At 37.5% G+C, this 144179-nt stretch overlaps 1 long non-coding RNA gene across 1 annotated transcript; it reads right to left on the bottom strand.

The window, feature by feature from the left end:
- Positions 1-50452: 50452 nt before the first annotated feature.
- LOC131050568 (uncharacterized) lies at positions 50453-107171 on the bottom strand. Its single transcript, XR_009371520.1, has 2 exons — positions 106453-107171; positions 50453-50696 (listed from the first exon to the last, which is right to left on the bottom strand). It is a non-coding gene; the product is annotated as an uncharacterized LOC131050568 (long non-coding RNA).
- Between the last annotated feature and the right edge of the window lie 37008 nt (positions 107172-144179).

The following is a 144179-nucleotide window of genomic DNA, read 5'->3' as shown; positions in this document are numbered from 1 at the left end:
TAGCAAGTATGCCATCTATGGTCTCAACCCTATGAGGTGAGACAAAAGCATAAGGAAACTTAAGCTAAGTATGAATAGGTCAATTTTAGTAAGGTGATATCTTAACTAGATATGTGAAGATACTATTTACAGTAACACCCCCATAAGTGCAACTTAGGGAGTAATGTATGCATCATGATGAGTCTCAATTACTAGGCCATGTTAGGTACTCATTGACAAATTCTCATGAATTAAGTAAAAGAGAAAACCTAGTGGGAAATAAAACTCCTCTCTAAAAGATAAATGATGTAAATACAATGAAATGCACAAGTGAAGAAGTTAGGACTCATAATGCCCCCCCAATGAGTACTTCTAACACAAAAGTACAATAAATGTCCCCCTCAGAGAGAAATGAGAGATCAATGTGACCCCCCCAAAAGTGAGAAGAAAATAACTCGATGTGAATAAAATGCTTCCTCCAAAAATTGAGATGAGAAAAGAAACCATGTAGCCTCCCCTCAAAATGATGTCTCTAGTGCTAGTAGATACTTAACACCAGATGCTAAAGATGATCCACGAACGTTGAACAACATCTCTCCCCTTGGGAAGAAACACCACGAAAGTGTGGAAGATGGTTTCCGATTCTTGATAGAAATATGGAGGAAGATGGATGTCTCTGAATTCTACACATGATCCAAAGACTAATATGATGCCCATGACGTTGTCTTCAAATGATGCTCAAAGATCTACAAGACAATGCTAGACTGCTACAAATGTTGATAGGATGAATCAGGTATCATATAAGATTCAAGTACAGTAACCATGGATGTATGCTGATGACTAAATTGATGAGAATTTGACACAACTACAGACAATGTCAAAATAGATGAATGAGTGACAACAGTGTTATGTGACTGTCATCAAAGAGAAGATCAATGTAATGTCCCCATTCTGTTAGCTCAGATGTCCAATTTTGTGAAATCTCTAAAGAGACAAAATTGCAAAATGTATTCTTGTAGACTGATTTATGATAATCAACCTTATAAAGACATAAGTGATTAAATGATCAACCCCAGAAGTGTGATAAAGAAGGCGACAAGCGCAAGACCAAACCATTAGAATAATTCATTATAAAAATGACATCAAAGGTAGTGATATGACAAATACAATAATAAGTTAATGACCACGTCCAAACTCAAGAAGTATAGACAAGTCATGGCAATCAAGTGATCTGCGAAGCTAATACCATAAGTCTCGGTGCCAACTACCCTATGATTGAGGTCAAACAGTCTTACGTGTTTGAAGAAGGCAAATAGCAAAGAGATAAGGGAACGATTCAAGGAAAATCGATGAAAGGAAAGAGTTGGACAAATTCATTAGAGATTATTATATATGATTGACAGAAGGTGACAATCAGACAAAGTAATCAGAGTCTTTTTGATAGCAAAACCACTAAATCGATAAGGAACATCAGATATCGATGGAGCAAGTGAGAGGTGGCTAATCGATTACAATTATCAAGCTAAAGGTTGCTACATTTGGACCTATGGATGATTGGTAGCAGTGTGACCAAAGGAGATTATCGACTAAGATAAAGATAACGTATGTGACCAAATTGTCAAGAGATATACCATATGAGTGCGATATATAATTTAGAATAATAGTCATAATTTAATAAGATATGATTACAATAGAAAAAAAAGCATTTAAAGGAGGAGGGTGATGGTTATACTTGAAGAGGTACGATCTCTTAAAGAATAGACATGTCCCTTGATGCAACCATTCAGTGATTCCAGATATATAATGATACTGAAGTCAATCATTTAATCATCGGATTTTGTCTTTTATTCTTTATTGGATCGACTCATTTGAGCATTGTCTTTGGCACCTTCGGCTGCATGCATATATATTCTTTTCAGAAACAACACCTTCATTCATTGTTGCAAGCATACATCTCCCAATTAGAAACAACAATTAGTCCTTCATCGCTATAAGCGATAGTGTAAAAGATTTACCGCATATTGTTCTTGCTAAATCAGAAACGACTCTAAGCAGCTGTGAGATTATTTACAGCATAAGATACATTGACATATCAGGAAGAGTGAAGTGAATCCCATCATACTGAAGATCAAATATAGAACAAGAGATCATCCTTGCATAAGTCTAATAAATATATCAGAGATAGCAGTGATATTCTATTTTATTGATATAACATCACATTAATAATTGGTATCATAATCTATCATTTTTGGATCATGTATCAAAATTGATATATGTTTATAGCTAAACATAAATTGTCATTCTATTAATGATATTTATTATCAGCAATATAAGGTTCATAAGGAGTTTTTGTTTTGATAAGAAAAAGTCTCTTGCAATTGATTCTTATATGCTAATTTTCCCTATTTACATAAGCCATTAGAAAACAAGATAATACAAGTGGTATCGGAGCTTATAACCCTACCAACCTGTGAGAACATTCCAGATGAGCAGAAGATGAAAATCATTTGAAAATTGATACAAACCATGACACAATACAACAACACTCAAGAAAAATTGAATCAATTTTTGAGCAAGTTAACTCCAGTATACAAGAATGGCAACAAAGGAGGTAATAGAAATCAATTTCTTCAAACTCCTACAGACAATTCAAAGTCAGTACCACCAACATTCCCATCTAAAGTTGAAAGGCAAGAAAGCAGTGAGCCAACATCAGTAGATCTACACGAGCAAATTAGACAAGATTGGGTAGAAAGTGGATTGTATCATGACATGTCTCTAGAGGATTACACAGAGCTAAGGGTAAAATATGCACCTAAGGAAAGTAAAGGTCATCACCTTAACCTAAGGAGACAAATTGAAAAGACTGATCATAAATCAGCATCAAGAAGTTCACAACCAATGTCATTAGAAACTTTGAAGGTTGTCACATCAAAGGAGGAAGAAGTGAAGTATAAGGACTTAAAAAAGATTAATACAATTCATCAAGCACCACAAGGATATTTCGAGAAGCCACAAGTGCAAGGAAAGGAAAAAGAGGCTATTGACTCTTTCTGTATCACAAATGAGTTAAGTACATGGCTCCATAAGAATGATGAGGATAATCTCACATCGTTGCAAGGATCATGCACAAAGGATGACATAATTAAGGATGAAGCAAGGGATCATAATTCAGGTTATGTGAAATTGTTCAAGGATATGAGCTACAACTCTCCTTCATCCATAGTAAACACAAGTAAACCAAAGGTCACTTCATGTATCCCACTTCATCATCTTGAAGTTGATAAACAAGAGAAGTTGACACTAAAGGGATGGAAAGATGAAATACAAATGCTAAATAAAAGTAGAAGAATACGTACAAGTCATGGAACCACAAATCATAGCAAAGGAGATGAAGATTACTTGAAAGGTTACCTAAAGAAATCAGATAGTGAAGAGATGGAAGAATTAAAGCTTGGATTTAAGAACAAGGATAAATTTCAACTCATCCATAATCCCTTGTTTGAAGTTGAAATAGACAAAGTTTATGACAACCCCCTCTTTGAATTGAATGAAGGGGTTGAATTGGAATCACTGAAAGGTACCCCGGTGCATCCTCAATCAAGGAAACACTAAGACCCCTTTGGAATAATATGACCAGCTCTAACAATATCATCACTAAATATTCTCCATTCAATCTACAAAAGGATGGAGTTCAACAAGAGATTCCTTCTTTAGAGCAGAGATCAAATATGGAATGTTCAAATTTGATTGAGGCAAATAAAGAACTAACATTAGTCAATATCCAAATGGGTGTTAAACCTTTATCTTTAAGAAGGCTAATAATGAGATATTCTCCAAGTATGATTACAAGGACTAGCAAACTCTACCAATTTGCTAAGTCGTTCATGACTATGATAAATTGTGATTATCCTCTTGAATTCTTGAGGAAAGGTGTTAAGAGTTTGGTTCTATGGTTGAACAATGTTCTTTTATCATCAATGAAAGTTAAGTCCATAAGTTTAGACATTAAACACTTCCTAAGATTTCAAAAAAAGCATTTATCATCAATGGTTATCATCAATGATTATCCTCTTGAATTCTTGAGGAAAGGTGTTAAGAGTTTGGTTCTATGGTTGGGCAATGTTCTTTTATCATCAATGAAAATTAAGTCCATAAGTTTAGGCATTAAACACTTCCCAATATTTCAAAAGAAGCATTTATAGCTTGGACATGGAACAACGAAGCATCTATGTGATGTGATGGTACACAAATAAGAATAATTTGGAATATAATTTTCTATTGGAGCTTTAATCCTTGGGATCTAAAAGTCTACATAATGGATGGATTGTATAAGGTGAAGCAATGGGTATATGTTGAATCATTTATGTGGGATCCAAGAATCATCATGACGATATAAGAATGCTTGTTGGCAAGCATTTTCCAAGAGGGGGAGACTGTAATGTCCCCATTCTATCAGCTTAGAAGTCCAATCTTGTGAAGCCTCTAAAGAGACAAAATTGCAAAATGTATTCTTATATTCTTGTTAAGAGTTTGGTTCTATGGTTGGGCAATGTTCTTTTATCATCAATGAAAATTAAGTCCATAAGTTTAGGCATTAAACACTTCCCAAGATTTCAAAAGAAGCATTTACAGATTGGACATGGAAGTCAGATTGAAATCAGAAAAACGAAGCATCTATGTGATGTGATGGTACACAAATAAGGATAATTTGGAATTCAATTTTATATTGGAGCTTTAATCCTTGGGATCCAAAAGTCTACATAATGGATGAATTGTATAAGGTGAAGCAATGGGTATATGTTGAATCATTTATGTGGGATCCAAGAATCATCATGACAATATAAGAATGCTTGTTGGTAAGCATCTTCCAAGAGGGGGAGACTGTAATGTCCCCATTCTGTCAGCTTAGAAGTCCAATCTTGTGAAGTCTCTAAAGAGAAAAAATTGCAAAATGTATTCTTGTAGACTGATTTACGATAATCAACCTTATTATAAAGACATAAGTGATTAAATGATCAACCCCAGAAGTATTATAAAGAAGGCGCCAAGCGCAAGACCAAACCATAAGAATAATTAATTATAAATATGACATCAAAGGTAGTGATACGGAAAATACAATAATAAGTTAATGACCATGTCCAAGCTCAAGGAGTATATAGAAGTCATGGCAATCAAGTGATACGAAGCTAATACCATAAGCCTCGCTGCCGACTACCCTATGATTGAGGTCAAACAGTCTTACGTGTTTGAAGAAGGAACAGATAGAAAAGAGTGAAGCGAAGGATTGAAGGAAAATTGATGAAAGGAAAGAGTCGGACAAATTCATTAGCAAATATATATGAATCACAGAAGGCAACGGTCAGACAAAGTGATTGAAGCCTTTATGACAGCAAAACCACTAAATCAATAAGGAACATCAAATATCGATGGAGCAAGCTAAAGGAGAGGCAGCTAATCGATACAATTATCAATCAAAAGATTGCTACATTTGGACCTACAGATGATTGGTAACAGTGTGACGAAAGGAGATTATCGACTAAGATAAAGATAATGTATGTGACCAATCTGCCAAGAGATATATCATATGAGTGCGATATATTATTTAGACTAATAGTCATAATCTAAAAAGATATGATTACGATAGAAAAAAAAAGTATTTAAAGGAGGGTGTGTTGGTAGTTGAAGTCCAACAGACTCCTTCCTTGTTTGCTGCCAAAACTCTTGGCTATTCATATTCTCTTTGCAAGCTCTTTAAGAGCTGATTGTAATTCATTTCTAAAGGTTAATTGCTGGAGCTGATTGCAGCTGTGTATATGTAAACCAGATTGGTGAATAATAGAGTGATTCCCCTGGTTCAAGTGTGGATGTAGGCAATTACCGAACCACGATAAATCTGTATGTCTCATTGTTTGTGTTGTGTGTTGTTAATTCTATTTATCTGCTGTTTTCAATTCGATTTTTCATCCTAACAATTGGTATCAAAGCGAGGTTAGATCATTGTTTAGATTTTGGTGTTTGAATTTCCAGAATCATGGTAGAATCGAAGATAGAGAAGTTCTCCGGTCAGAGCTTCGGATTGTGGAAAGTGCAGATGGAGTCTTTGCTGATAAAGCAAGAACTTTCACTCGCGCTTGAAAGGAAAGCAAAGAAACCAGCTGGGGTGGCTGATGAAGATTGGGAAAAATTGGACAAGAAGGTGAGAGTGACAATTTTTCTCTCGCTGTCCAATAATGTTCTCTTCAATGTCACGGGTGATGCAACAACAAAATATGTATGGGATAGACTCTCAGCCATGTATGAAATGGCATCGACTGCAAATAAAGTTTTTATTATGAAGGAAGGTTGTGCTATGGCAAACCACATCAATGAATTCAATACATTGATTAGTCAAGCGACTTCGGTGGGGATGACACAAGATGATGAAAGCAAGGCTGTTTTGCTATTATGTTTTTTACCAAGCAGCTGGGATGGTGTTGTAACAGCAGTTAGCACATCTATATCTGGTAAAAATAAGTTAGTTTTTAATGATGTAGCAACTACTCTTCTTAGCAAGGATTTGAGAAGAAAGAATGATGAACCTTCATCCGGTGAAGCCTTAACGGTGGTCAACACTGATAATAGAGGTAGAAGTCATAATAGAGGCAGAAAAAATTACCATAGACGCTCAAAATCAGCAAAGCGATCGAAGTCTAGAAACAGAAATGATGAATGTTGGTTTTGTGGCAAAGCTGGTCATGTGAAAAAGGATTGCAGAAATTTTACAAGAGCACAAGAGAGAGTGCGGGACAGCGAAGCAAATATAGTTTATGATAAAGATGATAGTGTTTTAATCCATTCAACAACCGACACTACTCCGGATTCATGGGTGCTTGATTCCGGTGCCTCCTATCATGCTACCTCATGTCTTGAAGCATTCATTACCATGAAGGTCATTTTGGCAGTGTTTTCTTAGGAGATAACAAAGCTTGTGAAATTACAGGCAAAGAGGATGTATTGCTGCCATTAGAAGGTGGTAGAACATGGCTGCTCAAAGATGTTCACCATGTCCCAAAATTGAAGCGGAATTCGATATCCATTGGATAGCTCTTTGGTCAAGGTCTTAATGTTAATTTTCTCCCGGATACATGGAAAGTAACACATGGTACCATACTGATTGCAAATGGTAACAAAGTGGGAAGCCTATACATATTTAAGACTCATGGTGAAGTGGGAGCTGCAATAGTGATTGAGGACACCAAAGTGGATCTTTGGCATCAAAGACTTGGGCACATTAGCAAGAAAGGTCTCCATGTTATGCATACAAGAAATCAGCTACTGGGCCTCAAGCTTGTTGACTTAGCCTTTTGTGAACATTGCTTTTACGGCAAACAAAAGAGAGTCAGTTTTTTGAAAGGTGGGCGTGACACAAAGACAACACCGCTGGAGCTTGTATACTCGGATGTTTTTGGACCGACCGAGGTAACCTCCATTGGAGGAGCTAACTATTTTGTAACATTTCTTGATGATTGTACAAGAAAAGTATGGATTTATATGCTTTCTAGGAAATCTGAAGTATTTTCAAAATTTAAAATTTTCAAGGCTTTCGTTGAAAATCAGATTGGACATAGGATTAAATGCTTACAAACCGATAGCGGTGGGGAATTTTGTTCACATGAATTTGATAATTTTTGTGCTGATAATGGGATTAGAAGAATCAAGGTTGTTCCTTTCACTCCTCAAGAAAACGGTGCAGCCCAGAGGATGAATAGAACAATTCTTGAAAAAGTGCAATGTATGTTGTTTAATGCAGGTTTAGGCAAAGAATTTTGGGCAGAAGCTTGTAACACAACAATATATTTAATCAACCAAAGTCCATCATCTAAATTGGATTTTGGTATTCCGGAAGAGGAATGGCAAGGGAAGAGGATTTCATATTCACATCTTCATGTGTTTGGATGCGAAGCCTTCTCGCATATACCCAAGGAAAAACGAACGAAATTGGATCCAAAGTCACTGAAATGTATCTTTGTGGGGTATGGAGAAGAACAATTTGGTTTTAGATTGTGGGATTCAGTTCACAAAAGGATTGTTCACAGCAGAGATGTAGTCTTTCATGAAACCTCCTTTCCTGCACTACAAGATGCAAATAAATCAGAGACAGATTATGTCCCTATGTCTCTATTTCAGAATTCGACTACCAGCACTCTGCCTCCGGTCTCTCATTCAATGGGAGCTCCTATGACATCTACATCAGTTGAATACAATTCTCAAACTGCGAATGATGAAGAAAGTGTTGAAAATGTTTGGTCTTCATTTAATTCAGAATTTGGGGGTCTGCCAAATAGAGAAATCTTCCCCAAAATAGCATTGATGTTGGAGGAAACTTGGAAGATCACCCTTATGGTGAACATCTTGGCTCACGTTATTCCACATTGTTTGGGCATCCTCCACGGTGCTCTGCACCTCCACCGCATTCTGCAAATTGTGATGTATACTCCCCATGGCATGCTGCGCAGTCTTCACGTGCAACACACCCACCGCAGTCCTCACACCCCGCAGCCTGCAGTTCCTTGCGTAAGCTCCCCATAGCTTCCTCCACTCCTTTGTAGGCCCCTAGTAGTCCCCCCCATGAGTCTCCCACAGTCCCCTCACCTATCCCGTGGGCTCCCTGCAGTCCACTCCACGTGGTCCCTGTAGGCTCCACCTCTGCAGTCCACCCACAGAGTCTCCCTCCCGTGTAGGCCTGTGAGGATGTTGCCACGGCCTTGCGCACCCAGCCCTCTCTCCCATCTCACACCATGGATAAAACTTCTGCGGGGTTCCCCTCCTGCGATTTGCCTGCACACAATATGGATAAAAATCCACAAGTTTTCGCATACCCTGCAGATAGGAAAACAAACAAGGATATTAGTAGAGACATTAACAGTGGGAGGAATGTAAGTGTACATAAACAGGGAACGCATAATGGTTCTACTACTCCAACCGAGAGTCAATTGAGGAAATCAACCAGACAGAGGCGACCTCCTGCAAAGTTCTCCGATTATGATTTACTATTTTATGAAGAGGTTGAACCTTCTTTGATCATCTCTGATCAAACAGAGCCTGCAACATACAAAGAGGCTTGTAAAAATGCAGACCATGATAACTGGCACACTGCAATGTGCGAAGAAATGGACGCACTAGTGAGAAATCAGACATGGGATTTGGTGCCACTTCCGCCTGACAGAAAGGCATTAAGAAATAAATGGGTATACAAACTAAAAGATGAAGCCGATGGTCACAAAAGATTTCGAGCGAGACTGGTTGTAAAGGGATATGCTCAGCAGCAAGACCTCGACTTCAAAGAAATTTTCTCGCCAATAGTTAAAATGACTACTATCCGAGCAGTATTGGGCTTAGTTGCAGCCTGGGATCTTGAACTTGAACAGCTAGATGTAAAGACGGCTTTTCTCCATGGCGACCTTGATGAGGAACTATTTATGCATCAGCCGGAAGGGTTCATTAAAAAGGGGCAGGAACACCTTTATTGCAGATTGAAATGCAGTTTGTATGGGCTTAAGCAAGCCCCCCTGGCAGTGGTATCTTAAATTTGACAAGTTCATGATTGATCACAAGTTTACTCGCAGTGAGTCTGATCCTTGTATCTATTACAAGAAGCTTCCTAATGGTGAATTTGTCATTCTTCTCCTTTGTGTGGATGATATGCTAGTGGCCAGCACAAGCATGAGGATTGTGAGTGAACTTAAGACTCATTTAGCAAAGGAATTTGCCATGAAAGATTTAGGGGCAGCAAAGAAGATCCTAGGAATGACTATTTTTCGAGATAGAAAAAAGAGAGAACTCAAACTATCTCAGCAAGACTACATTAAAAAAGTCTTGGACAGATTTGGTATGGCGGATGCTAAGTCTGTTTGTGTACCCTTAGCCTCTCATTTTCAGTTGTCTTCTCAATTGTGTTCTAAAACACAAGAAGATAGGGCGTTTATGGATAAAATTCTATACAAATCTGCAGTTGGAAGCCTCATGTATGCTATGGTGTCTACTCGACTGGACATTGCTCATGCTGTGGGATTGGTGAGCAGATTTATGGCTAATTCAGGCAAATCACATTGGGAGGCGGTTAAGTATAGCTTGAGGTATCTCAAAGGTACTTTTGATTTTTGTTTATGGTTTGAAAAGGACAAGGCAGTTTTGCAAGGGTTTATCAATTCTGATTTTGTCGATGACTTAGAGAAAAGAAAGTCTACTTCTGGTTATGCTTTCACATTTGCCAGGGAAGCAATTAGTTGGGCTTCAAAATTGCAACATACAGTTGCTCAATCAACCACAGAAGCAGAATACATAGCTCTTTCTGAGGGAGCAAAAGAGATGGTATGGTTGCAACTCTTGTTCAGCGAGTTGGGTTTGAAGCAATCAGATTTTGCTTTGTTTTGTGAACAGCAGTGTAATTTTTATGACTAAACATTAGACATCTCAGCCACAGTCAAAACATGTTGATGTTTGCAGTCATTATGTTTGCCATATGGTCGAAGAAGGCAAGTTTCATGTAGATAAGCTTCATACCGACCTGAATCCAGCTGATGTGCTCACTAAAGTGGTTAAGTACCGAGCTTCTCTCGGCCTTTCCAATAACTGATAGCAGAACTGAGCGGGGGAATCTACTTGTTGTAGCAGTTTGTTGGCCTTCAGTGGGAGATTGTTGGAAGTTGAAGTCCAACCGACTCCTTCCTTGTTTGCCACCAAAACTCTTGGCTATTCATATTCTCTTTGCAAGCTCTTCTTTAAGAGCTGATTGCAATTCATTTCTAAAGGTTAATTGCTGGAGCTAATTGCAATTGTGTATATGTAAACCAGATTGATGAATAATAGAGTGATTCCCCTGCTTCAAGTGTGGATGTAGGCAATTGCCGAACCACGATAAATCTATGTGTCTCATTGTTTGTGTTGTATGTTGTTAATTCTATTTATTTGTTTGTCTCATGGTTATAGTTGAAGAGGTACGATCTCTTAAAGAATAGACATGTCCCTCGATGCAATCATTCGGTGATTCCAGATATATAAGGATACTGAAGTCAATCGTTTAATCATCGAATTTTGTCTTTTATTCTTATTTGTATCCATTATTGCATCAGCTCATTTGAGCATTGCCTTTGGCACCTTCGGCTGCATGTTTATATATTCTTATCAGAAATAACACCTTCATTCATTGTTGCAAGCATACATCTCGCAATCAGAGAAAAACAATCAGTCCTTCATCGCTATAAGCAATAGTGTAAAAGATTTACCGCATATTGTTCTTGTTAAATCAGAAACAACTTTAAACAATTGTGAGATTACTTACAACATAAGATACATCAACATATCAAGAAGAGTGAAGTGAATCTCATCATAATGAAGATCAGATATAGAAGAAGAGATCATCCTTGCATAAGTCTAATAAATATATCAGAGATAGCAGTGATATTCTATTCTATTGATATAACATCAGATTAATAAGTGGTATCATAATCTATCATTTTTGGATCATGTTTCAAAATTGATATATGTTTATAGCAGAGCATAAATTGTCATTCTGTTAATGATATTTATTATCAGCAATACAAGGTTCATAAGGAATTTGTGTTTTTATAAGAAAGAAGTCTCTTGCAATTGATTCTTATATGCTAATTTTCCCTATTTACATAAGCCATTAGAAAATGGGACAATACAATCGATGTCCTCAATGATGTTTTCCAGATCTATATGCTAATTTTCCCTATTTACATAAGCCATTAGAAAATGGGACAATACAATCGATGTCCTCAATGATGTTTTCCAGATCTCTAATGCATGACTCTAAAAATAAGTCCATTTATGTTTGATAGAACTGCATCCCAATGTGGTGGGAATGGAAAGATGATATTCATGTTCTAGTGCAAAGAATCACTAGAATCCATGAAGATAAAAAACTTTGAATTCTGATGTAGCAACAGGTGATGTGGAAGATGATATCTCAATGCAAGCCATGGGGCTAGATTGTTCATCCCCAAATGATGGTAATGTCTCACAAGATGCTTGAGTGAGACCATATGATATTTTTGCATGTGCTGGAACTAGATGATGAAGGCAATACCATGATCAAGAAGAATTTGCTTCATTTCATTATTTTGATGACAAATACAATCTTCTGTTGTATGCCTTTTCTTTCCACAATATCCATATTTGATTGTCCATTTATTAGGAGGATTACGAAGAATACTCAAATGGAAGGAATTTAGTGTGAGAGATATGATCATGAACCAACAAACTAAATAGAAAAAGATACCTAGATTGCCCCCCTTGATTCAAGAAGAGAAATCCCACAAAAAAATTAGTGTTGAAACATAGCCCCCCTAGAAAGATGTGAAAGAGAATTATACAATTTTATGAAGATCAAATGCCGAAATTTCTCATTTATAACTTAGAGATTTTTACAATATTTGAAAAATAGGCAATCCAAAACTTATTTTACATGCAAATTCAAACTCCCAGCGAAATTCTCATAGAAATAAAAGAAGTCTGTGAAATTTTGATAATTGGGGTGAAAGTTATGCCCTATTGAAATTCACTTACAATATATGACTTCGAAGGTTAAAAAATGCATCAAAATAGCACAATTTTCAAGTTGTCTCGATGCCAAAGTATAGATGGTGGAACCAACTTCTCGTCAACTTTTTACACTTAAAAATCCGACTCCCCATTTGCAAGTTATGATAAAATGAAAACAACCCCCACTTTGCAGGTATTTATAATTAATCTAACATTCAACTAACCATGGCAAAAAATGCTACAAATAACATGAACTATTAAAAATTAATGCTAGAGTTAAAAAAAAAATTCCAAGAAAAAAACTGCATGGGATGAGTCAAAGAGGCATGTTCATTGGGAGAAAGGAGTTGGCCTAGTGGTAGGCACCAAGCATAGTTGGGAGAGGTTGAGAGACTGCTACCAATGTGAAGACTTTGTAAGCTTGCATGGAGGAGACCATCATTGCAAGAATTATAGTATGTCAAACCCTTCTGATGATTGTCATGGGCAAATGTCTATCAAAGGCAATGCTTATAGGAAAGTAATCTTAATCCCAAGGACTTTTGCTTCTATTTCACATGGCCTATGTGTGCAAAGGCACGTGGAGAGCAAAACATGTTTACCCTAGTTGCTATTCAAGGTGCCCAAAATGTTGAAGGTTTCCAAACAGAACTTGGAAAATAGAACCCTTGTGGTGGCCTACACATAGATGATGCCTCTATTTGATAGTCAATAAAGTTGTTGTTGTTGATGTTGAATTATATTGAAGAGTCCACCCCAAGTGTAGAGGCTAAGAAATGATGTTGAGGAAATTGGTAGGTTGAATACCCCTCCAAATCTAGCTAAAAGATTTTATGCCCTTTTCTGGATGGGAGGCTCCAAGAGGGACAGTTGGTGGCGCTCTGACAATGGACAACCCAAAACACAAAAATATAGACAACAACCGCTAATCAAACCCTTGAGTAACATAGGTAAATGTATGAATTGCCATCTCTACAAAAACCTCTTGAGGGAAGCTACAACATTATGTCAATGCCTTCTTACTTGTGATTTTTATTGAAGCCCAAATAGATTGCAAATAGATACTTTGCAATTGAATGCCTCTACTTTGATGTTCCAAACAAAGAAATATAGAGTATGCCTATTAGGGAGATTTCAACACTAGTTATTGGCAAGCAAACATTTCAAAATCAGACAATCCCTAAGACACAAAGATCTATGAGTGTCTTTCAATAGGGACAAATGGGGCCAAAAGATAGCAAAACAACTTTGAAAACCTTGCAAGAAAGAGCCCAAATATGGCACGAACTAGATGATAACCTACAAAAATTAATTGAAATCCTCCAAAAAAGCTTAGGAAGGCATTAAACTCTACAAAAAAATGAATTTTCAACCAAAATGACCAAATGGGCAAAGGGAAACTGAAAAAAATAATTTAAACTTTCATGCCCGTATGGATTTGCATGGTACCATATAGATTTTGTACCATACAACAAACTATAGAAGCCCAAAAAAGTGCAAAATATCAATGTTACCAATTTTGATGAAATGAAAGGTATTTCTTCATTTTAGAGGCCTTTCAAACACAATGGCGGTGTCTGTTTGGATCCTCGACACTTCGATGATAGGGATAAGTGTTGGAGTCACATTGATGCACAAAGGAATGTGCATTCATGGCTTTGATACCATGTTGGAGAATGCCAAGATCTGAAAGCATGAAACAACCTTCCACAAGTAAACAAAATTATGTAGTATAGTATGTCTCTTATATAAAACAAAGAGTGTGAAAAACATACATAGAGGCCTTGCATATATAGGCAAGGTAGAGGAGGTAGGTAGTGTTGTGCGTTGCACACGCTCCCTGTCACCGACAGGGTCCCCCTTCCTTTTTTTTGAGCCTTTCCTTTTCGCCCTGTTGAGTTTCGCGCAGAGTGTCTCGCGTCCTTTCGAGCGAGCCCGTGTTCAAGTTGAGGCAGTGAGGATGTTGAAAGAAATAGAGCCGATGATTCCATTAGGCTAGTATAGCCCTCAGGCACGAATACCAAGAGATTGTTCGAAATTGTGAAATTGCCTTGGATATGCATAAGATGATAGAAGTTGGCAAAGCCCGCCAAGCAAAGAGCAGCACGTCTGAAGGTCGCATGACAACCCAAAATTATCATTTTTGCGTAAGAGCGATGAGATGGATCACATGAGGTTTGTTTTTTGAAGTTTACAAGATTTGAACGAATAACGATTTTCGCCAACTGGAAAGGAGGAACGAATTTCGTTGCGAAATTTCAAAGGCTTGCAAATTCGCCCAGGGGGCCGAATTTCGGACCCTGGGGACAAAATAAGAGAAATTTCAAAGGCTTGCAAAATCACCCAGGGGGCCGAATTTCGAACCCTGGGGACACAATGAGAGAAATTCATAGAATTGCAGAAGGTGCCTAAAGGTCCGAAATTTGTTAAAAGATGTGCCAGGGGTCCGAAAATTACCTTTCAGTTTGCAAACCCAACACCCCCCCCAAGGTCCGAAATTCACTTAAGTTCCCCAATTTCGGACCCTGGGGCCGAAATTTCAAAATTTCAAAGTCGCCAAAAGGCGTGAAAACTCCAAAATTTGCAAAAGGCGTTCAAAGCTCCGAAAATTCACTTAAGTTCCCCAATTTCGAACCCTGGGGCCGAAATTTCAAAATTTCAAAGTCGCCAAAAGGCGTGAAAACTCCGAAATTTGCAAAAGGCGTTCAAAGCTCCGAAAATTCACTTAAGTTGCAAAAGGTGCCTTAAGGTCCGAAATTTCAAAATACTTCAAGTCACCAAAAGGCGTGGAAGCTCCAAAATTTGTTAAAATCACAAAAGGCGTTCAAACCTCTAAAAATACTTTAAGTTCGCAAAAGGCGTAAAGGGTCCGAAAAATTCTTTAAAGTTGCAAAAATGTGCCAAAGGTCCAAATTTGTCTTAAAGTTGCCAAAATCGCCTTATGGGCCGAATTTCGGACCCTAAGGGCAAAATGGGAGAATTCGTAAAACTCGCAAAAAACGTGAAAGCCCCGAAAATTGCCAAAACGTCTGAAAGGTCCGAAGTTTGTGTGAAAAGCGCCGAGGTATTTCAAGGAAAAACGCAGTTTAGGTTCCGAAAACCTCCATTCCATCGAAGTCGCAAGCTAGAGGATAGCTGGGAAGAAGCAAGGGCAGTTCTGGCGAAAACCCCAAATGCTCCAAAATCCTCCATTCATCCGAAGAACACGGCGCGAAAGTGCAGTAAACCTCACAATGCAAAGGCATCCAGAGTTTGCGATTTGGGAGACGAAGTGTGAAGTTTAAAAGGTCTGCAAAACCCCTCCATACCACCGAAGTTCACGTGAGAGAGGATCGTGCTCGATTTTGAAAGGGAAGCTAGAGAGTATAATTTGCATTCAAGGTAAAACGCAGACACAAACCCTTCCAAGCGTCCAGGTTCAAATTGCTAAATTGCCTAAAGTGAAAATCGCCTAGTTTAAAACTCAACATTGCAAATTCTTTTCCAACCTCAACCGCGAAAATTTGAATTAGAGAGATAACCGTTGGAATTTGAAATTTGCAAATTTATCCATTCGGTTTTGCACAGCAAGTCGGGCAATTTCTAGCCATCCATTTTCATCAGGTAAGTACGCTTTGTCTCTCTTAATCATCTGAAATGTTTATAAATTGGATGCATGCATGTGCAAAACTGATTAAAATGCTTAAAATTCGCATCTTTTTTCCGATTATTAAAACGTCGTGCAAAGCAGTCGAAATTAGAATTTGCTCCTAAGATCTAACCAGAAATTGCATTTTCAAACTTAGGAGAATTTTTTGAGCTTTGTCCCTTTTGGAAATTAATCTAGAAAATGCTTAAATATAAATTCGCAATCAAAAGCTTCATGAATAAATGTTTTGCTCGATCAAGCTCTCAACTAGCAATATCACTCTGTTTCCAATCTAAATTTTGAATTGATTCTTGAATGTTGGCGTATTCTCTATCTAACCCGCCTTACTTCTTTTATATTGCCTCATAATCCGCGTCCAGCTGTGCAGGATAAATGCCTAAGTCAGTGGTGGAATCATCAAAGATGCCCGCTACAGCCGAGACATCGCGAGCATCCAAATCAAATATCCCACACAAAGTTGAAAGGATGAAGTACCAGTATCAAAGAGGGGGATTGAGGGAGTCAAAAGTTCAGCGCATCTGGGACAATGTCGGTGATACCGACCTAGGCCATATTGACATCCAGGACTTCAGGAATCAGGTCTTCTCCCCTAACGCATATGGCAAGCCTAGATAGATGGTGGAAAGTGGCATTGCCCAAGCAGCGGGATTTCCTCCAGCTGTACAAAATTATGAGTTAGTGGTAGAGGCTGCCCGACATTATCAGCCAGGTTCCAGATTGGTGCTCCTCGAGAATATGACTCTCGCCAACTTCACTCCTGAGGCCATTGGTGACGCATTCGACATTCCCTTCTCAAACAATCCCACGGCCACGACTATAGATGAAGCATAGGGGGCATATTATATGAATCCGGCCAGATGCAGAACATTGATCAACGAAGAGTGGTACAAGGAGAGAAGGCCTCCAAGCACCAGAATTGAGAAAAAGACCCCAAGAAGTGACTTTCATAATGAGCATGGGGATATCGTCACATTACTCAACCGGGTTATGGGACTTCCTAAATCCAACTACTTTGAAGAGTGGATGTTTTATTTCACAGAGCAAGTCTTCGCTGGGAAGTCTAAGTTTGACTGGGCCCAGATTATAAGCGACAACATCCACACTCAGCTAATTGAGATCGAGAGCAAAAAGTACTTCACTATGACCTCTTACTTAGTCTACATGTTTGCCAAGAACTAGCCGCTGCCAAGTTTGATAATGAAAGGTGAAATCGGGAATGGGCTTGGTCAGGTAAAGGTCTATGATTGTTACTCGCAACTGCACTATCAAGATATAGCTCAAAGAGAAAAGAACAGCCTAGCTTATGCAGTTGGCCAATATGAGCACGTCAATGACACCTTCACAATGCGCCTGGTCAGGCTAATGCAGGGAGGATTACACATAAGGCTCTCAGAGCAAGCTACTATTCTAGTACAGAGATACGGAGCCTGGTTCATCCAGTTCCCAAGGTTCTCCTATACCTGAATAGCGGGCTTTGATGATGCCCCTCTCCAACTTCCACGGTACCCAACCGACAAAATAGTTCTTATGGAGGTCGCAAGGCAGTCACGTCCGACTGACATCTTACTTAGAGAGAGCAAGTAGGCTGGATTCGCATTCCCCATGATTATAGGCAATCAAGATGTCCATCTGAAAACCCCCACCCTAGCAGAGGAATCCCTCGCAAAGCTGGCCTCTTATGGCCTACAAGAGCACTTTCTGAGAAAATATTTTGATCATGATAACCTAGCAAAGAGAGCCTATGGTAGGCGATATAGAGCAAAGGAATCAGTTGAGGATTATTGGAAGAACTGCTTTGATGACTATGAGGTCCGGAGGTGTGAATATTCGAGGCTGAGTGTGCAGCAAATGCGACTCTTTGAATACCGCTGGGTCCCAGATCAACTCACGGATTTAGGGAATTGTCTACAAGTCCGGGAATTAGAGGCAATGAGACATCTTTTGCCAGGCGTTGATTGGTCCCAAGACCCGATCACTGATTTTGAGGCAGTCATGGCAGCCCCAACAAGATATATAGACCAATGGTTGCATCAGCAAATTGAGAGACTAATTCATGAGGGAGTCCAGTTCACCTACCACCTAATGGGTAGCCTCGATTCTCAGTCTTTCGAAGATGAGGGAACTTCCAGTGCACCTAGAGAAGAAATTGAAAAACCCGAGAAGAGAAAGAAGGCTAAGGCTTGCAGAGGGACTTGGACGTCAAAGAGAACAAGAAGGGAGAAGATTCCTATAAGGAGACCAGAGGTCACTTCATCGTCAAAGGACCCTAGTTCGTTCGATGATGTAGTGGAATTAGATTATATACCTGCTCCGCCTTCCCAGAGTGACATCGATGCATTTGGAGCTGATGATCCTCCCGCACCCGACATGCTAGAAGCTAAGCTAAGGGCCATTGAATCAACCGAACTAGGTAACCAAATAGAGGAAGGAGAGATTCCATCCATTCAAGGGATCAAAGTGCATGAACCCACCCAACAGAGCCGCCATGCACTGCTGCTCCATAATACAACCAAAGATGACTCTACCATTGAAGGAGAGCAAAGGACAGAGGAGATCCGTGAGCTCGAAAGGACTGAAGAGCAACCATCACACGAAGGCACCAGACAATTGTTCATTGAAGTGTGAGAAAGTTCAGCTGCAAGTAAGGAACTTAGCACCTCCCCCACCCCTCCGGTAACAGAACAGCTGCGAATTTGCAATGGGTCGACTAAAAACATCAGAGAACAGAATGCAAACTTAACCATATCATCAGCCCAGATAGTACCTCAAGAATGGTTGATTGCCAGAGCCCAACGCAAGGCCGCCACCAAACCACCTATTAATTTGGAGGACATCTTCTCACGTATAGACCAAGCTAAAGCTAAGGGGAAGAAAAGGCCCAAGGCATATTCCAGAATGACTAAAGATGAGCAAAGGAACTGTACTCTCCACATTGCCACCCCGCCTATAGACAAGCCAGCAGATCAGATCACACTGGCAGATTATACCATCACAACCGTCCCCATCAGACGAGCCACTAAGGCACAGGAAAAGGAGGAATTCAAGGATTCAGTGAAGAACATACTCAGACAACTTGAAGAGATAACAACTGAGAAGGATATGTATCGGGCTCGTGCTGAACAGGCCGAAGGGTACATCGATCAACTCCTGAGACCATTACACAATGCCTCTGAATCCCACATTCCCCCGACAGCATTGACATAGAGGACCACAACAGAATTTGAAGGAGTACGAGACACCGCAAGGGCTGTCAAGGAATGGATACAAGGCATCAGAAGAAGGGGAGAACGAATCCTTGAGGAAGTGAAGGAAATGGCTCACCACCGAGAAACTGCTTTGGTTAAGTTATTAGAGGTAAAGAGGGAATCCCTCCACATCCAAGAAGTGGCTGCCACTACTCTTCCCCTCATGAGAGCTCTCTTCTGGACCCATGCACAGATTCCTACGTTACCCACCATCCTAGATCCTCATAACATCGGCATTTTCAAAGAATGGTACTGGACTATCAACATGAAGAATGATGCGAAGGAAATCATCGATAGAGAACACAATGCATGCGAGGTAATTCTGAAAACCATGCAGGAACTTGGCAAGATAATCCTTTGATCAATGGTTTCGGGATGGGTAAATGACCAATCCGATGAAGTGATACCGCCAGACTGGGAGGAAAGATTGGGAACAAATAAGATCACTTATTCCACTAAGGACCTAGGCTTTGCCGGTCAATTCCACTCGGACATGTTGTGCTTTGAGCGTAATCATTCCAGTTGGCGAGATGGTCTGAAGCAGGTAGACCAATACCTCGAGGGCATGCAATATAAAATTTGCCATCCTCCTATGCCTCCATTCAGTCTGCTTTTCCAATTATGTATCAGGTTCTAGGAGTATGTTCATGAGGAACGTGCAGCAGGTCGAGATCTCTGGCAGGAATATTTGCATGAAGAAAGTCAATTTTTGATAAAAGGATTTGAAATTGGAAAAGAAAAAGTGCTTTCCTAAAAATGCACTTTTTTACTTTTTAAATTTTGAAAAGTGCACTTTTGGCCAAAAAGGTCATATTTGATTTTCAAGTCAACTAAAATGTAAAACTTTATGAATGCACCTTTTTGGATAATTTTGGATGAGTTTTAATTATCCTTTTTGGGTAGTTATTGTTCATTTTGGAGTGGTTGTTAATATTTGCCTCCCATTTATGGATATGGGCAGCCATGTTTTATGGATGAATCGCAGCCACCTGTTTAGATTAGATCTTGGCCATTCATCCAATTTTGGAGCCTATTTAAAGGGGACTGGTTTTCCCTTATTTTGTAAGAAGTTCTTGAATTGTTGCAAAAGCTCTGGCGAAATTTATAGGATTTAATGCAAAGTTAAGACTGTTTCCAAATTTCCTTGTGAGTGTATGGTCTCCTTCATTAATTTAGAAATTTTTCAGTTATGTTTATTTCCTTTATATAGCATTTTCAAATAAACATCCGATAAAATCCTCGCAGTTCACACCATTAGGGAATGGCTGATTGCCCTTCCTTCTGCATGGTTAATCTGAACCTTTCATATATTTAGTTTGGTTATTGAATGCTCACTGAATGAATGTAAAAGTTCTAATGTTGTATTTGATAACATGAAAATCCTATTTTCCTTTGAAGATTGCACTAGATTTATGCAAGTATTGTGCTTAGATAGCTGGTGATGCTTAGTCTAGTTATTTGGAGGTATCCGTCTGCTTACTAAATCTGCTATCTTAGTTAAAATTTATATTTTATGCATCTCTCTCTCCCTATCCTTCCCTCCTTTTCTTTTTTTTACCAAGAAGAATCCACAGTCCCATTGAAGACACTATCAACTAAACTGAAATCATTTGATAAGAAAGATCATAAGAATTCCAGGGAACTCATCTATCAATCGCCTATCTCACCGTAAGTCCCCCTTGTGTTTCCAGCAAAACACATCAAACCACTAAACAATTCCGCAGTCAAGACCTGACAAACGAAACTTTGAGGTTGTCCCCTTTGATCAAACAAAAAATAGCATTAGGGATTTCCTTATCTCAAGAGAGGATAGGATGTTTAGCGAGTTTATTCTATTCTGCGTTGGCCGTATGGAGTTTGCAACAATGCGATTTCAGACACGTCAACAGGTAGGTAGAACACAATGATTGACTTACCCTCCAAAGACGAAATACTTGTCTAGCTCAAATGACATGTGTGCTAGCAAGTGGCAACTATGCATGTACTAGGTGCCTCCAATGATGACAACATGTCTCAACCACATAAGGTGAGAACAAAGAATAAATAAACTTAAGCTAAGTGTGAATAAGTCAAAAGACATTAATGATGACAACAATCTTAATTGGCATAACATTATTAACAACTATTGTAACAATGAACTTTTCCAAACAGTTTCTTCAATAATATAACTATTTCTATAAGTGAACTAATGATAACAATATCCATTGATAAGTAGAAATGACAGCAAGTAAACAACAGCACTACAATATATGATGCAACAGTAATAACAAGTCAAAGGATAGCATAATCATTTGACAGCTTTGTAGTAATGATTATGCTCACAAATAAAAAATAATGATAGCAGTATTCATCATTATCAAAAGCAACAATGATAATCACTAATCACAATTACAACAATCATATTCCCTATTCACAAGGTTTTCAAACCTGATTATAAAATGTCTCCACAATTGCAGATAACTACATACATTTTTGAAAAAAATGACAACAATATTTGCCAGAGTCTCCTAGAAATTTGCCATTGTCTCCTAGCAACAGATTTAACTGCTATTAAATAATGGCAGATGGAAATATTAATAGCTACTTACACTATTCAAGATGCTTATATAGAAAAAATAAATCATTGTGATATAACCTATGATATATTGATGAAATTTTGGTCAAAGTTATGGTCAAACATACTTTGAAAAACTCATAATATTTTCTAGAAAATGTCATGAACCTTGCTGAGAAAAGATACCTGAATACATCATGATATTTAAAAAATATCGACTTCTATGCAATTTACCATTTGGTATCTCAGGGATGACTAGGAATTAGTGTATATAAACAGCGCTTATAATTATATAAATAAAAATTGAAGGTAACTAAAAGAATAGTTCAGATTTCAGAACCTATTTTTCAGGAGCTGGTAACCTTCCCTTCACATTTTTTTTGCTTCCGTTAACTGTCATGGTTACCTGGAATTTCAATATTTAGTGTGGTAAGTGGTCATCAAATTAAGCCTGCCTACAAAGACTTCAACAACAAGTGCACTCCAATATGCTTGTGCCTAGTCTTGATCAGATCTATCTTCTTTGGTGACGGATCTTCGTTTTGCATTGTAAATTTGTACAAGTTTCTTGTTGAGGATCTACCCATTTTGGGATCACCACCTCTAGTTAGAAACTTTTGTGGTTTTCTTTTAACCTGTAACCATTTTCTTCTTCAGATGTTTCTCAGGTTGACTCCTTTCTATTCTAATTCACTACAATATCAAGTCCCATTGACCTCCTTGTTCATATGGTTTCTTTATTTCTAAATGAAATGGATTAAAGTTCTTCGATTTTTTTTTCATCTGGACCCCACAATTTTTAAATTGTTTCTGTTGAAATTTTGTTTGCAATTTTTAATTTTCAACTGCCAATTGTTTTCTATACAATGGTTTTGAATAAACTGAAAACAAGAAGTGCACTAAAGAACCAAGAATCTAATCAACAGAGAAGGATAAAGTATAGTACTTTCTTTTTTCTATTCATTTAACCAACAGATTCTGGAGGAGGACCCAAGACAAAAGTATTAAGATTACAGTTCTGCATGCAGATAATGTTAACTATGAAAGCATTTTATAATACAGCCAACTGGAAGTCCATAAGATTTTTGCTGGTGACAAGTCAGTTTTTAAAAATAACCTCTTGCACAAGTGCAAACTACTCAAGTGGTAAGGGAGCTATATCTTATGCTTTCTTTTTGACAGTCTATACTACTGGTTCTGGAGGAAATGAAAAGAAAATAAGATATTAGACTCTAGTCCATTTACTTCTATAGCCTGTAATACACAAGCCTCCAGAAAATTTAAAAGAAGCATTTATTGATGTAGTGATATAAATTTGAAAACAGAAGCATAATCAAGAAAATGAATTTAAAGAAAGCAATGAGGATTCAGACAAGTGGAAGCCACTAAACATTTGGAAGAAAGGCAAAGCAAATGTGAACTTGAAGAACATATATCAAGATCATAGTCTTCAATTTCTTCTCCATGCTTGTCAAGACAGATAAGGACCTGGTTGTTGCCACATGCTATTCATTAAGAAAATTGATGACAGTACAAATAGAGTTTTTATTAAACCTTGTGAAGAAAGGAGGTAAGAACAAACCTTCTCACAAAATTTTAACATTTTTCTGCAATCTGACGAGATCAGGACTTACTTCAAGAACATCAATTGCTGCTATAGCGGCAGTCACTACATAAGGTGGCAGAGATGTAGAGAAGACAAATCCGACACCGCTAAGATGCTACAATGTAATCTTGAGACTTTGTGTTATTAAAAATAATTTTTATGGTAAAGGAAGCATAACTGGAACATATAATGGAAGAAAAGTAGGAACATACTAAGCTAAAACTAAAACCAAGACTTGTGAAAAAAGTTTATAACAGAACAGATGGAAATGACAAGTAAAATGTGCACAAGAAAATTTAGTTCCATAAGAGATTTATTCATATACTGAGTACTAAAAGCCTAAAAGGTCATTAATGCAATCTAAGCACATAATTATTGAACATCTTATAAATTATGGCATTATATTGAATATCTGATCCGAATAATTCAATATCTTAAGCACAAGTACTGAATTTGAACTCTTAAAAACACACTCCTAAATGGAATATTGAATTTATATATAACTGTCCATATGCTGTGAACCAACTCCAACAAAAGAATGTACTCAATGATAGGAAGCTAAAAGCTACTAATGACAACAGAAACAGGCTCAAAACATCACCAAACAACGTGGTTAAGGAAATAAATGTTGAAGCCCATGAAAGAGGTAATCTGGATGAGAATATTGTACTATAAAAATGGTGGCAAAACACTAACGTTGCCAGGAAACTCCAGTATATGAAAAACACATCCCTATCTCTGCACCCACATTTTCTATTAATGCATTTACATATAACTTAGCTGTGCCCTTATTCATTTACTCGCGTCTAATAACTTTCATGGCATTAATGTCTTTGTACCAGTACCACTACCTCCACAACTTTAGGTAACTATGAAAATACCGTAAAAATAATATAAGTATTATACTTCATATCTGTGTTGCCTCATTTTTTTCTTTAATAATTTAATTGAATGCAAAGTTACTCAAAAGTTGAAAACAAAATGTGTAGCTTGTAGTACCTGTGATGATGTCATGGCCATGCATAAAGTGATTTCCAGTGTTCTGCAGTGTTTCTCCAAGTTTCCACGATGGGGGGAAGCAAAGAAGTGAGGATGAGGTTTTCAAGGACAGGAAAAAATATTCCAATTTTTTTGGGATGGCAGGGCAAAGGCTATTATGATAACCTAAACAAAGTAAAAGCTGGAAAAATATCCGCAGAGGTCGCCAAAAGTGTTAGCCTATTTTTTCCTTTGGCCTAAATAGTCATCCTAGGTTGTCCATTTTGTTTAGGGAGCATTGGTGTTATCCAAGGATTTTCAGAGATAAGTTGAAAGTGCCTTCTGAAGGAAATGCTTAATTAAATGCTTGTCCATGCCATAAGTCCTTCAGTCATGTTTTTGAAAGCATAGATAATTTGAAAGGGGTATTAGGTGCCATGTGAAAAAGTTAATTAATTACTTTCACTAAGTTCAACATCTAAGAGAATAGACGAGGAAAATGTAGTTTTGGTCTTTTCCCTCTACCCCACATAGCATGAGAAGCTAGGGTTTTCTGTTGTGTTTTTGCTTCCTCTCATTTCCACTAAGCTACTATGGTGGCCATGACTATTTCAGCTCCATTTTGGAAGGAAAATGTGAAGTCTCTAGCTTATTCCATGCCCAGCTTCAAGGTTTCTCAGGTATTGTTGGCATTGTTTTGTCATTGATGTCAACCGGTATAGCATGACCGGTGTGGGAGATTGCAATGTATTGGTGACATTGATGTCAGCCAAGTATTGCAGGTCACCAGTACACAAGTCAGTGTTGGCATGTGTTGAAGACATGCTCTAGAGACTAGTATGGTATGATGACCGGTAAGCAATGTGTTGGCATTGAGTGGCTGCCAACCGGTAAGCATGTGCCCGGTAAGAGAGCATCATGCTGGGACGTTGATTGTGATGATGAAGTGGAATTACCAGTAAGAGTTGGATGTTATACAACAAAACTCCCACCGGACGAAGAGAAGATTGACAGAGAATGTGTTGCTTTAGTAAGCAAGGAAGGCATATGGGAAAGCTACTAGGACATATGTCAAGTTGAAGTTGCATCTACTCCTCAAGGATGTCACATTAATACCAGCAGATGACATAGATCCCTCCCCACCGGTAAGTGGTAATACCTTGATTATCCCATAGTATACATGGCATACATCATGACTCCTCGAGATAAGACAACCAGAGTAGGCCAAGGCAGGTGATTGGATGCATACACCGGATGACCAAAGTGGAAGATGAGGAAGCCTCCAGAGTTTGAGATCAGATATGTGCATCGGATCAGCATGTGATGATATGATGTGCCACCAAGGCAGAGAAGGAAGAGTTAAGATGGTGTGTTTGCCTCCTTGGCAAACCAGTTGAGAAGAGAACTAGTCAAATGAAGATGAGGTTCTGCAGTTGCACACATGGAGTTACCAGTATGCACATATGAAGGCAGAAACATGCCAATTGGTAAACAAGGAGGATATTGGCATACAGCCAAGTGGAAGGAGAGACAAAAGTGAAGTGCTCTCAGACTAATGAAGATGCACATGATGAGTCATCCTAGATTGCTGATGAGGACCGACATGGTTGATGTCTAGGCTGACAAGATCCACCGGCACAAGGAAGGAGAAGGCACGAAGGTTAACCGGTAAGGGAAGACGTACTAGCAGGGTTAGAGAACCGGTAGGGTTAGATGTTTGGTAGGTGTGCACCGATTGAGTGTTTGGTCGGTGATCCTGTCTGAACTGACACAAAGGTCCAAGCTGAGATGGATATCGACAGGGATGCCATGTGGAGTTGAAGTGGCAAGCTTGCAGAGGTCGGTGAAGTGTCGTGTTGGTGAGGTTGTTGGTATTTGGTCGACATTTATTGTTGACTGCGAAAATCATGGGAGGCGTTGCAAAGGTGTGCGGCTTGAGGAAGGTTGAACAGAGGTGATCGATGTAGAGTGTCCAGGTGCAGAATGGGATTGGTGATGCAATCTGCAAAACCATTTATGGTGATTGATCTTGTGCCCCGCCGACTGACTGTCCGTGTTTGCTAAGTTTAGCAAACGTGCCTTGGAAGGATGAAGATATGGTAGATGATGTCTGATTGCTTGCAGGTTGCCTATCTTCGTGCAGAACAAGATCAGATCAGATCTGATATGCCTTGCGATTGGTGAAGAAACCCTAGGGTGCCAGAGATTTGAATATCGGTCATGGCGGGAAAACTCGAGTATATATATATATATGTCGACTAAAGATCAAAGATGATTGATGCTGCCAGAAGATTAGGCGCCGGATGTTGAAGAGTGCAGTGTGAAATAGCAGTAGAGAGCCAACCAGACAGAGACTTCATTGAGGAACATAGAGACTGAGAGTTGGGGGTGCAATCCGTGAGAGGGTTTAGCATAGGCTTAACCGACAAGGTCAAAGTGATCAGTAAACTGCAAAGAGAGTTGCAATGGTGTAAACCTGTGGTGCTAGAACTTGCATAAAAGCAGAGAAGGTGTTGCAGTGCAGTGGGAGTGTCGGTGAAGATCCAGCAAGGCAAGATCCGAGTAGAGCTTGACCAGTAAGGAGAAGATCAACAGAGATTAGAGTGAAGAGTATCGATGGTAGCAAGCATCAGACAGAACAGAGTACCGATAGAGAAGAGGTGGAGGCTGAATCAGTAAGGTTGCAGCAGAGAGTGAAGGAGAGGAGGATTTGAGTGAGAAGAGAACCGACAGAGAGAAGAGCAGAGGAAGACCGGTTGAGAAGAGTAGAACCGGAAGAAAGATTGCAGAGGTTACAGAACACATTTGTAACCGGGTATTAACTTTTGTTATTGAAATATGTTTATTGTAGATCACTGAGTTGGAGCTCTGTGTAGGGGTTGGTGCCCTAAAGCGGGAGTGGTAGTCCTTGGGTTGGTGCCCTAAATGTTGTAACCGAAGGTTTTCATTGTGAGACTGGATTGGAGCAGTAGACTCCAGCAACACTTCTTGTAAATGTTATTGCAATTTCCAATTCAATGAACAAGTTATATGCTAGATTGTGTATTTTCAATTTTGGTATTATTACTATGACAATAATATTATTGTATTTCTCTTCTGCAGGTCTGAAGGATGAACATTTATCGATTTCAATGTCAATCCTTTTCTTTTGAATGATGTATGTGTAGCAAGGTAGCCACGATCAAGTGGCACCTTGATCGGGCATGTCTTTTAGACATGTCCGACCAAGATGTCACTTGGTCGTGACTATCCACATATTTGCTTCGGTGTTTATGATGACTAATCGGTGCCATGTTAACAGATCGACATAAACACACCCGATAATGAATCGATGTCAAAGCAAATGGTAATGGATCAATATAAACACACCGATAATGAATCGATTTAAAGTAAACAATAACAATAACTGTTAGCATTATATGCTATTGGGTTAATACCCTGATAATATATTAATGCCCATTCAGATATGAATCGCCATTAACATAGTTAAGTAGGTCGTCAATCTAATCCATCATTATCCAATATCAATATCATAATCAAGATCAAAGTTACAGTTTGATAAACATATTCAGTTCTGAAAGCATAAATCAGATAATCTAACAAAATGGAGGAGATTAACGGGTTAGGAAAATCTTATCTTTGCAGAGGCTACTAATGCATTAACACTCCCTCTTAGCTTTGAAAGATAGATAAAGTAACCTGCATCACATTTCTTTTTCCATAATGTGAGTCTTCAAGAATACATATCATCTATACATATGATATGAAGTATCATCAGGAAATAATATACAAAGATAATATATCACTCTAAGCATGTGATATAGAATATCACCTAACCATGTGATATAAAAGATTCATCATTTCATTATGACAAGATATCACCTCAACATGTGATATCAGTATTGCCTAAACACGCAATACTAAGGATAAACATATGAGGATGGTTAGATCCCCATCTTATCCAGGTTGTGATATGTGCACAAACATTCTATACAAATATTTTATCACAACACCATCATGGCACATCCATGACATACCAGAGATCCAACATGACACTGGTTTAGAGAATCATAAGATCGTCATCTTATGATGTTTGCATACAAGTGTTCATAATCTGAAAGATCATCACCTCTTAGATATAAACATAGGGGGTCAAACCCAGAATGTCTCAACATGACAAAAGAAGTTTTACACATTAAACATCTTATTAAAGCAGATCACCTTTCTATCATACCGAAACCTTTTCTGAAGTGATCAACCTTCACTCTGGAAAGTAGTTTGGTCAGAATATCTGCAGTCTGATCTCCTGTGCTAACATATTCCAATTTGATCACATTTTTGTCTACCATGTCTCGCACATAATGGTATGGAATCTCAATATGCTTGGATCTGTCATGAAATACTGGATTCATAGAAAGCTTTATGCAGCTCTGGTTGTCACAATGGATGACAGTGGGTTTCATAGGTTCACCAAATAGTCCCACAAGCAACTTCCTAAGCCACACTGCTTCTCGAGCAGCCATGGAGGCTGCAATGTATTCGACCTCGGTGGAAATTTGCGCTATAGAAGATTGCTTTCTGTTGATCCAGGATATCATGGCTGATCCCAAATTGAAGCAGCACCCAGAGGTACTTTTCCGGTCAGTCACACTTCCAGCCCAATCTGAATCTGTGGATTCGTGTAGATCAAGATCAACTTTCTCGTACTTGAGACCAAGACTTAAAGTGCCTTGTAAATATCTCATAATGTGTTTTACTGCAACCGGGTGTATCTGCTTTGGCTCACACATAAACTGACTCAAAGCATTTACTGCATAGCAGATATCTAGCCTTGTATTTACCAGGTACATAAGAGACCCAATCATCTGCCTGTATAGAGTGGGGTCAGTAGAAGGTGATTCTGCTGCTGCTTCTTTAAGTTTATGAAGATTGGTTTCCATGGGAGCAGTCATGGGTCTGCAGTTTAGCATTCCAAATCTCTTTAGGATGTCCAAGGTATACTTGCATTGGTTTAGAACAATGTTATCAGAATTCTGCCATACTTCCAACCCTAGGAAATAATGAAGGAATCCCAAGTCCTTCATATCAAATTCTTTGGATAGCTCTTTCTTGCATTGATCTATAAGGTGATCTTCTCCTGCAATTAATAAGTCATCAACATATAAAATCAATATAAGCATATCACCTTTATTCTGTTTGTAGTAGAGATTAGGATCTGCATCATTTTTAGAGAAACCCAGTTCTGATAGATATGTGTCAATTCTTTCATACCAGGCCTTGGGGGCCTGTTTAAGCCCATATAGAGCTTTCTTGAGTCTACACACATGAGACTCTACATGATGAATCTCAAACCCTTCAGGTTGCTCTAGGTATACTTCTTTAGATATCTCTCCATTAAGAAATGTTGTCTTTACATCCATTTGATGTACCTTCCATCCCTTTGCTGCTGCAATGGCTAGCACAGTCCTTACTGAGGTATATCTGGCTACTGGAGCAAATGTTTCTTCATAGTCTATTCCTTCCTTTTGAGAGAACCCTCTAGCTATAAATCTTGCCTTATGATTTTCAATACTGCCATCTGCAACATGTTTGATCTTAAAAAGCCATTTAGAAGAAACAACAGATTTCTTAGTTGACCTAGGAACAATCTCCTATACATCATTTTTCATTATGGATTGATACTCTTCAGACATAGCATCCTTCCATACTTGATGTTTAAGGGCATCTACTACATTGTTAGGTTCGTTTTTAGATAGATCATTCATAAGAGCAACATAGCTAGTGAATTTATTAGGCCTTTTGCTTTCTTTGAAGGTTCCTGAAGGAGCAGCAAACCTCTGAGCTTCTTCTACTGTTTTGGTGGCCCATAGTGGTCTTTTCTTGAGATTTCTAGGTGAGTGTTCATTTTCATTTTCAGTTTCATCTAGATTCTCCCTCTGAAACTCAGGAGTAGGATCTTCATCTAAGTTAGAAGTAGGGACATAGATTTCAGGTTCTATGAAGTTCTGAGCTCTTTTGAAGGCTATGTCCTCCTCAAAGATTACATCCCTACTTAGTTCAATATTTCTTTGACCAGGTACATAGATTCTGTAGGCTTTGGAGGTTTCACTATATCCTACAAGCAATCCTCTTTTTCCAGAAGGCTCTAGTCTTTTTTCTTTAGGTACATGGATATAGACAGGACACCCAAATATCCTAAGGTGGCTGATATCTAGCTTAATTTTAGTGAATTCTTCCTCAGGAGTTTTGTCTTCAAGATGGGAGTGAGGGCATCTGTTCTGTATATATACAATGGTGCTGGATGTTTCTGCCCAGAGATTTGAGTTAAGGTTTTGATCTAGAATCATGGCCTTGGCAGCTTCGACTATAGTCCTATTTTTCCTTTCGGCTACCCCATTTTGTTGGGGGTTATAAGGTATAGTAAGCTCCCTCTTAATCCCATTATCTCTACAAAATTATTTAAACGAATCTGATGTGTATTCTCCCCCATTGTCAGTTCTTAGGGTTTTAACTTTGTTTCCTGAGTGGTTTTCAGTTAGTGATTTAAGTTCTTTAAACCTAGAGAGGATCTCTTCTGATTCTTTACTTTTCAGAAAGTAGATCCAAGTCTTCCTAGAGTAGTCATCAACAAATATTACATAATACAAGAATCCCCCTAGAGAGGATACGGACATAGGTCCGCATACATCAGAATGAACTAACTCTAGAATTTTACTAGTTTTCCTAGTACTATTTTGGAATGTACCCTTGGTATTTTTACCTGGGGCACATCCTTTGCATGCCCCTGAATGATCTTTCTTTAACTTGGGTAGACCTGTGACAAGGTTTCCCATTGAAGATAAAGCCCTAAAATTTAGATGGCCTAATCTTCTATGCCAAACTTCATTTGCATTAGTGGCTTCATGGATTAGGGCTAGGTTGGGTTCTGTGCACAGCTCATACAAATAACCCTGTCTCTGTCCAATGGTCTTTGCCTTCTTGATGGAAGAGTTCTTTGGCCAAGCCAATACTCTGTTGTCCATGAATGTCACTCTGTATCCGTTATCTTCCAGTGCTGATATAGAAACTAGATTCCTTTTTATGCCGGGGACATATAGTACTCCTTCGAGCCGCAAGGATATGCCTGTCTTCAATTTGATGGTGCAGGTTCCCATTCCCTTGACTGGATGTGTGGAGTCATCTCCGATGGTTACTTCCTCATTACTCTCCTCTGTCATGGAGTCAAGTACTTCTCTAAACCCTGTGATGTGCCTAGATGAGCCACTGTCAATCACCCATGAGTTGATCTTGTTAGAAGCTTGGCTTGTGAGTGCTGAGTAGAATACATATTTTCTGGAGTCATCTTCCCCTTTAGTCTTTCCTGCTTTGGCAAATGTAGCATGTTTCTTGGTTCTTTCCGGGCACTTTGCAACATAGTGTCCGAACTGATCACATCTGTAACATTGGATGTGAGATAAGTCCTTCTTTGAAGTATTCTTACCTTGACGACCTTTTCTCTTTCTAAACTGCCTTTTCTTGTTTTGCTTGGTGGAGTTAGTATTTGGAACTTTTAGGTCTTCATCTATATTCTTATGTTTCATTCCTATTTTGTTCAATCTTGATTCTTCTTGGAGACAATCGTCCCTTAATCTTTCAAACTTAGGATATTTGGACCTTGCACTAATGCCTTGGACGAATGTACTCCATCCACTAGGCAACCCATCTAGAGCAATGAGTGTTAACTCTTTGCTTTTGATCTCGTAATCCAGAGTTGCTAGTTCATCTCTTAGAGTTGATATCCGCATAAAGTAGGCGTTGATTGTCTCCCCCTTGTTCATGGTGATATGATTTATTTCTCGTTTTAATGCCAGAGTCCGACTTGCATTCGAAATCTCAAATGTGCTTTCAAGTGCTTTGAACATTTTATAGGTTGTCTGATGTTTCCTTATGATGGGCATTATGTTCTTTCTCACCCCATCAACTATTATTTTGATGGCTTTTTCATTTCCTTCAATCCAAGCCGTTTTGTCAGGTTCATTTTCAGGTTGGTTATTTTTAGTTTGAACAAATGAATCCACTTTGTTCTCCTTTAAGATCATGTGGATTCTGAACTTCTAGGCTGAAAAATCATCGCCACCTCCGAGTCTGTCTTTGAATCTGATAGCGTTGGCCATTGGAGAAATGTGATGTAGTATATAACCTTGTGTCTTAAATCGTTCACGAAATTGAATAGCCTCAAGTTCAATCAACTTGGCTCTAATACCATGTAAATGTTATTGCAATTTCCAATTCAATGAACAAGTTATATGCTAGATTGTGTATTTTCAATTTTGGTATTATTACTATGACAATAATATTATTGTATTTCTCTTCTGCAGGTCTGAAGGATGAACATTTATCGATTTCAATGTCATTCCTTTTCTTTTGAATGATGTATATGTAGCAAGGTAGTGTTGACGTGTATTTTGTACACGATCATACACAGAATAAAATACCCAAAGGGTACCTTATCCTCTCTTGAATAAAGTTTCCGAATGCTGAAGATATCGCGAAAAGGATCAATCGGAGAAACTTCAAGGTTCTTTGATGTAGGGTCTCTACGTGTGGATAAGCTCTTCGTGGTATGATGTGATTTGCTGGGATCACAAGGGGACTTACATGTGATGATTGAACTTCCGATCTGCTTTGCTGGACACAGGCTCTTACTAACTTAGATTTGAAAAAAAAATGAAAAAAGGATAAGAGCGAAGAGAGGATCTAATCCTAATACTAAGAATGTAGGAGCAATGACTTGATTTTTGATGAAACTCTAACTAGATCTTGTTTTGACATCAATGGAACATCTACACAAGACTAGTGCGATCTTCTAAGGGAAGCTTTATGATGTTCAAATCATCACCGCAGGCATAGATACCATCCAAGTTGATGCATATCAATGAAGAGGCAACAAATTGAAATTGAGCTTAAGCTGAACGATTCCAGTTGACTACACAAGGCGAGTCTGCAATCAACAAACTGCTAGTAGTATGGATATACGAATTCCACCATCAATTAATCACATTTCCTCCATTCATCTAATCATCTACCATCTAGGATTGAAGACTCAACAAGAAACCATGCAAATTGCAAGAAACGACACACTTCACCATTACTTCAATGAAAATGGAGTTTGTTTACAATCGATGGCAACAATTTCTTGCCTTGTCCTCCTATTCTACTCTAATTGCTATTCTAATCACCTTCTAACTACTTTCTATCTTCTAACTCTCTAGCTATTGCTAATTAGCCTTTACAAATGAAATGCCTGGGCTTATATAGTGCCCACAATACAATTTGATGGCTTAGATCAATTCAAGATCAATGGCCAAGATTTTACAATGAAAACCCTAATTAGGGTTTGTTACAACCATTACATAACATTGAATGCTTGACCAATGATAAAATTGTATTGCTTGGACACATGTTCCTTCTAGAAAAATCGACCAATGAATAGCCGGGGTAGGTACATCGGAGTTTGTGCCACCTTCCATGAGTTAAGTACATTGAATCTGGACATGCTGAGATGGACCTCACTGATTGGAGACGTGATGACTAGGATGCCACCTCATCTGACACTTGTAACTTTGGTAAATATTCAACTTGATGTTGTTGAGAAGCTTGCTTTAATTAATTCATCTGGAATTATTTGCTTCTTCAACGAGCCCTTTGTTCTAACTCCTTGTGTCCTTGATGTGCAGGAAGATGATGTACCTCGCCTTGGAACGCTGGATTGAAAAAGGTCGCCCTTGTCCTTACTTGATCGTCTTGGCGAAGACCGTCCTGGATCCGGCTTGATTTTCCTTGAAGAGATCTCCATTTGATGCCTACACAACATTTCAAAATTAGTACCATGATTTTGCAATACATAACATAAATTAGAGAGCAAATTTTAGGAAACTTAATGATAAGTCCTTTATTAATCATTTCCTAAAAACGACTATTGAGCTATGAATTCAAAATTTCAAAATTTAAGGCTATGACGATCAAAATTCAAAATCAAAACAATAAAGCCATATCGCCATACCTCTCTTGAGAACTAACTCTAGAATGCAAAATGAAGAAAATTCGCCTAGGCAAAAAGATCGAAAATATATAGTCTTCAACGTGATCTCCTCAATGCCTTTGACAATTCGCTTCAAATGGAAACTTGGATTCGCACCACCTTAGATGATATTAGCGCCACCTTGCTTTGTAAACTCTAAATCGCACCACCTTGAATACAACTCGCACTTTCCTTTGTCTTCCTCAAATCGCATGTGGAAAGGTAAAAATGATAATGTGAAAATAATGGTTTTCACCTCTACCTTTATAGCGCTCACACCACAATTACCATATAGGCCGACTTGGTGATTAAACAAGGCAATTTAAACGATTTTTTGAATAAATACAAGAGCCGACCTCCATAAAACACCAAGCGCTATATTTAATTTTTTATTAAAATAATTAATCAATTATTAAATGCCTTCATTATTATTGAATAAATTCGATTTTTCTTACAAGGCAAAAACAATTAATTAATACCAAACGCAATATTTAAATGCCATTTCTAATTAAATATCGATTTTGCTAGCATTTAAATAAATTCAAAAATGTTTGTTTGAGCGCCAAAATATTTTGAAAATGAAGTATACGTACCTCATCGCCCTGGTCCCTAACTGGGGGACAGGAGCGATCCATCAACTTCATCATGATTCTTGCAATTTCGACGTCCAAAGTCTTCATCTCCATGTTCAAATCGACCATTTTGTCGGGTCCTTCGAGTTTGAGTGTCTCGCTTGTGCGAACAAATGCCTTTATAACCATTATCGCCCTGGTTCCTTGGAAAGGGACAGGAGCGATCTTCATACTTTCACGTTGATCTTGCATCTTCGAACTCCAATTTTCATCATAAGGCAAATAATAACATTGCTTGTTCATTCCATGCTTGTTCCACTTGATTTTCACAAGGCATTTTGATGTTTAAAGGATCATCGCCCTTGTCCCTTGGAGAGGGACAGGAGCGATCCTTATCTTTTCTCCATTTTAAGCTCAAACTGGTAATATTTAACGTCTATCTCCCTTTGTATCGCCTTCCAAATGATGTTTAAAACCTTGTGCAACCTTATTTCAACGTGATCTTTAAAGGATATCATGTGTTTTGGCAAATATCGCCCTGGTCCCTTCCTGAGGGACAGGAGCGATCTTAGTGTCCTGGCTCAAATTTGCAAACTTTTGATCTTCGTTCTTCGTTCATTGCCTTCCAAAGGACGTCCTTGACCTTGGCTATCCTTGCCTTGTCTTGGTTTTGAAGGAGCATGAGTGTTTTAATAAAAATCGCTTTGGTCCTTGTCCAAAGGACAGGAGCGATATAGGCTCCTTGGCTCAATTGATAACATTTTGACGTCAAAAACCTTTGTATATCATCTCCAAAAGACATCTTAGACCTTGTATGACCCCGCAAAACCTTGACTTAAGGTGATTTTTGAGAGATTTGGCCAATATAATCAATATCGCTCTGGTCCCTTCCCAAAGGACAGGAGCAAACTTCAATACTTTGAGGTTATGCTTGCGTTCTCCAACTTGTAATTGCTATCATCGTGTAAAACGTAGTCTTTCAATCCTCGTTGATTGCCTGATGCTTGATTAACTTTTGAAATCTATGCCTTTATGGAAATATCGCTCTGGTCCCTTCCTGAGGGACAGGAGCGAATTAGATGTCTTGGTGCAAATCCTTCATCTTTGGCAATTTTTGATGCTTTGCGCTTGATGGAGATGTCTTAAAACGTCTTCACCACCTTGTTCTTCGTCTTGGAGTGCCTTGAATTTGGAGGAACGACAATATAACCATTATATCGCCCTGGTCCCTTGGAGAGGGACAGGAGCAATCCTGCTCTTGTGGGCTTCATTTTACTTTATCACCTTCAAAATTTATCTTCAATGGTCTCGCCATACTTCATTTCATTCATTCATGCCTTGAGATCGGTTGTAACTTGGCAAGAAAATCATCTATAACAAAAATCGCTCTGGTCCCTTCCTGAGGGACAGGAGCGAACTTAAGCACTTTGGTCCTTTGATGGCATTTGGTAATCTTCAATTTATCTTCAATGAGTTCATTTCACCTCCCTCCTTGCCTTCAAACATAAACTTGACTTGATCTTTGCCCAGATCGTACCTTATGAAGAATTTCGCTCTGGTCCTTCAGTGAGGGACAGGAGCGAATTTGACCCTCTAGGCAAAAACTTCATCATTTCGTTGTTTTTGATCAAGTCTGGATGCTCTATCATGCTCATTTCGTCCTTCACCATGCCTTTGATGTCTCGATTCGTCCAAACAAGGTCAGGAATGGCTCAACTAAGCATTTTCGCTCTGGACCCTTGGTGAGGGACATGAGCGATTCGCCTTCGACCCTTGGAGAGGGACAGGAGCGCTTTTCGCTCTGGACCCTTGGAGAAGGACACGAGCGAAATTTGACTTTTCGAACTCTCTATCAGGATAAATTTTATAAGTGACATTTCCTTCTATGTTTCTTCTTTCTTATACTTTAAGTTATATTCCATATATACTTTCAGGATGTTTGAGAGTGGTTTCAGACCTCCAGGAGTTATATTGCAAAATCTAGTTTTTGGAGGTTTTTTTTTTTTAGTTTCCAGACTTAGTCAAATTTCAGGATCAGGACATTCCAGACTTAGCCAAATTTCAGGATCAGGACCTCACTCAAGCCGGACTTGCTTATCCATGTGATCCCCTGGGCGACGTTCAAAATGCAAAGGCTAGCTAACAAAACCCTAAAAAACCTAAAGAACAAACCCTAAAAAGCAAAAAAAAACAAGGGTCCCCATTTGCAATGGGGCGATGTGTGAAAACGTCACAACAGGTAGCCACGATCAAGTGGCACCTTGATCGGGCATGTCTTTTAGATATGTCCAACCAAGATGTCACTTGGTCGTGACTGTCCACATATTTGCTTCGGTGTTTATGATGACTAATCGGTGCCATGTTAACAGATCGACATAAACACACCCGATAATGAATCGGTGTCAAAGCAAATGGTAATGGATCAATATAAACACACCGATAATGAATCGGTTTAAAGTAAACAATAACAATAACTGTTAGCATTATATGCTATCGGGTAATGTCGATTCAGATATGAATCGACATTAATATGCTATCGGGTTACTAGCCCGATAGCATTTAGATTGACGCTTAACATAGTTAAGTAGATCATCAATCTAATCCATCATTATCCAATATCAATATCATAATCAAGATCAAAGTTACAGTTTGATAAACATATTCAGTTCTGAAAGCATAAATCAGATAATCTAACAGAATGGAGGAGATTAACGAGTTAGGAAAATCTTATCTTTGCAAAGGCTACTAATGCATTAACACTTCTCACCGAGGTTTTTCCCATCTTGGGTTTTCCTCGTATATACCGGTGTTATGCGATGTGCCCTTTGTGTGGTTGATTTGTGTTGTCTAGCTTTATCTTACTGGTAGGTTTGCTTGGTCCTTAGGTTGGTAACCGTTAATCTCTCTTGGAGGTAAAAGGATTAAGAATTTAGAAATCATTGACCCACCCCCCCCCTCTCAGTGGCATCTTGTGTTCAACAATTGATATCAGAGCCTAGGTTCCCAATTGATAAGCTTTCTCTAGCTTGGGTAGATTCTGGTATTTGAACACAATGGTTTGTTTAGTGTCAGCCTCTGCTCCAATGTTTGATGGGTCAAACTTTTTTGTTTGGAGTTGTAGGATGGAAGTCTACCTATCCTCCCTTGGGTTTGTTGTATGGATGTCAGTAGTCAATGGCTGCCCTAGTAAAGTCAATCCTCCCACCGATCCTAAAGAAGAAAGGAGAAACAAATGTAATGATGAAGCTATGGAGGCCATACTCAGTGGGTTATCCAATGATGTCTCCTCACAGGTGGACAGATGCAGATCTGCTAAAAGACTATGGGACAGATTGAAGAAACTTTATGGCAATGAACCTTGCATTGCAGAACCGGACTGTGGAAACAAGAAAAGGAATGAAGCACGTGTGTCTGCAGATGATGAAGGTAAATTTGTTAGCAACAACAGAAACGATGAAGAGGAAACTCACCTCTTTATGGCTCAAGAATCAGAAGATGAGAGGCACACATCAAAGAGTAATCATGCGGATCACTCTTACCGGCAAGATGTGTTTGGGAGTGATGATGAAGATTAAGCTAAAGTTGATCTTGAATGTGAACTGGTAAGTGCACTAGAAGAGCTGCAAAATGTTAGAAATGAATTTAAGAGGTACAAAAATTCAGTTCATGAAGAATGCAGCCGGTTGAGAATATGCCTTGAAGAATCAAATAATAATATAGGCATATTAACATCTCAACTAGAAGAGGCAAAAGGATTAACTGGTGAATTGAAATCAGTCTTTGATGCTAAGGAGAGAAGATGTGAGGCACTCCAGCTAGAAGTGGAGACAAAGGACAAAGAATGTCAGGACCTAAAAGGAGAAATGGAGAACATCAGGAAAGACCTCGAGAAGTGTCAAAATGAGCTCAAGGTAAGGATGCGGTATGATGGCAGCACTGAGGCCTTGGACAAAGTGTTAAGTAAACAAAAACACACCAAGGATACCAGAGGATTAGGATATGCTGCTAGTGAATGCTCCACAAGTGAGGATGTCTCTCACAAGGACATTCAGTTTGTCTCCTCTAATGGAGATAACAAGGGTCAGACCTTCACTATACGAAGTGCACCAAGAAAGAAGGTTGACCTAGATACAACCGGTGAGGACTTGAAGCTAAAAATGAAGATCGGTGTAGCAAGAAGAAACAATGCAGATCCTAAAGGAAAGGGAAAGTTGAGAGAAAATAGGCTCACCGGAAACAAGAATGCAAGAAAGCAGCCTAAGAAATTTTCCACCGGTGGAAGACAAAGAGATGCAGCACCTTGGAGAAGTAGATGTGGAGAAGCCAAACCAGTCAGATCACCTCATGTTTGGCAAAATGAATTTGTAAGTAATATGTCTCCATTCTCCGGTTACTATTTTGCTTGTAAAGGATATGGCCATAGGGCAGAGGAATGCAAAAAGATGTCTAGGAATAGAATAAGTGTTCTTCCTAGGACTAGCAATTCAGTTTGTAGAAGATGTAATGCATTTGAGCATAGAACATTAGACTGTAGAAACATGCATAAGCCCACTCCCGGTTATGCTAATCAAAGTCCATTTGCTGCCTCAAGAAATATAAATTATATATGTTATAATTGCAATGGATCTGGCCATAGAAGTAATGAATGCAGGAAGAAGATGATTCATGCACATGGCAGCTGACATAACAGCTATGCCCAAAGGAGAAATGCTCCTGCAAGATCAAGATACCAGTTGAAACTGGTAGCGGACTACAACGGCATGATCCTGAGAAGAAGATCAAACCGGTCTGATAGAAGATCTTCCAATCATCCAGTTGGGATGAATGCAGTATGCTTGTATGGCAATATATCCAGTCATACTATAGAAACTGGTAAAGCAATGACCTATTAGCAAAAGAAGATGAGACCTAATCCAAAGGCTACAAATGAGAAGAGGAGGGAGTCCAAGAAGGAATGGAGTAAAAAGGAAGAGAACATGACCATGGACCGACACTGTGCACTCAATGCACAGGTGATATCCCCTAAAGTATAAAGGAGATGCAGATCCTTAGGGGGAGCTATATGTTGATAAGATCATTCACCCCCATATGTTGAGAAGGACAAAGGAAAGGACGGGCAGTCACCGACATGATGAAGAAGCTGAGATAAAAGAATGTGTGCAATTGATATCTTGGTTACACATTCACACTGGCGAGATGGATCACTGCTGCAAGTGTCAAAGTAAGATGTGACACCGGAAGGGGAGCCAGTGGACAAAGTATATTGGCAGAGATATTAAGTTGGTATAGTAAACTGGCAGGTGGAGTATGTTGCCGGTAGGGACAGTTATTGGTATTGAAGAATATGTGGGTCAATATGTTCCGATTGTGTTGTAGTGGCTCCGGTGGCTGTAATGTTCCCTTCTCGTTGATGTCTTTTCAGTGGTCCATTAGTCTATTCCTGAGACCCATAGGCTAGGTGGAATGAAGAATGAGGGTAGAGCATTGATGAGGCGAGAACTTACTATTTTTAGTAAGTCAGGGGTTGGCTGTTTTGGTGATATTGTCGTATTGAGCTCTCCATGCTCTGTCACTGGGTGCGAAGATCATGCTTTTCGGAGCAATAGTTCATGACTTATTATTTTTAGTAAGTGGCAGTATGGCGTATTTCTAATTTTGGCAATGGATGGGGTCCTTATCCTACAGCAGTTCAGTGGTCTTCCTAGCTCAGCTTCATCTTGGTTTTGGCAATCATCAGTATTGGAGTCATAAGTGATATAATTAAATATTATTTCCTTATCCTAAGGTTTAATATTTAATTAATTGATTATTTTTGCTACTGATTAATGACTATGGAAATTGCGCATAATGTCTCCTAAGTGCTAGGCGATTTATTATGTCTAGAAAGGGGCGCCATTTTATATTGGGAGATATTATTTCATTCACCAAAAATATTTTGCTAAGTCAAAATCGTAATTTTATGCTTACTTGGCGTGAATTTTGGCTTATGGCTTGGACGCCATCCTTGGGTCCACTTGGTAAATGAAATGCAAATGGAAAAAGTGGATTTGGGCGCATTTGTGAGCATTTGCATTTGGATTTGGTGGTGTTGGAGGTTATAAATAAGAGCTTTGGGCTCCCTTTTTTGTTATCATATGAATTTGCATCGTTATGCTGCTGAATTGGCGATTGAAAATCTGAGCTTCGAAGTGTGGCTTCCTAGCTAAGTCTCAGTTTTGTACTTGCAAGATAGTACCTAGCTGTGTCCATGTATTTCCAGTGTTGTTGGTGAGTTGTAGATTGTGGAGTGTTTTCTGGTTGTTGGTCGTCGAACTGCTGAAAGTGTATTTTGCTCATACCTCTTGGCCAGGCGATTCCATCATTCTGGGTACCAGCTCATCCATCTTTCCTACCACTAGCGATGCATCTTGTAAGTTTTTAGCATATTATGTTGAGTGTGGAATTTTATAATGAAAATCGAACTTCCCTAGTTAAGCATTGGGTTTAGTGAGTGCATTGGGAAGCGTGCAAAATAAATATGGGTGCTTTGATAGCTTCCTTTGGTTTTGTTTTCATTGTGGCTAGTGTAGCATTAGTTTAGAACTGATTTTAGGTGAATTGGGTGAGTAATGAGAGAGTTATGATCGTTTTAGTGAATCCATAGGCTGCTGGTTTTGCATTTCCAGCCTGCAGATTTTGATGTTAGCAGAAATTTCATGCTTATTATTTGGATGTTCAACATTAATTTTCTTCTCTCACTGTCTTGATTATTGTAAGGTTAAGTGCTAGTACTACTAGCCAGTTCTGGCTTGTAACTCTCATCCTGCTGAAAAGTGGAAGAGGTTGGCTTGCCGCCTATTTCAATTGAATTGTAATTCAATCCTCCCACTGCATAAGTGGTTGAGTGATGATTGATTGTAATGGTACTCCCGCTGCATAAGCGATTGAGTTGAGTTTGTTTGTAATTTCAGTCCCGCTGAAATATCGCGATCAAGTGATTTGTATCTTTGTGTGTTTCTCTTGGCTGGTTCACCGCCAAGTTTCTTGCATTCCCGCTGGATAAGCAGAAGGGGGTGGCTTGCCGCCCAGTATTGTATTCCACTTCATCTTTCAGCAGATTTGAGATCGAATGATCCCCTATTCACCGTATGCTCTCACCTTCCCACATTGGGCACTTGGTTATCAAAAAGTGGAAGGGTTGCATTTTTCAGCAAGTTTTCAGTTTATGCTTTCTAACCTTAACGAGTTATCTGTTTGTGGATGATTATTATTGGCCTAAAAACAAAAAACAAAATAACTGGGATACTACAGTGGTATCAGAGCTGGTTTTCCTACCATCCCGTGAGTTTCAGTGGGTTCAGAAGTCTCCATGAGTGACAAAGACGTCAGATACTAGAACCGAGAACAAAAGAGACAGCAGTTTTAGATTCCGATAGTACTGAGGAACAGAGGGACAGAGGGAAGGATTTAGATTCTTTAGACTCAGTGGATTCAATGGCAGACAAGACTACAGAACAGAGTGAGGCACCTAATAAGAAGGCTGAAAGACAATTCAATGCCATGATGGACATGATGTCTCTACTGCTGGCCAAACTTAACTAGAACGTTGTTGGGACCCCTAACCAACCCAACAATGGACCGGAAGCCAACACTTCTAATGCTCCTGTAGGTAATTGAAATGGGAGTAACAACGGGAGCAACAATGGAGGTTCATCCCCAAGACCTTTCTAACCTGTATTTCTGCCAAGAGAAGTACAGCAAGCTGAAATAAAGATACCTACAACTGATGAAATAAGAAACGGCTACATGGAGTATGCTTCTCTCCCTGATGAGATCCGAGATATCCTAACTCTGGATCAGTTTATGAATCAGAAAATGGAGGAAGGAGGAATGACTATAAGTTTGTTGCCCCAAGAGATTATCAGCAAGCTCTTGGAAGAGTGACCTTAGCACACTTTGATGGAAGCGCTAAGAGCATAGCTAGAGCATGGGTGCAAAAGTTCGACAATTACTTGTCCTTGAGGCCTATGCCGGAAGAAGATGCCATCAAGTTTACTACCTTGCACTTGGATGGAGTGGCCCACGAATGGTGGTACCATGGGTTGGTCACCCTTGGTCATGACTTGATCACCACCTATGCTGATTTCACCAACAAGCTAATTGAGAGATTCGACACCAAGGATCTAGAGGTGAAATTTAGAGAACTTACACAACTCAAGCAGCAAGGTTCATTGGACACTTACGTAACTAAATTCCAAAATCTGTCAGTTATGGTAAGCAGCATCTCTGAGAAGCGATTAGCTGTCCTTTTCACTGAAGAACTTGGGGAACCTTTGAAAGGTTGGGTTAAAGCATTTGATCCGCCCACCTTGGCAGAAGCTATTAAGAAATCTCAAAGCATGGAGTTGGCTACCCCAAGGAATAAAATTCAGTCCAAGCCTTTTCCTTTCAGAAAGGATAAGAAGAAGTTCACAAATCAGACCAAGAGGTTCCCTCCACGAATGGATGATGAGCTCCGTCAAGAGCTTCGGAGGAAGAATCTTTGTTATTCTTGCAAAGAACCTTGGGCCCCAAGACATAAGTGTCACGGAAAGGGCAATTTGCATCAGATGGAGTGCTATTCTACGGATGGATCAGATTCTGAAATTTCAGAACAGCAAACTGAAGTTGAGGACAGCGAGTATAAGGGCCTGAATTTGGGTCAGAAGATAGAGTGGTTGCTCAACTCTCGAGCATTCACAAAAATGAGTCCTTTAGAGTTTAGGGTGTGATTGGAGAGCATCGTGTCATTGCTCTCATTGACACAGGAGCGACACACAGCTTCATTGATGAAAGGATTGTTGCTAAGAGGGGACTAGTGGCAGAGGAAGTTGAGGGCTTCAAAGCCATGGTAGCAGATGGCTCCACTATATCCTGCAACCGAATGATTTCCAAAATGTCTTTGAAGTTGGGAAATCATGAAATCATAGATGATTTATTTGTGGTTAGCATTGGTGGGACTGATGATGTAGTCCTCGAGAGTCAATGGCTGAGATCTCTTGGTGAGATCACACTAAACTTGCAAACAATGGAGCTGAAATTCATATCTGAGGGGAAGAAGGTAGTATTGAGAGGAATGTCGCGTGGTGGACTTAAAGTTGTATCTTTGAAAAGGATGGAAAGGTTGATCCGTCATAATCAGGTGGAGTGGGCAGCAGAGTGTTTGATAATGCCTTCAAATCCATTGGTAGACAAGGGCAGCTATTCCACAGACATTCAAGCAATGATCACGGATAGAAGTAAGGTCATGGTCATGCCTTCAGAACCACAAAAAGAAAATCGGAATTATCTTGAAGACATTCAAGCCTTGATAACCAAGAGAAGTAAGGTGTTTGAAAACTCACCTCCTGGCAGACCCCCCGAAAGAGGTGTTGAACACATCTTTGAGCTTGAAGAAGGAGCTAAGCCAGTTATGACTACTCCTTACTGGTATCCTAAGAAGCAGAAGGATGAGATTGAGAAAGCAATCCAGGAATTGCTTGACATGGGTTACATACGGCCTAGCAAAAGCCCTTTTGCTTCGGCTGTTGTTTTGGTGAGAAAGAAGGATGGGACCATGCGAATGTGCGTGGATTATAGAGCCCTGAATTAGAAAACTATCCATAATCGGTATCCTATCCCGAGAATTGATGAGCTCATTGACAAGCTACATGGTGCAGTGTTCTTCTCTAAGATTGACCTCAAGTCGAGGTATCATCAGATTAGAATGAGAGCTTCAAATGTGGAGAAGACCGCTTTCAGATGCCACCTTGGGCATTTTGAGTTCCTAGTCATGCCCTTTGGCTTGACTAATGCACCCGCTACATTTCAATCATGTATGAACAAAATCTTCCAAGAACAGCTAAGGAAGTTTGTTTTGATATTCTTTGATGACATACTCATATTCAACAAATCTTGGAAAGAGCATTTACAGAGCTTGGATGAGGTGCTAAGCATACTAGAATCCGAATCCATGTTTGCCAAGGAGGCCAAATATGAGTTTGGAATGGAAGAGTTGATCTACCTTGGTCACATTATCAGTGCAGGTGGTGTGAAGGTGGACCCTAAAAAGATTAGAGCCATCATTGATTGGCCTCCTCCGAAAACATAACACATTTGAAGGGATTTTTGGGTTTGTGTGGTTTTTATCGGAGGTTTGTAAAGGGATATTCTCGGGTTGGCTGCCCCCCTCACAGATCTTACGAAGAAAGGAGCTTTTGAATGGTCCAAAAAGGCATAGACAGTGTTTGAGCGGTTTAAGGGGATTATGAGTTCCTGCCCTATTTTGGCTTTGCCTGATTTCACCAAATCTTTTGAGCTGCAGTGTGATGCATCTGAAGAAGGTGTTGGTGCAGTCCTCATGCAGGATAAGCATCCTATAGTCTCCGAGAGCAGGAAGTTGAGAGGACTTGAAAGGCTGTATTCGATTTATGACAAGGAAATGCTTGCCACAATGCATGCCCTTGTGAAGTTCAGGCAGTATCTGGTGGGGAGTAAGTTCATTGTTAAGACTGATCATAATAGTCTTAAACATTTCATGCATCAGAAGGATTTGAATGAAAGACAGCAGAAGTGGGTGAGTAAGCTGCAGGCTTACGATTTCGATATTGAGTATGTTAAGGGAAAAAACAATGTTGTGGTTGATGCCTTATCCAGAAGGCCCCATTTAAGCTCACTATGCGAGCTTACTGCTGATTGGAGGGAGTTGTTGCTTGCTGATTATGCCAAAAATCAGTTTGCAACCAGCATTATAGAAGGTACTTTTCATGATGAAAGGTACAAATTGGTTGAGGGGTTGATATTGTACAAAGGAAGGATCTTCATAGTGGCTGAATCTAAGCTAAAAGAGAAGATTTTGAAGACTTTCCATGACATCCCCCTCGCTAGTCACCAAGGTTACTTCAAAACATACAGGCAGATTCGAGAGAGATTTCTTGGAAGGGACTTAAAAATGATGTTTGAAGTACTTTAAGGAGTGTCATACATGTCAGAGAAAAAAAGATGAGCACACTCTACCAGCTGGTTTGTTACAACCCTTGCCTATTCCCGGTCAAAAATGGGAAAGTATTTCCATGGACTTCATCACTGGGTTGCCACAGGCTCAAGGGAAGGATAGTATTTATGTGGTGGTAGACAGGCTAACTAAGTTTGCTCATTTTTTCGCCATCACCAACTCTTTTACAGCAGCTCAGGTTGCCGAAGTGTTCTTTTGGGATGTGTTCAGATTGCATGGGTTACCAAAGAACATTGTGAGTGATAGGGACAACAAGTTCCTAAGTGCCTTTTGGCAGGAGATCTTCAGATTATGTGATATTGTGCTCACTCTAAGCACAAGTTATCATCCACAGACTAATGGGCAGACCAAGATAGTGAATAAGTGGTTGGGGGGATATCTTAGAAACTATGTCTCGGAGCAGTAGAATGCATGGGTGAGATGGCTTCACCTGGGAGAGTATTGCTACAATTCCTCCTACCACATGTCCATCCGGATGTCACCATTCATGGCACTATACGGTTATGAAGCTCCTAGCTTCGTTGACTTAGTATTTGGTGATAGTAGAACCCCTCAAGCAAAGGATATGATGCAAAAAAGTCAAGATATTCTGAGGATTCTGAGGGACAATCTCCAGCATGCACAAAATCAGCAGAAGTTGTATGTTGATCAGTAGCGAATTGAACGCACCTTTGAGGTGGGCGACATGGTTTACTTGAGGCTCCAACCCTACAGACAGTCTACTCTCAAGAAGAGTGGGATTGAGAAATTGAAGCCACGATTCTATGGGCCTTTCAGAGTCAGCAAGAGAATTGGAGAAGTGGCATATGAGCTGGAATTACCAGCAAGTAGTGGGATTCATAATGTATTTCATGTGTCACGCCTCAAGAAGGCTTTGGGACACAATGTTATTACTTCAACTGAGTTACCCCCACTTGATGAGGAGGGAGAGTTAGTTTTAGTTCCTGAAGCTATCCTTGATTTCAGGGAACGTTCTTTGAGGAGAAGGGTGATCAAGGAATACTTGACCAAATGGAAAAATTTACCAGCAGAGGATGCTACGTGGGAAAATGAGGAGATTTTGTCTTTCCAGTGGTCCATTAGTCTATTCCTGAGACTCGTAGGCTAGGTGGAATGAAGAATGAGGGTCAAGCATTGATGAAGCGAGAACTTACTATTTTTAGTAGGTCAGGGGTTGGTCGTTTTGGTGATACTGTCCTACTGAGCTCTCCATGCTTTGTCACTGGGTGCGAAGATCATGCTTTTCAGAGCAGTAGTTTGTTGTCCTCATTTTTGTTTTCAAAAATGAAGGACCATTACATGAAATTTTTGTGAAAAAATAAAAAATTTACTCTGTGGCACGCTTCCTGAGGCAGTATTTCGACTAATCCTTGGACTAGCTTAATCCTCTGTCCATCCTTGAACCACGTTTCGAATTTCGTCACATTTTGGATTCGTTTGCTATGTCTTTCCTTCAATTTCGGGTTTTTTCTCCCTGACTGCAGGTGGGAAATTTCTCTTGAATTGCAAGTTTTAATGATTTCCATTGTTTGGGTCTTTGTAGGGAAATTTTTGGCTAATTACAAGTGCACTTTATTGAAAAATAAGAACTTTTAATTTGCTTTTTATTTCTCCCTTGATGCTTTTTGGCTTTTTAGGTTAAAATAGGGATTTTTTGTATAAGTTACAAGTAAACTTGTAATTCTTTTCTAAAACCCCTACTTTAATGTCTTTTGCTTGTAATAGGGATTTTAAACCTCTATTACATATGTGCAAGTTATTAAAACTTGTTGAAGGGATTTTATTTTCCCTTTACAAGTAATTTGTAATTTGCACATCTCTCTCCAAAACCCGATTTTGCCTAGAATTGAAATAAAGTGACATTTTAAACTTGCTATTTTACCCAAAAAAACCCGATTTTCTCCATATAGTGCAAATTGGGGAATTTTAAACTTGTAATTGCATTTTTAAAACCCGATTTTGCCTTGTTGATGGAAAAAGTGAAATTTTAAACTTGCATTTGGATTTTTAAAACCCGATTTTGCCTTGTTGAGAGAAAAGTAACATTTTAAACTTGTTGTTTGCTCTAAAAACCCCGATTTTCCTTATTGCATGCAATTTTAAACTTCTTGTTCTTTCCCAAAAACCCAACCAGCAATATTGGAGGATTTTGTTGAAGATTTCCAACGATTTTTGTGGAAAAATTCAAGGAGGAGGAAGGCATTTTGGATTCCTTGCTATTTTCATGCATTTTCCAACTCTCTTCATGCCATTTGGAAGACATTATCGCTGGTTTTATGGGGTTTTAACAGCAAAAACGTTTTTGAAAAATGCCACGATTTGCCTCATTCAAGTGCCACGAATCTTATCTTTCCTAAATCGTTTTGGCTTGTCTTGCCGAGGCGTGGAGTTGGGTGCTTTACTTGACCGATTCTTCATGCTTTTAATGGGCATTTTGATACATATGGCGTTTTTTCAAAAACGTGGATAGGGTTTTGGAATGCGGTTAATTTCTTTTCAAGAGTTCTCCTTCCTTCTTTCAAAGATTGGTCATCTTTTTGAAGAGGCATTTTCAGTTTGAAGCAAGGTTTGATTTCTTTTCTTTCTTTGTTTCATTTTCTTGTTTTCTTGTCTTCTTGTTTTTCCTTTCTGGTTGTAAATTTGTATATGATTATTTTGCCCCAAAAATCGGTTTTGTGAGAGAGATTTTCCCCTTGCAAGGCAATTTGTGGATTGCATTGTTTTTCCCCATTTTCCTTCTTTACTTGTATTCGGGATTTTAAATCCCGATTGCAAGTTGGATGAAAATAATTGTTCTTCCCTTATGGTTAAAAGAATTTAACCATCTTTGGTTGAAATTCCAAGTTGCAAAGATGGAAAATACCCATTCTTTCAAAATCGGATTTTTAGAACCGGATTACATGTTGAAAGTTCTTCCCATTTTCTTGAAGACGATCTTCCCAAAATCTTTTCATTTTCACTCATATTCATTTCCATCATCCGTACATACCATTTCATCCACTCATTTCACACCTTCATTCATTTTCCCCATTTAAAGTCTACTTGCGGTCAGCCATCCAGAACCCGAAATTGGTCCAAAATGCACTCAAAAAACACTTGAAAATTAGTTCTAAAGGTCCCATTACAAGTGCAAACTTGTAGTTACCCATTACACATATCAAGTTGCATGTTTGTTCCCTGCAATTGCAAGTTAATGCTCTTGTTTTCCCCACACATGTAATGCAACTTCCAAAACTTGAAATTCACTTTTGAGCCCATTTTTGCATCAATTTATCTCTTCCCTTGTCAGTCCGGTTTGCACACACGATCTACCAAATCAATGGATTAAGGCATGGGCCTTATTTTGCAAGAAGATTTCAAAAATGAAGGATGATACAAAGAAGAGATACAACAACAATTCATGGTTGAGAGCATAGAATGCTTTCAAGACAAAGATGGTCATGACATGAAAAGAGGAAGGCAACCCTTTCCCTCCTGAAAAGATAGTACTACCCCAAGCAAGAAGACAAGGATGCAAGTTCCCATTGCGGTTCAAGATGTCTTTACCAATCTAGAATACTTCAAGTTCTAGCATCCTGAAGCGACATGAAGATCATCACAAAAAAAGGATGATGCAGTTAGAGTCGTGTCTTTAGACACATGGAATAGTTTTAGTTATGCATTTGTAATTTTGTTTTGACAAGTTACATGTAAAAAAATAACTTTGTAATTGCAAGTTAACTCATTACTTGCACTTTTGTAATTACATGTAAAGCAACTACAAGTTGTGTTCAATTAGGATTGTAGTTGGAATAAGTCATAGTTAGTTATTGAATAAGTCTTGGTGGTTGAGAGAATCTCTCAAGTTAGTTAGGATCCTCCCACCTTTTTCTCAAGGCTCCTCTTCTATAAATACTTGAGGGGTCTATTGTAATCTTTATCTTTTGGAAAGCAAGCAAAAAACTCTGCCAAATTTACAGCAAAGAAGTCTTTGAGCTTTCATGTGTAAATTTAAGAATTGAAAGGAATAGAAGAAAATTGCTCAAGCTTTGAGTCTTTGTGCTACATACTTGAGTTTGTGTTCTATATTATCTTTCTTGCAAGTGTTTCTTAAAGAGTTGTTACCCATTTTCATTCTCCAGCTCAATCAGGTGGAGCTGGTCAAGTTTTATAGTTTTAAGGGAACATGTTCGTTGTTTGTGTTTTGCCAAGAGATACTATAGAATGTTAAAAGATTTCCAAGTAAATGCAAGTGTTCACAACCAATCAAGAACCATACAACATTGCATATTTGAAAAAGCATTTCTCTTTATTCATAAATGTTAAATGAGATGCTCCCACACAAGCCGTGGGAATGACTACCTATAATGCATTATACAAGAAAATGATGCATGTAAAAAATAAAATATAAACAAAGATAAGGGATCCGTCATTGCCTCATAATGACAAACCCCCCGTGGTTGAGTAGCTTCATATCCAGCTCCTTTGTAGAGTTCCCCTGCTGCTCCAAGTGTCTGGAAGAAGATAAGAGAATTGCATTAGAGCTCCGGATACCATATCCTTGCATATATATCATCAATGCATGCACAATCCACTCCTACAATGCATTATACCAGTCAAATCATTGTACGTATTAGAAACAGCAGGAAACATATCTGAAAATTCATTGTTTTTGTCTAACAATTTGTCCAATGTGCAGATACAGGTAAAGTTTTATCGTTGATTACTTCAATTAAATATTTGCATGTGGAAAAAATGGGCTCCCACGAGGGTTGAGCTCAACATGTATGACATTAGGGACAAATTATTATTACATCAGTGAAACAATCCTTACCCGTCTCCTACGGTGGACACAATAAAGGAGTACATGTCATTTATGGCATTAGGTTGATAAGAACATGAGAGTCCCAAATGTCAGCACCAGCATACTGTCATAAGCGAGGGGTACTCATTCACGGAGACCATCGTACAGGAGAATTATAGAAGATTGCACTACAAAAGATAATACAACATATGAGGTAGCAACGCATAGATCTTTTAGAAGTTTTCAAAAGACAGCGGTTTAGAAGTTCTCCAAGCTGACAGTTAAGAAAATTGATAGTAAGTATCAAAAGCTAATACAATGATAAGGCATTTTGGCAGTCTATGCATGAATACCATGACAAATAACAGGAGGACAACCTTTCTACAACTATCCTCTATCATAAGTCAAGCAGCAGCAAGATAAAGAGGGTGCAGTGCAATCAAAGGGTAGCAGCAGCAGCCTTTTAAAATAAGATGTAGTCATAATAACATGTAGAATGCAGTCATAGGTGCAGTTTTGAAGCATTAAGGAGGCATTTTCATTCAAAGGTGTGTTGGGACTTTTCAATCACACTCAAGTCTCAGTATAGTCGAGATTGCAATAAGGCAAATCCCAGCATATGCCATGATAAGATTATCACATTCATGACAAGGTATAAAGTCAGTCACAGGTTTTGCGATAGTGATATTATAAAAGGACAGAGATAACAGCCCAATGTGTCATCTCAGAGACCATCCTCATTGAAGAATCAAGGAGAAATTGTTTGATGTTAGTCAAGGATACAAAATAGTATAATTTATCTTATTAATGGTGCTATGTTCAACAACGGCATCTATCCCAAGGAAAGCAGTTATAATAAAAAGACAGAGGCACGGTGCAGCCAAAGAGGAAAAGATTAACTGCAGTCATATAGGACTGTTATAGCAGTCATGTAGCAGCCCAATAATAGTAAACCCCTCATGTCACAGAAGCAAAAATAGAGCAGCTTCATTAGCAGCAGTTAATCACAGTGTTTTTTACAAAAGATAGTATGTTGCGGCTTTGTAACGAAAGAGAGGATATTATTGTTTTAAGCATGTAATGTCATATCTTGCTAATATGAGTTTGTGTATTTAAAAGAGGAAGACTGCAGGTCACGTGGAGCATGACAGTGACCACTATTAAAGTAGCCACAATAGTCACAGAGGGTCTTTTAACAGCATGAAGAGGCCATGGTGGGTGGCTGTCCCAGTTTAGTCTTTTTATAGCAAAAAAACATGTAGATTTGCCATTATTCAAGATTCATTAAGCAACTTCAGCCACAACAAGAAAATGCAACAATAATGCCACAGCAGTATCTGCTATTCAAATAGCTAGGATTTACAAGGTTAGGGGCATGTGTATGGCACAGATTTTACAAGATTCGAGAAAACATTTTGTCAAACTTCCAGCAGATCATTTGTCAAATTCAAGGTTAGCCATCATTTTTATTTTGTGCAAGAAGCAGTGTAAAGGCCTGATAAGCTAGAGGATGGGTTTAATTTGCGAATGTGGAAGGTCAAATGCCAGGGAAAAGAAATCAACAGTTTTACCCACGTTTATTGCTATATGCCAGAAAAGATCAAAATGAAATGCCTCGAAAATATACATCTGAAGCAGCCTACATGTGGTAAAGGACCATTACCATTTCCAGATTTCGAACCAGAGAAGAGAAACCAACAGCAGTTATTTTCCACGTAAAATGCAAAGGATCGAATTTTGTTCATAGCATAATCGAAAATAGAAACAGAAAGTCGCCTAAAGCAGTCATTAATGGCAGAAGATACCTGCAATATTTCCAAAAAAACCCATGGCGGCCAGGGAAAAATCATGCTACAGTAAAAATGGATAACCTTCATGGCGGCACCCAGCACTCAAAAAGTAGCGCCCAGCTAGCAAAGTCACGCCACAGCTGAAAATGAAGTGTCAAGTGCCAAGGGTTTGCGAAGAAATTCGCAGTTACGACTATCGGCATCAACAAAATCATGCCCAGCCTTGCCAAATATGCAACATCACATTACAAACGCCCTTCATTTTCTCAAGAAAGCCCTGCAAATCGTGGCAGCTCCTCCAGACCCTAGTTCGCGATGCACTGCAGAGGTTTCTAGCGATAGCAAAGGAATAAATTTTTATCAAATGCCAAAGTCAAGGATGAAATAAGCTCTTAGGGTTTACTTTCTCCCTAAATATGTATCGCAAGGTTAAGACATTTTTGTCTTGCTAATATTTCATTTCCCTTCATGCTTTTTCCTCGTAATTTTGCCAAGGGATTGATAGGAATATTAGTATTTATATTGTTAATACTTATTAAGTGATTCATTAATATCACTTAATATTTTATTTCATAAGTGATATTAATGAATCACTTAATAAGTATGTCTTTTATAAAGACTTCTATATAAGCATAATTAAAATTCAATACATTTTAATTAAAGTGATTTTCTAAAATTTTATTATATTAATTAAATAATTTATTTTACTTTATGTTTATAATTAAAATCAAAATAATAATAAATAAAATAATAATAAAATGTTATTAAAGTGAAATTGATCACTTTGTTAATATTTTTATCATTATTTCATTTATTAGCATTTTGCCTTTAAAATATAAAAAAAATATATATATATATATATTTAATTAAATAATAAATTTAAAAAAGTCACTTTATGAGATGTATTTTTATTTTTTTTAAGAGGTCAAAGAGATATTTTTGCAATTAATGAAGGCTTGCAGGCCTGTCAGGAGATATTTTAGGACCATTTATGATGCATTTAATGGCTTTTATGGTTGCAGTATGGGTTGGCTTGACTTTGGTTCAAGTGTGTTCCCTTTCAGACCTGTTTGAAGGCTTGAAAACTGGTTTTTTTGGTTCTGCTCGCCCAGGAGGAGGTGGAATTTATTATTCATTATCTTCTTTTTAGAAGGCATATATACTTCCTTCCTTCTTTTTTGTAAGGGTTCTTCTTCATTCATCTTTTTAGCAGACTGTAATTTCTGAGTTCTCTCTGCAAGAAGGAATGTTTTTGTAACACATTTTCAGGAATAATAAAGCTTGGTGATACCTTTTTGGCAGGGATAATAGCTTGACTTACCTCTCTACTCATTTTTTCTGTTATTGTGTCTTTAGTGTTAGGCAGTTCTTTGTGGTTGGCTTTTGCCTCCCTTAAAATTGCACTTTCTGTTGATGCCTTATACAGAAATACATATACTCTTGCAGGTCATAAGCTGTGTTTTTCAGTAATTATCAGTCTTAGGTTGTGAAAGAAGGAGTTTTTCCTCTTAGGATTGTGATTATCCAGCCTTCTTATGAAGTATTGATGCAAAGATTATGGGTTGTTGGTTAGTGTAAAAGAGCTTCATTATCACTGTTATACTGTGTATCTTTTGCTTAGTTGAATTTCAACATATCATCTGGTGCAATCACCTTAGGTTTAGATTTTAGTTTCATATGTTCTCCTCCTCACTCTTTTCCTTGAAGAAATTGTTAGTTTAGGTGAAGAATTTGAAAAGAACTAGCTTACTCTGGAGGTCCACTTCAGTCTTTAGGTTACCCACAACCTCGAAGTGTTCCCATGTTTCAATAGGCAGCTGAAGTTCACAGCTTTAGCAGAGAGTGCAAGGCTTTATTGATAACAAGAGCTTAATCACATCTGATTTGCAGTCTTTGTGTTGCAAATAGTTGAGGTTAATATAGATTAAAATAAATATTTTGTTGAGAAAAGCTGCAAGTCTTTGTGCTTTCACTTGTTCTAGGGAGAATTTAGGAGTAGATTTTGTGAGAAATAATTGTAAGTCTTTGAGCTATCACTACTTCCCATGGTTTTAAGTAGAAAAGAATAAGATATCCCAGTCTTTGAGCTGTTATAATTTGTTCTTTATAGCATTAGTATAGAAAAGCGTAGATAGGACTTCACACAATCAAGTCTTTGAGCTTGATATTGTTGTCCCGTCCCGAAGGAAGTGACGAAAGTCTTTGCGCTTTCAGGAAACTTCATTTCCTTTCTCTCATTTCATTTTGAAAGTGGTTACTGTTATTTATATCAAATCGCTCTCATTTTCTGTGAAGAGAAAAGGATATGTCTTTCTTGAAAGAAGAAGAAAGATTGCTGTCCATCATATTTTATTTTTAAAGTTGTAGTTAGATAGGGGGAGCCTTCCTTTAATTAGGAGAGTTTTACTCACACACTGTGGTTGAAACCACAATTTTGTATATTTCCCCAAGTGTACAAAATTTTCAACCAACATAGTTCATGACTTCCTATTTTTAGTAAGTGGCATTATGTCGTATTTCTTTTTTTGGCAGTGGACGGGGTCCTGATCCTGCAACAATTCAGTGGTCTTCCTGGCTCAGCTTCATCCTAGTTTTGGCAATAATCAGTATTGGAGTCATAAGTGATATAATTAAATATTATTTCCTTATCCTAAGGTTTAATATTTAATTAATTTCATTATTTTTGCTACTGATTAATGACTATGGAAATTGCACATAATGTCTCCTAAGTGCTAGGCGATTTATTATGTCTAGAAATAGGTGCCATTTTATATTGGGAGATATTATTTCATTCACCAAAAATATTTTGCTAAGTCAAAATCGTAATTTTATGCTTATGGCTTGGACACCATCCTTGGGTCCACTTGGTAAATGAAATACAAATGGAAAAAGTGGATTTGGGCACATTTGTGAGCATTTGCATTTGGATTTGGTGGTGTCGGAGGTTATAAATAAGAGCTTTGGGCTCCCTTTTTGTTATCATATGAATTTGCATCGTTATGTTGCCGAATGGGCGATTGAAAATCTGAGCTTCGAAGTGTGGCTTCCTAGCTAAGTCTCAGTTTTGTACTTGCAAGATAGTACCTAGCTATGTCCATGTATTTCCAGTGTTGTTGGTGAGTGAGTTGCAGATTGTGGAGTGTTTTGTGTGGGATTGGAGTTTTTTCTGGTTGCTGGTCGCGGAACTGCTGAAAGTGCATTTTGCCCATACCTCTTGGCAAGGCGATCCATCATTCTTGGTACCAGCTCATCCATCTTTCCTACCACTAGCGATGCATCTTGTAAGTTTTTAGCATATTATGTTGAGTGTGGAATTTTATAATGAAAATTGAACTTCCCAGATTAGGCATTGGGTTTAGTGAGTGCATTGGGAAGCGTGCAAAATAAATATGGGTGTTTTGATAGCTTCCTTTGGGTTTGTTTTCATTGTGGCTGGTGTAGCGTTAGTTTAGAACTGATTTTAGGTGAGTTGGGTGAGTAATGAAACAGTTATGAGCATTTTAGTGAATCCATAGGCTGCTGGTTTTGCATTTCCAGGCTGTAGATTTTGATGTTAGCAGAAATTTCATGCTTATTATTTGGATGTTCAACATTACTCTTCTTCTCTCACTATCTTGATTATTGTAAGGTTAAGTAGTAGTACCACTAACCAATTATGGCTTGTAACTCTCATCTCGTTGAAAAGTGGAAGAGGCTGGCTTGCCGGCTATTTCAATTGAATTGTAATTCAGTCCTCCTGCTGTATAAGCAGTCGAGTGATGATTGATTGTAATGGTCCTCCCGTTGCATAAGCGGTTGAGTTGAGTTTGTTTGTAATTTCAGTCCTCCTATTGAAATATCGCGGTCGAGTGATTTGTGTCTTTGTGTGTTTCTCTTGGTTGGTTCACCGCCAAGTTTCTTGCATTCCCGCTGGATAAGCAGAAGGGGCTGGCTTGCCACCCAGTATTGTATTCCACTTCATCTTTCAACAGATTTGAGATCTAACGATCCCCTATTCACTGTATGCTCCCACCTTCCCACATTGGGCACTTGGTGATCAGAAAGTTGAAGGGTTGCATTTTTCAACAAGTTTTCAGTTTATGCTTTCTAACCTTAACGGGTTATCTATTTGTGGATGATTATTATTGGCCTAAAAACAAAAAAAAATAACTGGGATACTACAGTGGCCTAGACAGATGAATTTGTCTCTGATGATATCAAAAGTTGTAATAAAATGGCAGTGTGTTGGACTAGTAGCCAATCCCATGTGTATGAAACATCATGATGTCAACCGTTGTGAGTGTTGACATGGAGTCAATGTGACTTGGCATTGTGGTCAAGTATGTTTATGTCACAAACATGGGATGGATGTCATGGAAGTGAAAGACCATCAACATGTATAAATGCTCACTTCCACCGGTACAAAGTGCAGTTTGGGGTACCAGTTTAGGACTTGACAAAAATGAGGACCAGAGGGCTGTGATTCAGGGGGAGTTCACAGTCATATCTTATGATTGGTACCTGATACACTTGACACAGGAGGAAATCAAGTGTCTTTGTTGCTGCACCGTGGACCAATATATAGGGAGATGTTAGTTACCTGCACAGGGGGAGAATATGTCAAACTAATTGGTGTTTGTTCCCCGGCTCAAGTGCTGCTAGTTGAGAGATTGCAAAGCATAGTGGTAAAAAGGGGGAAGAGAGAGCTTGCAGTATACCGGTTGTCAAGACCCTTTCCCATTGTTGTCAAAGGGGGAGAAAGGATCTGTAGTATACCAAATACTACATGTGTGTTGACATCAATGACAAGGGGGAGATTGTTGGCATTGTGTTGTCATTGATGTCAACCGGTATATCATGACCGGTGTGGGAGATTGAAGTGTATTGGTGACATTGATGTCAGCCAAGTATTGCAGGTCACCGGTACACAAGTCAGTGTTGGCATGTGTTGAAGACATGCACTAGAGACCGGTATGGTATGATGACCGGTAAGCAATGTGTTCGTATTGAGTGGCTGCCAACCAGTAAGCATGTGCCCGGTAAGAGAGCATCACGCTGGGATGTTCATTGTGATGATGAGGCAAAATGTTACAAGAATCACATCAACACTGGAGGTGAAGCATGTGCAGGTCACCGATAAGAGTTGGATGTTATACAACAAAACTCCCACCGGAAGAAGAGAAGATTGACAGAGAATGTGTTGCTTTAGTAAGCAAGGATGGCATATGGGAAAGCTACCAGGACATATGTCAAGTTGAAGATGCATCTACACCTCAAGGATGTCACATTAATAACAGCAGGTGACATAGATCCCTCCCCACCGTTAAGTGGTAATACCTTGATTATCCCATAGCATACATGGCATACATCATGACTCCTCGAGATAAGACAACTAGAGTAAGCCAAGGCAAGTGATTGGATGCATAGACCGGATGACCAAAGTGGAAGATGAGGAAGCCTCTAGAGTTTGAGATCAGATATGTGCACCGGATCAGCATGTGATGACATGATGTGCCACCAAGGCAGAGAAGGAAGAGTTAAGATGGTGTGTTTGCCTCCTTGGCAAACTGGTTGAGAAGAGAAGCAGTCAAATGAAGATGAGGCTCTGCAGTTACACACATGGAGTTACCGGTATGTAGATGGAAAGTGGCGTTGCCACATATGCATAATAATTGGAGATGGACAATATGAAGATATCATGCACATTACCGGTATGAAGGCAGAAACATTGCAATTGGTAAACAAGGAGGATATCGGCATACAGCCAAGTGGACGGAGAGACAAAAGTGAAGTGCTCTCAGTCTAAAGAAGATGCACATGATGAGTCATCCTAGATTGTTGATGAGGACTGGCATGGTTGATGTCCGGGCTGACAAGATCCACCGGCACAAGGAAGGAGAAGGCAAGAAGGTTAACCAGTAAGGGAAGACGTACTAGCAGGGTTAGAGAACCGGTAGGGTTAGATGTTTGGTGGGTGTGCACCGGTTGAGTGTTTGGTCGGTGATCCTGTCTGAACCGACATAGAGGTCCAAGCTGCGATGGATACCGAAAGGGATGCCAAGTGGAGTTGAAGTGGCAAGCTTGCAGAGGTCAGTGAAGTGTCGTGTCGGTGAGGTTGTTGGTATTTGGTTGACATTTATTATTGATGGGGAAAATCATGGGAGGCGTAATAGAGGTGTGCGGCTCAAGGAAGGTTGAACAGAGGTGATCGATGGGATGCATCGATTGATGCAGAGTGTCTAGGTGCAGAATGGGATTGGTGATGCAATCTGTAGTTGCACACATGGAGTTACTGGTATGCAGATGGAAAGTGGCATTGCCACAGATGCATAATAGTTGGAGATGGACAACATGAAGATATCATGCACATTACCAGTATGAAGGCAGAAACATGCCAATTGGTAAATAAGGAGGATACCAGCATACAACCAAGTGGACGAAGAGACCAAAGTGAAGTGCTCTCAGTTTGATGAAGATGCACATGATGAGTCATCCTAGATTGCTGATGAGGACCGGCATGGTTGATGTTCGGGCTAACAAGATCCACCAGCACAAGGAAGTAGAAGGCACGAAGGCTAACCGGTAAGGGAAGCCATACTAGCAGAGTTAGAGAACTGGTAGGGTTAGATGTCTGGTAGGTGTGCACCGGTTGAGTGTTTGATCAATGATCCTGTCTAAACCGACACAGAGGTCCAAGCTGAGATGGATATTGACAAGGATGCCACGTGGAGTTGAAGTGGCAAGCTTGCAGAGGTCGGTGAAGTGTCGTGTCAGTGAGGTTGTTGGTATTTGGTCGACATTTATTATTGACTACGAAAATCATGGGAGGCGTTGCAGAGGTGTGCGGCTCGAGGAAGGTTGAACAGAGGTGATCGATGGGATGCATCGATCGATGCAGTGTCCAGGTGCAGAATGGGATTGGTGATGCAATCTGCAGAACCATTTATGGTGATTGATCTTGTGCCCCGCCGACTGACTCAAACGTGCCTTGGAAGGATGAAGATATGGTAGATGATGTCTGATTTCTTGCAAGTTGCCTATCTTCGTGCAAAACGAGATCAGATCAGACCTGATATGCCTCGCGATTGGTGAAGAAACCCTAGCGTGCCAGAGATTTGAATATCGGTCATGGAGGGAAAACTCAAGTATATATATATATGCCGACTAAAGATCAAAGATGATTGATGCTGCCAGAAGATTAGGTGTTGGATGTTGAAGAGTGCAGTGTGAAATAGCAGCAGAGAGCCAATTAGTCAGAGACTTCATTGAGGAACATAGAGACTGAGAGTTGGAGGTGCAACCCGTGAGAGGGTTTAGCAGAGGCTTAACCGACAAGGTTAGCGTGATTAGTAAACTGCAAAGACAGTTGCAATGGTGTAAACCTGTGGTGCTAGAACTTGCAGAAAAGCAGAGAAGGTGTTGCAGTGTAGTGGGAGTGTCGGTGAAGATCCAACAAGGCAAGATCCGAGCAGAGCTTGACTGGTAAGGAGAAGATCGACAAAGATTAAAGTAAAGAGTACCGGTGGTAGCAAGCAGCAGTGCATCAGACAAAACAAAGTACCAACAGAGAAGAGGTGGACGCTGAATCAGTAAGGTTGCAGCAGAGAGTGAAGGAGAGGAGGATCTGAGTGAGAAGAGAACCGGTAAAGAGCAGAGCAGAGGAAGACCGGTTGAGAAGAGTAGAAGCAGAAGAAAGATTGCAGAGGTTAGAGAACACATTTGTAACCGAGTATTAACTTTTGTATTTGAAATATGTTTATTGTAGATCACTGAGTTGGAGCTCGGTGCAAGGGTTGGTGCCCTAAAATCAGAGGTTGGTGCCCTAAAGCAGGAGTGGTACTCCTTGGGTTGGTTCCCTAAATGTTGTAACCGAAGGTTTTCATTGTGAGGCTGGATTGGAGCAGTAGATTCCAACAACACTTCTCACCAAGGTTTTTCCCATCTTGGGTTTTCCTCGTATATACCGGTGTTATGTAATGTGCCCTTTGTGTGGTTGATTTGTGTTGTCTAGCTTCTTCAGACCAGTAGGTTGTAATGCCCCCACTTTGAAATAGAATTTAATAATAAATGATAATAATAAAATTAAAACATTAAAAATTACATTAAAATATAAAATAATATAATTAAAAATGATTAATTAAAAATTAATTAAGTTAATGAAAAGTCAAAAGACATGAAAGGAAAAGTTGTGACTCCCTCAACAATGAGATATAAAAGGGAGAAGAGAACCTAATTTGAGAGGGGGAATAATTTGGAAATGAGAAGTGCAGATTTGATTACGAAAGGTTGTGTCCCTTTCAAAGGGTAGAAATAATGAAGAGTTGCACTCTTTCAAAGGGTGCTAATGGTGAAAGGGTATGTCTCTTGCCAAAGGGCATACATGATGAAGAGGTGTGACCTCTCCCTCAAATTGAGAGATATAAAGGTAAGGAATCAAAAGCATCTAGTGACAGCACAATTGATCAAATCAGATCAGAATTGTTATCAAGTTACAAGAAGTAACATCCTTGTTCTTGGTGGTATGCATGGGATGTGCTTAATACTTATGCTTAGTATATGAAGCCTGATAAAGTTGTTATGCAGAATCTACTAATAATATTGTTATAAACTGCAATATGTATGACAATCATACTTAATATCATATATATTCATAATACATGAGAAGTTAGTGTGCTTATAGTCTAAATCATGTTAATACTGTCAGTATTTAAGAAGACGGGGATGAGATGTTCCAAAGAGGGGCAGTCTAAATCCAAGCAATAGGTTAAGTCCCAAGATAGGGTGGGGATTAGTGACCCATAAGCCTTGAGGGTATAGACCCAAGATAGGTAAGGGCTTGGATCTGTAAACTTTGAGGGAGCCTATTGTAGTTGGTCTCTAAGTGCTTTGGTAACATACGTAAACCTTTCTACCTTAAAACTGAAGTAGTAGCAGGGTCTAATATCTATATTAATAATGATATTAATCATCTAATGAAGAAAATAGATAAGCACCCGTTAATAACTAATTGAAGAATATCAATCAATTTTAATATATTGAAATAGATCAGGTAGGGGACATTACAAATGGTATCAGAGCTATGATCCTGCCATCCTGTAGGGTAAAGATGAATCATTGAATCATTCTAGTCAATAAGAAGAAATCTGACAATACGTGTATTCACGTGTATGCTTTGTGTTTGCATTTATCCATGTGTATGCTCCGTGTTTTGATTCATATTGGTACATGACTTAGTTTGAGAAAGTTAAAATTGACATTGCTTGAGGACAAGCAAATTTGGGAGGGGTGGACTGTAATGCCCCCACTTTGAAATAGAATTTAATAATAAATGATAATAATAAAATTAAAACATTAAAATATAAAATAATATAATTAAAAATGATTAATTAAAATTAATTAAGTTAATGAAAAGTCAAAAGACATGAAAGGAAAAGTTGTGACTCCCTCAACAATGAGATATAAAAGGGAGAAGAGAACCTAATTTGAGAGGGGGAATAATTTGGAAATGAGAAGTGCAGATCTGATTACGAAAGGCTGTGTCCCTTTCAAAGGGTAGAAATAATGAAGAGTTGCACTCTTTCAAAGGTTGCTAATGGTGAAAGGGTATGTCTCTTGCCAAAGGGCATACATGATGAAGAGGTGTGACCTCTCCCTCAAATTGAGAGATATAAAGGTAAGGAATCAAAAGCATCTAGTGACAGCACCATTGATCAAATCAGATCAGAATTGTTATCAAGTTACAAGAAGTAACATCCTTGTTCTTGGTGGTATGCATGGGGATGTGCTTAATACTTATGCTTAGTATATGAAGCCTGATAAAGTTGTTATGCAGAATCTACTAATAATATTGTTATAAACTGCAATATGTATGACAATCATACTTAATATCATATATATTCATGATACATGAGAAGTTAGTGTACTTATAGTCTAAATCATGTTAGTACTGTCAGTATTTAAGAAGACGGGGATGAGATGTTCCAAAGAGGGGCAGTCTAAATCCAAGCAATAGGTTAAGTCCCAAGATAGGGTGGGGATCAGTGACCCATAAGCCTTGAGGGTATAGACCCAAGATAGGTAAGGGCTTGGATCTGTAAACTTTGAGGGAGCCTATTGTAGTTGGTCTCTAAGCGCTTTGGTAACATACGTAAACCTTTCTACCTTAAAACTGAAGTAGTAGCAGGGTCTAATATCTATATTAATAATGATATTAATCATCTAATGAAGAAAATAGATAAGCACCCGTTAATAACTAATTGAAGAATATCAATCAATTTTAATATATTGAAATAGATCAGGTAGGGGACATTACATAGGTTTGCTTGGTCCTTAGGTAGGTAACCGGTAATCTCTCTTGGAGGTGAAAGGATTACGAATTTAGAAATCACTGATTCACCCCCCACCCCCCCCCGCCTCTCAGTGGCATCATGTGTTCAACAATGCAATGTGGGTGAGAGTTGTTTTCTGATTTTGAGCTTTTAATACACTGTTGTAGGTAGTTATATGTAGAAACTTCTCCATGATGAACATGAAAAGAAGTTTAGAAGATTGGTCGGTTCATGAGCTTTAATGTTTGTCAAGTTTCCAAGCATACAAATGTGAAGCACTCTCTCATAGTCATGGAGTCATATAGCTTAGAATCTTGAACGAAACAATGGATATTTCATAGCCTTCATGTGACTGTTATAGACCTCTTTCATGAGACGCAAATATAAAATGAGGATAGAAGATAGTGGATGATGACAGTAAAAGGGGATATTAAGAAGCCTTCAAATCTGAGTTACCAAAACTCATTTCAAGGCAACACAGTGGATTGTAATTTTACCTACAAGAAGTATTCTATTGGTTTGTGGGATCACTATATTAATAAAATCATCTATAAGCTTTGTTCAATAGACGTTGTGAGACTCAAAAGGCAAGGATTATATAGTTCAGTGTCTCAAGAAAGACATGATGAGTGTTTTGCTAAGAATCTATACAATGAAATAGGAAGTGAGCTTGTTCGGTACAGAGACTGAATGAGGTTTCCCTAATGTCCAATAACCCTTGAATGGAAAGAACTTTTTTGGCTGTTGCTGCAATGCTCTTCATGCTTTTGTCATTGCTCTATCTGCATTACCTTGCACTATGGTGAACAATCTGTGGCAGCTTAGATTCTTTCTACTTCAAGTGAGGACAGTCAATCTTGTGAAATCTGAAGGTTGACTGATAATGCATGCACGTGATAAAGATGAAGACAGGGCTAGATGGAAGGAAAAATGGAATCAAAAAGGGTGATTGTAGGAGGCCATCAAATCTTGGACAGTCATAAGGTCCTGAAATTTGAAAAGAGAGAACTTAAGGGTATATGTTAACCCTAACAAAAGTGGACGGTGTAAGAGGAGAAAACCTTTAAGGCAATGTAACATGGTCATAATCATAGAAGACAACAGTCCATGGGAGTAAAGATAGTGGTATTGAATGTGAAAAGGGCAGGTATGAGACATCAAGAGAGCAGGGTTGCACGTTGTGAAGAATAAAAGACAAGCTTCAAAGATGCGAAAGGAGGAGAGGGTATACACTATTCCTGGGGTGATCCTTTCCCATTATGAACCTTAGGGAGGACAATGTGAGTTGCATTCAGAGAAGACAATGTTGTGCCAAAAAGGTAAATATAATAGTCCATACTTTACCATGCGGACCTTTCATGGCAACAAGACAATGACAGAGATAAGATTAAGAACACAAATAGTTTTGCAACAAGACCGTGATAGAGACAGCATGGGTTATGAAAAGGCAACAAGTAAAATCACAGGAATATTTTAAAGACTAGAATATGCAGAGTGTAATGTCCCCTCTAATATTTCTTCTATCTTCACAATCTACTGATTATACTTATGAACTTCGGGGCTCTGATCAAAGGGTCTAATGGATTTATTGCAATGTAATGCTATAGTCTTAGAGAACTTAACCGTGAGATTTGTATGGATTTGGAATGCAAGATAAAATCTTCTAATTCAATATAATATTAAATATGCAATGAATCTAAGTTCTTTGTGATTTATAAAGTATAGTCTCAGATCTTCATCAAGTAAGATCGCTGTCCCTGTTCTATCTTTATGATCATATGATTAGCTTGGTTGTGAATTTGATCTAACTTGGAATTTCTGTTGCTTTTCCTGATATATTCTTGTAATCACGCAACCTTGACGCTGTTCCAGTAATAACCTCCTTTATGCATGTGCCTTTAACCTTGCAATGGAATGGGTTATGGCCCTCCTTGCACTTGGTTGACAATTGGCTCGAATGAGCACTGCAGATATACAGAAGCATATAAGAATCAAATATTCCCCACTTTTGAAGAACGTGTGATTGCCTTTAAATACCCCCATGATGGGGCATGATGTGAGAAGTTGTCTCACTTTCACATCCTTGAAATAATTAACTAATGTGTGCCTCTTCATTACAACCTAGTTAGTCATTAGTTAATTAATAAAATGCAGATCGTGGTTCCCCTCTTTGGCAGTGATAATATAGAAAACAATCTCTATTTGGGGTTGAACTGAATTACTTCCTTCGTCACTTATTATGCAGAAAACCATGATCTGTATTGTCTCCTTATTGACAGTGATAAGGTGTGACTTATGTCTTGGACTGATCCGTTTCTTTCTTCCATTGGCATCAACCCTATATATTTAACTAATCAAAATGAACACATCCTTGGCATGCCACGCCACTGGACCATGCAAGGTTCTTTTTGCTTGTTTGTTTCATAAATGGGATGGGGATATTACACAGAGGTTAAGGGCATCATGACAGGTTCTAAGAGACCTTTTGTGATAGTCATGGAGTGCATGAACAAACGCAAAAGAAGGTCCTAAAAAGTGATGAAGAAAATTGACAGTGACAATTTCAAAATGCAGAGTCACCAAGCTCCAATGTACAGAGGTAGATAGAGCTGTGGAAGAGGGTTAACTGATGAGACACAGGGATTAGTAAAGGGCATTCCAGTAGCAAAGAGATATTGTTAATACTGTGGTTGACCAAGACAGTGAATGAAATATACTAAAATTTCATACACTTAAAATGATTAGTGGACAGTGGTTGGTCCTTAAGTGTATGTGGAGTCATAGACAATGAGAGTAAGCTGCCACACCAAGGGTTTGTTCTTCAAAACCCTCATTCAGTCCTCATCACAGTTCTGATGTGCATGGGGTTCTTAGTCTGTCATGGGGGCAGAGTGGTGCTGATTTGGAAAGAAAAGCCTCCTATTGAAAACCCAGTTTACTGTCAATCAACTTCTAAAAATGGTCAAATCTCTGTCTGCTGTTAGAAACCTTGACATTGAACAGTAAGCAGTCCTAAAGGACAGTAGTGAAGAGGTTAGGTTACAATGTAGACTTGTTAGTACAAGACAATCATTGTTGTTGGAGAGCCAAGAAAAGTGTAGCAGCTAGAAGACTTGATAGCAAACAGAGGATAGTGTTTGCTAATGACAGTCCCTCAAAAGGCATATATAGTAGACAACCATATACCCCGAAGGACCAAAAAGAAGACATGAGAGTGACAGTATTGAAGGCACAAGGTTCTATAAAGGGGTTTATCAAACGAAAAGGTATGCAGCAGGAAGCCAAAAGCAATAAGGAAACAGTCTAGAGGCCATTGAAAGAATAAACAGTAAGAGAAAGTTCCAACGAACATGATGACATGAAAGAAAAAAATATCTCAAGCTATGAAAGGCAGGAAGACCTTTGTCTAAATTTGAGCTAGAATCCTTAGTGACAGTGAAGGGAGAAGATTTAATACTGTTAAAAGTTGCAAGGAGATGGTGATACAGAGACATTGTTTGATGAGAAAAGGGTTTTCAAGAAACATGAAGGGAATGCAAAAGAATAGAAGAATATAGTCACCACAAGAAGTGACAAGTATAAAGGCTAAGGAAGAATAGTGACAGTGGCAAAAGGGGCAAGAAAAGTTTCAAACCTTTATGCTACAACCCTCTTCACAGTAGAGACTTACCGCTAACATGATAGAGAGAAAAACTGATGATAGCAAGGGGCATTTGATAAGGATGTGAGGATGAATAGAGCATAAATGAATCAGACAAGTGGCAACCTATTCTTCTAAGAAATCTCGTATGCCCCTTTCTAGCATTCACCCCTCTTCAAATTTCTTATCACATGTGCTATAAGTAGGGGAAGCAATTTTGAGCAGTTTGAGAAGGTATAAAGAGGCAGTGGAGAGGGCAGTTGAGACCTGTTTTAGTGAGTTGGACAGCAGTTTGAGAAGGTGTAATGAAGCAGTTTATAAATTCATGACAGTAAAGAGAAGATATAGGAGCCAACAAGCAACCCTAAAGAAAGTCAAAGTCAACATTCCTCATATCCTACGCCACCTATGAGCTCCAGCATTCAAAGGAAGATAAAGACAGTTTTCAGTGCCCAAAATAGATTGACTAGGCCTTCCAACATTACTTCTTTAAGTCCTAGATTCTCTCCCATGCTGGGGATGAGATATAGAGACGCCCACGCTAGATTGAAAGTTAGTTCTTTCTAGTTTTCCAAGGCAGTAGGAAAGGAAAACAAACACCGTAACTCAGTTTTATTACTTAGAGTACTGAAAACACATATTGTACTTCATTTTCAAGCAACAAGAAGATATTTTCAGACTCATTTTTTCTGTAAGAATACCTTTGTCAAAATTTTCCTTCAGAATGTACTGTTCTGTTGTGTGTGATCAAATGATGCATATACTTTATTGTGTTTTAAATTGAAAACATTGAAAATATGTCTCAATTTAACACCTATAGGCAAGGAAAACACACACATATGCAGGTTGTAAACACATGTATAGAGCTGTTAAGTTGTGAAAAAATCTTGTTTTTCCTTCCAAACAGCGAGATATAGGTATCCTCTTTGCAAAATACTGTTGCATAGGGTGTGAAAACTAGAAGTTGTGCCAAACAGAAGTTTTTGAACCACAAACAAAGCACATAAGTTGTTTGACATAATGCTAAACAAAGCTGAAAGGGTAGGGTAGGTGTTTGAATTGTTCGCTTGCACTTTTCACTCAAAATGGCTATCACTTTTCTAGTCTTTAGAAGATTGGAATGAAGGCCACGCAGCCTATTGGGAGTGTCAATTTTTGTTGTCATTTGTATCCCTTTTTGTTTCTTAAAGTCCCTAGGTTTAGGGTTTTGCAGTCAGGACGGGAGGGTTTAAGTCTTGCCTCAGAAAACCCTCAGCTCTGTTATATTTCGTCGTTTACTGGTTGCAGCAGGTCGCAGGCCCTTAAGTTCTCGACAGGAGGGTTTTATGTCATCAGGTTACCGGCCCTATGTCCTAGTCTCAATTGGTTCGGTCGGTTGCCTTTTATGTGCTGGATGGTTTCATAAAGATGTCGTATTATAATCCTAAGGTATGAGTCCTCGCATTGAATGTCCTAGCACTCCTACAACTTGCAGCGCCTTCACCCTTCATTAGTGGCCACGTGCTTAAAAGATTACTTAAGTATTGCCTTTGTGCGCTCTGGTAGTGCGAGATAGCGGGGTCATAGTTTCCAACTTTCAACTCTTACCCCGTAGACCTCATCTTGCAGTTGTTCAGATGGCACAGGATAGCGGGGGGTTCATTAAGTTGAGGCACAGTTTTGCCCCGCAGCAGTAAATCAGGAATGAAATTGTCTCACAGGCTAGCAGGATTGAAGTATTTATTGGTCCCTGCTACCTTGCATGATGGAAAAGGAATCCATGAAACAGGACGTTTAGCGTCAAGGAGTCAGCAATAGGAAGCACAACGGGATGGCGAGATGCAATATGTGATGAGGAAATCCTTACCCCGCAGTGATCAGAAGACTACAAAATGCCTCATGCGGGATAGTGGGATAGGTTGCGGAATTGAGAGTGGTCTTACCCCGCAGGCCATATAAGGAGCATAAAAGTATGCTGTGGGATAGCGAGAGCAGAGGAGACAGTGGTCCCCGCCACCCTGTAGGAAAGAAGACAGGAATGAAGTAGAGAGAATGGTCCAGTTTTAATGAATAGGCGCGATAGGAGGATGAACCGGATGAAGACCTTGTGAATTCCCGCTATCCCGCAGCATGAAGATTAACCAAATGAAGACCTTTTGAGATAGAAAATGACAAAGGAATGGGATGACCTTGTTGTCCCGCAAGGAAGTTGACTGTATGGAAAGACGGCAGAATGTCATCAATAGTAGAACTTTAGAAATCATTGTAATATCAAAGGTGATGAAGAATTAAATTAGGAATGCCATGTTAGTGGTCAAAGATGTCAAAGCATGATCTTAGCCATCCGTTTCAAGATCAACGGTGGAGTTTGAATTTTGGGCCACCAACTTGTCGAAGCATGCACGTATGAAGTAATGGCAGCCCTTCTATAAGCAATAAAGGTAAAATCCGAAGCATTATTGTTCACCCTGCATTCAAGAGGCGATCTTAGAGCAATTTTCAAGCTTCCAAAGGCGACCTAGAGCATCTTCCAAGCTTGAATTGTGATCAAACATGTGCAAAAAACTTGTAAGTCAAAGTTTTCAAACCTCTCTATGATTTTCAGTAGGAAATTTGCAAGTGCCTGTGGGGGGTTTTTGTAAGAAAATTGTGTAGTTTTTCCCTAGGTTGAAGGAAGGGTCTTTTTAGTAAAAAATTTGAAGCTCCAACTAGTTTTAGATATAAGATGGCTTCCCTTGTTAAGGATTCCGCCACCCCTACTGCTGAAAAGACTCCCGAAGCAAGAGCAAGCTCCGCTGAGCTTGAAATAACACATGTGATCCCGCTCTTTGTTGTCCTACCTGTCCATGCAATTGCGGACAAACCAACGGTAGAGCCAAACCCTGCAATTCCCACCCTGCACGCTTCTCCAAGCACTGAATCAAATATACCTCCTCAGAAAGAGCCTGCAAAGCCAAAAAGGAAGAGGGCTCCCAAGAACGTCATTGTAATTTCTTCAGACAGCGAGCGGTCGAATGAGCCAAGCCCTCCTCCTAAAGCAAGGAAGCCAACACCTAAAAGAAGGAAGGATGCCCCTAAAAAATCATCTACAAAATCAACTGCTCAAACCCCTCATGTTGTTGAAAACCCTCAAGGTGAACCTTCAAACCTCTAGGAGGAAGTTCCCAAGCCTAAAAGGAGAAAGGCTCCTATCAAAAAGGCCACACTTGCAGCTGCCACAGAGAAACCTTCCCCTGTTGTAGAAAATCCACCTCCTGCTCCATAAGAACATCCAGCAGAAGCCCCATCTTCATCAAACCCAGCCAAGAGTCCTAAAGAGATATCCAAGGAAGTAGAGGAAAAGTTGGAGGAGATGGAAAAGAGAAAGAAGAGAGAAAGCAAAGGCCTGCTTCAGGACCTACTGGAATTGTTCAAGGGCTCAAACATGCACGAGACATTTAAAACGACCTCCAATGATCGTAACACCAATTGCAAGGATGCTCACACCACAGATAGAGGGTGGGATATATTCTTCTATTTCTATGGGAACCGAGACAAAGCAATTCCAGTCTCAGACCCTTGGAACCTGAACTTGGGAAAGCTTGTTGTCCCGAATATGTTTGTAGAGCCCCTTTTGAGCAAAGAGCTTGCAAAGCAATATCATCCACTGAGCATGACTATCAGAATGGCCAGTGGTTATGTTCTAATTGATATCTCAAGGGATGCCATAATTGAATGCTTTGACCTAGACAAGAGTGCCCTCAAGAGCATTGACAATAGGAGGTTGTATGCAGAACATGCCTCAAGGAGAAAAGTAATCAAAGAACAAATATTGCCTCATTTCTTGAGAAAAATGTACAAGGGTAGACCGAGCTACCTCATGGACTCAGGAAAAGAGCCCTTCGTCTTGACACTCTTTGAGGATTATTTTGTGAAAACCTATTATGCCCTCTGCCAAGTCCTAGGTGAGGATTGTGGGCTGCCTCAGATGCTAGTTGAATATATGATGATGCCGATTAAGATTCAGTAGTCTAAGAATGATGAGTATATGATTTTGCCATGATTCTCCAAGAGAGGCTGCATGAAAGTTTAATAAAAGCCAAAAAAGAAAAAGAAGATCTGAAGTTCAAGCGTTATTCTTTGATTTGCCATATGATCCTTTTTTAGAACATAGCAAAATGGGATGAGGCCTTGCAAGTAAAGAAGTTTGATCCCAAAACAGGACAGAAATGGCCAGTCTAAAGATGGACTCAAATATGGGATAAGGGATCCAGATACTCAGATTACAAAGTCTTCTTTGACCATTTTGTTGTAAAGGTCTTAGGGATGTGTGGGGTGAATTTGCTAAGGCTCCCAATACACATAATAAAGGTTCTGAGAATAAAGAATGCAAGGGCTGACAATGTTGAGTATCTTGAGGGAGTTTTCTCCCATAACTTTGGTGATTTCTTCTTTTATTCAAACTGTACAATAATTAGGGTATATGGGTGCCCTCAGCCACCCCATAGTTTTCCAATCACCGTCTCACCAAGGCTTGCCTTCATAGAATTCATGTGGCAGTTGATGTTGATGGAAAAGGAAATAACCAGGACTAAAAAGAAGGGACAACACCTCCTAGAATGATTGTATATGAGGAGGTCAGTGTGGGGAGTCAAACTTTAGAGAAAGTGCAGCAATTTTTGGTGAACAATTACCGGCTCAAGGTGAGCCAAGCAAGAAATTTTGACCCTGAAGGCTACATCAACAAATTGAGAACTCAAAAACTCAAGGTAAGAGGTTATTCCCACCATTATGATGAGTGAGAGGATTTGATAAGGAATGTCAATCCTTCTGATGCTATGCAGAGGAGAAAGAAGTGGGAATATCTCCAAAGGCTGGAAAGGGAGAGAAGGGAAGAGGATCCCAATTTTCAAGGATACTGCTCCAATATCCAAAATGATATTGCAAGGATGATGTGCAAGATGAGAACTTTTGAAAACATCATCACCTTTGAGCAAAAAAGAAAAGAGACCGGGCAACCTGGTGAAATAATTGAAGAAAGGCCTACATATGAGCCTCCTGCTATCTCCAAATCAAAGGGAAAGGCAATTTTGATCGAGGGATCCTCACAAGATGCCCCCACACAGCCTCCTTCACAAGAAGAGCATCCTATAGCAGGCATAACAAGGAAAATTGTGAAAGGAAAGGTTAAGATCTCAGATTTTGTAGAAGTAATTGATACTGAGATGGATTCAAGTGTGCAACCGCCCTCCCCACCCAGAGAAACCTTTAGGGACGATGAAGCTGTTGAGGTACTTGTGGATCTAGACCAGGAAACTCTCCCAGATGTCATCCCTGAGGAAGAGGCCAATGATGAGAGAGTAATTGCATCAATGCAATTTATGGCAGATGACAATTTTGTGAATTCTTCAAAGTTTAAATCTTTTTGGATGAGGGAGAAGTTGAAGAACTTGTCCGAGGAGGAAATTCAAAATTTTGACAAGAATAACATCTGGTGCACCCCACAAGAGGCAAGGGAAATTGTAAGAAAAGTGACATGATACTTATCCCGAGGTGGGACTTAGAGAATTTTTTTGTATTAGATCAAGTTATGAGGCAGAGAGACCCCATTTATGCTCAAGAATTTGGTGAGCATGGCTCCGGATTCAATCCAAGTGTAATGGCTTTTGCACTATGGACTAAAGCCCCAAATACTGATAAGCCTATTGTTTTGCATGGGCTAGAGCAAAAAGTTGGGGATGCAATTGTTCGGACTTTAGCAGATACAACGGCAGTTGAAGCTACAACAATAACAATGCATGCTGCACATTTTGCAAAGGCTGCAGCAGAAGACCTAGAGAAGAGGCATGAGACACTCAAGAAGATGCATGTGGCTCTGTAGGTGGATCATAATAAATTATATAGTGAAAATATCAAATTGAAGAAGGAAGTGGTTGCAGGGGAGGTCACCAAGCTAACAAAGCAACAATTAGAAGAAATGCAAAAGATGCAAGAAGAATTGCGAAGCATCAAGGAAGAGTCAAAAAACAAATACTTGGAAATAAAGAAAACAACAATTTTGCAAGTAGCAAATAAAGTAATTTCCAAGTTGGATGAAGTGCATTCTTCTTATTCTTGTGTCATTCAATTCAAGGCCCAATTGGGTGAAATTATTTCATTCTTTCATCCTTTGAAGGTCACATGGTTTCCCACGGCCCCAATGCTTGAAGAAATTCTTTTGGCGGTAAAAAATATGCCTAACACTCCTCCAGTTGTGAGTACAACATGGAAAAATTATAATTTAATGATTAAGGAGCTACCTCATGTCAAGGAAGAAGACAAGAAACTGCAAGAGAAATTGGATTTCTTCAAAGGCCTACAAAAGGAAGATATACCTTCAATTTTGACAGGAGAGGGGCAAATGAAGGACCTTAACAGGTGGCAGATGGACTTTCAACAATCAGTTGATGTAGTTCTAAAGTTGCTTGTTGGGGATCCCAATAAACAGGACTCGTACCTTTTGATTATTGATAAAATTCTTGATGTTGACCTACTATATCATAAATTTATTGTTGAGGCTACAGTTGTCCTGGCTCATAAAACAAAGGAGGCTATGAATAGGTTACAAAATTTGAAATCCTTTGTTTGGCCCACTGATGACATAGACGTGCGGCACAATAAATATTGTTCTCTGAAGGAGGATCAACCCGAGGAAGAGGACTAGTCAAGGTCTTGTTCCATTTTTGTATCTCCTCTTCTTCTGTACAGGTTTCTAGTTTTGGATGAGTTGATAAGAGCACTCAACTCTCACATACCAGCCCCAAATGTACCTAACAAGCCAGTGCCAGAGTTCAAGTTTTGACCATGATAGATGCTACTGCAGAAGGATGTCCTTGCATCAATCACATCAGGCCTGCGGCTCCAACTTCTAGAAGTCGTCATCTCTGCCATCCTCTTTAATGCTCTGAGGAAGATTTTGAAATGCACATGTGAAAAATGCCTTAGGGCATGATCTGGCTCTTAGGCAATCATATTTTGACAAGTGTCTTACTCGGCCTAAAGCTTGTTTTTGCTCCCTTGTCTTATAAAAGGGAAATCAAGGCCAGTAAGATCATTCTAAAACTTTTTGAAGTAGTCAGTATTAGGAGCTGAAAGTAATAGAAAGCAAGAGTTCTCTCTGCAAGATTTGTGAGAATAGTTTCATGTGATGTATCTCATACTTTTTTAAATATCAATACAAGAGATCAATTTTGTTTACTCCTACTTTTTGTGTATATGTTGTATGGATTGTATTAATGATACTATAGTTTGTCTTCTCTAATGGAGAATGTATGTTCTTGATGATAGGTTTCATTTCAAGTAAATGAATTAAATTTTGTCTTAAGAATATTGCAGCATATAGATAGGTTGGTGTGAGGAAATATTTTGTGATTTCTGCTAAGTGTTGTATGCAAATCATATAGGATTTACTGAACGAATGTAACGCTGAGATACTACATTTATTGTTCATAACTAGTTCGTAGTCAGACTCTGTTTTCCCTAGGATAGGCACTAATCATATCTTCATGTTCAAGATCATTCTTATTTCACCTTTTATATTCTGCAAATAGGAGTAGTTGTTAGTATAGAAAACCTGTCTCAATGGTTGCATAGATGCTTATAAACTGAGGTTGTAGCCATAACCAAGAGTTTATTTATCCTTCCTTGGTATATTTTTATTGGGATAATCTGTTGTAGCACACAATGTCTGAGCATAAAGATTAAGACATTGTTTAGGGAGACCCACCTTGGTTTTGCAAAGCCTAAAGCATAGGAGATCTCAGTCCTGTGACAGAATCTTGTTCGTTGGCCAAATCGTTTTCTGAATCTATTGATAAGTTAGTGGCTATTTCTTTAGGACTTAAAATCTGTTGATTTGGGAACCAACACAGCCATTGAGGAATGAACAGATGTTATGTAGAGTGTAAAGAAAATTTCGGAATCCTCTGCATTTGGTTCAGCTATCAATGTGAATGGGGTGCTAGTACATTTGAATAAGCTTAATCATAATAATAGAAGGTTAGTTTGGTGTCTAGGTTCAAAGATAGATGAAGAACATGAATGTTGCTTTTTTTTTTGGAATATGATAACCAAAAGAAATTTAGTAGCTGCTGCAGAAAAGCAAGTTTGCGTCACATCTGTGCACTTTTGGATAAGGGATTCAATTTGCTAATGGATATGGATTGCATTTCCAACTTTTAATGAATGTACTTCTTGCATTCAAGGGTGAATTTTCTTGAGTCACTTTAATAGGCTCTCAGTGCATATGTTAAAGTTATCAGACATGGAATTGTAATTGGAGTCAATTCATTTTGGTTTTGAACAGCATTTTAACTCAGAAGTGTAGGAAATAGACTTGTATACAGCTGTTAAAAAGTATCTTGTGATCAATAAACAAACTTTTAGCCTTTTCAGATTCTTCATATCATGTGAAGTTTTGAGAATGATAGATGTAATTCTGTGATATTTGATAAATTCTTTATTTTATGTCTCATTTCCAATTCACCTTCATGTGGAAATACATATGTGTGCAGGTAGGTCATTGTTTATGTTATCAAAGTATGAATCTTTTAGTTGTGAAGAATATTCGATTCCTTCTAAAATCTTTAGAAGCTTCAACTTTACTATGAAAAACTCATGCACAAATATGCAAAAGTTGGGTTGTGCTTGGTTTAGTTTGTTCTTTGAACATATTGTATATGTCAAGTAGTGGTACATGTCATAAGCATTTGGTGCATCACCCTTTAGATTCTAGTTTTTGTTTTAAGTCTTTTCTCTCCATTTTCCTAGTGAAGTTAGGTGTATATATGAGATACTCAAACAGAGAACTAGCTCTTTAACTAGAGGTTGATCTCTAGCTATCAGAACCTACACTCTAAGGGATCATCCCATGTTTCTCTAGATAGCTAAGTGAAGCATTTGGCAAGGGTGCATATACGTGTGATAATAGTTGTAACTGAAATTTTTTGAGAAATACAATATAAATAATCTTTGCTTGTGATTTTTTTGGGCATAATTTTACCAAGTTTTTCTATGTAAATTTGTGTGTTTATTTTTTAATTATTTTCTCTTCATAATATTGCACTGTAAATTTTCATAACAACAAATTAGAGTTAGGGAGTACGACATACACAAAACAACATTCAAGTGCCATATGGGCACTGTGAGTTTTTGGCCATGCCCTTTGGCTTGACCAATGCTCCCGCTATGTTCCAGTCTTGCATGAACCACATTTTCAATAAACAACTATGAAGGTTTAAGATGATATTCTTATATACAGTAGGACTTAGTGTTGTGTTGTAAACACACATGCGCCTTTGCAAATGGGGACCCCTACTTTTTCGCTTCATAGCTTAGTCGTCTTTAGCTAGGAAATATTTTTTTTCTTTTAGCCTTTTGTGAGAGGTGGTGGTCTTGTTAGTCTAGGAGGGAACTTTGTTGATCAACCCTTGAGATGTCTTAAAGTGCTACGTCTTGTCTTTAGGGATATGATTAAGTCGTCAATCCGAGTCAAAATTCATGAGTGAACATCAAGAGTGGGAATCAAGAACAAAGTCATGAGGAAATTCAAATGTTGTCAATTTTGTAAAATGTTGTCAAAGTGTAGGAAAAGTTGTCAATGTTGTCAAGGAAAATAATGGAAATCCAAAATCAAGACAAGGAAAATTCCTTGTCAAGGTCAGATTCTTCGACCTTGACAGGGGAGGAAAATTGAAAAATTTGTTCTTCACAAATGGAATGGATTAAAATCATGAAAAATGTAAGAGAGGATGATGCAGGAGCATCCTCGGTCTATGAGCAATCTTGCATCAACCAAAAATATTTCCTTTTAGTTTTGTTCTTGTTGCACTTTCTGTGTTACTTTCAACATTTTTCAGTAGTTGTTTCTTTTTCATTGCGGATCAGATTTTTCGGCTTCCAGGCTTGTTCTTGTTCATCATTCTAGATTTCCAGTTCATTTGGATTCTTTTCCAGCGAGTTATTACTTCCGAAGTGTCTGTTTCTTGGTTCCGGAGTAGTTTTGAGCTTATCGTCTTTGTTGGAGATTTATTTTTGTGCAACGTGATTCCTTGGATTGCGGAACAATTTGGCACCACACACGATGTTCTTAGGCCCTTGGGCGACCTTCTTGGTGGTCCGCACTTCATGTTTGATCTTGGCGGATGAGATCTTCACGTTTTGGGGCCGACCTATTTTACACATTTCATATTCTTTGGTAAATGTAATCTTTTGTGGCCGACCCGGATATGTTCCGGATGGTATATTGTAATGTCCCCTTCTCAGGCGTAATGTTTCAGTTGACCGATGGCCTATTTCGGAGACCCATAGGCTACTCAATGGGTGAAATTAGGGTTTCCAATTTTGGAGTTTGTTGTTGCTCGTGAATTAGAGTTTGGATCGCGGATTCTTTCTGGGTTTTCAAAGGGCTTCATAGTGGTACGTCCGGCTTTGCATTCCGAGCACTTTTTGGAATTTACTATTTTTAGTAAATTCTATTTCTGGCAGTGGTCCTGTTTATTTCGACACAGTTGGTTCTCTTCTTCAGTTGGTTCAGTTGGCTTTGTCACTTTTGGCCTTGGGATGTTTTTGGAGAGATAAGTTCATTTCATTTAAATAATGTTATGTTTTAATGTTATATTTTAAAGTTGACCCCTTGGCCTAGCTTCATCACTTCAAGTTGTTTTAAAAGGTGGTCTTCAAGGGTGGACGCATCATGGAAGGGATTTAATATTTCCTAAGGTCTAAAATCTTGCTTATGAAAAGGGGTGCCAACTTTATGAAGAGAAGTGAATTAAAATAAAGGTTAATTAAGCTTTTAAAAGTGGCGCCATCTCTTGGAGGAAAATTCAAATGTGAAATTAGGGCACACTTTCTAGAAGCCTCTAGAGATCCCTTGTTAAGCTTATAAATGGAGGCCTCTTCCCTTCATTTGGTATATTATGTCTATTGTAATGTTACTCTGTCGAAATGGTATTGGGGTTGCTTCGAGGAATGAATGCCTCCTAGCCTTGGCATTGCTTCTTGCTTGAAAGATAGCAACTAGTGGTGATTTAGTGTAGTTGTGAGAGTTTGTAGTGGGGATTGCATTGTAGCTTGAGTTGTGCTTGAAGTTCAGTTATTTAAATTTCATTTCATTTTCGGGAGTTGCGGTTAGCAGAGCAGATTTGTAGTTTCACTCATATATTTCAAAATAAAAACATATTCATTTTGGGTATTGCATATTTCCTCTTGTTTTGACTGGGCGCTCCTTTGTGCAAATTTGCAGATTCTAATATGAAGTGTTTTATTTTATAGAGAAGAATCGCCATTCTTGCCTAGCGTCACTGCTGGGAATTGCCTTGGGGTTCGTGATAAATAATCTGTTGGGTTAATGTCTGATTTCTTGGTATTGGTTGGGTCGCCTCCTTCATAGGAAGCCATTGCTTTTGGTTTTGGGTCATTCGGACTAGTATTGAGAGAGTAATGAGCATTTTAGTGATTCCATGTGTTGCTGATTAAGCATTTCACGTGCAGGTCTGTCATAAATCAGAATATTAAGATTGATTCTTGAGTAGAATTTCTTGGACTTATCATTTTTGTTAAGCCCGGGAGAGCCTTCTATATTGTTACAGCATTGTATAGTCTTAATCCTATGATCTTGGCAAGCATTTACTATCATATTGTACGCTGAACAGTAGTACTGGTAGCATTTCTTCTCATTTTCATTTCACGCTTGTTATTTACATTTAATTCCATTTCTAAGTTCTTAGCATCTCCTCCATATGGTAGCTCCATTCCCACCCTGGGTTTGAAAGCACATGCTTGGTGTCGAGTTTTCCTTTCAGCAGTTGTAATTGTAAAGATCATCTGACCATATGTTAGTTCATCTTGGGCACATTCTTGGTTAGAGTTGCTTTCAACATGCACCAAGATCCTCTGACCATATGTTAGTCCATCTTGGGCACATTCTTGATTAGAGTTACTTTCAGAATGCTTTAAGACCCTCTGACCATATGCTCATGCCTTGCCCAACCCGGGATCCTGGTTTACATTCTTGGTTAGAGTTGTTTTCCGCATCGTTTTGGTTTAAGTGCTAACCCTAACGGATGTGTGTTGCATTACTCTTTGTAATTGAAAAATTGAAAAAAATTGGTTTGGGATATTTCATATATATATGGTTGTATGTGATCTTTTGAGATATAGCGAGGTAGTATGATTATCTAGATTCATAAAATGGTAATTCGGATACTTCTTGGAGGTTCGGATGAGTTGTATTCTGGAATGTAATTTGTAACTAGGCATGTTAGCCTGCATGTAACCCGGATGTTACCAGATGTTCTATGATGAGTATATGATGATGCGGATACCTGATTTTCCATTTTCTATGTTTTGTGTTGTTGCTTCCGTTGGGCTACTCTTGTTGCATGATCTGGACTGTTCTCTTTGAGGATCCTCTGGGTCATGGTTGCGTCAGATGGTATTAGAGCTGGTTGTGAAACTTGAGGCATTCCTTTGGGTGAATAGATCAGCGATTTGAAGTAGCTTGCTTGTGTGTTCAATAGATTGCCGACGAAGAGGCAATTGAAACCTTGTAGTCAAATCGCCGAGTTGAGGCAGTTGCATTGAAGCAAAGGAGGAGATGCCACCAAGAAGGATGAACCCTAGGAGGATAGAGAAGATGATGGAGGATTTCAAGAATGAGATGAGGAATGAGATCCGAAACGCATTGGTTGGTTTGCAAAGGAATCCGGAATCGAAGAATGAGTATGAAGAGGCAGGGGAAGAGCTTGAGGCCGAAGAGGCTGAAGGACCGGTAGACAAAGGTGAAGAAAGATTTCTTAGAGCGGTGGCACAAGTGAGTAAAGTTCATAAAGTTGAGGTTTCTAACTTTTCAAGATCATTGAATCCGGAAGATCTGATAGACTGGATCGGAGAGTTGGAGGACTACCTCAAATTTGAAGATGTTAAGGACCCACTGAGAGTCCGGTTAGCACAAACTAAGTTGAAAGGGTATGCTTCTTTATGGTGGAAAGAATTGCTAGAGAGATAGAGTGGAGAATGGTGAGATGAAAATCACCCAGTGGAGGTAGATGGTTGCAAGATTGAAGGCTAAATTCATTTTGGGAGACTATGAGTTGGAATTGTTCAAGAGGTTGCAGAACTTGAAGCAAAAAGACCTGAGTGTGAAGGAGTATACTGAAGAATTCTAAAAGGTGATGATCAGATCTGGACACCGAGACATGGATAAGGAGAAGGTGGCTAGATACATAAATGGACTTTGATTTAACATTTAGGATGAGATGAGTATGCTAAAGATTTCTACAGTTGAGGAGGCTTACCAATATGCCTTGAAGACTGAAGATAAAGTGAAAAGGAGACAACATAATAACACTAGAGGAAAGGAGAGATATAAGGGGCAGGTGAATGGCAGTATAGAGAAGCAAAATGTTGAAGAAGAACCAAAATCTAAATGGAGTAGAGAACCGGATCAAAAGACACAAAGAAAAGGTAGTGGCAGTAGCAATAGGGAATTTTTGGGTAGATGTTTTAAGTGTGGAGAAACCAGACATAGATCTTTTGAGTATAAGCAAGGAATGGCAAGGAATTGCATATAAAATGAGGATCAGGAAGCTAGAGTTACCGGAGAGGATGTGTTAAAACTGGAGCAGGGAGAGTCCCTTTTGTTCACAAGAGTCTTGATGGAGCAAAACAATGAAGATACCGGACCTACTCAAAAGAAGAGTCTTTTCCGGACTGTTTGCAAATCAGGTGGTAAGTGTTGTAAGGTTATTATGGATATTGGAAGTACTGATATTTTGGTATTAGAGGAGATGGTAGTGAAGCTTGGTTTGAAGAGGCTTGAGCATCCTATCCCTTACAAGGTGAGTTGGTTGCAAGATGATCATAAAGTGGAAGTGAGAGAGCAGTGCTTGGTGAATTTTAATATTGGACCTTTCAAGGATGAAGTCTTGTGTGACGTTTTGCCTATAAGTGCTTGTCATGTTTTGTTGGGTAGACCTTGGTAGTTTGATAGAGGAGCTATTTATGATTGTAGAAGGAACCTGGTCACTATTGAGAAGGATGGGTAGGAGTTCACTTTGGCTTCTCTGAAGGAGAAAGAGAAGGAAGTGAAAAATTCGAGTCTTGAGAAGAGTTGTAGTATTGAGAAACAGGTTGCAGAGGTTGTACCGGATGATGGTATGGATTTGAAGATTGATCTTGCAGATGGATCGGTTAATAAGGTGGTACCAGATGGCAGTAAGGTTAAGGTGATGGTGGCAGACTCGATAAAATCTTGTGGAAGAAATAGATCAGATTTGCAGAAGAAAGAGAGAGGTAAAAAGAAACAGTGTGCGGATATGAAGCAAGGAGGAAGAGGAGAAGTAGCAAATAAGTTGGAGAATTCAGCTAAGTCACCGGAAGGGTTAAGAAGGAAGAAGTTTGCAGACAAAGAAGACATTTGGATCAGAAATGAGCATGGGGTCTATATCTCGAATCCTTTTTGATGTTCATGAGTTGTGGAACATCTTTTATTCTACCTAAGGTGTCTGATGCGGGAGCATCCTCAGTCTATGAGCAATCTTGCATCAACCAAAAATATTTGCTTTTAGTTTTGTTCTTGTTGCACTTTCTGTGTTACTTTCAACATTTTTCAGTAGTTGTTTCTTTTTCATTGCGGATCAGATTTTCGGCTTCCAGGCTTGTTCTTGTTCATCATTCCAGATTTCCATTTCATTTGGATTCTTTTCCGGCAAGTTGTTTCTTCCGAAGTGTTTGTTTCTTGGTTCTGGAGCAGTTTTGAGCTTATCGTCTTTGTTGGAGATTTATTTTCGTGAGACATGATTCCTTGGATTGCGGAACAATTTGGCACCACACACGATGTTCTTAGGCCCTTGGACGACCTTCTTGGTGGTCTGCACTTCATGTTTGGTCTTGGTGGATGAGATCTTCACGTTTTGGGGTCAACCTATTTTACACGTTTCATATTTCTTGGTAAATGTAATCTTTTGTGGCCGACCCAGATATGTTCCGGATGGTATATATATGGTTGTATGTGATCTTCTGAGATATAGCAAGGTAGTATGATTATCTAGATTCATAAAATGGTAATTCAAATACTTCTTGGAGGTCCGGATGTGTTGTATTTTGGAATGTAGTCTATAACTGGGCATGTTAGCCTGCATGTAACCCGGATGTTACCGGATGTTCTATGATGAATATATGATGATGCGGATACCTGATTTTCCATTTTCTATGTTTGGTGTTGTTGCTTCTGTTGTGCTACTCTTGCTACATGATCTGGACTGTTCTCTTTGAGGATCCTCCGGGTCATGGCTCTATCAAAGGATGATGAGTTCCAAGATTGGGCAAAGGGTCTTATGAATGAATTTAAAATTGAAATCTTTGTGCAAACCGTTCATGAGTTCCTGCACAAGCGAAAATTCTGCTAGGCATTGGGTCCTTGAGTTCTTTCACTCACCAAATCTACGCCTAGCACTAGGGTTCTTGAGTCCTTGCACTGTCTAAATCTCTGCCCAACACTTGGGTGCTCTAATCTTTCACACCCTTGAATTCCGCCCAAGCAATGAGCATGTTGCTCCTTCACACTTGGAATTTCTGCCAAGGAGGGTGTTTTGTTTTTCAAACAACTTAGATATTCATTTTGAAATGCTCCTTAGTGTGAAATTTTTTGTGTGCAAAATGAATAAACAATTCAGAGTGTTTAACCAAATTGATGATAATTTTGTTCTTAACTACCCAAAAATTCCAAAAATGAATGACTAAATGAAGGGTGAAATGTAGGAGTTCTATTCTTGACCACTTGGAAATTACAAATTAATAAATGAGATCTATTCTTCACCACCCAAAAACTCTGAATTTGTGAAGAAGCGGGTCTGATTTCCCCCTTGGAATGAATGAACACCTCAAATTTCTGACCTAAAGTTCCTTCATGCTTCTAAATTCTGCCTAAAAGTGGAGACCAAGGGCAGATTTCTGATTTGAAATGAATATTTGAGGTGTGAAATCCAAGGAAAGCACTTCATCTTGTATATATAGTATTCAAGTCAAGAAAATCCTTACCCAGTCGACTTGAATGAAATTAAGAAAATTTTAAGTTTTAAAAACTAAATCAAGTGGTTTCAAGCCTGACCGACTTGGTATAGGTTAGTTCAGAATTCAAATGCAAGCATATTCATGCTTAGTCAAAATTATTGATAATTAAAGGGAGGGTGCATATAAATGAGGATTCAAGAGCACCATTTCCTCATTCATTCAACAACAACTCAAAAACAATTCACTTCACATTAAAGCAAATTAAGAGTAGACGTAGGGCTATGAACTACATCAAGTTTACAGAAAACTTTATAGCAGGTTCAAGGCGAATTAAAGGCAGATTTCAAGTGAACTAAAGGCAAATTAGAAGAGAAAATTCTTGACTATACCCAAGGAGGAGCAAACTTGTGAAGAGAAAGGGATTTATACCTTGATTTAAGCAATTTTTATCACCAAATTGACCATTTCCAGACCTGAAAGTGCATTTTCCGGACCTGAAAACCTCATTTATAGATTTGAAACAAGGGTTTTAATTGTGAAAATGTCAACTATAGATTTTTAAGGCTTTTTGTGAAGCAAATTTTGTAATCATTCATGTTGTTTACAGGTATGATTCAAAATGTTCTCTTTCTTTTCAAGTTTTGAAGACATCAACATGTTTGGGGAATACAATAAGGAAGGATTCCTCTATGACAAAGTGGATGAAGAGCTCTACAACAACATGAAAGAGTTGAAGACCGAGGCATTAATGCTATGATGCAGTTGGAATGAGATGAAAGGATCAACAACTTCAAGAGATCAGGATTTTCAAGACAATGGAATCCAAGATGAACACTTCTTACAATGACTTTTGATTTCCTTTGGAAATCCAAGATCAAAGGAAGGAACTCAACAACGCAAGGAGAATCAATATCAAGGAATCCACAAAGATGATGAAGACGGAGCTATTCAAGGATTGCTCTAGGATGAAGGATTGAATTACACTAAGAAAGACAAGATCCACATTTCAAGATGAAGATAAAGTCAAGAACATCACAAAGGAGGATGCCAAGGATGAGGATGAAAAGTGAAAGAGTTGATCAAGGCAAGATGACCTTCAAGGAAAAGAATTCCAAAAATGAACATTGAGGACAAGCTTCCTAAAAATGAAGAAGGATTACTATGAAGATGAAGAAGAGCATTCATAGAGATGATGCAATTTGGGAATAGGAACCGACATAATCAATCAAAATCTGAATAAAGTTGAGTATCAAGAGATATTGCTTGAAATGCAAGGATTACTTTGTGATGAACAATGAGGATTTATATGCTGAGGTGGAGCCCATTCATCATCAACCAATCAAATAATTCAAGGTCAATTTGTCCAAGTTCATTGAACTTGACTCCTACAAAGAGGGAAATTGACATGTGGAAGGCATTAAATACAATGTTGCAACTTATTTTCTCATTGGTCCTTTCCCTAACTACCCCATTTTAGGGTTTCCTTGAATTATCTTGGTCATCGGTTTCAAATCAATCTGGGCCATTCATTTGTAATTAAGAGCTCTATTTAAGGTTGTGCCTTCTCATTTGTAAAGGTTGATAGACTAGAAGCCAGCAGTATCAATAGCAGTAGTAGGAGGAGACTAGAGATTGTTGCCAAGATTATGTCAAAATAAATACATGATTTTCATTGAAGATATGGTGGATCGTTGAATGAGTTTCAACATGTTGTGTGATTTCTACTTCTCAAGTTTTATATGTGTTTACGTTGGAGTTGATTAGTTGAATGGAAGATCTTATTGTTGATTAATGGTGAAGCTTATATGTTCATACCATTTGGAATTTGTTGATTGCAAATCGCAATGCATGGTTAGTTTGAACTCATATTGAAAGCTTAACTTCAATTGCTCTATGCTCATTGTTCATGGTGTTGATGTGCATAAGTGATTTAAAAATCATTTGCATACCCTTTAAAGATTGCACCATCTTTGTGTAGTTGTTTCCTCATCACAAAGCAAAGCTTAGTTTGGTTTCACTAAGTCAGTAATCATTTCTTGCACTATTAGGTGTTTAGCTTAGATTTCTCTAACCCTAATCCTTTTTGTCTTTTATTTTTTAAGTCAATTCAAGAATTCTAGTTCCAGAAAAGCGTAAGTCCCTTTGTGATATTAGCAAATCACATCATTCACTGAGTCTATCCATTGTAAAATTTTCATAGTAAAACTTGGGGTGGACTTATTTGATCTCATTGTTTACTATTTGAGGTTTCCTTATTCAAGAGGATAGAATACTTGGTATTTTATTCTTTGTTGGCAAGTGTCACAAAACATGCATCAACACTTAGGAGGATCATCTTAGGCACCTTGATGAGGCATTGGAGATCATGAAGGCACGATCATTTTTGGCTATAGCTTCCAAGTGTGACTTTTAGTTGACACAGATAATTTACTTGAGGCATGCGATTAGTGCAGATGAAGTCAAGGTTCATCAGGAGAAAATAGAGGCTATTTGGGATTGGCCCCTACCGAAGACACTAACAGATTTGAGGGGTTTCCTTGACCTATGCAATTACATCAAGAGGTTTGTGAAGGGTTTTTCTTATATTGGTACACCTCTTTCAATTCTCACTAAGACATCAACTTTTAAATGGATAGAGGAGGCTTAGCACACATTTGATAAACTCGAGGAGGTAATGAGCACTTGTCATGTTTAGGCATTACCTAATTTCTCTCAGCCTTTTGTTTTTGAGTTTGATGCTTCAAGTGAGGGAATTGAAGCAATACTTATGTTGAACATACACCCCATTGCCTATGAGAGAAAGAAGCTCCTTGATGTAGAGAGATTATTTTCCATCTACAATAAGGAAATACTCGCCATCATGCATGCGTTGGCAAAGTTTAGATATTATCTAGTAGGTGGAAAATTTGTTAATACAACATATCAAAATAGTTTGAAATGATTTTTGGATAACAAAGATTTGAATGAGCGACAACAAAAGTGGGTTAGTAAAATTCAGGCTTATGATTTTGACATAGCGTATGTGAAGGGAAAGAGGAATATTGTAGCAAATGCGCTTTACAGAAAACCCATTAGTTTCTCTTTGACTAGATTTTAGTTGATTGGAAAGCTCATCTTTTAGTTGAGTATTCCAAAAATACTTTTGCATGTGATTTGATGGATGGCAAGATTTAGGATAATAGGTATAGGGTGCTAGATGATGCCATCTACTACAAGGACATGATATATTTGATGCTTGAGTTGAAATTGAAGGAGAAAATTTTGAGGGCCACTCATGATATGACTTGTAGGACATCCAAGTTATGTAAAAACCTACAAGTAGATCAAAGAGAGATTATCATGAAAGGGTCTCAAAGATAACGTCTTGTGACATGTTCATGAGTTTATGACTTGTCAATAGAGCAAGCTAGAGCATACTTTCCTAGCTAGTCTATTGCAGCCTTTTCCCATTCTTGAGTAGAATTGGGAAAATATTTTCATGGATTTTATTACATGATTTCCTAGAGTGCAAGGTAGGGATTGCATCTATGTGGTAATTGATAAGTTGACCATATATGCACACTTCTTTGCCATAGCATCTAGGTACAAGGCACCTCAAGTTGGAAAGTTGTTCTTTAGAGATGTGTTCCAACTCCATGGGATACCAAAGAACATTGTTAGTGATTAGGACAGCATGTTTCTCAATGTCTATTGGCAAGATCTATTCAGATTAGTTCGCATAGAGTTGAACCCAAGCACCAATTACCACCCCAAATAGAGGGATAGTAGGTATTGTGAACAAATAGGTGGATGTATATTTACACAATTATGTTGCGGGGCAAAAGAAGGGTTGGATCATTTGGTTGCATTTGGGTGAGCATTGAAACAATACCACCTATCATATGTTGATTGAGATGACTCTTTTCTAAGAATTGTATAGATATGATGCTACATCCTTCAAAGATTTGGAATTTGGGAACAACAAAGCTCCTAAAGAGAAAGATTGGATTTAGGAGAGTCACGACATCCTTAAGTCACTTAAGGATAATCTTTGAAGTGCACATAATCAGTAGAAGATTTATGTGAATAGGCACATATTTGAGAGAAGTTTTGAGGTCAGTGATTTAGTCTTGCACCTACAACATTATAGATAGTCTTCTTTGAAGAAGAGTGGTGCTTGTTGTGACTTTTTCACACATTGCCCCATTGCAAATGGGGACCCCCTACTTTTTTAGGTCCTCTTGGTCTTTTGGCTTTGGTTCTTTGGGTCATTTTCATAGCACTCCCTTCAGTCTCCTTGGTTTGCAAGTGTTTTGGATGAATTATGATCAAGTTTGCAAGTTGTTTGAGCGAATTTGGCTGTCTGGAACCTATTTTGCCTATTTTATGGTTTTGACCTTAAGACTTAGGTTTGAGGTATTTTCCTTAGGGTTTTGGAAAAACTTAGTGTTGCAATGGAATCGGGACCCTTCAAGGAAGCCACCAATGAAATTTGAGTGAATTCTGAGCAACTTTCTATTTTTAGAAAGTTCCTATTTTTTAGGGATGTCATTGCCTCTCAGATTGTCTTTATTTTGCCAAAAATCAAACTTGCTATTTTTAATAAGTGTCATCCTGCCCTGGTTTGCCCTAATTTTTATGTTCTGAAGTACTTACTATTTTTGGCAAGTTATTCGCAGGCAAGGGTCCCAACACTAAAGACTAAGTATTCTTGAACATTTGTCCAAATCTGGAAAGTTTGAAGATGTAGATAGTTGATTAAGAATGGCTAAGTGTGGGATTCATTCTAGAAGTGGAAAGGCATTAAAAATCTCCTAAGGCATGAAAATCTACTTCAATCCAAAATTGGTTGTTGGCATGAGATGTTGCATTGATGATCAGTTGTTGTCATTAATGGCAATTGGCATCTGGTGAGTCAGATATCCAATCCACAGTTCATGATTCCTTCATTCCGGAAGATTGATTAAAGTCTAGTGAGGTCAGGTAAGAAGAACAATGTAACCGACAGAGTGTGCAATTTGGTGGTCAGCAAATTATTTTGGTTGAGTATTTTGCTTTGTGGATCTGGGAGATGTGTTGTGGATATGCAATTCACCTTATTCCAAGTTTGTGGCCTCCGGTGTTAAGTTTGGTGTTGGATAGAAGATCCAGTAGACAATTTTTCAGGGATAACAATTTTTTGGTGTAGTAGCATGTGAAGATTTGTTGTGCGGATTGTGCAGAATAATTTTGATGGTTGTTTGTGTGTTCGAGGTCGATGAGCCAACATATGGGAAGTGTGTGGACATCTTGTTTTGGTCTGTTTAGTTGTTTTTGGATCGGTTTAAGCCGACTTGGGTTACACGTTTCATGTTGCGTGTTATGCAATTTTTAGGCTGACATGGAATTGATCTAATTTGACGGTGTGGATATATTAGTTAGATTGATATGATCATTTGGGATGTTATTTGTGTTAGAGGAAGCATGTATGAGCGATTGTGTGGAGTTTCACTTGCGCGGTTGAGAGATTTGTGCTCCAATATGTGATAAAGCAAAGAGACAAAACAGTGCCAGAAGACTATTTGTGCTTAACCGGAACTGCATTTTGGCATTTGTAGATGTTATTCATCAATTCATTCAATCAATTATCTCTTGTAATCTTTTGTAGGAGAGTGAGTCTTCCGGGGGTTGTAGCCCTCTCTATTGTGTTTGAGCAGTGAGCTCTAGGAAGTGTGCCTAAATGCATGTGCATTCCCCTTTGTAATATTATTATACTCCTGGTCCTAGTATTATAATATTGTGGTTCTCAATCCCACCATGGTTTTTCCCTTAACCGGGTTTCCACGTAAAAATCTTGGTGTTATGGTGTTGTTGACCTTGGCTTTGAGTTTCTGCATTTACTTTACTTCATTTGCACAAAGTGGTTGTATGATCAGGTTATTAAAGTAAAATTTGTTGAACACTGATTCAGCCCCCCCCCCTCTCAGTGTTCCTTTAATTCCAACATTAGCATCCCAAATCCAGAAAATGATCAAAAGTGGCTATGTCAAAGAAGAAAATTCCCAAGGCACTGAAATCATACCAAAGATGGATGGGTGCCAAATGAAGGTCTCGGAGGAATTTTCCTCCACGACAAGGAATCTTGCACACCTTGGAATTAGCGCCCATGCAGGGGTATAGAGCACTAGATTGGGGTCATGGAGGAATTTTCCTCCATGACCAAAATTCCTGCACCATATGATTTCCACACCCAAGTCCAAGTTAGGGTGCCAGAATGGAGGCAGGAAGGAAAAGTTGATAAAAGTGAAATTCCTCCAAGGCATGGAATTAGAGCCCAGTCAAGAGTATAGAGCGTTGTATGAGGGTAGTGGAGGAAAGGAAGGCTAAGACAAGTATCCTTCACAAGCAAGGTTTGATGCCCAAGTATGTATGTGAGCATAAAAACAGGGTCTTGGAGAAATTTTCCTCCATGTGGCCAAGATAGTGCCCAAGGTCAAGGAAGGAGCGCCAAAATTGAGCCCCAAACCAAAATTCCTCCTTCACATGTTTCCAGGAGAGGAGCACTAGAGAGGGGTAATGGAGGAATTCTCAAAGGAAATCATCAATTCCTCCTCCAAGATGAAGTTTCCTCCAAGATAAACTAAAGATGGAATTCCAAGCAAGGAAGAAATCACACCCAAGGATGAAATTGAAAATAGAATTCCAGACAAGGTTGAAATTCGCCCCAGATGAAGAAATTCCAAGGGCATGGGAAAATTTGATCACGAAAGAGAATTTTCTCTCTCTTGAATTTCAAGCTCAAAACAGAAAAAAATTCAAAAAAATAGGAAAGGTGATGAATTAAAAAATTTCCTTTAGGACAAAATTTCAGGAAAGTGAAAAAATTGACTAAGTGTTAGAAATTCCTTCCTTCGAGACAGAATTCCAAGAAAGTGAAAAATTGACCAAGTGTTGGAAATTCCTTCCTTCATGATAGAATTCCAAGAAAGTGAGAAATTGACAAAGTGTTGGAATTTCCTTCCTTCATGACAAAATTCTTGGAAAATGTGAAATTTGGCTAAGCATTGAAGAAATTCCTTCCTCGGGGGTAAAGTAGAACCAAGGTCAAGATTGGGCACCAAAATGAGGTTAAGGAGGAATTTTTCCTCCACATAAAAAATTCCTTCACCATGGAGAAAATTTGCCCTACAAAAGGAAGAATAGTAAGCACCAAAACTAGGTGAAGGAGGAATTTTTCCTCCAAGTGCAATTTTCCTACTTAGGGTGAAATTGGTGCCTAGTTTAGGAGAGGAGCACTAGACAAGGATAAGGAAGGAATTCCCTTCCAGGTGAAGAATTCCTCCACGTGATGAAATTGGTATCGAAAGAAGGGCATGGAAATTAAGTCAAGGAAGACAAAATTCCTCTCTCAAGGTAGGAATGCACCCAAGGTGAAGAATTTCAAGGTACAATAAAAATTGGCTAAGAAGATTTTCTCTCTCCAGGACTCAGGTTGACAAAATTCCTTGAACATGGAAAATGGTCCATGGTTAGGAACATCTTCCTTCAGGTTGAAGTGAGCACAAAAAATTTCCTTAAGGACAATATCTCTCTGCAAATATTTTCTCTCTCCTCGAATTTCGGACGTACAGGCATCCTTCAGAAGTGGATAAATTTGTTAAAATTCTTCCAAGGTAGGAAAATCTTCCCAAAATGTCTTTTGTGAGCCCAGAATGGAAAGATCCTTGAAGGATGAGTTGGAGACATGCAAAGAGAATATTTCGTATTAATGAAGCACAACCAAGAAAATTATAAATGGTGGCGAGGTCCACTTGCATGTCAAGAATCTATCTAATGCATGATGGCATGATGGTGCATTTACTGCGGGCGGGGCGTTTGACCAAGTGGTAGTTGATTCAATGCATGGCAGCCATCATGCTTAATGAAATAATGAAGCATATTTTGCATGTTGGGCAAACTTTGCATAAAGGAGCATTTATTGCATGTAGCTGATTTTGGAGATGGTGGAGCATTCAAAGCATAATGGGCGATTTCTAGCTTGATGGGGCATTTATTACACATTGGGTGAATTTGAAAGAAGTGGTGCATTTAATGCACAATAGACGCCATTTTTGGTAGGAATGTAATTAATTGATAATGGGTGTAATGGGTCATTAATGTTTATTCCCACCTTCTTGCATCATGTGTGTGGAATCTTTTGGGTCAAACCCTAATTAGGGTTTGAATGTAATCATGGCTGGGGGCCTATATAAGGGGGTGACCCCTTCATTTGTAAAGCAGGGAGATTTGTATGAAATCGTTGCAATAAGTTATTGAGATAATAACAGTGAGGCATTGTTCTATGATGGTGTTCACTTAAGTTATTTTTCAAAACTTGCATGGTTTCACCTTCCTCACTTAGAGTAGAAGTAGAGTAGTGCTTTGATTTCAATGGAGAATTTAATGGTGTTTGATGAATTTCCATGGTTCATACTTTTTGCATCTTGTTGATTATAAGTTGCAGTGTAAAGTTAGCTTGAGCCACTAAATTTGTGCTAAGTTCGATTGTGGATAGTCGTTTGGATTGCGTTGTTTTGGGTATTCAAACGCACTTTCCCGATGTGAAAATGCTTCAACATCCTTGGAAGATTGCACCAGTTCTTGTTCTTGTGGAGTTGTAGTTAATCTTGGTGAAGCAGAACTTGGTTTATTTGGAATTCATCCATTAGAACACTATCTACTGATATCACTGCCCTCAGGAGTAGATTTAGATCCTTCTAACCCTTTCACTTTTAATTCCAGTTCATTCCAATTTAGTTCGTTCGAAGAAGAAGCATCATAGAATTTCTATATCCGATGATGAAGTTCTAGCCACAACAAAGAAGTGAAAAGAATGATCAAATGTAAGTCCCCTTGGATTACCAGCAAACATCTACCACACGAGCCTATATCAACATAAAGTCGCCAATACGCAGTTGGAACCTTGGAGTCAATGTATGATCTTCCTGCAATCTTAGCATACATTTGATTTTGATCAAGAGAGGATAAGGTAGCCATTGGGAAACTTTATTTTGTGTTGGGGATGGTCACAAAACACCCCTCAACAGTGCTAAGAAGCTAAAGCCTCGTTTCTATGGCCCTTACAAAATTGCATGAAGAGTTAGTGAAGTAGCTTATGAGTTGGAGTTGCCTAAAAATGGAAAAATTTACAATGTGTTATACGTTTCTTGCCTCAAAAAGGCACTTGGGCAGCATATCACTAAATCTTCCACCATTGGAGGAGGAGGGTAGATCGGTTTTGGTTCCTGATGTTATTTTGGATGTCAAAGAGAGGAGGTTGAGTAGAGTGATTAAGGAATATCTCATCAAATTGAAGGAATTTCCCTTAGTCCTTGCTACTTGGTAAGGTGAACAAATCTTGCAGCATCCAAATCTCAATTGCTTGAGGACAAGTTATTTCAAAAAGGGAGGATTATAATATCCCCTTCCAAAGGGTCGTGTGGATGCATAATTTAGCCTATTTTATTCTAGTAGGGTAATTTTGGGATATCAGGGAATAAATTAAATTAATTAATTAAAGTTGTCCAATAAAATAAATTTTATTGATAACATTAATTAATTTAATAAAGTGACTTAACTGAAATTAAAAAGGAAATATTAAAAGTCTCTTTATTAATATACTTTAATGAATTATTTAAGTGGGAATTAAAAAAGCCCTTCTGGAATGTTCTAAGAGAATAATAAAAAGAGGATTTGAGAGCTCATTTGGTATGTTTTTTTAATTTTCTCTATTGTGGAGTTTTGGAGCTTCTTGTGGAGCAATACCCTAGGATGAAAACCCTAAAGGAAATCTATTTCAATGGTGAGATATATTCCCTAGCTGATTGTAGGTGGAATCATACAAGTTTCACACATGGATTAATAGATTGGATGATTTGTGAAGTCTTTTTGGCAAGACAAATTATTAGGGATTTGTGAAAGAGTTTAAGGTTGCCAAATAATAGTGTATGTGGACACCATGGTATGGATTGATATCTTATGGGCAATTTGAGCTTTGTAATTGTGGAGAATAGTCTCCATTCCCGATTGCTATCATTGGCATGGTGGGACGTGGAAATTTGACAAGAGATTTGTAAATTATGGCGGGTGAGTGCACAAAGATGGTAGGCCAAAAGGGGGTCTCAGGTGGCCACTTTTTTTTCTAAAATCAAGAAAGACTGACCTTGGATGTGAAATTGAAGATAATTATACTCAAAATTAGAAGATGCAACAAGAACAAGAGTTGTAGTGCCTTGAATTTATTTTCTAAACTACTATTTTTTAAATGGTGGAGATTAAGGAGTTCAAAAAGAGGGTTAACAGAAAGTGGTCTCATTTTTATCAAAAAAATATAACATAGCATCCAACGTTAACCCCTAAAATATTAACATTTTTTAGTATTTCAAAAATTGGTCCAATGAAAAATTAGCTAACACCATGTAGTTTATGCCCCTTTTTTTGCTAATTTTTTAGTAGATATATGAATTTTTACTATTTTTCAAAATGGATACATCTTGAAAAACATAAAATTGAGTGTGTTCCCATCAATTTATTTTGAATGTGGGTAGAACAGAGTGTAGTTTCTAAAAATGTATTTTGTTTCAAATTTTGATGAACGAGTAAAAAATGAGAACAAAAATAGCATACATAGATTTTTGACAAAAAATGGATACAATAGAAAAAGAAATTAAATATCAAAATGTTAACATATTCAAAACGTGAAAACAACTACATGGTTAGAAAGTTCAGAGAGAGCTCTATGTAACTATGTCACTTTTTTACTTTGAAAAATGTGCAAAATTTATGGATAAAATGCTCGACATTGTGTCATTCTTTTTTAAAAATTGCAAAAAACATGTCTATGGGTTATGAAACATAAGTCCAACCCTTTGGGTTACATGCCCAAGGCAAATCCAACCCAAAAGGGTTGGAAATACCCAAAGAAGATAATAAAAAGATCATATTATAGTGCAAGCACATTGTTTTGAAGAAGGATAATTTTCTCTCTTCCCATCTCTCTCTATTTATATCTCAAACTTGTTCTCTTCATCAAACTATACACATAAAATATAATATTTAAGTATAAGAAATTTATATTTCATGTATATACTAGCAGGATGTTTGATAATGGTTTTAGATCTCTAAAAGTTATAATGAAGATTCTAGTTTTTAGAAGATTTTATAATTTTGTAGGCTTAGTCAAATTTAGTAATCAATAGGCTCCTATCTCTCTCTCTCCATATCCATCTTGCTCTCTCCACTCTCTCTATCTCTCTCTCCTCTCTCCCCCAAGATCTAGACCTATCTCTCTACCTCTCTCTCTCACCCTTCAATCTCTTTCTCTACATAGCACCCTTCACTCCCTCTCTACCTCTATTTCTCTACATATCTCTCTCTCAATCCCTCTCTCTCTCTCTCTCTCTCTCTCTCTCTCTCTCGCCCCTTCCCTCTCTACTTACATCTATCTCCCCTCACTCTATACATGCCTCTCCCTCCCTCTCTCTTTCCATATTTAATTGTCTCTATCCCCCTCTTTCTCTCTTTACCTCACCTCTCTCTCCTTCCCTATCTACTTATATTTATCTCTCCTCTACCTCTCTCCTTCTACATACATCTCCCTCCCTCTCTCTCGACTTCTCTTTATCTCACCTCTCTTTCTCTCTCCTCTCTCACTCTCTCTCCTAGCCTCTCTACTTATCTCTATTTCTTCTCCCTCTCCTCTTCCCTCTCCACTTTTCTCTCCCTCTCTAGTTATCTCTATCTCCCCCTTATCTCCCTCCCTCCTTTACTCTCTACTACTCTTTATCCTCTTCACTCTCTACTGCCCTTTCTCCTCTTCACTCTCTACTTCTCTCTCTCTCTCTCTCTCTCTCTCTCTCTCTCTCTCTCTCTCTCTCTCTCTCTCTCTCTCTCTCTCTCTCTCTCTCTCTCTCTCTCTCTATCTCCCCTCTCCATCTCTCTCTACATATATTACATATATCCACCTCCCTACTATTTCTCTCATTTCTCTCAGTCTCTCTACCTCCTTCCCTCACCACTTCTATCTATTTCACCTCTCTCTCCCCCCTCTTTCCTCCCCAACTTTCCCTATCTACATCTCTCTTTACCTACATCACTCCCTCCCTACCTCTTTCTCTACCTCTCTCCCTTGCTACTTCTCTCTATCTCAACTGAAGTGAGAGAGGTGAGATAGAGAAATAGAATAGGGAGGGAGTCAAGGAGATGTAGGTAGATAGAGAGGGAAGGAAAGAGACAGTGAAGGGGAGAGAGAGGGAGAGTGGAGATAGAGGTGAGATAGAGAGAATTGAAGAGGGAGGGAAGGAGGGAGGGAGGGAGGGAGGGAGAGAAGAAGAGGGGAGATAGAGATAAGTACAGAGGGAAGGAGATAGAGAGGAGGGAAGGAGGGAAGGAGAGGTATGGAGGGAGAGAGAGGTAAGTAAAGAGAGAGGGAGGGAAAGAGAGAAGAGGGAGGGTCAACCCACAATAATAAGGACCCCACTTTTTGGCCAAATCAGGACAATAAAAGCAGCATTATTCATCAAATCTTCACTTTTGAATACCTATAACATCATTAAGAATTCAAAGATGATGCAAACTAGTGATTTGTGAGATTTTGTGTAGATTCTTAATATTAATGGGTATTGATATCCTTTTTGCATTAGAATCCTAAAGTAAGACTCATTTTCTTTTCCAAAAACACTTTGAGCATGCTATACTTCTCACACTATTAGTATCCTCAATGGCCACTCCTCTCTTTTGTGTGCATGGTTTGCAGATCAATATGAACTTCAAATGTTTTCTCAATAGTTGAATCTTGCTCACCTTCACTAGTGACTTTTTCACAAACCTCAAGATCAATCACCAAGTATGCTCCTAGTTGTTTGTTTGGATCTTTGGATCGCTGAGTTTTTGGAGGATAGGGTGAAAAATGCTTCTTTAGGAAAAATGCCTTCAATGTCCTATACAACTGTTAGTAGTCTTCTGCTAGAACCCCAAGAACAAAGAGTTATTTTTTCATCAACACGTTCAAAGTCCATTACATGTACTCATTTTGTAATATCACATGATTAGTTTGTTGGATTACTGCTCAAGGCTTTCAATGAGGCATTTAGTCAAACAAATCACATACCTTCTCCATAAATGATTTTACCTCTCCTTCGAAGCATTATATCAAAAAAAAATTCTTGTTGCTAAGCCAAAAATTCTCTAGTTCATTTTGATGAGCAAAAGAATTGATCAACCCCTGTTGTTACATTCTAAAAAAGATATTTGGAAACAAACATGTTGACATAGTCTCCCAAAACAAAAACAACAATATTGGATGCATTCTATGATAGTTCTATCATACATTCCCTCAACCGGATTGTAAACACCATAAGGAAAATAAACAAATAATCTTTCTATGGGCCTTCCATGATAGAAAATTTTCTCTGTAGTTCTACAATGTGGCTTACATATGGACAACAAGCTCCTTTTTCCTTCAATGTGTCATTACATCTTCTTCTTTGCTTTGCAACATGGGATTGCATAAATCTTCAATCTATAATGTCTCTTCATTTGACACAACAATCCACTTGGTGATAATGATAGCCTCTTCATAAAAATTCTATTAGAATGCTTGTTCCTAATTAAATGCCACTTGTTCAACTCTGTCATTCATTGCGAATACTAGAAGATTTGGTTGAATTGATTCAGACACCTCTTCAACAAACCCTAAACCTACGCCTAATAATTTTGCCTACACTTGGACCCTTTTGGAAAACATATTTCCACATAAGGTGTACATGCCTTTTTTATATTTTGAAGTTGTTGATAATTTCAAACTCACAATGATAACATACAAAAATTTAAGGATCATAAGAATGGGGACACTTGAAAACTTAAGATCAACCCCATGATGGCAAAAGACTACCAAACACTTAGAAGGCTCTTCTGTGACTATTTTAGTCTTTTACCTAAAATAAGTCAACAACAACAATCTTCAAAAGTATCCAAAAAATATAACTTCACAATACATATGACATATGAGTTGCAAAGTCCTAATTGAAGACAACATGCTAAAAATAGAAAGTATGACTCATGCAACTACATGTCAGACAAATGTCAAAATGTTGGAATAACACTAGTGGTACCCACTCTTGACTATTTGTTAATGTTAGAGTAACACTAGAATTGACATCATATTCTAACAATCTAATGATATCGTGAATGGAGATCAATCTTCAAAAAACACAATGCACCATGTAGCTCATCCAATAGCTTACCAATCCTCGGTATAGGATACAAGTGCACAATAATCAATGCACATCCTATAGTCCCATCCTTTTTCACTAGAAAAACTAAAGAAGCAAAGGGACTTGAGTTATGTCTAATGTGACCCATATTTGATCATTTTCTAAATTTCTTCTTCGACACTCTTCAGATGTCAATAAGGAGTAGTAATAGTGGACTTGGAGGCCTCCTCTAGCTTGATCACATTCTCAAAACACCTATCCAGTGGTCTTGCTAGAGGAATGTCACTAAAAACCACACTTGTTTGTTCGAAATGGATTGGATATCCACATGATACTACCCATCACTATCTAAAGGGATTTTGGAAAAAATCAAATGTTGGGCTACCCAAGAAAATTCAACATATCGAAAAATACTCTCCATCCACTTAGCCATCATCATTTTGGGTACACCACTCAACATACCTCTTAAGACCACTTTTTTTTCCATCAACTTTGAATTTCAATTTTATGGTCTGGAAGTTTTGAGAATACTTCCCTAATGATTGCAACCACTGAACAATCAAAAAAGCATTAGTATCCCCAATGTCTACTACATAGAAATCATCTATGACAGTATAGTTTCCTAAGATAATGCTCAATTGAGGACCCACATGGTATAAGTCATAGAGAAGCCATCTACTACCACTACATTGAAACCCTCAAAATCCTCTACCTGTAGACCTCTCTTGGTCACCAAGGCTGCATCAATGAAATTGTGGGTTGCCCCACTGTCCTCCAAGATGGTAATTCACTACCCTGGTAATACTCCTCATACCCTGAATGAGTTGTACCTAGGAATACTAGAAAGACTAGTGATAGTTCCTCCCTTTACCTCCTTTAATGAACGCTCATCCATATTTGTTTGTTCCCCATTTCAATCCACCAACTCACTACAAATAGGTCTTTTGTCTTCTCTTCTTCATCATCCAAAACCAACTTTATGTAATGAATCTTCCCTTTCCCCATACACCTATTGTTGAAATTATGTAGCAACGGTCAAATGACTCTAATCGTTCAAATGTCTAATTGGCCTAACGGCCTTAGACATTTGTACGATTATTCCTTATTCCTATCCTTCACTGCAAATTAGCATTTTGATCACAGATTAGAATATTGTATGATAATCGATTTAATCATTGTGATGACAATCAGATTCTACATACAATCGATCATATGTATAATCAGTAATAATTTTATATTACTGATTATACATAGCATCGAGTGTATTATATATCGATCTGTGTATATCCAATGATTAAATATTGTCAACGTAGTCTATTATCAGCTTCACTAATTACTAATGGATTGTTTATACTATGTTTATTAATCAGTTTAGTTTACCAATTGTGTTTGCATGTAATTCCGATTATACAATCATTTTTGTCTGTTTGTTATATGTTGGTGATTATTGGTTAGCATGCCTCCACATAGGAGTCACGACTCTATGTTAATCGCTATACTTATAAATCATTGACTATCACATTAAGTCGAGGACAGATATACAACGAACAAACAAGAGTCGATACTGATATATATCTGTGCGAAGGCAATATCATTCAATATATATAGTGAAGCGATCTGCATTTTATAAGTATGTGATGTTGTTGGGTGATTGACAGTACTTGACTAATATAATCGAACTATGGATAGTTCGATATATAGTGTAAACAACATTATAGTATATATATATATATATATATATATATACTGCTAAGTATAATTCAATGTTACATTGCAATCTTAAAATTGTCAAAGACATTAGTGATCCATTCCATATATATTCTGCAAACTGAAATATATAGGAAGTTACAATGTTAGAATAAAACTAAGTGACTATAAAATTTTGAAAATTACCATATATATAAATTTGATCCAACTTTAACATGGTATCAGAGCAAGATTGAGCAAAGATCAAGATCAGATTGATATAAGCAAGAATATCTTCTATTATTGTCTTCAAGTTCGTCTATTTCTATCAACGTCAAGATGGTGAATGGAATTAGAGTGAGGATAGACTTAAAGGAGCATTAAACTTCGTATCTTGGAAGTTTAGAGTTATGCTTGCCTTCGGGGAAAATGAATTAGACGAATTTGTGAAAGATGTCGTACCGGATTCAAAAGAAGAGGTTGAGAAGCTTCAATGGAAGAGAAAGAACAACAAAGCAATGAAAATGTTTGTTGATTATGTGAAAGATCACATTGTGCCAATCATCTCCAAGTTGACAAAGGCATGTGACATATTCAAGACATTAGAGGAGATGTATGAGATCAACAACACAAGTCGAGCTCTCGTACTGAAACAACAACTTAACCACATCAAGATGACGAAAGGAGAATCCATCATGTCTTACTTCATGAGGATTACTGAATTGAAAGATCAACTCTCTACCATTGGACACACTATCAATGGCAAAGAATTAACCATGTTGGCTCTTAATGGTCTTCATTCATCATGGGAGTCATTTATTCAAGGGATAAGCGCAAGATCAAAACTCCCTAAGTTTGATCGATTGAAGATAGACTGCATTCAAGAAGAGTCAAGATTGGCTACAAGAGGTATTGGTCAAAGCTCCACAAATGAAGAGATTCATGTTCTTGTTGCACACTCCTCAAAGAAGAAGGGTAAGAAAGGACACTCCAAAAGAAAGAAAGATGAGGAATCAAACGGTGCTCCTACACACAAAAGAATTTCAGAAATCCAATGCTTTAGATGTGACAAATATGGTCACTACGCAATGAAATGTCCAACCAGGACTATGCCTCAAGCCTCCATTGCGGATGTTCGTGAGACTATTCCACAAAAGGATTCAGATGGATTCATATTCTGATTTGAAAGAGATAAGTTTTTTTTGTTTTTTTGGTTGAATAATGTTCATGAATTTAATATGTAGTTTTTTTTGTTAATTCATGCAATTGCATTATGTGTGTTATTTGTGAAACAACCTTGTAAGTAGATGTTCGCTTACAACAAGCTGCATTTGGGTATCTTGTGTTTTAAATTTCTTCAATTTACTATGAGAAATTTGTCCCTTACATTTAGGACATCTTTAGAATCACAGTCTATTGCTTTTCAGGCTATAGAGTTTTGAAGTTCTATTTGTGATGAAGAGATGAAAATATAAGAGGAATATGCAGAGGACTTTAGTGGAGATTCTGAGATTTTACATTTCCATTTTTATAAAACAAATATCTACTTGCAGAGGTGCAACAGTTCACTTGTGAAAGCCATAGAGGCACTTGTGTTGGTAATGATAACATATAGGGTTACAAAGCCAAGACTGAGACAAGAGGGCTCTCTCAATGAGAGGGAGCATACTGAAAGGGGATTTTGTTCTAATCTCAAGATGATCATATTCATGCCTAGGGCTTGATCTTATGATAGTAGATCCATGGTGGTTTTGCATCTATCACTTCCAACCGTATGAGAATCATACCAGATGATGAGAATCTCCTAAAGCAAGATATCTTCCATGATTGGGACCATGTGAGTAGGGGATGCTTCCGTGACAGAGGGAGCAGCTAAGAGGATGTGCTTCTATTGATATTCGAGGATCTTGGTTATATTGGTTCAGAAGGAGTGGACCATGTCAAGATGGTTTTTCTAGTGATCAGTCAAAGGACTATGATTCATGAGATGGAGACCCATTCATGTAGGCTGGAAGGCCTTTATGCTGACTTCTAGGTCATGATATTCCTGGATAGATGAATACTTGGTGAGCTTGGAATACACCAAGAGTGATGCAAACTCCAACCTTGTATTTCATGAAAGGTCAAAGAATGTGGAGATCAAGTATCAATATGTTAGAGACATAGTGGAAAGGTATGCTATTCACTAATGTATTCTTCTTTCAAAAGATGTTTTAAAGTGTACACTCTTGTGATTGCATTTCTCTTTGAGAGAGACTTAAGGTGAAAGCCCTTATCTACACCCTCTGATATGGTTCATGGTGGATGTCATGTGTGTGACGCCATGACTAACATCACGTGAGAGAGTTTGTGATGATTTTCATGTACTTGTGTGTTTACCCTCTGGATGAGCCATGGTGAATATCATTGTGAACGATCTCACAATGATGAACACTTGTACATCTCACCATTATTGTGAGGTGACAATCTCACAATAATGGTTGATATCACGTGAGGTGATATCTATGAATAAACCATAATGGTGGATGTCACATGAGGTGATATTTATGGATATACCATAATGGTTGATATCACGTGAGGTGATATCTATGAATAAACCATAATGGTGGATGTCACATGAGGTGATATCTATGGATATGCCATAATGGTTGATATCACGTGAGGTGATATCTATGAATAAAACATAATGGTGGATGCCACATGAGGTGATATCTATGGATATGCCATAATGGTTGATATCACATGGGGTGATATCTATGGACAAATCATAATGGTGGATATCACATGAAGTGATATCTATGGATATGTCATAATGATTGATATCTCATGACGTGATATCCATGGATAAGCCATGATGGATGATATTACATAAAGAGATATTCATGGTGGATATAATGTGACGAAATATATGTGGACATGCCATGAATTCATATCCTTAAAATGCCATAATGGTGGATATCATGAGACATAATATATGTGGACAAGCCATAATGGTGGATATTACATTATGTGGTTATGGTGGATATCATGTGATGTGATATCCATGAATATGCCATAACCTCTGATATCACCGTGAGGTGATATCTTTCTCTCACCCAATAAATGGAGCTATTGTGTTTACTATAAGGTGTTATAAACTATTGAAGGATAGAAGGAATTCCTCCCTTGCTAAAAGGGAGTGTTGAAATTATGTAGCAACGGTCGGATGACTCTAATCGTTCAAATGTCTAATTGGCCTAACGGCCTTAGACATTTGTACGATTATTCCTTATTCCTATCCTTCACTGAAAATTAGCATTCTGATCATAGATTAGAATATTGTATGATAATCAATTTAATCATTGTGATGACAATCAGATTCTACATATGATAGATCATATGTATAATCAGTAATAATTTTATATTACTGATTATACATAGCATCGAGTGTATCATATACCGATCTGTGTATATCCAATGATTAAATATTGTCATCATAATCTATTATCGGCTTCACTAATTACCAATGGATTGTTTATACTATGTTTATTAATCAGTGTAGTTTACCGATTGTGTTTGCATGTAATCCCGATTATACAATCGTTTTTAACTGTTTGTTATACGTTGGTGATTATTGGTTAGCATGCCTCCACATAGAGTCGTGACTCTATACGACTCTATGTTAATCGCTATGCTTATAAATCATTGACTATCACATTAAGTCGAGGACATATATACAGTGAACAAACAAATCATAGTACACAGTCGACATAAAGGAGTCGATACTGATATATATCTGTGTGAAGGCAATATCATTCGATATGTATAGTGAAGCGATCCGCATTTCATAAGTCTATGATACTGTTGGGTGATTGACAGTACTTGACTAATATAATCAAACTGTGGATAGTTCGATATATAGTGTAAACAACATTATAGTATATATATATATGCATACATATATATATATACTGCTGAGTATAATTCAACGTTACATTGCAATCTGGAAATTGTCAAAGACATCAGTGATCCATTCTATATATATTCTGCAAACTGAAATATATAGGAAGTCACAGTGTTAGAATAAAACTAAGTGACACTTAAATTTTGAAAATTACCATATATATAAATCTGATCCAACTTTAACACATGTGACTAGGCTCCCATGGTTCCTTGCAAGAGAAACACAACTTTTTCTTGTGTAATTCATTTCTAACCTCATCATCCATGTTGTTCCTCTTTGACCACTCCTTTTGGAAAGGTTTCTTATCCTTATTTGATGGATATGGTTTGGACTGAAAAAAAATTCAAGAAGCTAAACTCTCCATATTACAAGCCTTCTTGATGACATCCTATAAGGTACTCAGATCAAACGCTTGGACCCAATTGCGAAGTGGCTTTATCAATCCCTCCATTAATAAAACAATTAGCCTATGATCAAAGACATATGTGACCATGACTAAGAGTTTCTAGAACTCTGATATTTAGGAGTCAACTGACCTCACCTTTCTCAATGAGCCAACTCTTTGAAATGCAGCTCAAGGTCCTTTTTGTCAAACCTGTCAATCAACCTTTGAGTAGATTCAACATGAATAGATTCAACACATGATGTGATACTAGCATGTCCCAAAGTGACCAACCCATGATACCACCACTCATGAGCTTCTCCATTCAGATGAAGTGTGGCATACTCATGGCCTCTGACTCTAGTATGGGATTAAGCTGCAAGCGTGTATCTAATTTCTGCACCCATGAGCATTCAGTCCATCTGCTAGAACCATCATAGATAGGAATGGTCAACTTGCCCACCTTACACTACAAATCTTGATTAGATTTGTATCCCTTATCCCCTCTTGGTCTGTTTTTGTACTTGACCTGACAAAAATCAGCTAAAGACATAGCTGCATGAAATTCATCCCCCAAGGTTTGATACTCCCTTAAATAATCCATCCAAGCTTCACCACCTTCTCGCTGCCCTACTTTTTCTTTTGGTGGTGCTTCTAAGAATTTAGGTATTAAGGTCTAGGGGTAGTTTTGTTGGCTGTCCTAGAGTTGTTTACTAGAATATTAGTGTTACTCATAGTTTGAAAATTCAGCTAGGACATGCCATGACTCGTGGGACTCGCGGGTCCGTTGGCTCGCTGAGTCAACTCACCATGGACTTGTGAGCCACATCCTGCTGAGTCTCCCCAAAAAACGCCCAAGTTACCTGACAAAAATCAGCTAAAGACATAGCTGCATGAAATTCATCCCCCAAGGTTTGATACTCCCTTAAATAATCCATCCAAGCTTCACCACCTTCTCGCTGCCCTACTTTTTCTTTTGGTGGTGCTTCTAAGAATTTAGGTATTAAGGTCTAGGGGTAGTTTTGTTGGCTGTCCTAGAGTTGTTTACTAGAATATTAGTGTTACTCATAGTTTGAAAATTCAGCTAGGACATGCCATGACTCGTGGGACTCACGAGTCCGTTGGCTCGCCGAGTCAACTCACCACGGACTTGTGAGCCACATCTTGCTGAGTCTCCCCAAAAAACGCCCAAGTTTTTGCAAAGGACTCACACGAGTCCTAGGGTTGGATTCATGAGTCTCAACCTAGGACTCTCATTGGGTTTTTCTCATATCTAACACCTTGTGCAGCTTATCATTGCTGCCCCTCAAACCCATTAGGGTCTCCACTGTAATGTCCCCACTCTTTATACCATGGCAACCCAGCACCACAATTTTGTGAAGTCTCTAAAAGAGACAAAATTGTGAATGAATATTGGAAGACCATTAATTCAGATGATTCAAGTATGATGCTTACCATGGACCATCATTCGGGAACATTAATCGTATAGTCAGCAATCACGATTAAAGACCGTATCAAGCACTCTAAGGAGACTCACGAGATAGCTTTCTGCTCAGTTGTCGTATTTCATTCTCAGGGGTTCGATAATCAAAATAATATGATTTGCACTTGGAATGAAAGACAATGTATTCCCATATACAATGAATGAATAATAAGATTAATTAAAGGTCGACAACCTAGATGATAGAACATTGATGACAAGAAGCTGCCAATCAATTAGAATAGAGATATCTCTTAAGATACTCTGACTCCTCACATACGCTACACATATACATTAGAGAATAATATCATATAATCTCCAATGAATACGGATCGACTAAGAATTATACAAGATGGATAAATATCGATTGTCAACACCAACTAGGAACAATTCCTAGAAGCAACGGATATGTCAAGTAATGCCACCGATCATTCGTTATGCATTCATTGTGACTATATAAGAAGGCATTCATTGTGACTGTGAAGGGGGGGAATTCATCTATTATTTTTCGAACTCAGTCAGATTGCTCTTTATCGAAACAGCATCATAGGGAAAGACATCCCTTGAAATCAAGAATTAATAAATCATTGTCCTACTTGGACTAAAGAACCAAAATAAGGGGAATTGGTTGACATATGGTTCTCTGTTCCAATTAGAAGAGAAAAAGGGAGCAAGGCCGAAGCCCCATTATCGGATGCATGTGTCAGCTAGAAGATTGATAGAAACTACCCTCATTTTGGGGATAATTGCTGTCAATATCAGACGTTGCAGACTGTATGGACATTATAAGCAATTCCGGTCAAACAGGAGTGACAACCATTTGCCTCAAGCAATATTATAATCAGGCATCACCCTTAGTACTGCCACAGAAAATAAATATCATATATCTTGCTGTAGGTGTAAATTGCTATAGTAGAAACCATAAGGATATCAGTTCAATTCATGGAAGCATACTCTAATTGCAGAATTCAGAAACAATAAGTGATACTACAAGTGTGAATTTATATTAATTTGTCTTCATAATATCAATTATATAAGTCACAAAGAGAAATCAGACTTTATAGTTCATAATAAGTATAAGGCGTTTGAGTTATTGTTCCAGAATTTCAAGTTATCCTAGCAAGGGACATTACATCCACTCCCAAACCTCCACTAGTTATTGAGTACGAATTATGAAATTTCAGATATCAAGTGTTTAAAGATCATATGACATGTGCAATATTTGAATTATGACAAATCAATAGTCAAAATAGGCTTTTATGTTCTCTAAATGCATTAATTTCTTTTTGTATTTGTAAAACTATGGTTTTATTTTTCTGCTGAGTCTATGCTTGCCGAGTCTGAGTTTTCAAACTTTGCTGTTACTACCCTCTCCATGGTTGCCATTATTGCCATTGTTCCCATGATCACCTTGATTTCTGCTATTCATTGTTTGCATCATTTGAGTTATTAGTTGAACCAACTACTGCTGTTCTCTAGCCAAATAATTTAAAATCTCCATGGTTCTAGGGTTCTGCCATTCACATCTATCACCGATACTACTTCAAAATCTGAACTAAGAAGATGTTCTCTCCTCCTCCTGTAAGTGATAATTTTTTTATCATCAGGACTCATGAATTAGTTTCAGACAATAACTTGTCGTTTAACCCTCTAGACTGGCAAGAACCCTTGTTCTTATGGCACTATAAAATCCCGTGCCAAATACTATACCTATTTTTTTCATTTTTCCAATTGCTCAAATATAGGTATTTTGTCAAACAGTTTGGATGAATACTTATTATGACGAGTTTCAGTTTAAATCTTAATGGTATTCAAATTACACAGAAATGGCGAGACTTTACATTTAACACTTTCATTCCATTCCAGACTAAAATCGAACAATGAGGGATTTATATCAATTGTCCATCATTACAAAATATAGAAATATACAAATCTAACCTGTGCAGCAGCAGGGAATAAATAATATGAATTTAGATGACTTGTAACTTAATCCCTTTCAAACAGTCCCACGCCATACCTGCAGATGTGTTCGCTCAGCATGAAGAACCTCAAGTCCAGCCTCTAAGTTGGTCGCCGGCAATACGATTCCTAGACATCCCGTTTGGACTGTTAGGTCATCACAAAAATGGGTTGGCCTGCACTTTATTCCCTACGCCAGCCTTGATAGCATGGCAGCCAGCATGGTAGCAATGCATGCTAGGATGGTGAAGTCTGAAACTCCTAAATTAGCTTCTTCCTTGAGATTTTTGAACAAAACCTCCTCACTCAAAAGGATGAGGTGGCACTAGAAACCTTTAGCTGGACTTGTGGGGTCCCAAACTCCTTTTGCAGTCCTTGTGAGTGGACATGGGTTAGAACAAAGAATCACAACTTAATAAAATTGCGTTGCACCATTTGATAGTATTCGTGACATATAGGGTGATTGACGTGGGATTGACATTTGCCCCACACACCCATACTTTATGGAGAACCTTATGAAATAAAGGAGGGTTGCAGCAATGAACTAGTCTTGAACTCTGAAAGGTGACGTGGAGGTAATTAAACCAACAATCAACAATGAGCAAGAGTCACCCCATATTCATAGGGGATTTGGTGATATAAAAGAAGGGGCCGCAGCTTTATGAGGAGAAAGTAAATATTCTTCAAGGGTTGCAGCTATCTTTGGGAGCATCTTAGCCTTTTGGGGGCCAGTGTGATATGTTGGCAAATATCAAAATATATAATATCTAGAGAACATAATGTACAGTCATCTCAATTACCAGGTCTGGCAATCATATTCCCTTGTTTTGAATAATATCATATATAGAGATAAATTGTTGTCAACTGATTGATTTGATGGAAATTGAGTCAAGTTTGTGTATCGCATATCTAAACATATTTAGTTATTCATATGATAATATCTTGAAAGGTAATATTATTTGTTGCAAATTGATTCAAATGTCACATCCACTTGCAAGAACATAAATAATGGTGTATCTATAAGTTGGCATTTCAACAAATAATTATCAAACCCAAAGAAAATCAGACCATCATATTATAGGTTGCATATGACACCTTGAACACGGTTTGTTGTGTGGTTGTGAATTATCACTTTTGTTGTGCAAAAAAATTGTCGGTTCATCTTTTGTCCATTAATTTCTTACTGTAAAAGCTTGGACATTACACCTTTAACATAAATTGTGCTGGTCTAACGTTTATCAACTATTCATGGTAGTATTGGTCAGCTTTTTAGTTGTCTATTGCAACCTTTTGAGAATTTTATCTGTCACAGTTTTATGCGATGTATCAGCAACATACAGCAATCGTACAGCTACAATAATCAAGGATATCTTGCAAGTGTTTGCATTGCTTTAGGTTATATCGAATTTTCTTAGTATCTCTATTATTTTTTACCTCTATAGTTGATCAGCTAATTTGGGATTGAATAAATATCATTAATGGCTGATATACTTGATATATTTGTTGATACAGATATATCTTAAATGAGTCTGTTGCTTTTATATTCATAATTTTTTTATGTTCATGATATATCATTTCATTGTATGAAACTAAGCAGTTTTTTGCTAGTTTAGAATAGATTTATTTAAGTCTAGAGGGCTATGCTGCCATAACACAATATTTGAATTTAGTATTGTAAGTTTTAGTCAATTCTAGAAGTTATTAACATCAGAATCCTTTCTAATATTTACATTGGAATTGCAACAGAGATATGATGCATAGCTGCCAAGATCCACAATTCTTCATCTAGTTGGTCGTTGCATGCATTATTTTGGAAGGTTTGCCACCAAGATCTGCACTTAATACAGTTGGTGGTCGTGTGCGTTGTTTTGGAAGGTCTGCCATCAAAGACAATATATTTATCTTTCAATTTGCATTTACATGAATTGTAAATTGTGCAACCTGCCACCAATAGGTGGAATAATTTATCCATTCACACCTAGCTCTATATGCTCTCAACCTACCCCCATTGGGATCTCGATTATCAAAAGTGCTACGGTTTGTGTTTGATTTTATCAAGTTAATATCCCGATTAGGGACATTACAGCCAATAATTTCACCAAAAAATAAGAACAATATCACAATGATTTGATTTGTAATAATCTTTATGCTGATGCAACTAAACGTTGTCAATAATTAAAAAAGTGTGCAGTGACCAATGTGAATCATGGCATTCTTTGTACTTCTATTGTTGGAAAGACAAAACCTAAGACAAAACCTAATACCTAATGAACATGGTGATGCACTTGTGAGATGTAGAGAAGAAATTCACCATCTTCAAGAATTGCTTTGCCTACACACAAGTTTTTGAAAATAGAGGGATTTGAAGGTGTAAGGATGAAACCCATAACATGTTTGAAATGAATAGAACTATAAATAGCCTTGATTTAGAAATGTTATATGCATGCCAAGTTATAGTGATGAAAACTCTTGTACGTATGCAGTAACTGAAATTAGGTACTAATTGAGTAGTTCAACTTCAATTTCCTTTTAGTTAAGGATGGAATGCTATCGATTTATCGTATTGCATATCATGCGCTTCCCACAAACCTTTCTTAAAATCAACAAACATGGAATCTTAATTACATAAAATGGCTAGAGGAATCCCAAACTATGACCTATTATAACCTTCCTATAAGTAATTATGACTACCATCATTGAAAGAACCCACCACAACAAAAACGGAATCATGCTAATGCTTGGTCATCAGCAAGACAAACAAGAATCCATGCTAAAGAGCTTCCCGTGGTCAAGACAAAACCAAAAAAGGTTTATACCTATTCAATTTGAAATTAGTTAATTCCACAATGTTGCAAGGGGCACAAGAGTATATGTGAGCATCATTGTCTTTGACATGCATGGCCAATGGACATGTTGCAAGTCAAGCCAATAATGATGAAATGTCCCTCACAATTTTTTTTCAATTTTTACACACAATAATTTCACTCATTAGTGTTAGCGTGATAAAATATTGAGAACAATACATATTGGCGGTTAGACCAACAACTTCCACTTTTCAGTCGGATAAAGAAATAATGGAATATAACAACTATTTGGCGGTATAACCAGCCAATTACAAATCCAAGAAGATTGAAGTAAACAAGACAATCACTCAACCACTTATTCAATGAGAGAACTGGAAATAAGAAGACTAAAGAATTTACTCTTGCTGAAAGTCTGAATTTTCCTCCAGATATTGGCCCCAAATGACCTGAAAGAGGATTCCTTCAATGCAAAGGTGAATGGGTTTTCATCCACACATTGAATAAGGGTGAGAGTTTTCACTCTCAACCTAAAACTCCAATCAAGCTTGCTTCTGCAGAGCTCCCTAGGGAAGAGATTGTCAAATATCCAATGAATAATGAATAAAATGTTGCCCCCAATGTCTTTTAAACATTCCTCAAACCCTAATTCGAATTTGGGGTTAGGGTTGTAGTTTTGGCATCAATTTTTTTTTTAAATGTTTCTTTTTATTAAAAAATAACTTCCCCTAAGTGGTTTGACCCATTGAGGGTCTAATTCCTCATTAAAAGTGGTCATATTATTAAGTTATAGCTTCTAGGGAAATGTGCCAAGAGGCCATTTTATAACTCATCATTAACTTTTATTAATCTCCTTTTTAATAAAGTTACTTTATAATTTTTATAATTATAGAAAAAGTAACTTTATAATGAATTATTATAAAGTCTATGTAACTTAAGCTCACCAAGGCCAAAAAGTGACTAAGTATAGACTCCTCTTGGTAAAGCCCATCATCCCCTAGCCTTTGTAATTGCCTGTGGAGATGGCAAAACTATGCAACTGAGTGATCACAGGAAAAATGGGGACATTGCATTCAACACTTCCCAAGTGGAGTCTTCATCATCAACCCCACTTATGCATTCAGTATCAAGCAACCTCAGAGGATTACTATTCAGTATAAAGTCTATGTAACTTAAGCTCACCAAGGCCAAAAAGTGACTAAGTATAGACTCCTCTTGGTAAAGCCCATCATCCCCTAGCCTCTGTAATTGCCTGTGGAGATGGCAAAACTATGCAACTGAGTGATCACAGGAAAAATGGGGACATTGCATTCAACACTTCCCAAGTGGAGTCTTCATCATCAACCCCACTTATGCATTCAGTATCAAGCAACCTCAGAGGATTACTATTCACAAAATGTGGCACATCCTCATGATCTGACATCACATCATCCATACACTGGAAACCATACTCAATCTTATGTTCGATCACTTCACCACATGTCTTATCATCCATCACGAAGAGATGGTTTTCATAACTTTCCTTGCTACCCACTTCAAAGAGAGGGTTATCAAGAACCTAGAAGCCATCCCTTTCCTGTTGCTCACTTCCATCTTATTGATCTGAATCTGCACATGCAACTTTTGTTTTCTTGTGAAGTTCTCAAGATCAAACTCTTCTCGAAGACTATCAAGCTCACCAATTACTTACTCAATTTCTTCAGCTCTTTGTGCATTCTCTTGCTCTTGAAAAAGTTTGAAATCAACAAATTGATCTTCTACCTCCATTAGAGCCAATTGAGTATTTTCTACCATGTCCTTTGTTGACTCAAGCTCAAGAGTAAGCTCTTCAACTTTCCTCTATTTTCCTTGGAAAGCACTAAGGATCTTGTTTGCAGATTTGATGGCATAATCATGGTCTATAATCAGTTGTATGCACTCTGATTCCAATGTCTCCAAAGAGTCTTTGATTAGTTGCAGATTAGGGAGAGCAACTCCATCCTTAACTCCTTTCCATCTCTCTTCAATTTGAGCCTTTCAATGGAGTTATTCTATCAAACTATGTGTACAATCAAACCCAGATAGAACTCGTACCTCATTCTCAAAGGACATCATTAATTTATGCTTCCACTCGTGAACATGCAAAGGTGGTGTACTAGTGATTGGTTTTAACAAAAAATCAGAACTTTATTTCTTGTCTTCACTACCCTCAAAGTTGCTCCAAGACTCCTTTTCTTCACCACCCACTAGCTGCAATTGCTCAATATCATAAAGAGGATCAGATTCTACTGAATCTTCAAGTTTTTTCTTACCAACAACTTCATGAATAGGTAAATCAGATTTATATTTTAGAACCTCTTCAAACTTTCCATCATCAAGAACCATATGGTCCTCTAGCTCTACATCCTCCTCAATGTCCTCTTGATCAAAGGAAGTGGTAGCCCCTAGCCTAATCAATGACTCATTGCTGATCATTGTTCTGAAAGTTTCTACAGAAACATATTCTTCTTTAGTGGTTGCCATCTCAAAGGGGTCATTATGGACTTTTGTCAAGCAAACTCTTTTTCCAAAGGCACCTTCTCCTCTAATGACCTTTTCATAGCTTACAACACAATCTATTTTTTGAGCCTCATCAAGATCAAAGGAAAATTCATCCCCCATGGTTTCCTCATTGTCCTTACTTGCCTTCACACCAGGATCCCAAATGCTAAGGGTTATTTGTTTTGATCAAAAGGAAAGTGCTCACTATACTCCCCTTAGAGTGTTGACTCTTTGAAGAGGTCATCTCCCAACTCACTAAAACTAACATCTTCATAAGTATCTTTCTCCAAGGTATTAGTTTTATAATCAAACTCAATACCACCCATGTCACCAACTTTGTAATGTGCTAAAGAGTCTTCAATGTCCTCACCATGAATATGCATATTTTTGTCCTTATCATTGATAGTGACATGCATACCAAAGAGGTCTTCTTGTTTACTCGTCATATAATCCTCTTGTGGAAACTCTTGTGAAGTTTGGACAAAAACAAGTGGGAAATTTTCCAACACAAACTCTTCAACATGATTAGATATGAACTCATCCAAATCATCATAAACATCATCACTATGAAAGTTTTCATAAGCTGATTCTACAACACCACCAAAACTACCTTCAACATGCTCTTCATTAGTGAACTCATTAGTCTCAAGACCATCATTGAATGAATCTAGATTAGGATTCAGAATTGTTGTTTTGTTCTTTTAACCAAACCAATCATCATTATTTCCAATCACATGCAAGTCTGAGGGAGTATTTTGGGGATCTGTCACACATTCTTCATATGTCAAGGCAACCTTCCCATCCAAACATTTGGATTTTGCAGCACTTGGTAAGTATGCCCTTTTAATGTCAGGATCTCTCATAAGCATGGTCAATTCTTGTATCAACTCAGATATAGATTTCTTCGCGGTCATCTTATTTTGTATCTTCTTTCTCTTTCAGTTATAAAGAAGGTTGCATAACTATAGCAAGGGCACGGGATGACAAGAACTTCTGCTTTGATACCACTTAAATGTCCTTGACAATTTTTTTTAATTTTTACACACAATAATTTCACCTATTAGCATTAGCATGATAAAATATTGAGAGCAATACATATTGGCAATTAGACCAGCCACTTCCACTTTTCAGTGGAATAAAGAAATACTCGAATTTAACAACTATTTTGCGGTATAACCAGCCAATTACAAATCCAGTAAGAGTGAAGTAAACAAGACAATCACTCAACCACTTATTCAACAGGAGGACTGGAAATAACAAACTATCTACTCAACCACTTATTCAGCGGGAGGATAGGAGTACAAAATGAAATAGAGATAGGTGGCAAGCCAACCTCTTCCACTTGTGTAGTGGGTGATACAAGAAGTTTAGTGTAGAAATAAAATGGACTATTTCAGTACTACTAAATACAGTCTTACAATGGCAACTCTGCAAAAATACTTGTCAGTACATCAAGCTCCAATCTCTAAGAGATACAAGAAGATACTCCAAGAAGCTACAAACATGAATACTAGAAAATACAAGCCAAAAAGAACACTACCAAATCTGAAATAACACACCAACAACACCAAACACCAAACTAGCGCACTATGAAGTTCATATCCCCTTTAAGACACCTCTGAATAGCCCCAAATCAGAAGCAAATGAGAGATGCCCAAGTCTCAACTAGAAAACTGATCCAAACAATCTTCAAACTTTTAATGGATGCATCCCAAGGTCACTTCCAACATGGTACAACCTGCCTAGAGAAGAGCAATCTACCTTAAAATCTATCTATTTGCTATAACTCATGAAACTTAACAAAAATGGATGCCTAGCAAAGAGGAATCCAATGAGTAAATACCCAGAATGATCAAACAATCATGCAGGGAGATATGATTGAATAACTGCTTCATCCATGGACAAACCAGCAACATACAAAATCACGCTAACACTCAGAAAATTGAAAAAAACAATAACAAAATTCATCTCAATATAGCTCATTCTATTCCTCTGGATGAGAAATAGGCTCTCCAACAGCTAGGTGTTATCTCTCAAGCACAAAACTGGCACAAGCTAGGAAGCTCTCAACTTCAAAGCACAAGTCTGACACAAATTCAGCAACACTTCGTTACAAATATTCGTGGATACCAAAACAAGAGCCCGACGCTCTTATTTATAACCTTGGTGTCTCCAAATTCAAATTCATATTCCCCCCAAATGGACGCCAAATCCAAATGCAAGATCATTTTACATTAATTTGAAATTTGCATTTCATTTCCCCTTTCTTCCCAAATCGACCTTCATAAGGTAGCAGATATACTTTATTAACAATGTCAATAAAATATAATGGGGCATCCAAGATGAATAAGTGAAATATATCCTAAATTTAACTTATCACTTAAAATAATACTTTATCACCTCAAGTGGTCCCTAAGTCATGACCAAAAATACATAAGTCACATGCCTAGGCCAAGGGGCATTAAAATATATTAAAAATATGTTTCCCATGTGTTGAACAACTGTCATAGTGAACTCAAGGCTAAAAGTACTAAAAAATGCACTGCTAGAAATAGCCTCTGAACTGAACCATTGAAACCTGCCAAAAATAATACTTACTATAAATAGCATACTGCTAAAAATAGTGTCTCCAAAGTGATTTTAACCATATTTTGAGCATCTGTCAAAACTAACTAAAAATAGTAAGTTTGTAAAAGTCCTCAGATTTAATTGCATGTCACACCATCGCGTAGCTCTCTAAAAACAAAAAAAATGAGTTGTCCTCGCCCCTACTTACTAAAAATAATAAGTATACCAAACTCCATTGATTGCTACGCATGTACCATCATTGCGAAGCTTTCTGAAAACTCAAAAGGAATCCAAAATCAAAGTTGTAAAACTCCAACATGCAAGCAACCAAATTGCCAAAACATCTTCCTAGAAAATAGGAAACCCTAATTTTGCCTCTCACTAGCCAACGAGTCTTGGGATTGGCCAACAGTCTCCAAAACAAATAACCAACTGATATGTATTCTACCTTCTAGATGAGACTATTGCAAGGTATCCTTTGTAAGCACCACTCATGTTTGGTTCCTACCATACCCTGGTTATTGGCAAGTTTTGTAAGTAAGCCGGCTTTAAGTACCTATTTGGGTGATGGCTAAGCTATGTCTATAATTTCCTTGGATTCTATTATGTGATGATTGATGGTCGTATGTGCACTAGCCTATTGGTTGTATGGTGTAGGACCTTTGATTGGCTAGTGATTTGCAATGTTTAGTATCAATGAGTTGATTAGATCATTCATGTTTTAATGAATGATGGGAAATTGGTGCATGAGGTTATATCATAATTTAATATATTACAAATGTTATATTGGAATGGTCATAATTAAGTTCAATGAAGAATATCTTTGGGGTAATAGACATGCCTTAATTCATTTATAAATATGATGATAGATTGGCATTACTATTGCTCTAGGTATGATTTTCTTGTTGGATTTGATGTGCACATCAAGTGTGCAAGGTTTTTACAGTTACTATGACCAAACGGATGGATTGTGGAATAAATGTTCATAGATCTAACTTGAAACCATCTAACTTCACCTAGAAAAACAACAAGATTGTCCTTGTGTATTGACCAATTTGATTTGCCAACATGGGTGTGGAAGATCCAATGGCATCCATATGTGATTATGTGTGTTTAGTTGATAGTTGTGTTGGCATCTTTGTGCATTTGTGGTGCACTCTACACTCTTCAAAGGTGTTAAAGTCAGTGAGTTTGGATTTAATTAAATTATCAATTGTTGAAATTTATCCCCTTTTCAAATCATTTTTTTTATTACTGCCTTTTGCAGATTTAACGCATTTTGTCTCTTTTATACTTGGCTTGGGATATTTTATTTTCAGGATTGTGATATTGAATCCTTGACATGTTATTTAATTTTTTTAGGATGATTTAATATTTTTACAAGCATTTTGAAATGGAATTAAATAGCCAAATTTATTATCTTCAGAGGGGATCGATTAATTTTATTTTTATTTTTACTTTTGGTAAGGGGAGTTTAGGCCTTTCTCTTGAAGGAGGATACCATTCTTTTGGAAGGGATTTTTTCCAATTTTTTGGCATGCTAAGTCATCACTATGAGGAGATATTTCACTGTTTTGGTGGGCTTTTGGAGGATTGTCTTCTTGCTCTTTTTGGGATGCCATAGTGGCTGAATTTTGTTGATAATAACTTACTAAATAGAGCTAACATGCTCTCTACTACCCTTCCTTTCCATTTTTCTGCCATAACCTTTATTTGGGGTGCTATTCTCTCCTAAAAATCACTCAGACTTGGATGCCACACATTGTTGAACCTTTCTTTACCTTACTGTAGTCACATAAATCTGTCCAGCTTAATTAAATGAATATTTCGTATTTATTTGATTAAAAATCCACTAGCCATCAATTAATTAAATTAATATTTAATTAATTTATCCCCAAACATTCTTCTATTAATTAAATAAATTATTCAATTTATTTTAATTAATTCATTAAACCAAATACAAATCAATTAAATAAATAAAATCAATTTATTTAATTAAAATCCCTTTTTCCTCTTTTAAATAAATTAAATCAAACATTTATTTAAATCATTATCCCCCCACTTGCATTTTCCTACAAATGCAACTTGCACACATTTATTGAAATAAATGAATTTTTATTTTAAATAAAATCCTATTTTCCCTCACCCACCAAATCCACTTGCAAGAATTAATCCTCTTCTAGATTCTTCTAACCCCTTCCTAATTAGTCTAATCCATCCCCTAATTATTGTCACATTCCTAAGCAAAATGGAGTCACTTCTCAAAGCCTAAAAGTCTTTGATAACCATTAAAGGTTTTCAACCTTCAACCACTTAATTCCTCAAAGTCTTTGATAGCCATTAAAGGCTTCCAACTTTCAACCACTTAATCCCCCAAAGTCTCCAATAACCATTAATGGTTAACCCAAACCCTCCTACATGGTTAAAACATTTGTTTTGACTCAACCTCTACCCAACCCAAGGGTCTCATCAAGCCTTTAATGCTTTGACCATGATTATCTCTTAATCATTTGCACAAAGGTTTATCCTTGGATTAACTCTTAATCCAGTGGATAATCTTAATTTAGGCTTGACCCTTAGCCTTTAGATAACCATGAGGTCTTCTCAGGCCTTTAATGCCTCCAACCTCTTCTTTCAACCTAACCCTATGTTGACATTTGTCACCATTTCATTGGTGTTAATTGAGCACATGGATCCCCAACTTTCAAGCTTGACCCTTGATTAAACCTTTCAATCCTGGCCATCCATTGCTCCATTTTTCCTATAAATAGAGCCCATTCCTTCATAATCCAGATCCTGAAAACTTGTATGCATCTAAGCTATAGACATTTTAGAGAGCATTTAGCATAAGCAATCTACCATCTTGTCTTTTTGGTAAAAGTAATCATTTTAGCATCAATAGCATAGTATTTAGCTTTTCATTTCATATTTGAAGCTTAATATTAAATCTCAATCCTCCATAAGCATCCATAGTGCAAAAAGTTGCTGAGAGCTACACTATTTTGGAACTTGGAGAGGAGAGGAACAAGGGAGAAGAAGCTAAAGCCATGCTAAGAGGCAGTTGGAGATGCCTCATAATCTGTGTTTTGTTTGTTAGATAAATTAGCATGTCTTTTGTGTCTCTTTTGGTATGCCTTCATAGTTTAGTTTTAGATTGATTAACACTAATGTTTTGTGTGTTTTGTGTTATTTGATCATAGACTAACCTTGTGCCATTTAGGAGGGCATCACTTACCATGGCCACCCTAGATTTGGCTTTGTTCTTTGTTTTTGGTGTCTTGTTGCCTGTTGGAATAAACACCCATTGGGGCACCCAAATTATTAATTATGTTAAAAACTATTTTTTCAAATGTCCAAACCCTCCACTTACTTTCAAACTTGGATGCCATGAAGGTATTCTTCTTGTCATGTGATTTAATTGTCGATTTCCTTTATGGTTTCATCAAATTGAAATGCATGTGTAGACTCCATTTATTAAGTATGAATCTTATTAAGTTATTGCCTCTTTGGCATGCTTTCATAGAGTTTTGTTTAACACTTTATGGATGAATTTGAGTAAGTTTATATTGTTATTTTGAAATATTTATGTTGCAGTCCTATGTTTGCAGGCCTTGTGCCCTTTAGAGTTGCCTAAATAGATTTGAAACTTTCTTAATTATTTCTTTATTGACTGTATGGAATAATAGAAACCCTTTGGATTGTTTTCATGTGTCTTCTTATTGAAATTCCAACATTTGTGGTTTCTGGTTGAATGAGTTTAAGGTTAATTTTACTTATGATTTCTTATGACCAAGAGAAAGTTGAAACCATTGTTGATAACAAAAAATAGGGGTAATTCATTCCTTGATTTATTGTTGCTTTGAGAAATCCATCTATTGCTAATTTGGAAGATGATTGTAGTGTCATAAACAATTATAATTTTTAACTTGAATTGGTTTTATCATTGCATTTACTTGTCCATTGATCCTTGTAATCCTTTCAAGTTTATGTGGGATGAATACTTGATGGTTGGAGAATCCTTCTCCGTGTTTAATTACACTCTCTTTGCCCCTGTTGGGTATTGATTATGTATGTTCAAACCACTTGTGCTGAAATTATGTACATGTGATTTTATTCCATGGGTTCCTTGTGTGTAACCCTTGACAATTATTATGGTTTAATGTCTTCATTTGTGGGTATTTTTATGATAGAAACACTTGTGTATCTTAAGGTGAGATTTTTTAAATGGAGCTCGTTGATTTGTAAACCATGTCTTGTTGTGAAATACATGTGAGATCTTGTGTTGTCTTGTTTTTAAAGTTGGAAGGTTGTTTAAACCCTTCTAAAGCTCCTATGAGCTTGTGAAATGAATCTGGCCATTTCTTGTATGATCCTCCATGTAGCCAACAATGGTTTAAGTATTAAATCTAGTTTAAAATTCTTTGAGAGAGTCTTATAGGGACCTGGCATGTATCTTGAGATTGTATTAGTGGATCCACTGCCCTATTCCATTCTAGAAGGGTTGCTTAGAGTAGCATGGTACTCACATATGCAATTACTTATAATTCATTTTAGTAGCTAGTTGATTATCATTTCTTTGTATTTCTTTGTATGCTAGTGTAGGATGATGAAATTTTATATTTCTATTGTGCCTATTTCTAATTTGAGAACTTTAGTCTTGTAGAGGATTACACTTTATTTTTTAGAAGTACATTATAATACGGTTGAGTTTTGAGTGATGTTGCATCACATGCATATGCATTGTCATGTTCTTTAATGAAATAATTAAATAAGTAATTTAAGTTTTATATATATATATATATATATTAAAAAATGATTTATATTAATTATATAAAAAATTAATTAAGTTGTCAAAAAGTAAAAATAATTAAAAATATATATTTAATTATTTAAAAAGAGTGTTTTGAGTGATTATTTTAAATGTCGTTAGACATATGGTGCAAAAAGGTGTTTAAAAGGGTCACTTACTTTTATTTTTATAATTTTGATTAATATTTTTTTTTTTTTTTAAATTTAAAATTCTAAAATAAAATTATAAATTATTAAATCAATAGTGTAATATTAGTGTATAATGGTCAATTAAGTTGTTAAGATAAACTTTAAGGATTTTCTTTTATTCTTTTTAGATAAGTCCTTATTGTTAGTGTAAATAGAGTCATTATCAAACAAGTTAGCTTATCATCTTTACACCTAGCTTAAGTTTACTTAGGCTTTCCATACTTTTTTCTCACCTCATACAATTGAGTCATATGTCATTATCACTTGAAACACCTATTGCACACATACTTGCCACTTGCTCAAACACTTATCAAGTCAGCTCACAAGTGTTACACCTTTGGAGGGTTAATCAATTGTTCTATCCTACCTTTGTACCTCATCTATCTTTCCTATACATGTAAGTCTTCTATATTCATTTCACACACTCTTCATTTATATGATAGATTATCCTATTGTACTTATTGTTTCACTAGTGGAAAGTTGTTTTTGTGCTTTCAAATTCCTAACTAACTCGAACATGGTATCAAAGTCATGCTAGCATGTTTCATCTCGAATAAAGGTGACTTTTCGTGCATAGCCCTCTCATCAGAGTGTCGTAGATCCAAATGGACATCATCATTGTGTTCAAAAAATAAATAAATACCTTTAGTTTTTGTCATTTTTCGATAGATATCAATTTTTACAAATTTTTCACCATTATACAAAAAAAGTTGTAAAAAATGAAAAAGAAAATAGAAGAAGGCCAAAATCCCCCTCTACATATTTGCCATTTTTGGTAGACAATTTTTTGCCCACATAGATTACTTTGTCCAAAAAATTTGGCCTCTTATCAACCTGCTTGCAAGATTTTTATGGCTTGTTTGGCCTATTTTGCAAGTTTGGACGACCTTTTTTGTAGGTCAAATAATATTTTTATAGAAAATCTTTGCTTGTTCAGCCTATTTGGGGGGTTAAATCTATATTTGAAGGTTTTTTGACACACTTTGTTTGTGGGGTTTAACAAAAAAAGTTTGAAAGTTTCATTCTCAGGTCTTTGATTGCCTATCTCTTGTCAATGCTATTGAGCATTGCAACCTTCAACCCATATTGTTGCTCTAATATCCTCCATCCATAGATATTCTAGTGCAAGGAGAGTGTTGCACGACAATGACAATTAAAGATATTGTGTGATTTTGATTTATTCCTATTAACCAATCCACCTTCCTAATGTTTCAAGATTACGCCCGTGTGCTCTATCAACCACCATGTGAGGGGGCATATGAGGAACTAATCAAGTCTTTTGGGAGTAGGAATAACACAATTGCCTCTCCATTGGCCTTCCTCACCTCATGTTGATTCCAATGAGTAATTGAAACAAAAGGTTTATCTCTTCATGGGTATTTTTATCTGATTACTAGTGCATATGTATTAAAATAGTCTATTTTTATAGGATATTGATTAGGTAATCTAGCTTTTTATCGATAGCTTAAAATTAAGTACCATTTTTTGTAAAATTTAATGTTTTCACATTTCCCATGCATTGGACCTTGTTGCATTGTAAAACTCTTTAATCAAAGGGGCAATTTGAGTGTTGTTTTTTTTGAGTTTCTAATTTTGTAATCATGTTGAAGATTATATATGATCACTATGGAAAGGAACTACAAATTTTAGATGCTTGCAAAATTTGTGAAATACAAAAATGGAGTAATAAACAAGGCCTCAAGTTACCAAGTTCTTTTCTTTCAACATCTACAAAAACACCATCCAATCTCACATAGCCATCTTGTGAGACATCATTTGCGGATAAATAATGTAGTTGCTTATATTGCATTGAGATATCATCTCCCATATCACTTAATGCTAAATTTGAATATGGAGTTGATGCATTCATGAGTTATAGTAATTATTTGCACCAAGACATTTATATCATCTTATTCACTTGTATATTCAATTTACACTATTTCTCTTTTGGAGAGGAGTTTTTGTTCCCACTGAGTTTTCTCCTTTTTTTTGTTTTATGGTAAATTTGTACATGAGTACGTAACATGGCCTAGTAGTTGGGATTCTTTATCAGTGAAAACATTACTCCCTTAGTTGTACTTGAGGGGGTTTTTAGTGTCAATAGAGTCATTATCAAACTAGTTAGATAATCACCTATCTAGGATTGACCTAGTAACACCTAGCTTAATTTTACTTAGGATTTTTCATACTTTTCTCTCACCTCATAAAATAGATACATGTGTCCTCATCACTTTAGACACCTATTGCATGCATAATTTCCACATGCTCACACATTTTTAAAGTGACCTCACAAGTATTGCACCTTTTAAAGGTTAATTAGTTGTTCAATCCTACCTTTCTTCCTCATCTACCTTGCTTATATATGCAAGGCTTCTATGTAAATTTCATACACTCTTCATTTATATTATAGATTATCCTATTGTGATCATTTCACTAGTGGAAGGTTGTTTTTGTGATTTCAAATTCTTGGCTAGCTCCTATTGAACAGACCGAGATACTGAGAGGGGGGCTGAATCAGTATTCCATTCAGATTTTAAAATTGAAACAAATAATATTCTGATGATCTGAAACTTAATTTGAACTTAATTATCCTTGGCATGAAATAGATAGAAATTAAGTCCATAACATATCACAACCACACAAAAGATACCAAATATTTTTATACGTGGGAAACCCAATATGGGAAAAACCACAGAGAGGGTTAACTCTCAAGATAATATAACTAGTTATATGAGATTATAAAAATAGGCTCATTGCCCAGAGGGCTCACTATTCATATACAATCGTCTTACTACCAAAAGGAGTGAACTAAGAAAGTTGCATCTACACATGCATGAAATCAATTCTAGTGAAATCTCTAACAATACATTGAATGCTTGCAACAGATCTAGTTAAGAACCTCTGCAAAATACTTCACCAACTTACTACACCAATCTGCTCATACTGAGCACAACTCTTTGACTTTGTCACTTACCACATTTATCCTTCACTCATGCTCACTTACTCCTTCAAATTCATGTTTCATACATACACTTACACACACTCAACCTAAAGAGATTTTATATATATAAGTTTAGAAATATACATAAAGTAGGCCTCTGAGATACTTCTCAAAAGAATATTTGTAATGATCAGGATACACACTACAATCACCGAAGCAGAATACCAATATAAGTCTTCAAAGTCGACTGATCTAGAAATGAACACATCCTCAAAGTACCAAAACAACATGCTACCAGAATGCTGCAATTATTGGAGCACAAAATGGAACAACTGGATCATAACTCAGACCAAAAATTCTGGGGCGCAATAATCACAATCCAATTCGGCATTACATGATTAAAAATGTGAAAACCAAACCACCAAATGAATATTACCAGAAATCATAGAAACAAGAGAAAACCAGAGCATAAGAATCTGCTCATCATAGCATATCCGGACATACAACTAAATCATGACATTCAGAGAACAACTTCCAAAGCACAAGTCCAAATGTCACAACCGACACCAAAAACTCTCACATCCAAATACTCATGTCCTCATTATTCCAAAGCAATATTCATATAAAAAACTATTGCAACAACAACAACAACAATTGTCATGGATACATATGTATCTTCCACTATTTTGCATATGCCAATCTTATATTATACACAAATCCAGATCACTAGTTTTGACATCAATGATAACTCATATAAGTAATTCCAACAATCTCCCCCTTTGTCATTAATGATAAAACACTTCAAAAAGATTCAAAAGATTTGTTAGAAAAACTCCCCCTTAGATAGAGCTTCCAAAAACTAAAATTTCCCCCCTTTTACATCAAGGACAAAGGTGGAAAAAAAACATAACTGCATTACAAAAATACCTCATTTATGTTTTTCAAATATCCTCTTATATTTTTCTTTCAACTCGGGGAGGAAAGTCTTCCATGAGTTCATTTCCAGATGGATACTCAAGCTCAAGCTATCATTTTGCATAATTATATCAACTGCATCTAATAATGAACCAGGAACAGAGATGTTCTGCTCACACTTATCAGCTTCAAAGAGAATACTGGAAAGATTCTGTAATCAAGCTTCAATAATCTCTTTTACTTTCAAGAATATACTTACCACAACTTCTTTTTGTCTCTAATAAAATATAAGATCTGATTGCAAGGAGTTTCTCTTTCTTCTCTATGCACCATCAAGATCATTGAAAATATCAAATGCCTTACCCAAGGAACACAACTCAGATTCAGTAGAGTCAATTTTTCCTTTGAATTGTTCCACAACTGCGGGCCACTAAAAAACAATATTTGTATAATTTGCTTGCTTCTGCCACACAAACTCTCATATTCCTTATGTCTTTAGATAACTTGTTTTGAGCATATACACATTTATTCTCCATGTAATCCTAAATATCTTCTTCAGCAACCAGTGCCTTAACAAACTGCTTCATCCAATCTTTAAGCACCTCATACTAGACATCCGATAAGATGTCTGCAATATTGTCCAGAGAAATACAGTTCTAGACTAGATAATCAGCTAGAATTTCCTCAATTTGATCTTTGTTCATAGGAGGGGTGCTCAAGCCACAAATCAACATTTTTTTTCAATCCAAATTCTTCCTTTAGCAAACTTAGAATGTTATCAACATTGCATGGATCATTTTCCTTATCTTTTCTTTCTTCAACAACATATTTATCCTTTATCATAGCAAATGATTCTGGATCAACTAAAGAAGTAATCTCATGTGCAACTTTGCTTTTTGTCTTCTTCATTGATCTTAGAGGAGACATCACATTTTTGCTCTTTGAACTTTTACTACCGAAGGCACTTCCTTCAAGAATATTGACAGAACTAGGAACTAGACTAGAGAAGAGTTTTTTCTTCAAAAATTCCAAGAAATAATCTTTGTTTTCCAAACAAGCTAAATATCTAAAAATTTATTTTCTGATAGAAATATTCGATTTCCATGTAATATTTTATTTCAGGGGTAATGACTTTGTGAAGTAAAGCATCAAACACATAATCAAGGAACCAAATCTAAAAGGATAACCTTGTTCCTTAATCATCTTGATGTTTTCTGCCAACTATGCTCTCAACAACTCACATAAATCAAAATTCTTATCTTTTCTCACCATCTGATGCACAGTGTATACAACAATAGCCCAAGTAGAACCTTCTTTATTTTTGAAGTAGATTTTATAAGAAACTCCATAAGCAACATACCTCACTATAGGTTCGGAAATATTGTCAATTATGAGTTCTTGTCGATCACCTGTGACATCAATTAGGGTTTCAACATCTTTGTTTTTTATTGATTTATTTACTGGAAGGGGTCCATTATCACATAAAATAGACACAGTAAAAATAGCTTCTTTTGAAATCGGATATGGCTTGTCCAAACTCATATGATCATCCTCAATGCAATTCAAGAGAAATTTTATCATGTCTTCATTTTCGAACCAAGGAAATTCATTCCAAAGATCTAAACCCTTATACCCTAAATTTTTTATTTCTTGCATACCTTCATTTGACAAAGAATTTCCCAATTTCCTAATTTTCTCATGATTATACTCATCCAGATGCACATTATCAATTAGCCGAATAGTTGCTATCTTAGAATCCATATGTAGAGATATGAAAAATACCTTGTGAGCGAACTAAACTCTAAAAAACTCATTTTCTCTGCTTGCTTTTCTCTTCACTTTTTCTTCAATGCAAGATGCAAAAATGATCAAAACATTGAATATTTATCTTACTCGAGCTGCCTAGATTTTCACCACCAAAAATGTCTCATCAAAATGATGTCAGCCGAAACATTATTCTTCTGCATATGCAGTCTACCGGAACATACATCACTAGAAATATCAACACCAACTTGTGTTGCCACAAGCATTTCCTTCTCACATGGAGGAAAAATAGATTTTTCATTGTATTTCCCCCTGAGCACAAACTATTAGATCAATTTCCAAAGGAAGAAGCACCCACACCGAATTTGGGTGCAGAGGACTCAATAGATTCCTTCCTTTTCCATACCATATCATTATTTTTAGGTTTATTTACTAGATCCTTCTCATTTCTGCAATTATTAAAAAAATGTCCATATGTGTTGCAAATATAGCAATTCAACTTCTTCCATCCCAAATTCACTTAATTTCCTCTAAGTTTGTACTAATTATCTTTATGACCAAATTTATGACATGTGTGACAATGACCTTGAAAAAAAAATTCCCTTGTGATCCATTCGTTCCATTCACAAATGATCTAGAGCTTTGGTTATTAAATTGGCTACTGCATTTGTTAGCCTTATGTACAAAATTTCTAAATCTAAAGCATTGAATATTATGATTCATATTTCTTCTGCAATCTACAAATTTATGTCCAAAATAATGCACCGAAAGCAATAGCCATTAAATGATGAGTACCTTTGAGCATTAGGTTGTCAAACTGGGGGTCTGTATGTACCAGGTCCAAGAGTCTGGAATTTGTTTGCACCTTCAGCCTTCTTTTCAATCTCCATCTTTTCTTTCCCTTTACCTTTGTCTTTTGAACAATCATCGGTGAATCCCAATCCTTCCTTATCCTTGTTTTCTTTTTTCATTGACAATAGTTGATCCAATAACTCACTTCTTTCACTAACTTTAGCTTCAACAATTCTTGTTCTAACTTCCCATTTTCTTGAATCTTCAAATTAACTGTATTCTTCAAGCTTTCTTCCACTTTCCTGCTTTCTTCTATCTGCAATTTTAGATTCACAATAGTATCATTTGCTTGCTTCAATTCTTTGCCTACTTCTTTATGCCTTTCTTTGAGCTTTCAGATTTGATCTCTCAGCTTGTACACACATTCATTCGCTACCTTTACACTCTTTCAATTCTTCATTCTCAGATTCCACGATTCCAAGATCTTTAAGGGTTGTCTTCAATTATTCATCCAAATGATATTCTCCATCCATTTCCATAGGATCCATCTATTCAAATTAAGATCTCCCTCAAGTGGTTAAGCTAGTAGCAAGGAAGCAAGCTCTGATACTAATTGTTGAACAAACCATGATATTGAGAGGGGGTTTGAATCAATATTCCATTTAGCTTTTAAAATTGAAACAAAAAATATTCTGATGATCTAAAACTTAATTTGAACTTAATTATCCTTGACATGAAATGAAAGATAGAAATGAAGTCCATGACATAACACAACCATAGAAAAGACACCAAAGATTTTTATACGTGGAAAACCCAATATGGGAAAAACCACAGAGAGGGCTAACTCTCAAGATAATATAAATAGTTATATGAGATTACAAAAATAGGCTCATTGTTGGAGGGCTCACTACTTGGAGAGCATATTGCTCATATACAATTGACTTGCTGGTGAAAAGGCTTACTGCCAAAAGGAGTGAACTAAGAAAGTTTCATCTACACATGCATGAATTCAATTCTAGTTAAAGATTTGACAATACACTAACTACTTGTAGCAAATCCAATTAAGAACCTCTGCAAAACACTTCACCAACTTACTGCATCAATCTACTCATACTGAGCACAACTCTCTGACTCTATCACTTTATCCTTATCCCATGCTCACTTACTCCTTCCCAACATACTTAATTCATGTTTCATACATATACTTCCACACACTCAACCTAAAGAGATCATGTGTATGTATGTATGTATGTATGTAAGTATCAATTTGTAAATATACATCAAGTCGGCCTTTGAGATACTTCTCAAAAGAATATTTTTAATGATTAGGATACACGCTACAATCACCAAAGTAGAATACCAATATAAGTCTTCAAAGTCAGTCAATCTAGAAATGAACACATCCTCGAAGTACCAAAACAACACACTACCAAAATGTCGCAATTACCAGGGCACAAAATATTTGGTACTTGTAATTTTCTTGGATCTTGGTTTAGATCTCTTGCATTATTGCTTTGATTCTTATATATCCTATTTGAGATAGTTGAAACTCTAAATCAGAAGTCCACTTTGCTCTTGTTTGCAAGTGGCCCATTGTACACGCACTAAGTATAAAGTGCCAAATCATCATTTTGGGAATGGGGGTTCTTTGATTGAGTGAATTTGGAGGGGTGTCTTGTGTGATTGTGGCTCTCTCTATCTCGTGCCCTTTCATTTTGTTGATATGGGATCTCATAAATTTTCACTTTTAACTCTACATAATTATGCATCATGGAAAATTAAGGCATGGAGTAAGCTAATGGAAACAGGACTCGTCATTTCATAAATGAAACAATTACAGCACTAGCAGATCCTAAAGTTGGTCCTATTTCTCAATTGGAATGCCTCACTAAAAAATATATGGCTCTTGGAACCTTGAGAAAGTATGTATCAGATGGCCTCATTTTTCACATTGAGAAATATAATGCAGTCAAGGATTCTTGGGATATCTATGAGAAATTGTATGGTCAAGTTGATGAGATTAGGGGCTACAAGCTTGATAATGAACTCACATTGTTGAATCCCAAGGATTTTGATACAATCCAAGATTATGTCATGAAAGAAAATGAGCTAAGAGAAAAGATTAAGGATTGTGGCATTGACAAGAAGGATTCTCAATTGGTTTACAATTTGTTGGACAAGCTTGCATCAGAGTATGCAGCCTTTGTTTCTAGCTTCCACACCCATCAGATTGACTCAAGGTGCCTCATACACTCCACCATCATTTTATGCATTCATAGATATGTTGCTACATGAGCAATCAAAGTTGAACAAGATGGGGATTCTCAAGTCTTAATGATAGTTCTGATACTTAATGTAAGTACAGATGCCAAGCTAATAAGATGAGAGGGGGGGTGAATCATACAAACTTAATCTTCCATAAAAACAACAGATTCAACCTCGGTAACATATACTTTAGTAATATAACCAAAACTGCTAAACATGCAAACTCAAAAGCATATAAACATCATAATCCTCATAACACTAGATTTAACGTGGAAACCCAAATAGGGAAAAACCATTGTGGGATTTCGGACCCACTAAGAAATATACTCTTCTAGAGTATGCTCGGTTAAAAGCAAATCCTGTTAAAGATTGCAAACACATTGCTAGATGTGACCTGGTTAAGGGATTTCCCTCAGATCTGTTAGGATCTTCACCTTGTTAGAAGTGACCTTGTTAAAGGATTTCAAACACTCAATCAGAATGTCACCTTGCTAGAGGGTTTTACAAATAAAACTGTTAAGTCCACTCAGTTAAGATATTTTCTTGTCACTTCACAAAATAACAGTAATAAAAATCTATCTGCAACGTCACATCTAAAATGCTAAAGCGGATTCTTATTTGCTCAATACAATATAGGACTTATCTTGTCCATTTGCTGGGCTCTATACTCTGTTATTCAAACAGGTCTTCAAGCTTCTGTGCTCGGCAATCACTATGTAGCATCCATGTGCATACACTTGCCCGCATACATTGTTTATCAATAGTTCCTTATTTATAAACAATTGCTAACCGCTTAATCTCCTTGATCACATTTCTCATGATCAGTCATAGCCATCAGATCTTCAAACTTGACTAGGTTCAATGTATCCTTTGATCTGAAAATGTTTTACCCCGCCTTGGAACTTGTATAAATTTCTTGGAACTTGTGCTAGGGTATTGTGGTTCAATCTGCATTGTAGATCTTCCTGCCAATTTTCCTTTGCCATAGATTCTTTAACAAACTTCATGCACGGCATACCAATCATTTAATCAGTTCCAGCTCATCAACTTCCTTCATTAAATAATGCTTATATTCATTTAATGCATTCTGTTATTACTCAGTTGCAACTTGATAAATACTAAACTTCACTCGGTAGACATTCTTCCTTCATTACCTGATAGCGATAACCTTAGGGTTTACCGACTAGGTTCCTTAGGGTTTACCGACTTGGTTCTTTGCTCGGTAACATAGTATAGTATTAACCTTACAATCAATAGCATATGTATGATATCAAAACAATCTAAACATCATGATCTCATCGTTGTCTAACTCGGTAATAGTTGCCCATTGAATAACTTATTCCTCCCCTTATTCATCACATTCTTTTTGTGTCCTTTACCGACATCTTTATACTCATCAAATCATACTTCTTAAGATATGGCAACATCATACTAAATTAGAAAATCAATTACTTGACATCAATGACAAAATAATAATATTAAGATAGTAAACATCCTTAATCAGTTATATCCATAATCATCAACAACCTTCTCAATATCCTTATTGAAATGCCAACAATCTCCCTTTGTCTGTTATAATGCCAACAATCTCCCCCTTTGGTATTGATGGAAAAACCAATTGATTTGACCTAATTGATTCAGATTCAGATTGCTGAAATGCTGAAATGCTCTCCCCCTATCATCAGTCTTCTCCCCCATACATTAGTCTTCTCCCCTTTTCTCCAGTCTTCTCCCCCTTTGACAACAATGCCAAAAAGTAAAGAATTAAAACATAATTTCTTCCTATATGAAGTGATTTCCTGTTGTTATGTGTCAACTTAGTCTCGGTCAGAGCATTTATGTCTTCAATTCCTGTTTCCTGTATTTGTTATCTGCACACCTTTAGAAAACATCCTAAAGTGTGTAAATCAGCCTCAACTCCTAAAAGATATTCTGTAGATTCATCGAATTGATGCTTTCACCGAACTCGGTCAGTGAGTAGAAGATAGGGGTAGGACCCCTAACTTACTTCTGAGATACTCAAAAGTGTCCCTTGGCAGTGGCTTGGTGAAGATATCTGCTATTTGTTCCTTCGTGCTAATATACTCCAACACCACTTTCTTCTCTTGAGCTTCTTCTCTAAGATAATGATATTTGATAGAGATGTGCTTTGTCTTAGAGTGCATAAAAGGATTCTTTGAAATGTTAATGGCACTAGTATTGTCACAGAATATAGTTACTAACTCGGTAACTTTCTCATTTATACCTTCCAACAATTGTCTGATCCATGCTATGTTCGTGCAATTCAATATTGCAGCAACGTATTCAGCTTCTACTGTTGACTGTGAAACACATCCTTGTTTCTTGCTAAGCCAACTCACTAGTCTTTCTCCTAAAAAGAAAGCTCCTCCACTTGTGCTTTTTCTGTCGTCAATGTTGCCTACCCAATCAGCATCAATATAAACTTTTAAATCAAAGTCATTTATTTTCTGATATACTAAGCCATAATCTTCAGTGCCTTTCAAGTATCTGAAAATTCTCTTGATTGTTGTCATGTGTGTTTCCTTAGGATCTGCAGAGAATCTTGCAACTATACCTATTGCATGTGCTATATCTGGTCTACTGTGAACAACATAATGTAGCTTTCCAATCATGGATCGGTAAAGTGTCTCATCAATAGATGCAGATTCATCATTCTTTGATAATTTACAGTTGGTAGTCATAGGAGTACTTACTGGTTTTGAATCCTCCATTCCAAATTTCTTCAAGATTTCCTTTATGTACTTGGATTGAGTAATGAAAATCTCATTTTTCATTTGCAGTATCTATAAACCTATAAAGTACTTTATCTCACCGATTAATGACATCTCAAATTCTTTGCTCATTTCATTTCCAAAGTTCTTGCATAGAGAGTCATTTCCACAAAAGATAATATCATCAACAAATATGGCTGAGATCAGTATTCCATTTTCATCATTCTTCATGTACATATTGTTGTTTTCACTTGTTCTTATAAAACCAATCTTGATTAAATAAGAGTGCAATCTTTCATACCATGCTCTAGGTGCTTGTTTCAGACCATATAAAGCTTTGTTCAATTTACATACCTGATCTTTATTCTTGTCTTCAACAAATCCTTCAGGTTGTTCAATAAAAACTTCTTCTTCTAATATACCATTCAGAAATGTAGATTTGACATCCATTTGATATACCTTGAAATTCTTGTAAGCAACATATGCCAACAATGTTCTTACTCCTTCAAGTCTTGCCACAAGTGCAAAAGTCTCACCATAATCAATTCCTTCTTCTTGGGCATAACCTTTGCAAACTAGTCTTGCTTTATTTCAAATGACCTCACCTTTTTCATTCAGCTTGTTTCTGAAAATCCACTTTGTACCGATTACATTTTTGTCCTTCGGTCTTGGGACCAGTGTCCATGTGTCATTCTTCTTGATTTGATCAATCTCTTCTGTCATAGCATTTATCCAATCTTCACTGTTAAATGCCTCTTTCACTATTCTCGGTTCAAATTCAAATATCAGACATGTGTTCTATCTAAGTTTGTTCCTTGTCATCACTGGATCATCCTTATCTCCTATAATCTGACTTGATGCATGATGTCTTCTGACATATTTGGCTAATACAGGCTCGATAGGCTCTGTATGATCTTCTTCATCACTCGGTAACTGAATATTCTCTTCATTTCCTTCAACAGTTCTCTCGGTAGGACTTTTCAATTGAACATAGACAAATTCATCATAGTCTTCTGGTTCCTTGGAATTTCCTTCATCATTACTTTCTACAAATTCATCAATTTTCAGATTTGCACTTTCTACTATTTTGTTAGATGATTTGATCAAACATTTAAATGCTTTGCTTCTAGAATAATAACCTAGAAATGTTCCTTCTTCACTTTTCTGATCAAACTTTCCATTTCTATCATCTTTGTGTACATAACATCTACTTCCAAAGATTTTCAAATAACTTGCATTAGGTTTCTTGTCATACCAGATTTCATATGGTGTCTTCAAAGTTCCTTTCTTCAGTTGTACTCGGTTCAGGGTGTAAACTTTTGTGCTTATTGCTTCTCTCCAAAATGTTTGTGGTAGTTTCTTTTCAATCATCAGGGTTCTGGCACAATCCACAATAGATCTGTTTCTTCTCTCAGCTATTCCATTTTGTTGTGGAGTTCTTAGTGCAGAGACTTGTCTTTTTATACCATGATCATTGCAGAATAAGTTGAACTCATCAGATGTGAACTCTCCTCCTCTATCTGATCTAAGACATTTCAGTTGTCTTCATGTTTCATTTTCAACTCTTGCCTTGTACCATTTAAACATTTGAAAAGCTTCTGATTTTTCTTTTAAAAACATAATTGACATCATCCTTGAATAATCATCCACAAATAATATGAAATATTTATCACCATAATAACTCTGAACTTTCATAGGACCACAAAGATCAGTGTGCACAAGATCTAAAATTCCCTTAGAAGTATAGGACTTACTTGTAAAGCTTGATCTTGTCATCTTACCTATCTGGCATCCTCGGCACATAGCATTCTCGAGTTTCTCAGGACTCGGTAGACCTCTTACTGGGTGCTTCTTGCTTATTTTGATCAGATTATCAAAATTTACATGACAAAACCTTTTACGCCATAACCAGGTATCATCTATCTTTGCATATAGACACTAATTTCAAGTTGAGTCAACATGAAATGTATTACCTTTTGTTTGTGTCCCGGTAGCAGCTAACTTTCCATGCTTGTCATGAAGTTTGACAATTCCTTTCTGAAATTCTATTCGGTAACCTGTGTTGTTTAGCTATGCTACACTCAACAAATTGTATTTCAATCCTTCAACCCAATAAACATCATTACATTTAGCATTGTCAAGAAGTGTTATAGATCCTTTACCTTTTACCGTACATGGTGCATCATTACCAAATCTTACATAGCCTCCATCATAATCTTCTAACATAACAAACTTGTGTTTATCACCTGTCATGTGATGTGAGCATCCACTATCTATGATCCAAGAATCATTAGTATTTATGTGAGATATTAGGGCTTTTTCTTCATACCTTTCTTCATCTGATCCATCTTTGATAGCAACATAAACTACTTCCTCTGTATCAGTTTCATCTGATTTATCATCATTTGATTCCTCATCGGCTATTAGGCATGACTTTCTATCTCTTCTTTTGAAATCTCGATATCCTCTGTAATGATTATCTTTTTGTCTGTCATCTCGGTAATCTCTCTTTTTAGTAGAATCTTTGTCAGGACAGTTAGAAGCCATATGTCCTATCTTATCACAATTGAAACATTTCAAAGGTATTTTTCCTTTATACTTACCTTTGCCTCTCGGTAACCTTCTGGCTAATAGTGCTTCAAACTCTTCTTGCTTTCTGATTTCCTCATACAGTTTGTGTACTTCCTCCATGTTTTTTATGAAATCTTTCACTTGCTCCACTGTGATCTCCTTCAGAATACTTACTCATTCTATCATTGTAATCATTAGATTTACCAAGATGAAAAGAACTGAATGCAGATTCAACTTTATTTACCGATGACACACTGTTATCAAAGTTACTTAACTCAAATGCATGTAGCTTACCAATAGTAGCATCTAAAGAAACTGACATATTGGGTATAGACCTCAATTCATTGATTGCAGAGACTCGGATTGCATAAGCTGGTAGAAGAGTTCTTAACAACTTACTTGTTATATCCTTTTCTTCAATAGTTCCACCTGCTCCTTTGATTTGATTGACAATCTCCTTTAATCTTGTACTGTACTGAGTTATGTTCTCACCTTCATTCATCCTCATAGATTCAAGTTGCCCTCTTAGACTATCCACTTTTGCTCTTTGAACATGTTCATCACCGCCATACACAGATATGAGCTTGTCCCACATTGCCTTTGCATCATTGCAGCCTTCTAGATCATTAAACTCTGAGTCGGTCAATGCAGATGTTATTTCAATCATTGCTTGAATATGTTCTTTCTTTGCCTTTATCTCTTCCATTGTTAATGGATAGGTGCTAGGTGTAATGAAATGATCCTCCAGATAATATACAGCATATTCTCCAACTCCTAATAGGTGCAGCCTCATCCTTTTCTGCCATGTAGAGAAACTCGACTTGTCTAGCTTCAGTGCATCCCTCTTATACATCTTTGGATCTTTTACTCAAGTACCTTCAAACTTTTTCTTCTAGAGTCCAAAGCTCTAATACCAATTGATAGTTCTAATACTTAATGTAAGTACAGATGCCAAGCTAATAAGATGAGAGGGGGGGGTGAATCATACAAACTTAATCTTCCATAAAAACAACAGATTCAACCTCGGTAACATATACTTCAGTAATATAACCAAAACTGCTAAACATGCAAACTCAAAAGCATATAAACATCATAATCCTCATAACACCAGATTTAATGTGGAAACCCAAATAGGGAAAAACCACTGTGGGATTTCAAACCCACTAAGAAATATACTCTTCTAGAGTATGCTCGGTTAAAAGAAAATCCTGTTAAAGATTACAAACACATTGCTAGATGTGACCTGGTTAAGGGATTTCCCTCAGATCTGTTAGGATCTTCACCTTGTTAGAAGTGACCTTGTTAAAGGATTTCAAACACTCAATCATAATGTCACCTTGCTAGAGGGTTTTACAAATAAGACTGTGAAGTCCACTCGGTTAAGAGATTTTCTGTCACTTCACAAGATAACAGTAATAAAAATCTATCTACAACTTCACATCTAAAATGCTAAAGAAGATTCTTATTTGCTCAATACAATATAGGACTTATCTTGTCCATCTGCTGGGCTCTATACTCTGTTATTAAAATAGGTCTTCAAGCTTTTGTGCTCGGTAATCACTATGTAGCATCCCTGTGCATACACTTGCCCGCATACATTGTTTATCAACAGTTCCTTATTTATAAAAACTTGCTAACCACTTAATCTCCTTGATCACATTTCCCATGATCAATCATAGCCATCAGATCTTCAAACTTGACTAGGTTCAATGTATCCTTTGATTTGAAAATGTTTTACCCCGCCTTGGAACTTGCATAAATTTCGTGGAACTTGTGCTAGGGTATTGTGGTTCAATCTGCGATGTAGATCTTCCTGCCAATTTTCCTTTGCCATAGATTCTTTAACAAACTTCATGCACGACATACCAATCATTTAATCAATTCCAGCTCATCAGCTTCCTTCATTAAATAATGTTTATATTCATTTAATGCATTCTATTATTACTCGGTTGCAACTCGATAAATACTAAACTTCACTCGGTAGACATTTTGCCTTCATTAACCAATAGCGATAACCTTAGGGTTTACCGACTAGGTTCCTTAGGGTTTACCGACTAGCTTCTTTGCTTGGTAACATAGTATAGTATTAACCTTATAATCAATAACATATGTATGATATCAAAACAGTCTAAACATCATGATCTCATCATTGTCTAACTCGGTAATAGTTGCCCATTGAATAACTTATTCCTCCCCTTATTCATCACATTCTTTCTGTGTCTTTTACTGACATCTTTATACTCATCAAATCATACTTCTTAAGATATGGCAACATCATACTGAATTAGAAAATCAATTACTTGACATCAATGACAAAATAATAATATTAAGAGTAAACATCCTTAATCAGTTATATCCATAATCATCAACAACCTTCTCAATATCCTTATTGAAATGCCAACAATCTCCCTTTGTCTGTTATAATGCCAACACTTAAAAGTCCCAAGCTTTGGTGGATAATAAAGGGAATCAAAGTAATCAAGGAAAAGACAAGAACCAAAAGCAGTCTAAACCAAAGCCATAACAAGATAGAGAACAATCATCCTCTCCACAACAAGTTGATTCTACATCCTCACCTAAGGGAAAATCGTATAAGGAGAAGCTCTTTTGTGCATATTGCAAGAAGTCAAGACATGATAAACACAATTGTTACAAGAAGGATATTGATGAATTGAAACATCTTCTTGAGAAGAATAGAATCAATTTGCCTTCTAGAATGTCTACTTCATCTTCTTATTTCAAACAAATTGAATTTGATAAAGTAAAGGATCACACTTTTGGGACAAGTAAAAGACAAGCTCTTTGTGCTACTACAAGTCATGATTTGGGGAGATGGCTTCTAGATTCAAGAGCTTCTCATCATATGGCATCTTCACAGCCTATGTTCTCTTCATTTGAGCCTTGCATCATGCCATCGATTTTGATGGGAAATCATGCATATATGGATGTGATTGGGAAAGGATATATTGCTATTGGGGATAACTCCTTTAATGATGTGTTGTGTGCACCTCATTTGATAAACAATATTATTTCCATCTATCAAATCACTCATGGGGCAACAAGGAAGACTATGGAGTTCACACCTAATTCAGTTATCATTAGAGACTTGGAGAGTAGATCTATCATTGCTACTAGGATTGTGGATCATGCATCTTGGTTGTACTCCTTTTCACATTTCGGTCCTATTGATGATGTTGATTCTTCACATGATGATTACACTTATTATGTGGATTCAGATATCGAGGAGAACTTTGGTTACTTGGACTTGGGTGTTCTCACATGTGACCCCATTCTTGAGACTATTATTTCATCTCCTCCTATTGATATCACATCTCCTATTGCACCTATTGATGCTATAGTTTTGCTTTCTTGTGATTCAGTGTTGCAGGATATACCTTGTCTTCCAGCTTCAGTTCCTTGGGATGACTACTTGACAAACATTGTAAATTTGGGAGACATCATTGATGATATTCATATTCTCTTTGATGGAGATGATCCTTCTTCAATTGTTGTGAGGGATAACTCTGACCCTCTTATTCATTCTCTACATGATCATTCTTTTGAGGTTGACATGATTGTGGATACTTATGTACAACACTTGGAGGAGGTCTCTTTTTCCTTAGAGGAGACATGTGAATCTTTGGATCATATTCTATATTCATCTCCACTAGATCTTGGATTGTCCTTTTCAGTAATGTGGCTCAATACACCTAATTTGGAGGGGGAAACTTTCAACATCGACATGGGGACACTTGAGAAATTTTCAAAGACTCCTTACATCTTGAGTTTTTTCCTACATCTTCCCTTCGTGATTGGGGAGACTTCGTGGATACACCTTTGGTTTTGTTTCTTCCCAAGGGGAGGAATGTTGTTTGACGATTGTGTAGCAACTTCTTCATTCAGTTTTGAGCTTCTACCATTGGTGAAAATTGTACATTGAAGGGGGGCTACTTCTTCTCTCTTCTTCTCTCTTATGGGGGTCTTTTTCCTCACATGGTGTTTTGTCCTTCTCATACTTCTTCTTTGAGAGTTATTTTGTATTTTCATCTCTCTTTTGGGTGGGATTTTTTTTCCCATGTGGTTTTCTCCCTTTCTCCGTTTGTGAGAGATTTAATTGCAGTTGTACATGGGTACCTAACATGGCCTCGTAGATGGGACCCATCTTGTATGGTTAACTGAAGTCTGCATTCCCCTAAGCTGCACGTAAGGGGGGTGTTGGTGTAAATTATGTCTCATAATTACACTTTACTTAAGTTGACTTAGGGTAATGTATTTCATAGTAGTTTGCATATGAGACACTTAGGGAAGTGTAAACATAGGAAAGTTGCTTGTAAGAGAAATTCCACCTTTTGTGATCTTATCTTGTTTTCACATTCCACCTTCGATGGGTGATCCACCTCTTGTGGAATACTTTATTATTTCTCCTAACTACCCTCACCTACCCTTGTTTCTCATTGAGCCACATGTCATGATTGTGTTCTCATATATCCATATGGCCTTGCCTTTATAAGCAAGCTCATCTTCATTGTATGTATTTTTTCATAATCCAGTTGATGGTATTTTGCATCTTGATTAGAATACAGTTTATTCTAATCAATATTTTGTCTCTCTTGATGTGCTATTCATTGAGCTCTTGATCTTGGCTATTTTTAACAAATTCTTACACTACCAAATTAGTATTTTTTATTTTTCATTTCAATCCTTCTCAAACTTAATGTTTGGTTTGTTTTTGTAGTGTTTCTTATCTATCTTAGATTCACTTTTTCTCCCTCAAAACTCGTGTTATCATAGTCTAGATTTTCCTAGGATTTCCCTTTGAACCATTTACATCTTTCTATCCATTCAATACCCTTTAATTTAGGTAACTAACATTTGCATAGCTTTTTCTATCTCCCTACTTCACCTTTTCCTAGCTTCCTTCTTTATTTACATTTTAGTAACACATGCAATTTCCTTTTCTTATGAAATCAAAGGGTTAGATTTATTAGTATATATTTTTATTATAATATTTTACCTTTTCTATCTACTAGGTAGTTTTTTTCTTAAAAATCAGAAATAGAATTGACCAAGTTAGACTCCTAATTAAGCACTCTATTTTGTAGGGTTTCCTCTTTGAAATTGGTGTTTTTATGTGAAATATAATATAAAGGGAATATTGAAGAGTTCCAAGAGGAAAGTGCATCAAAAATGACAAGATCGATCTCCCTATAAAATTTCAACCATTTCTAACATACACAACCAATTCATCCCTAAGACTAGGCCACAATCTAGAGTGTAAAGAGAGGACCAAGCTATGACCTATGGCATAATGAGAGAAGTGGGAACTACAATATAGGTTTACATATACCAAAAAACCATGTCCCTACATCAATTTTAGTTAATACACATTTGTAATCTACCAAACCTATAGATTTAATAGTACACAATTAGGGTGAATGGCCATTTGTATTAGATGTCTTCCTCACATTTATTATTTTTCTCTATCTTTTAGTGTAGTTAATCCCGGTATTGACATATTTGTTGTTTTCTCTATCATTTACTCTTTTCCTTGATAGGTGTCCAGGCAAAGAAATAATCAATAAGTTGTGATGAATGTCTAAATTTTTTGGGACTCTATCACACATAAGACCAAGCCACAATCCCAAGATAAGGTTGTATCCTTGGATGTACCCCCAATTACATAAAGTTATTTGAATCAAAATTTGTTAAATTATGGTCTATATCCTCCATTTATTTTTTTGATTCTATTTCTAATGGGTACCATTCTCCACGAGCATACCTTGACCCTCTCTTTCATCATTATTTATCAAATAATCCTAGTTTGAAATACCTTGTTTTCATTTTTAAATTTTGATTTTCTAAAATCTCAAGTTTTGTTGATTTGTTAGTGTTAGCTCCAAGTATGTTTGCATTAGGTCTAAACAAGATTCTCTAATGGACATTTGAAATTTTCTTGATTTGATTTTTGATCATATACATAAAAAAATGAAATTTATTTTTAATATTTTAATGATTTCTATGTAGGATTTAATAAATTTGGTTTGTAGAGGTAATTTTTCTCAACCATTGATTTTAGGGCAAGTTGATTGAGACTAGTGATTGAGTGGAGTTATAAATACATTGAGAAGGGTGATCAAATGATGGCCCTTTTGGTGGACTTTTTGGATCAAGAAACATCCAAGTACAATTAAACTTCAAGAGAAATGTGAGTCAACAAGTAATTCTACTCAAGGTTTTAACAAGTTAAAATGGTAGTTAAAAAAATGCTTATGGCACATGGTTTGTTGCTTATTTCTTTATTTGTTGGAAGATAAAAATTATGGTGGGACTTATGCAAGACTTTCCAAACAGACCAAAATGATAGGTGATGGTAGGCCCAATTTTATCTATATAGTAGTGTTTATAGGCAAGCGTGGTAGTATATCAAAGTTAGCATGCCCTATAGATTTATGAACTTATCCCAATCCTATTAATTATGGTAGATAATATTATTAAGTTAAATTTATTCCATATGGTATCTACACCATGTAACATCAACCATAAAAGAGTTGTATAAAATTATGCAAATATATGTTAATTATTTGATGTATTTTCTTTTAAAATAATAGTAAAAGGCAATGTTGATATAAAATTGTCATGGTGGAAAAGACAATATTTTTTTATTAGTAAAGCAGCGTTAACTAGGGCACTGACCCTTAACATAGTAAAAAACTATCAACAAAAAATAAGCAACATCAAGAGAAATGATGTCGGCAACAACAACAACAGCCGAAAGGCAGTTAGAAATAAACATAGTCAGACAGGCAAGGAATCCTATCCAACCAGAGAACAAAGAAGACCCCAATAAAAGGGAGGGAGAGAAACCCAAACCCCAATGAGGGGGGTTTAAGGCAGGGGAGAAGACTTCCCCTTCCTCCTGCGAGAAACCACAATCCAAGCAATGTTGTCATTAGGTCCATCAAAAGAGAGATCAATCGGAAGGGACCCCACAAGGTTACAAACAGTGGTGTCAATAGAGTGTTGCAATAGAACAACAAGAGGTTGTTGAAGAGAAGCATCAGGCTTTGACGAAACAACAACAGAAGCAAATCCAGCAGCAGAAGAGCATGGATGTAGAACAAGAGAAGTGAGAGTGGGGACCTCAGGAAATGAGGCCACAAAAGGAGCAACATGAGCATTAGTAGTTGTGAGGGGCACAACATTGACATCATCCTCATGAGAGGAGCCAACAAATGCATAGTCAAGAGCATTGACTGTTAAGTGATCACCAATAGCATTCTTTCACTAGGTAGAGACACCTTTGTGGCGTGAAATAGAGAAATTTGAAGCAAGATGACCCATAGAGAAGCATCTCTTGCAATGGAAGGGGAGGCCTTCAAAATCCAACAGTTGTGACCAAGGCCTATCCCCCACCATAAGAACCACATCTCCCGGGAGAGGAGAGGAGAGGAGATGTCACTGTCCACAAGAATGTGAGAAAAGGTAGTGTGGTCCATTAAGGACGTAGCTTCATCAACCTTCAAGAAATGACCAATAGAGATATTGATAGCCTCATAACAAGAGTGCTCCCAAAAATGAAGAGGGGGATTGATGAGGCGGACCCATATTGGATGCACATTAAGTGGTTCAGTGAGAGGGTTAAAAGAAGTTGTCCAAGGCTTAACAGAGAGTGAGTGCACTCCCCAAGCCCACAACATGGGACACACAATGTTATAGTTATACAAGAAGTAAGATAAACTTATCAATTCAACATTACATTTAAAAAGCTATTATTATATGAAAAATGAATTTGTCAATTTTAATTGTGTGTTTAAAATTATTTCTTTAATATTTTTTAGAAAATAAAATATATAATCAAGTAGTTTCTGGTTTATCTGCTCTGAATTAGCGAGGATGTGAAATATTAAATACCCTTATGAGCCAAAGGGGTTCTGTAATCCTATATCTCCCCCTCGACTCGGCAAAACTCCTTTTTGGCAATCTAACCACTCACAGGGTAATAACAAGCAAAGAATTGGAGTCTTTGGGAATGATAAAGATAAGCCCTGAAAGCTCAGCATGCCCACGAAGATTCGAAGGTGGGTAGAGGTGTGAATTGCATTCTAGGGTGGTTGATAGACCGCAATGGTTGTTTACCAACAGCAAATGGGAGGACAAATCCTAGAAACCACAAACTCAAAGTCCTGGCAAAGGTTGGCAAATCGTTAAATCCAGGAAAACTCTTCGGGCATAAAAATTGGCTCAACGTCACCCTTTGCAGGAGGGTTTCCCCAAAGGAATTACTTTTAAGACAATAATTGGAGGATTTGCAAAACCCGCCTTTAGATTAGGGCAACCTGAAAGGCCCTCCAAGCAACCTGTCGTAGACAGCATCAAGCAAAAGGTTGGCACTACAAAATCCGCTTCAAAGAATGTGGTCATTGATAAGAAGATCCATAATCAGAACATCCTAAGGTAGGCTCCAATTGCAAATAAAATTGAGGAAGCTCCTATACAAACAACAAAGAAAAGATATGAAGGCAGATACTTTGTGATTGGTGACCGCATTTTGGGGTCACACCGTAATCGCTGCAAGGAGACCGGTTTGTTTGCAAAATGGAGCGATAATGGGCAGGCGATATCAAAGATTGTGAATTGGTGGTATTGGGCTTATCACTGCTAGGCATATAAACCAAACACCTTCCCTAGATGGGTAGAAATCTCATATCTTCCTATAGAGGTTTTAAATTTTGAAGCCCTGGTGGAAATTGGAAATGAATTTGGCACCTTCCTAGGTTTGGAGGAGAATTTTCGCAATTCAACTAGGGTTAGAATGCTCCTAGATATGGATTCTATCATTTCCTCCCTTGAACCTCTTGAATTAATTGTCGGAGGATCGGCTTATGGCATTATCAAAAAAAATTACAATGGGGTATGAGCAGCAATGTCATCATGACTAAAGAAGATCTAATGAAACTTAACCCGCGATGGGCCCCTCAAGGAAATAACCCTCGAGTCAACATTAAATTTAACCAAGATAAGGGGGGTTTTTTAGTAGAAGCTGAAAGCCAGAATCGGGTTATCGATGAAGGTAAGTTGGCCAACCCCATTAGCAAAGAAGTATCCCACCTGTCACCTGATCAAGATTTGACAAATCAAGCAATTGGCAATAAGCAAGGGTCATCGAGAAAAGTGGAGAGCACTCAGAAGTGCACGGAAGGGGTAAGGCAAGAACATATTCCAGGAAAATTGGAAATGGTCTATGAGATTATGGGTTTGAATTCTGACCTGAAATCAGAATATGATACAGAGGATGAAAATAATGAAGTATTTAAAATGGAAAAACAAGATCTGATTAAGAAACTTATGGAATTAGATTCTAGTGAGAATTTGCATGAGGAGACTCAAGAGAATCTTATGGTGGAAGGAAATAGTTTTCCTAATGATAAGCTAGGCATTGATCAGAATTGCCCTGATTTGGGGAGTTTGGATTTTGGGACAGCCCCTAAAAAGAGGGGGAGAAAGTCCCTCACAGAATTAAGAATTTTAGCAGGGGAGGCTGAAGATCAAACTAAAATCATGGATCTTTTTTACAATGGGAAGGGGAAGGACCTTTACAATGATCAATGAAGATCATAACTTGGAATGTTAGGGGATTTAATGACCCTAACAAGCAGCATATATTTAAGCGCAATCTATTGATCATGAGGGTATAAAAGTCACAAAAGGAGTGATTAATATTACTCATCAACAATTTGTTGATGACACAATGCTCTTCGAAGTATGCAAAGCTCAGGAGGCAAGCACATTCAAATATTTGATGGACTTATATGCTACTGCCTCTGGGAAAGAAATAAATGCAAACAAATTAGAGATATTCTTCTTCAATGCTAATCAGCAACAGGAAATTGCAATTTGTCAGCTTTTAGGGTTTAATAAAGTTAAGCTTCCCAGTAAATACCTAGGATTGCCTCTAGACAAAGGCAACAAGGTTAACAAGCTTTGGGATCCAATAGTTAACAAAATAGAGAATAAAATGGAATCTTGGAAAGGTAAATGGCTCTCCAATGCTAGGCGAGCTACCCTTTTGAAGTCATTATTAACTGCAATCCCAACATTCCAAATGTCATGTCTCCCCTTGAATGCAGGAGCCAAAGCTAAAATGGATAGAAAAATGAGAACCTTCTATTGGCAAGGTGTATCAGAGGATAAGAAAGTGGCATTAATAAGTTGGGATAATATTTGCAGACCTACTTGATTTGAAGGCACAGGAATTCAAAATCTAAGTTGGCAGAGCAAAGCTTTAGGTGCCAAACTGGTCTAGACTATGTATAAAGACTCTAATAGGAAATGGGTGAGAATTATTCATAAAAAATACCTAAGTGGTCCAAGCACAAACTATATCTTTAGAACATCTAATCCACCAAAAGGTTCCCGATTATGGAACTTTATCTTGAGTTGTAGAGGCTTGATATTGGACAACTTGTCCTGGGACATAGCTAATGGGACCAAAGCCCTATTTTGGGAAGACTCATGGGGAGGGTATGTAACCTTGGACAACTTGAATATTTCCCCTAGAATAAAAGAGGTACTAAAAGCAACTTGGGGAATTTATCTGAGAGATTATGTCGAATTTCCCAATGGAGACCCGGTGCTTGGCTGGAAGTGGAAGAATTTGGACAACATTCCACTTCTAGAAGATAAAAAGCTAGAATTTAGGAACATTCTAGCTTCTAGGGTAGTTACATTTAAGAATGGGAGGGATAAGTTAATCTGGGTAGGAGCTAGCTCTGGGGAGTACAGAGTCAAGGATGGGTACTTAAAATTAATTAGTGGATAGCAATGGGAAAATACAAAGATACTGATCCACTTATGCTGGGATAAAGAGTGTCTGGCCAAAGCAGGTATGTTTCTTTGGGCAGCTTTGTAAAATATGATT

The sequence above is a fragment of the Cryptomeria japonica genome, chromosome 2 (assembly GCF_030272615.1).
Source record: "Cryptomeria japonica chromosome 2, Sugi_1.0, whole genome shotgun sequence".
NCBI classification, from domain to species: Eukaryota; Viridiplantae; Streptophyta; class Pinopsida; order Cupressales; family Cupressaceae; genus Cryptomeria; species Cryptomeria japonica.
Note: the sequence above shows the minus strand (reverse complement) of the source record. Positions and strands in the feature narration are given on the sequence as shown.